General features: G+C 37.3%; 2 protein-coding genes, 1 long non-coding RNA gene and 1 other non-coding gene across 6 annotated transcripts; 1 reads left to right on the top strand and 3 right to left on the bottom strand.

The window, feature by feature from the left end:
• Window positions 1-2,784: 2,784 nt before the first annotated feature.
• Window positions 2,785-8,809, top strand: pont (RuvB-like helicase pontin). The gene is made up of 10 exons (XM_028305292.1): window positions 2,785-2,990; window positions 3,309-3,437; window positions 3,517-3,691; window positions 3,783-3,985; window positions 4,242-4,410; window positions 4,679-4,770; window positions 4,848-4,954; window positions 5,150-5,252; window positions 5,502-5,593; window positions 8,486-8,809. Exons 1-10 carry the CDS (start codon window positions 2,850-2,852, stop codon window positions 8,643-8,645), a joined length of 1,371 nt encoding a protein of 456 aa, XP_028161093.1. The 5' UTR covers window positions 2,785-2,849; the 3' UTR covers window positions 8,646-8,809.
• Window positions 8,810-9,224: 415 nt separating this feature from the next.
• On the bottom strand, window positions 9,225-45,224 carry LOC114353346 (uncharacterized). 3 transcript variants are annotated; one of them, XM_028305312.1, is made up of 14 exons: window positions 44,931-45,224; window positions 27,108-27,200; window positions 24,323-24,464; window positions 16,725-16,865; window positions 15,608-15,776; window positions 15,286-15,400; window positions 15,048-15,164; window positions 14,773-14,968; window positions 13,820-13,985; window positions 13,271-13,388; window positions 12,797-12,917; window positions 11,882-12,058; window positions 11,278-11,365; window positions 9,225-11,194 (listed from the first exon to the last, which is right to left on the bottom strand). In XM_028305312.1, exons 2-14 carry the CDS (start codon window positions 27,169-27,171, stop codon window positions 10,079-10,081), a joined length of 2,730 nt encoding a protein of 909 aa, XP_028161113.1. In that variant the 5' UTR covers window positions 27,172-27,200; window positions 44,931-45,224; the 3' UTR covers window positions 9,225-10,078. The 3 variants fall into 3 exon arrangements, with proteins under 3 accessions (XP_028161113.1, XP_028161114.1, XP_028161115.1); XM_028305313.1 differs by lacking the exons at window positions 24,323-24,464; window positions 27,108-27,200; window positions 44,931-45,224 and adding an exon at window positions 22,630-22,705; XM_028305314.1 differs by lacking the exons at window positions 24,323-24,464; window positions 27,108-27,200; window positions 44,931-45,224 and adding an exon at window positions 22,207-22,311.
• A 19,176-nt stretch (window positions 45,225-64,400) lies between these two features.
• On the bottom strand, window positions 64,401-64,473 carry TRNAA-AGC (transfer RNA alanine (anticodon AGC)). The gene has a single exon. It is a non-coding gene; the product is annotated as a tRNA-Ala (tRNA).
• A 16-nt stretch (window positions 64,474-64,489) lies between these two features.
• On the bottom strand, window positions 64,490-73,202 carry LOC114353350 (uncharacterized). The gene is made up of 3 exons (XR_003655931.1): window positions 73,092-73,202; window positions 65,106-65,109; window positions 64,490-64,500 (listed from the first exon to the last, which is right to left on the bottom strand). It is a non-coding gene; the product is annotated as an uncharacterized LOC114353350 (long non-coding RNA).
• Between the last annotated feature and the right edge of the window lie 48,694 nt (window positions 73,203-121,896).

Here is a 121,896-nt window from a genome sequence, read left to right as displayed (position 1 = left end):
GCATTAAAGTGGACATAGGGATTTTTTTCGGAAAATCGAATTTTAAAAATTGCTAATCGATAGTCCTTTGCTCACTCATCACGACATGTCATATCACATTTTTCTCTAAACCTGATACTTTAGCTTAAAAAAAATAATTTGTGTTTTTTTTGTATGAAACGAGACATAAAGTGCTAATTTTCTCCGAAGACCTGCTAGGTCGTGACTTGAAACAACCTAGGTCGGTATAACTGCATTATTTATTAATATTCTAAGCTATTTCCAGCTGCTCCAAACCGCAACTTAGCCTGTTAAACGATTACGAAAAAAATTAAAATTGACTCTTTTTGTAATTGTATTTTAGTTCTTTTTTTTAGAAAAAGCTTCGATTACGGTACTAGAAAGTGATTTTATCGTTAGGTGACATTGTTATCTATTCTCAGAATCTGTTAAACCCTTTCTTTCCTATCAGCACATGACTTTAAAACAACAATGAAGTTACTCATACCTCGTAAATAACGTGTTTTGCGAATAAGCAGATAATGGTCAGGGGTGGGGGTAAAAAACAGATAAGGATTGTTTGTTTGTTTTAAATTTAGTTTGGGCTGTGTAACGTCACCAATAACATTCAACTTTAAATGTGGTTTTAACATGTAATTACAATGGAAGCTATTGTGAATAATATAGATTTGTTCGTAGTCTTAAGAAATACCTTAAAACCTTTCATGGACAGTGAGGAACTTTGTAATCACCTTTAGCAGAAAATGGTACATTTGTCAGAAGAAAACAGTGTTAAGTTAAAAAAAGTTTGCCGGAATTTTTGTACTAATCTTAATGGACGATGGACAAACTGTCATCTATCTCTACCCCAATTTTTAAGAAGAAACAGTGATTGCCTTGAATCTCCAATTAACTGGGTCTGGCAACTAGTTTTTGATGAAGACAAAATTGAGGAAAATGTTGGTTCAATTACTGAACCTAGTGAAAAAACAACGTTAAAATATATAGATGCTATTACCGAAAACATGCCAACTTCTACACTACATGCTTCGACTACTTCCTTTATCCCGAGGAAACCGTTACATAAATTAACTCAGAAACAGAAAAAAAGATGAATTACACGTTACATAAATTAACTCAGAAACAGAACATTTTCCTCAATTTTGTCTTCATCAAAAACTAGTTGCCAGACCCAGTTAATTGGAGATTCAAGCCAATCACTGTTTCTTCTTAAAAATTGGGGTGTCTTATTGTTATGAGTAAGTACGGTTCCTTGGGATCGGTATGAGTGCACCACATACAGGGACCATGGTTTTAACTCTTAATAGTACATCGCAGGATATGTATTAAAAACAATGCTACTTTATACTTCTTCTACTGCTACTTTATTCTAATTAATTATTTGTTACTTGTGCTGTTAATTACAATTCTCAATCCGTAAATAATTTCTTCTTTCTACCGTGTTCGTACTACTGTCCTCGTAAAATCATCGTAACCGATTTTTGTAATCGGATTACATGAACATCACTCAACCATGTATGTCCATTTGGACATATCGGAATGGCACGCTTTGACGATCAACTTGCTGTATCTACTCTAATCCATATCTGTGGGTCCGTCCGACTGACTGCTGACTGATATTAAACCCACTCATTCATTCATTCATTCGCAGTTGCTTGGTTGCATGAAGCTAAAGATAAAAATGGAGGCCAGACTTAGAATACCTACTTGAAGCACAACCTATGTATCACTATCTCGCTCTCTGTGGGCAGGCTCTCTCTTTCTAAGTAGGGTAACCTTTTATTTATTTTTCTCAGGACGACAAAGACTGATTTACGTTTAAACAGTGTGTCTTGATAAAGTGCACTTAATATGATTATGAAAAAAGGTTTTCGATGTTTTTGTTTTAAGATGAATTACAACATTAAGAAAGTGTAAAGGCATCGAAAACTGTGGATATTTGATAGAAAACAGATTTTAATTTGGCAGTTGACAGACGGATTTGGATATGGATTGATTACAGTAAACGGCCGTAGAAAACATTATGCAAAATTAGATAAGTAAGGTCCCACAGAAAGTCCCAGATATATCCTCAATATGGTCATACTACTTCAAAATGTCTTATAGAAACAAAAATTTTAAATTTGCTCAAAGTCAATGAAACTCAATGTAAAATCTTCTTTTTCTTGACATATGTAACATTTAATAATAAGTTTAAATACTGGTAAAACGTTTTAGGAAGTAATTACTGTGAAAATACAAAGAAATATGTTAACAATGATCCACTGTCAGAAATCACGAAATAAACACTTACGCGTGGAATTTTATATCACTTCCAGGACAACACGAACTACCGCAACCACGCACTATACAATTTTGCACCATTTCTTCAGACAAAACAATGATAAGGTCCCTTGAAAAATCTCAAACGAAATCAACTGCATAGTAAACAACCGCCATGATGGGCCGGATTCGGCCGATGTTGCCACATTACCGATACCTCAGAAATTGGGATTGTAATTCCCTGATTCGCCAACACATTAAGCCTAAATGGCCGACAATTTTGTGATTTTTTATTTAACTAGGTAATCTAAGTTTCAAATATTAATTATTTATTTATTTAACTTCTTATTTGGTTAGTGAATTGGCTATTTCGAAGAATTTACAAGGAGATTTAAATAAGAAGATAGCAATACTACAGTTCACACTAAAAAGAGAGGTAGGGCCACAGAGAGCGAGATAGATATAAGTAGGTATTTGACTCAAGTTTTGTTCCCAACTTTGCCCTCCATTTTTATCTGTAGCTTCATGCTTGGTTGCTTGATCGTTGTTGTTGTGGTGGTTGGAAATTTTTGCAATAGATTTTGAAAATGAAGATAGAAGAAGTTAAGAGTACTGCGAAAACGCAAAGAATATCAGCACACACCCACATAAAAGGTTTGGGTTTAGACGAAAATGGTGTTCCTATTCAAATGGCAGCCGGTCTCGTGGGCCAAGAGTCCGCCCGAGAAGTAAGTTTTATCCTATCTTTAGCTTAAAACAGCGTTTATGTAGATGCTTAGCATAATATTCTTTATTTTTTTGATTAAGATAGCAGTGTAAAATCCAAAAATTTTAATAAATGTAACTGCATATTGATCAAACAATGAGGTTATGTTTTTGGTTACCATGGTGCTCACATTAGGGGAATTTTTCACTTTAATAGATAATATGTGCTGATACTTGTACCGTGCATTATTAGTAGAATATAATCGACAGGCGATTAAAATTTTATTTCAGCAATGTTCTTTGATAGTCAAATTTTTTTATCAATGATTAATGTTTTTCAGGCTGCTGGTATAGTAGTAGATATGATTAGAAGCAAAAAAATGGCAGGGCGTGCCTTGTTGCTGGCTGGGCCACCTGGAACTGGCAAGACTGCCATTGCTCTAGCCATAGCGCAGGAACTTGGCAACAAAGTAAGTTTCATTTTGATTAGGTACTTAAAATAGTGAAGTCCTGTATTTCCTTTATTTGCAAATCTTGTATCATTTATAGGTTCCATTCTGTCCAATGGTCGGCAGTGAAGTATACAGTACCGAGATAAAGAAAACAGAAGTGTTGATGGAGAATTTCCGCCGAGCCATTGGACTACGTATCCGAGAGACCAAAGAGGTTTACGAGGGTGAGGTCACTGAGCTAACACCTGTTGAAACTGAAAATCCAGCAGGAGGTATGACCAACCTTTTTTTAATTTTATTAGTTGGAAAACGATTTACAAATTTTGAGATGGGAATGTGTGACATACTGATAATAAATTTCAGGTTATGGAAAAACAGTTTCACATGTTATCATCGGGCTCAAAACAGCTAAAGGAACAAAACAATTGAAACTAGATCCAACAATATATGAATCTCTACAGAAAGAGAAGGTGGAGGTTGGAGACGTAATCTACATTGAAGCCAATTCTGGTGCAGTGAAACGCCAAGGCAGAAGTGACACATTTGCCACCGAGTTTGATTTAGAGGTAAACAAGTTAAAATAATCTGCTTAAAATGAAAGTTAACATCTGAAGGGATGCATTTATCTGGTTTTTCTGTCAGCCCATAGCCTTTTTCTTGAGAAAAGTTGGTAATATTGAATGAGTTTCTTCCACAACTTCTCAGCAACAGCTGGTTGTCCCAAAGTGGTGGTGGAAGGGCTGGCTATATTGGAACATGAGTATAAGTGTCCTAAAAAGGGCCTACACAGTAATAAATAATTTGAATTTCTTAATATCTTAGGCGGAGGAATATGTGCCACTGCCAAAAGGAGATGTTCACAAAAAGAAGGAGGTAGTGCAAGACGTAACGTTGCACGACTTGGACTGCGCAAACGCAAGACCGCAGGGTGGCCATGACATCATGTCCATGATGGGGCAGCTGATGAAGCCCAAGAAGACTGAAATTACAGGTGATTACTACCTTATTACCTTATTGAATTTGTATGTCCTTTGGGTAGGAAGATACAAACTTTGCTACATATAGATGAATGTTCTATTCTCAATTCTTATTCTGTGGTCATTCCCCATCACTAGTTGAATATCTTTAATAATTGTTTCTTTGTTTATTTTTGATGAAATTACAATTTTATAGAAAAAAAATACTTATGCCATTTAAAAAAGACTAACGTCTTTTTGATTTGATTTAATATGATAGAATTATTTTTATGTTTTTTACAGATAAACTTAGGAAAGAAATAAACAAAGTGGTCAACAAATACATTGATCAAGGCATTGCTGAATTAGTTCCTGGAGTATTATTCATTGATGAGGTCAGTAAATAGTCTCTTTCTATGTTTTAAATAAGGACTGATATAATTTAAAAACTAAATTATATTTTTTTTCGCAGGTTCACATGTTAGACATTGAAACGTTCACATACTTACATCGCGCCCTAGAATCTGCGATTGCACCTATTGTAATATTCGCTACCAATAGAGGAAAATGCCAAATTAGGTAAGCAGTTGGTACATACATGTTATTTGTAAGGGCAGACTTTCTGTATATCTTACCTCTGGGAATCTTTTCACACTATTTTCAAAAATCACAGCTAGCTTAGATCTCGCCGCGGCATAAAAAGGCCTTAAAGGAAACAGCTATAATAAAATGTACTAGTAATTGTGTAATATTAACTATTGCCTAATATTTCAGAGGCACGGAAGACATTATATCACCGCACGGAATCCCTCTCGATCTTTTAGATAGGCTGCTAATAATTCGTACTTTGCCATACAACAAAGCCGAACTTTTGCAGGTATGTTACGCTCTATATTGTAAAGTTTTTTATTATCTAACTAGCGGCCGCCCGCGACTTCGTACGCGTGGATCCTGTTTTACCCCCTTTTCCCGAATTTTCTTTGCTATAAACCTCACGGAGCCCGAGACCTTTCCAACGAATGCAAAACCGTGGAAATCGGTTCGTGCGTTCTGGAGTTATAGCGTCAGGGAGGAAAACCCGACTTATTTTTATATAGAAGATAATATGAATGTCGTGTCATTACAGATTTTAAAACTGCGTGCAGCTACAGAAGGAATCGCCATTGACGAGGATGCCCTGGCTGCGCTCGCCGAAGTTGGTGCTAGCAGCACCCTTAGGTATGTTGTGCAACAATAGTCTTCTTCAAATGCATTTTAGTCCAGTCATTTTAGTAAGTTCACCTCGGAATTCGAGATACCCAGCTGTAAGTCTGTAAATACGTGTATATTGACACCCTAAAAGTTGTCTCAAAACCTACATATGGTAGGGTGTAAGCAACTATTAAATTTCAAGATCTACGGTCACAAAAATCGGTTTTTTGCGCTTTTTTTTAGAAATATCTCATTTCCTATGGGTTTTCTGCTATTTGTATTTATTATCAATATTGTAGAATACTAAATTCTCACGAATTTTGTTTAAAAATTTTTTTTATACTGTGAACCGTTTTCGAGATAAAGGGCGGAGAGCGCGCGGTCACTGCATCACTTCAGGTCAACTTAAGCGGTTTAGATTTTGCATACAAAAGGATTTTCCCGCTAATTCCCGTGGGAATTTCGGGAATTCCTTGTTGTTTACTTTTACTAAGGTACCTACATGCCATTTTTCAAGCGTCTAACTTCCGTTAAGCGTTTAGATTTTTCATACAAAAGGATTTTCCCGCTAATTCCTGTTTCCGTGGGAATTCCTAAGTATACTATAACCTGCCCAGGAGTATGAAAAATAATTGTACCAAGTTTCGTTAAAATCCGTCAAGTAGTTTTTGTTTCTATAAGGAACATACAGACTAGTGATGAAACGGATAGTTGTTTGGCCGGATACCGGATACCGGATATCCGGCCAGCTGCTAGGCCGGATAGCCGGATATCCGGCGGCCGGATAGTTGGCCCATTGTCTCGTTGCATGTCGTGACGAGTTTAGCGCCGCACAGGTGTTTCGAACGCGATCAGTGGGTCTATTAGTAGACTAGACTAAACTTTTCGAAAATCGAATTCATCCGAATAGAATGTCAGATTTTGCCACTTGTCTAGGGGGCAGATTAATTCGGACGATTTTGGTTGCCATCGTGAGTGTGTGATTGAATAGCGAAAAGGACATCATCCACGTTTCATATATTTTTGGTCCAAAATCAAAAGTGCCGGCCAACAAAAAAAAGTGCTGTATTCTGACAGAATACGTCTGCCTTAGCATTTGTTACTATGGCACCAAAGCTGTAACACCACTGTGCGTCGAGTATTTGAGATCTAAAAGTCATCGACTATTCATACATTTTTTGTTCAAAATCAAAAGTGTCGGCCAATAAAAAAAAGTGCTGTATTCTGACAGAATACGTCCGCCTTAGCATTTTTTACTATGGCACCAAAGCTGTAGCACCACTGTGCTTCGAGTATTTGAGATCTAAAATTCATCGACGATTCATACATTTTTTGTTCAAAATCAAGTGTCTGCCAATAAAAAAAAAGTGTTGTAGTCTGACAGAATACGTCCGCCTTAAATAAATGCTAAGGCGGACGTATTCTGTCAGAATACAGCACTTTTATTTTTTGGCCGGCACTTTTGCTTTTGGACCAAAATGGATGATGTCCTTTATTTGGCAATATTTTAACATTAACAGATATTTACCATATAATATGTATTCGTCATTAGAGAGAATAGCCCAGAAAAAGAAATTAGTTTTTTGAAAGGCCTTAATATGGCTTTTTTGTAACTTTTTGGACTTTAAATAAAAGCCGTCATTATTATAAGCCATTTTATTGATGTTTACCCCAAAGATTTAATGTATTTCATTTTATTAATAGGAAATTGTCGTAGTTTTTTAATATCCGGTATCCGGCCGGATAGTGAGTTACTATCCGGTATCCGGCCGGATAGTAAATTTAGGCCGGATATCCGGCCTACCGGATAGTTACCGAATATCCGTTTCATCTCTAATACAGACGGACAGACAGATAAAAATTTTACTGATTGCATTTTTGGCATCAGTATCGATCACTAATCACCCCCTGATAGTTATTTTGAAAATATATTTCATGTACAGAATTGACCTCTACAGATTTATTATAAGTACTAGCGGCCGCCCTCTATCTCGAAAACGGTTCACCGTATAAAAAAAATTTTTGAACAAAATTTGTAGAGAATTTTGTATTCTACAATATTAAAAATAAATAAATATAAATAGCAAAAAACCCATAGGAAATGAGATATTTCCAAAAAAAGCGATTTTTGTGAGCTGATGTGCTGTTGATAGTACAGTTAACAGCATAAAATATTCCTAAAAAATTCTTAATAAGTTTGGCCAAACTATGCCCCATCATACTTAAAATTTCAAGCAATAGAGAGTACCTGCAGCCTTTTATTTATGTTAAGGGCTAACCCCTATCTGGTATTTGCACTAACCACTTTACTGCTTTGTTTTAATGACATCTCCTATTTTGCATCCAGTTTAAAGAACACTTGTTGATCAATTATTTGAAAAAGTAGCCGAGTCCTAAGTTTCAGCCAAACCAATGCGATCACACGCAATCAGCCGGCGTGCAGCGATGGCGATCAGACTTAAATGCATTGATCGCCATCGCTTGCACGCCGGCTGATCGCGTTGGTTTGGCTGAACCTTAAGGCCCTTTTCACACGTCCCGGTTGCCGGCTAACCGGCGCCGGGTATCCGGTGGTGAAGTGTATGGGCATGGTACGTAGCTTTCACATGTTCCGGCGTAATGAGGGCTATCGTTTTTATACTTAACAGTTGGCACCCCTGGCGATTGACAGGACCTTACTCTACAGTGGCGCCATCTTGATGAGTGCAAATGCGATAGTCCTACCACTTTAGCGCTCACAAGCTGGCGCCACTGTCTTCGCGACTAGCAAGTGACAGGACCTTACTCTACAGTGGCGCCAACTGGTGAGCGCTAAAACGGTAGCCCTCATTAATCCGGCATGCCCATACACTTCACCACCGGGTACCGGATAACCGGAACATGTGAAAAGGGCCTAAGGAGTTGAACCTTTGTGTCCAGGTATGCGGCCCAGCTGCTGACACCGGCAGCGCTGACGGCGCGCGCGGACGGCGCGTCACGCATCGCGCCGGGACACATATCCGCGGTACACACGCTCTTCCTCGACGCCAAGTCTTCGGCGCGCATCCTCACGCAGCAATCCGACAAGTTCATGAAGTAATCCCATTCGTTCATTCGTTCGTTCGTTCATTTTAAGCGGAGAGCTTATTCTAAAAGAATTCTCTTTATCGATGTGTAAAGCCTGGTCCGTGAGCACGTAGAATTTTGTCCAATGACCCCAAGCTACCCATCCTTATCGATCGCGCGTAATTATATTGCTATCGAGACTGTGCGACGGGCGCCCGCAGTGAGTGTGCGAGCGCGATAGCAACATAATTACGCGCGAGCGATAAGGATGGGTAGCTTGGGGTCATTGGACAAAATTCTACAGGCTCACGGACCAGGCTTTAGTCAGAATTTTCTCAGAATGAGGGTTTTCGCGAATGAAAAATCCGCCAGATGGCAATACGTAGACGCGAAGTCCAAATGCTGCATGATTGGTTATTTTTGACATGACATTGACAGATTTATGTCAAAATCCACCAATCACGCAGCAGTCAGACCCCACATCCACGTCCCGCCATATAGAGGATCTTTCATTCGCGAAAACCCTCATTGTTTTTCGCAGTCAAACTCATTCTTACGTCTGTGTCATCTCTCAATCATCTCAAGATGTGTGTAAACATTTACGGCTTGCATGTTTCTGGTAGGCATGTTACGATATTTGTGATGCTCTTCAATATAATGTTCGCAACCGGGCCACAATGTTGTCGGAAAGTATAGGCGTTTTGACAGATTTTGGTTGCTGAAATGTACACGAGGTGTTGTGCACGCATTGCTTTGTATTTCTTTATTTTAAATACCTTAATATACCTTGATACAAGTCATAGCACTTGTTATCCTATAAAATGTAATTAATGAAAACAAGCCCAACTAAACACTATACTCGATGTGTTGTTGTAAAATTATAAATGTCTTCTTGAAATAATCTCTAAGTCAATTTATGATAATGGCATAGCATTCCGAACAGTCGTCGTACCTACATTGTGCTAATATTTAGCTACAAACTTCATTAGGATAAAATATGTAATTAAGTTTTTGATGAGAATTAAGATGTTTGTCGTATAGTCGACATATTCAATCATTTATTTTGTTTCAAATTCGTCTTTTTGTTTTAAGTTTCCTGTTTTACCAAAAATAATGTTTATGTTCAAAAGCGAAAGCACCGACGGTAATAAATAAGATTTTTATTTTATAAAATAGTCTTTTCTTAACTCTACATAACATCTAAGTTTATTTACAACCTTTTTCTTAACCGATAATATCAAAGGCAACATTTATAATTCAACAATTTCACCATTATTTTACACTGGGATTTTAAATATCACTTCAGGAAACAATAATAATTTCTAACATCAGTGCGGCAGTCTAAAAAAAGTTAACAAATTTTCACGTCAACCATCCAAAACGTAGCCTCCAACCGGCATAATTTAATCGTACCCGGACAGGTAACAGAACGAAGATCATGGAACCTTAAAATTACTGATATCGAATTCACGTGGGTTTCGTTTTCGAGTCCAATTTGTTGTCCGAATTCGAGAAGAGCATCGGGACGAAACCCGAATCGGAGTCAGGGGCACTGGGACTGGGCGCGGGCGGCGCAAATGTGGGCAGGTCCACGCGCAGCGCGGGCGCGGCCGTGCGCCGGTACAGCGCCTCGAACTGCAGCTCCTCGGGGTACGAGTGCGAGCGGATCTTGCGCTCGTCGCGCGCGTTGCTCGGGTACACGATGACGATCTTCTCGCTGTCGCTGCGCAGCGCCACCGGCGGCAGCGCGGTCGTGGTGGACGCGGCCGGCGCCGACACCACCTGCAGCGTCTCGCTCGGCGCCGCGCGCAGCCGCTCCGTCGTCGTCGTCGTCGTCGTCGTCGTGGATATCACCACCGGGATGTCGGGCTCCTCCGGCGTCTCGACCTCGCGGCGCTCGCCGGGCGGCCCGACCGACCTCAGCGTCTCGATCTTCATCTCCAGTGTCGGCGTCGGCACGGGCACCGAGCTCGTCGCGTTGAAGTCCTCGGTGGGGATGTACCTCGCGGTCGGTTTGGCGACCTCCCGGGAGCCGAATATCGGCAGACGAGGCGCGTACGCGGAGACGAGCGGCAGCAGGGTGTCTCGGGCGTATCTCTCGGCCCTCGAGATGAAGGACGCGAGGCGCGACGGGAGGAACTGGACCGCGAAGCTGGGCTCGTCCTTCTCGGCGCGGTCGCCCCACGACATCGCCTCGTAGCTGGGCGTGGTGGAGCCGTCGTAGTTCTTGGCCCGGCGGGAGGGGGGCGCGGTGGGGCGCGGCGGCTGCGTGGCGCGGAGGATGGGCTCGGATATCTCGTGGGCCTCGGTCGCGTCGGCGCGGTGGCGCGGCGTCTTGCGCGGCCGCGGGCGCAGCACGGGCTCGGCGATCTCGACGATGCCGCTGGGCGCCGTCTTGATGTTGGTCATGCCGAAGGCGCGGCCGTTCTCGGCGCCGGTCCACTCGGAGTTGTCGACGAGCACGAAGGGCCGCTGCGGCGAGTCCTCGGGCAGCTCGTTGTCCAGCGGGTCGACTACGTTTTTAGTTGTATTTTCTTTAGTTACATACTCGTAGTCTCCGCTCGTAGAATTTGTTCGGTCATCCTGTAAACAGAACGGTTGATAGATTAGAATAGAAATAGAGATTTTGTGTTATTTTGATTAATTACATACTATCATATGCATACCTCTGGTATTTGGCAGTCTCCAGGATACAAAGGCAATTCAACAGCTTCTTCAGATTGTAGCTGTAGTCCTCTTTTGCAGAATGATGATCTGTAAAATTCATTAAAGAATTTGAAAAAGGCTGACTTAAAGGATTAGTCCATTACAAGTCTACATACGTAATCGACAATCACAATGACCTTTATGAACCGTGCGTCAAGCGCATTTTCATGACGTCTGGTCGAGATGTGCGTAAGATCATAAATAAGTTGTGCGTCACGTAGACGTAGCAATGCTGTCATATGAGCAGTTTAAACCGTCCGAGTTCATAGATCTTGGCGCTAGCGCAGAACTGTCGTTGAAATTGCAAATTTTAAAGCGTGTCGCTATTACGAGTTCTCATACGTGATGACCGCATCATGCGAAGGCTAGGCTCATCAGACTATACATTTTTGTTGCAAAATAGCCTGTATTACAACGAGGTAAGACACCACTGTGTTTAGCTTGGTGTACTTTAACGATCTTGGCGCATACTAGGACATCGTGACTCGCAGCAGCAGGCCCAAAGCACCCAGAGCTCTATGACCTTATTGTACTTGACTAGAACTTAGAAGTATAAATGCTTACGTCTTGGAGAAGCTATCGGCGATGAGCAGCTTGTCCACGTTGACGATTTTGGCTCCGGCGCTGAGCCAGCCGGAATACGCAGCGTATTGCAATGTGGCTCGCAGTGGAACGCCTAGAGCGGGGTGCGGGACAATCACTCGGGAGAAACGCGCGCCGCCGAACGATGTGTTTTCACGCCTGAAAGTATTGTTTATTTGTTAAGAAACTATAGGCGTTTTCAATGAAATAGAAACATTATTTGCATTTGGTAGCTGGTAACAAACGTTTATGGCTAAAAAAGAGAACACCTTTTAGAACTCCTATTCACAATGCAAAAGTTCCACGCGTCATGACACAGAATGTGCACTTCGCAAAATAATGTGCATATTTTGCCCTAATACATATTACACAAAATAACCTTTCAACCTTTACTATTCGTATAGTAAAGTGCGCATTTTTCGAAAGTACACATTCTGCGTTTTCATAATTCTATACAAAATCGTCTGCAGTTGTGCGCATATGGCGCGTGTTGTTTGTAGTCACCGCTTCAAACGCTATTCCGGAACCACATAATACTAGTCTGTAACTATTTGTACAATGCTGACATACGAGTGTTGTGTGCATGCGCTGCTAGGGCGGGCTAGTGGCATTATACACAAAACAACTTTACTAACATCCGGTTTACATGTTTGGTAATCTAACGATTGGTTATGATGTAGCACATAAACTTATGCTTAGATCTAGATCATCACTCAAATAACGTCTTATTACAGTCAAAACTCCTCACAATCGGTCTAAACTTTTGACTGCAAAAATCAGTCAAACAATTTTGACTGATAGCCTTGGTCGATATCACTTTTGACTGATTTTTCTAGGCAAAAGTGGTTTTGACCGATTATGAGATTTGACTGCAACATAATAATGTTGAAATGTTACTTGGTCATAGGGAAGGTTTCATTGAGCCCGGTGTCTCCATGCAATGTCAGAGTCATGCGGCCGAAGTTAGGTTTCTCGCCAGGTTCAATCCTTGTCCACACTGACACGTGGTACTGGTGTGCTGTAACAATAAGTTTGCTTATTACGTAAATACGTATGCACTTGCATAACGTTCGTTAAAGAAGTTTGCCAGTCAGTGTGCGCACAGCATAAAAAAAATGCAATTGGCATGCATATGCCATTAGGAATAGGAAGATCCTATTCGGATTTAAATGCTTATTGCTGTTTTGATTTTTGGTGGTCATGGTATACCTACGCTCAGCTTCAAAATTTTGTGTAACAATTCAAAACAGCAGCCGTTCAAAAAGTAATCGAAACAAAAACGCTTTCAACCGAATAACAGCATTGATATGCAGGCCAAACCGATTACTCGTAATAGCATCGGGGTTACCGTGGTTTCGTCATGGTACTGACCGCAGAACGGTTCTTCCTCCCTAGTTAGCAAGTAGAGCTGGCCGCGGCCCAGCGACCGGTCGGCGTAGTAGCCCATATTGCCGCAGCGTCGCTGACCGTCGCATGGGAAACATCGGCCCTGGAAATCAGATGGTATTGATTACTCCACGTATTTATGATTAATATGTTATACAGTTCCATCAGGTGATCCGTCTGCTCGTTTGCCTCCTATCACATAAAAAAAAAGTTAAAGATTACGGGTCATTTTTCCTGTAAAAAAAAAATAGTGCAGTCAGCGTCTAATAATTTGTGACATCCAAAAGTGACCAAAAAGTTGACAACACAACCTTATTCCACTTGAATGAATACTGCTTCCTACGGATTATTCCACTTTGTTCACCTGAGTCTAAAATTCATTTTCATTTATGCAAGACAGTCAAAAAATTAATTAGCGCCATATGCACGGGAAGCCTTACTGTTTCTTCACTAAATAATTGCAAGATATTAAAGAATACTTGTAATGAAGAAACACTTCAGTTATGATTCATGCTATACCTATGTGATGCTTACCTCGAGAAAAGTGTCATAGTCGGCACAAGGGAAGGCTGGGAAATGGCACTTGGGCGAGACAGAGTCGGTGAAGAATTTGTACGCGCGTCGGTGGTTGCACAGCGACCGGCCCTCGGGCGACGGCGCCGACCACGGCAGCACCAGGTCGGAAACTGCACCCACGAACCTGGAAACGTGATGGGAATGAGAATAGACACTTACGAGGCAGAAATGTACCATCCTAGACTGCATCTCACTTAACACCAGGTGCGATTGCGGTCAAATACCTGCTTTGTTATGCATAAAAAAAACTAATAGTTGAAAAGCCCGCAGACTGGACACTAGAAAACAATGGACCTCATGAAATACCTGGACAGCTAAAGTGTTAAGTTAACCGCTTGAGTCCCAGACGGCATTCATTAATGTCATAACAATTGATTATATATCTATTGTGTCTAGATTCGTGGGCCTTGAAGGATTAATAGTTGTGTTAATAGTAAAGCAGAAAATGTGGACTCCTCTTAGATTGATGAAGCTTTTACGGCGACGCTTAGTGTTTATGTAAACATTGATGTAATCGGAAAACGCTTTTTGAGGCTGTTGTATAAGAAAATGTCATTCGCAGAAAACAACTTGCGATCGATGTTAACACCATTTTGGTATAACCCAGTATGCAAGAAAGCTGCCAACTGATATGGCGTGGTATGTTGTGTTACATAAGACAACAACACTTACGCGCGAACTAAATTGCTGAGTAAATACGCGTAATTAGTCAACAAGGATTGCGACTGTATACTATCAAATGGAGACGGATGATTATTTTGATAAGTTATTGGAATTAGAATCCTCGTTATTCGCCTTTAAATTCTACAAGTTTACCCTTGAAATTCCTTTTATACTTCCTTTAAAATATTGTTATGCATTAGATAATATTTTATTACATTTATACACGATATACACTTAATTAAACTTACAAGTTGGAACAGCCATGTTGCACTCTGCCCCCATTAGGGTAGAAGTCCACATGACCGAGTGGTTGTGCAGCGCCGAGTCCTCCAAAGATGAGGGTCTCTCCATTCGAGTGGATCACATCTACGAACTTGGCATCTGACTTGTCCAATCGTGCTCTGGGATCTTGAAACTCGAATAGAGGACCGGCTGGGTCTAGACCTGGAATAAGCACATCATCAATATAGATAACTTGTGACAACCCATGAAATTAAGTAATTTCCAAAGAAGTTGTGGGTACCTGTTATTCTGCTGATGTTCCGCAGTTCAGAACCCGCAAAGCCGGCAACGTGCGCACCCAAACTGAAGCCGATCAAGTGTATGTCTTCAAATCGTAAATCAATGTGTTCCGCTAAACCTGAAATAAACATAGGTATAAAATTATAACATTTTGGAAAAAATAGTGCCAATCTTCATGATTGGGATTGAGAGATAAAATTCAATATAAATTATGTATCTGGTCCTTCGAGCCGGATTACCTTGTAACAACATTGCCAGCTGTTTTCCTACAAGCCTTGTGTTAGCGGCAGCTCGAAGATAATTTGGCATTGTCGCCCCGCCTTCCCAGTCAACACAGATTACGTTGCATTCTTCCTGTAAAGATAACCAATAAGAGAGTTCAACAGGGAATAACATTTTTCATATTGTTTTGCCTGCGGGAAGGTCTTCTGATTTAATAATAGCATGCCAAAAGTGCATATTGAGAGAATTTTTCAAAGGGCTGCAGTCTTGGACGTTTTAACTACGCTTCAGTCAATGCACAGTTTTGACACATATCTTCATTGAATTAAAATTGCTTACCACAGCCATCAGAGCCGACCGCATCTCGTAGACCCAGACGTTATCGCAGTTGGATCCGAAGCCGTGGACGATGACGCGGGTGGGTCGCGCCGTATCGAAGGTCCGCGCCGCCCAGCCCCACGCGGCAGACATGTTGCTCGCTGATACAGCCAGCAACGGCTGGTCACCTCTGTTGACACCACAAGTGACAAATTCATCATCAATTCCGATGAATAAATGAGCTTTTGATTGTTTAGGGCATCGTGGGCTTGAATCGCTTTCCAAAAAGACTTCTGTGCTTCGAAGGGCACTTTAATTCGATATCCAATTACTACATACGTTAAGCTGACTGAAACAGTCAGGCTGTGACCTCTGTAATGTTGTTTCCTCGCAGAGTGTAAAGATGGCTCCTACCCACAGCTTTCTGTCTAGACATTTTAGTAAACTACATCCTGGGAATAGAACGGAGTGATGACACATTGTTTTCCTAATAAGTTGACACATGGACTGTGCGAGTTACATCAACTTTCTACCTTTGCCAAAAGTCTTGTTCCACTTAGGATTCACAATATTGAGTCACAAGTAGTTACTTAACCTCCAATCGTACTTAGCAAGCCGAGTTCGGTTGACAGTTCCACTTTATTCTTTCCTTGATCTTATGTAACAGTCCGCCAACATTCCATTTGCATTAGTGCATTACAATTTTATGGGTAACTAAATTACCGTCTTGTTTATACATTTAAGTGTCAAGGATCTGTAGTTAGCTCAGTGCATGTAGATATTAGCATGTGGTTACTAATTTCAAGTGGATATCATTCTCGCAGCCGTGTCTTATAATACCCGACTAGTTTTCCGCCGGCTTCGCCCGCGTGGAATTTTGTCTGTGGCAGAAAAACTTTATCTCGCGCGTCCCTGTTTAAAAAACCGGGATAAAAACTATCCTATGTCCTTTCCCGGGACGCAAACTATCTCTATGCCAAATTTCATCAAAATCGGTTCAGTCGTTTAGGCGTGAAAGCGACACAGACATACAGAGTTACTTTCGCATTTATAATATTAGCATTAGCATAGATGATACAAGCAAAACTGAGTGTGTAGGTGATGTGCGTAATGGAAGCAAAAAGTGGCAGTGTCGTACCGACTGAGAGTGGAGTACATGAGGAAGTGAGTGCCGACCTCCTGCGGGGAGCTCGGCAGCGTCTCGAGGTACGCGAACGGGCCCGCATCCTCGAAGCACCCGAACTCGCCGTAGCACACGCTGCCTTGGGATCTCTTGCTCCTGAAAAAGGATTTGTTGGTAAATACAGGTCTGAAAGAGCTCATGAAGAACTAATAGGAACCAATAATAGGTTACAGAATAAACTGGATCTATCTGAAAATTCAATTTTTCATTCACAACCATTGGATAAAGCTTGTGAAGCGCTTTTAGAATCAGTAATCAGTTTTACGATATCATGTGTAGTTTTAAAAATAATGTGACTTTACCAAATGTATCGAAGATGGAAACATTTAATTTTCGGATAGATCCAGTTTATTCTGTAACCTTTTATTAATACCGTTTGATAGAGCTCCTAAAGCACTTTCAGGATCAGTAACTAGTTTATTGATATCTTGTATAGTTTAGAAATAATCGAGTGAGATCACTTATCGTTTCCACCCTGTATACTTACACCCGTATTGCTAAAACGATGCTTACTTAAGTGAAGCAGAAAATCGAACTCACAGCTTTGAATAGAGCTCTGTGATTGGTTCGTGTGTGACCCTGTGCGTCCAAGCACACTGTGATCATCATCATCATCATCATTTCAGCCACAGGACGTCCACTGCTGAACATAGGCCTCCCCCAATGACTTCCACATCGCACGGTTGGTAGCGGCCTGCATCCAGCGCCTTCCTGCTACCTTACTGTGATACCTCATAGTAATGTTTGTGAATACGGGCGTTATTTTCTTAGCCCCATATTTTATAAACATATTTTTTTGTATCTCTGAACTTTGTGACATGATAATATTTTGACGTATGCCTATTAATAGTCTTCTTGACCTCTACATACAGCAGGTTAAGGTTTAATGAGTGACATTGGATATAGTAGGTACACACTGACTGTACACAGTACACAAAGTCGTTACGATTACGTTACATGTGAGGTAAGTAAGTAATCGTATTTATTTATTTCTACAGCGGAACCATCTGAATTATGCCTTAACTCATGTTAAAATCTCATGATATGATACTCTTCATTAATTAATGTTACATACCTAATAGCAGAAATAAATGAACTTGACTTTAGTAGTCGTATTTGATCTTACTTTTATTGGTAAAAAAAGTATATTTATTTAGTTATGTAAGTAATTAACAAACTGCAGACAAAATGAAATTGAGTTATTTTACAAGTCAACGTCGGTTTAGCTAGCTAATTACATTTAATTGTACTCCGGTAGTTAATTGATAAATACATATTTATCACTATTGATTTATCTTGTTTGTATTTTTGGTAATAAAAAATGCTCATTATACATTATACGTGTGTTAAGAATCAATAAATTATCAAGAGTTTGGTTTACTAATTTTTGATATGGATAAATCCACGATTTCCTAAACCTACTTAAGTTGGACATTGAAAATTGTTAACTAACACAATTATGCGTTTTTATTTTATTACGTTCAAGTTTTATTTATTTAATGTATTTATTACTTTATACAGTAGGTATATTTTAAAGTAACAATCGCGTTGGTGGTTATTTTTTGCGAAACATTAATAACTTTCGTTATTTCATATCAATATTTCCGATTGTGGACGAATAAAATGTATAATTAAATGGTATGTCGTTGCGAAATTAATGAATTTGCTCTACCTATAGAAAGTTTGACAAAGTGAAACGGCGAAAGTACTATTTTTTTTAGTTCTTGCTGAAATGCTTTAACTAAACATGACTTTTGTACTCTAGTACCAAATTAGATCTTTAATTATACTTTAATTTTGTTAAGTGGCATAATAATAGAGAACTTATGAACCACATAGTAGGTTCTTTCTTATAAACGTTTGCTGTTGTTACAAAATATTTTCATTTATTAATAATACAGGGTGTTTGGTAAATGGGTATATGAGCCGACACTAGCCCATGTTAACATGGGCATATAAATGGTATGGTGAAGTCAGAAAATTGTCAACAAATCGGAACAAATCGGAATTTACAAAATTTATTTTGTATGAAAATTAAAAAAATAAAATGATGATATCAAATTTCTGACTTCACCATACCATTTATATGCCCATGTTAACATGGGCTAGTGTCGGCTCATATACCCATTTACCTAACACCCTGTATAACTACATCAGACTTCCTTCTACATAATAGGAAACGTAATAGAGTCCATACAGTATCGTAATTGGCACCTTTTATCATGTAAAGCCTGTTTTGGTTAGTTAACAACAAAACAAAGAGATAGCGTGAAAAACCACACATTTCGTCAGCAACCAGTTAAGCCACTTTTCAAATTGAAACTTTGTATTCAGAGGCGTTGGAGTGCTGTAACCGACGAACAATACACAATGGACACCGTAAATAATTTCAGTCCTCCGCCTAGAAATACCTAACAATAGAGTTAGTATACCTACTTCAAATAAAAACATATTCCGCAAAAACCCTTCTAAGTTCTACGCCATTAGAGTATTTTTGTTTGCGATATTAACCTTTGGCGTGCTATTGAGCCGCGCAAAACTGCACCCCCCAACTGCTACGGTTTTCAAATGATGTTCCAAATGACAAAGTAATCTTGTCTTAAGATAGCATTCGGATCAAGACGACCGCGACGCGAGACCGCGACTCGAGACCGCGACCGGCGACCGGTCGCAGGTCGCAGGGCGACAGCTACTTACGAATCTTCGCGACACGAGTCGTGCGACCTATACGAAACTCAGTATGTTTGCAGTTACTAAACTAAACGGTTGTATTCCATCCATCTGTAAACAATAAAAATAAGTACCTTTAATGTATCATTTGAACTCACTTGTTTTATTTAATGCTTTTCCAATTTTTTCCCAAATATTGCCTCTCACAGTATTATCTTTATAAGCTTGAAGTCTCGTATCGAATACAGGTGCGTTTTTACTTACTAATTCTATTAAAATTTCGTCTTCGTGAGAAGAAAACACGGCCATTTCGCATCTGTCGCGCCACGGCACTGCCTTGTGAGCGACCGAGTCGCGCGACGCAAGTAGCCGGCAGGCCACGCCCACACGTCGCGCGACTCGGTCGCTTGCATCCGTCAGCACTTCCTATTAATTCATATAAAGCTTGGGTCGCGGTCGCCGGTCGCGGTCTCGAGTCGCGGTCTCGCGTCGCGGTCGTCTTGATCCGAATGCTACCTTTAGATCTGAGACAAAGCAGTTGACAGAGGTTGCACAGATATGAGACAAAGCATAGGAGAGGTTAAATGAATCAACCAGCATGTTTTTTATTCAGAAAAACGTTTCAACCAAGTATGTACTTATTTTTCAGCAGAAGTTTCAAAATTAAACTACACCGTAATAATTTATTATTCCCTAATCGCGTATCACTGCGTTTAATTAAATTACCGCAATTGAGTTATTAAAATACAATAAATGTTTCTATTCGGAAATCGTTATACCTACATCATAGGTAATTAAAATATGATGTGCGATATTCGTGTCTATCAAAAAGCTAGAATTTTATTATTTAATTTAATTAGGAAAACATACAGTGAAACAATAATAGACAAATAACAACTGCATAAGAAACTTACAAGTAACTCCATTTACATGTTTTCGCATAATAATATGTGCTAGCTAGAAGCTAAAAGAGTGCAAACTCTTCGCATACTCTGGAGGTAGAGATGGGAGGAAGCTACCTGCCTTCTTCGTTTAAAAGAGCAATGATTAGGTCATTAGGTATACTACGAAAATACAAAAGAATAGCTACTTAGCTACAATTGTCTCGTAATCAATCGATTATGACTCTTGAGGATTGCGCATTATGTTATGGAGATAAAGCACTGCCGCATGCGTAATCCTGTAATCGTAAAAGAATAGTTCCTGTTTCGACAACTAATGATACGTCTTCAATGTAAATATTAACTTTTCTTGAGCTCATTTTCAGTCTACGCTTCCATGTGTCGCGCCAATATCTTCTATCTAAATATATAAAAGGATAAACTGACTGACTGACTGACAGATCAACGCACAGCCTAAACGGCTAAACGTAGGCACTAGAAATTTGGAAGGGACGTAGCTTAGGTACCGTAGAGGTGCACTAAGAAAGGAATTCCCGAAATTCCCACGGGAACGGGAATTAGCGGGAAAAACGGGATTCACGCGTACGAAGTCGCGGGCGGCCGCTAGTATATCTATATATATAAAAGAAAGTCGTGTTAGTTACTCCACTTATAACTCAAGAACGGCTGAACCGATTTAGCTGAAAATTGTCAGGGAGGTAGTTTAGAGCCAGGAGAAGGACATAGGATACTTTTTGTCCCGTTATTTATTGCCATTAAGGCGGAACAAAGTTCGCCGGGTCAGCTAGTTTTTAAAATTTTCAATTCAGTTGTATCTTTTTAGGGTTCCGTAGCCAAATGGCAAAAAACGGAACCCTTATAGATTCGTCATGTCTGTCTGTCCGTCCGTCCGTCTGTCCGTCCGTATGTCACAGCCATTTTTTTCCGAAACTATAAGAGCTATAGGTACTGTTGAAACTCTGTGAACCGCATTAAGATTTTGATGCTCGGAAATATTGGGGGCTCGCCATACTTAGAACTGAAACTCAATCATTTTTTTTTCATCAAACATATACGTGTGGGGTATCTATGGATAGGTATTCAAAAATGATATCGAGGTTTCTAAAATATTTTTTTTTCTAAACCGAATAGTTTGCGTGACAGACGCTTTCAAAGTGGAAAAAAGTTGGTCCCTCTAACTTCTAAAATAAGAAAATGAAAATCTAAAAAAAACATATGATATACATTACTATAAAAACTACCAACGAAAATTGTTTTGAACGAGATCTAGTAAGTAGTTTTTTTTTAATACCTCGTAAATCGTAAACCGCTTATTACCGCGTAATCTTTCTTACAAATAACTTAAATAAAAAAAAAAAAAATAATTTCATAAATCAATGGTACGGAACCCTTTGTGCGTGAGTCCGACACGCACTTGGCCGGTTTTTTTCTTGTTAAGCCCTAAAGGCGTAATTTATACATTGATTTTCCCATCACCTACGCTCTATCCCGCTGCCGTCGATGCTTACTATACTTCCTAGACTCACAAGGAAGTCCTATCAGTTGTTGCATGGGACTCTACCATAATATCTCTGAGCATTATGTTCCGATAGTTAGACAGCTTTTTAATAAAGGGATTATTCCCACCTCTCTTCCCCACCGCTATAACTCCTATGTAGCCAGGATCTACAGCTAGACAGCTTATTGAGCGTTCTGGCCTATCCTATGTAGGTACAATAGTATGTAGGTCTGCAAACGCGCGTATGGAGGAGCGCGAGGACGGATGCCAGTATTTCTCGCGCTCGTCTTCCGTCTCTTAGTAACTAACTATGTACTTCAAAGCAGTGGCTTTACGTATCCTCAAGCTATACCCTGACTGTAGGTACCTGGTCCGCGATCGCCTTATCTCCCAATCCTGCATGGAGGCACGGACGGCCGCCAGCATTTTTGCGTCATAGCGCTCGTCCTCCGCCTCCTGGGATGCCGTCGCCGGCCGCCCGTCGCCCCACCGTTTATTTTTTCCCCCCGGTCCCAATTTCCCCTGTAATGAGGGCTATCGTTTTTATACTTAACAATTGGCATCCCTGGCGATTGACAGGACCTTACTCTACAGTGGCGCCATCTTGATGAGTGCAAATGCGATAGTCCTCCTACCACTTTCGCACTCACCAGTTGGTGCCACTGTCTTCGCTACTAGCAAGTGACAGGACCTTACTGTAGAGTGGCGCAAACTGGTGAGCGCTAAAACGATAGCCCTCATTAGTTCAAGCCGTGGCTTTACGTATCCTCAGGCTGCCCTATGTCTGTACCTGGTCCGCGATCTCCTTATCTCCCAATCGCGCATGGAGGCACGGACGGCCGCCAGCATTTCTGCATCATGACGCTCGTCCTTGGGATGCCGTCGCCGGCCGTCCGGNCCCCCCGGTCCATATTCACAATGTAACGTATGTATTCAAATGCATGTAGTTCAAAGCCGTGGCTTTTCGTATCCTCAAGCTATACCCTGACTGTAGGTACCTGGTCCGCGATCGCCTTATCTCCCAATCCTGCATGGAGGCACGGACGGCCCCCAGCATTTTTGCGTCATGGCGCTCGTCCTCCGCCTCCTGGGATGCCGTCGCCGGCCGCCCGTCGCCCCACCGTTTATTTTTTCCCCCCGGTCCCAATTTCCCCTGTAATGAGGGCTATCGTTTTTATACTTAACAATTGGCATCCCTGGCGATTGACAGGACCTTACTCTACAGTGGCGCCATCTTGATGAGTGCAAATGCGATAGTCCTCCTACCACTTTCGCACTCACCAGTTGGTGCCACTGTCTTCTCTACTAGCAAGTGACAGGACCTTACTGTAGAGTGGCGCAAACTGGTGAGCGCTAAAACGATAGCCCTCATTAGTTCAAGCCGTGGCTTTACGTATCCTCAGGCTGCCCTATGTCTGTACCTGGTCCGCGATCTCCTTATCTCCCAATCGCGCATGGAGGCACGGACGGCCGCCAGCATTTCTGCATCATGACGCTCGTCCTCCGCCTCCTGGAATGCCGTCGCCGGCCGCCCGTCGCCCCACCGTTTATTTTTCCCCCCGGTCCCAATTTCCCCTGTAATGAGGGCTATCGTTTTTATACTTAACAATTGGCATCCCTGGCGATTGACAGGACCTTACTCTACAGTGGCGCCATCTTGATGAGTGCAAATGCGATAGTCCTCCTACCACTTTCGCACTCACCAGTTGGTGCCACTGTCTTCGCTACTAGCAAGTGACAGGACCTTACTCTAGAGTGGCGCAAACTGGTGAGCGCTAAAACGATAGCCCTCATTAGTTCAAGCCGTGGCTTTACGTATCCTCAGGCTGCCCTATGTCTGTACCTGGTCCGCGATCTTCTTATCTCCCAGTCGCGCATGGAGGCTCGTACGGCCGCCAGCATTTCTGCGTCATGGCGCTCGTCCTCCGCCTCCTGGGATGCCGTCGCCGGCCGCCCGGCGCCCCACCGTTTATTTTCCCCCCCCCCCCGGTCCATATTCACAATGTAACTATGTAGTTCAAAGCAGTGGCTTTACGTATCCTCAAGCTATCCAGGCTGTACCTGGTCCGCGATCGCCTTATCTCCCAATCCTGCATGGAGGCACGGACGGCCGCCAGCATTTCTGCGTCATGACGCTCGTCCTCCGCCTCCTGGAATGCCGTCGCCGGCCGCCCGTCGCCCCACCGTTTATTTTGCCCCCCGGTCCCAATTTCCCCTGTAATGAGGGCTATCGTTTTTATACTTAACAGTTGGCATCCCTGGCGATTGACAGGACCTTACTCTACAGTGGCGCCATCTTGATGAGTGCAAATGCGATAGTCCTCCTACCACTTTCGCACTCACCAGTTGGTGCCACTGTCTTCGCTACTAGCAAGTGACAGGACCTTGCTCTACAGTGGCGCAAACTGGTGAGCGCTAAAACGATAGCCCTCATTAGTTCAAGCCGTGGCTTTACGTATCCTCAGGCTGCCCTATGTCTGTACCTGGTCCGCGATCTCCTTATCTCCCAATCGCGCATGGAGGCACGGACGGCCGCCAGCATTTCTGCATCATGGCGCTCGTCCTCCGCCTCCTGGGATGCCGTCGCCGGCCGCCCGGCGCCCCTCCATGCCTGCAGTTCTGCATCTGCAAGGAAAGTGTCAATAAGTAGTGGCAATTATCTACAGGGTGTTAGGTAAATGGGTATATGAGCCGACACTAGCCCATGTTAACATGGGCATATAAATGGTATGGTGAAGTCAGAAAATTGATATCTTAATTTTAATTATTTTAATTTTCATACAAATCGGATTTTATAAAATTTATTTTGTATGAAAATTAAAAAAAATAAAATGACGATATCAAATTTCTGACTTCACCATACCTTTTATATGACCATGTTAACATGGGCTAGTGTCGGCTCATATACCCATTTACCTAACACCCTGTATATACTCACTGGCCTATTATAACTTTCATGTAGGTATGACAATTGCCAAAGCTCTACATACCTACTATGTATGTACCTACTTACAACGCATACAGTGTGTAGGTGTAGGTGGTATACCCTCAAAGTTAAAGAAGTGATGACACAAGTGAGGACCAAATTCCTGCAACCTAAGTTCCGTATGTTTCGTTCCGTGTGTTCTATTGGTAGTAGCACAGAATAATAATAATTACTGTTAGTACCTTTAAATGAATCGTAAGGTTCGCAAGTTACGCGTATTGCCTTTGGTTCAACAACGCTCAACCCTGAAGCGGACTTCATTTACCATAATAATGTATGGTCTCTCTGTTTCTAGGTACCTATACCTATCCTATGTCTACGGACTACGGAGCATATAATATACCCTGGGAACCTTTGTCTCATTCGTCAGACCGCAAGGTTTCTTTTGTAGACATCCATTAAAGCAATTACAATGGAATCCTATGCAATTTAAAAATTATTTGATTCTTTTTATGAGCCTTGCAGCGAAGATAATGTCTATAGTCGTCTCGAGACCAACAATTGACCTCAGAGTTAGTCTGCGCCCACTAGCAATCAGTGTTTATAAAATAACCTCATACGAGACGTGGGATTGTAACATTTATTTGTCATACGAGTATGATGGTAACTATCAGATGTTGAGTGCAGTAGGTAACCTAAAAGCTGCGTCTGCCTCCGGGTGAACGACTGCGCTTTTTGCCGCTAAAACTGGCCTTGATTCGAGTCGTCATTGTAGGGCAGTGTGCGCGATGCAAGGCCGCTACGAAAGCGGGCCGCTCCCAGCACGAGAATGGTGGGAAACTCGAGGTCTACTTGATGATTCAATGCTCATTCCTGCGGACTTCTTTGAAACGCATCAAAATTGCCTTTGTAATGAGCGTGGTGAGGAGCACAATGTGTTAGTGTGTTTCTGTGTCCGGTATTGTACCGAAAGTAGGCACTGCACATTTTGTACTGCAACTGCTTTTGTAGAAAATGTAGATAGGTAGTACGCAGACGAAGGATGTACTCGTAAATATGACCGACCGTCTGTCTTGATAGGTTCTGGTATTATGCTAGCAAAACCGGTACGAACCAGCGTCGATCCTCATTATCCACGGGCATGGAAGTAGCTAATCAAAAACTAATTCAGCCAACGGCAATTGGAAAGTACTTGCCGTGAACTCATCACGATATTGAATGATAGATTTTAATTTAAATAAGTAGATCGAGTATCGAGAGTTTATGAAATTAAATTGTAGTTGTAGCACGTCAGTTGCATAAACAAGCTTCTGAATGAGTTGAGGAAATGCTTTGAATTTAAGGTGAATCTGTTTTGCACTTTTGGACAATTGGTGTGTCAGCAGTACTTATGCAACGTCTTCTGTACATATGGACGTAAGACGTGATTTTTGTCAACATTATTTAGTTGCGTAAGAAATGTAGGTAAGCTTGCGCGTGACGGGCCATAAGGGGCTGGTATTGGCGTGGGTGGGTGGCATTTATTTTGTAATGAGTAGGTGTTGATATTTAACCTTACATACGAGTATATCCTACCTACTAATAATATTATAAAGGCGAAAGTTTGGATGTCTGGATGTTTGTTACTCTTTCACGCAAAAACTACTGAACGGATTTTGTTAAAACTTTACAGTATTATTGTTTGTAACCCAGATTAACATATAGGCTATAATTTATGTCTATCTGTGACACTAAATTTGGCGAAGCCGCGGGCAAAAGCTAGTCTTCTTATATGTTACATATTACATGTCTTGAGCAATATACTGTTTTGGCCCTTGTTTGGAGTACCTATTTCCTTGTTTAGCTTCTTGCATAAGATCACCACCAGCAGGCCTATCTTAGAAATATACAGTCCACTCCATCGCCTTTTAACATTACAGGCTGGAAACTTTTTTGACTAGGTACTTAGAAGGTAAATTAGTTGGCGCGTTTGCTAACACATAAAAATCAAGTACCTATAATCTAAGATGTTTTTATATGTCATTGCCTATAATTGAATAATTGAAAGCGAAAGGTCACTCTTTCATCTAGCTAAACAGGAATCCTCGAAAATTACTTGACTCGTAAAGCTGTTTGGCAGGTAGATCGTTGGCAGTACTGATAGGAGACGAAAAAAAGACGAAATAGTTTTAAAAAAATCTTCGTTTTAAAAATAATATAAGACTCATAAACAGAAATAAAGAGACACGTGTTTTTGTGCAGCGTCAACGGTCAGAAACGGGAACAAAGTCGCGGACAACTGCCAGTTTAGTACGAGACTATTTTTATATGAGGTACTATGTATTTGTAAATGTTATACATACATTTAGCAAGGACTAGAGTGAGGGCAGCAAGCAGCACGGCGAGCGAGCGCCAGGCGTGCGCCATCCATGCGCCGCGGCATTCACGACCGTATTCTGTGGACAATAAGCAACATCGTTTCAATCATCTGTTGGATATTTACTTGATAATTAAGCAGCGGAAAAAAGTTAGTCATTTATCGAGGAGATCAATAATGTCATTCAGCATCCCTAGGTGTTGTGCTGTACTGCTCTCCTCTGGGTTCAAGCCAGTTTAAGCCAATAATATGCTTCTGTCTATCATCTATCCTCTCCATCCTACTTAGTTGAAGAAGTTTTTAAATTCTGCTACGTAGGCACGTTTGAAGCCCTATTTAGATAATGTATAATCACGACTTTTCAGGTTTAACAGTAAAATACCTAGTACTACGCGGTAACTTTATAAGGAAGTAGCAGGTAATTAGTATAATTTATTAAGATAATAAACAACAGCCAAACTGATCTGCGTAATTGATATAACAAAACCCCAGAAGTGTAGTCAGAACAATAATAATTATATCATTAGCAAAAATTTCCTGGTCCCTAAACAATTCTGAGATTGCTTTCGCATAGTAATTGGTTACGAAACAAGGTTTTGTTTAGTGACTGCCTGCTTATTGAATGCTAAGTATGAGATGACTCTGTCCAGACCACGGCCACGTGGGCAGAATGCTGATATGAGCGAAAACGTAGCTAACGGTTCAGGCACCATTATTCATTCTGTGGTTCAGGTTCTAGAATTTTGGTTATCCGTAAACATGTTTTTCTGTTAGTGGTTTCCTGATATTCATTTGTTTTCCTAAATAGAGATGCCCTTGCAGATTTACTTTAGCTCTGTATTGATAGTTATTTTTCAGTAGGACAAATGGAAATAAAGGTGTTCCTCGAGTGGAATTTTGAGAGAATAAGGAGAGGTGCTTTTAAAAGTAATAACTTGTCAAAAGAGTTTAAATAAACCACAACAAATACCACTTAAGTCTTAAACAATTATTTACTAGCCAAATAATGTAACTGGGTAGGGAGGGGGTTTGTTGATACTCTTTTGTTTATCCTGATAAACCTACATTTTTGTAAAATAAGTATTCCATGTTTATCGTTTCAGCCAAAGGATTTTCACAATAATAGGTCGTGCGCTACCCACATCAAGCATTTCATGTTAGGACTTTTGTAAAATTGGGTTTATTTTACATTTAACATTAGGTATTATCTTATTTAAGTAACTTATGAAAACATTTTATGACTTTCTCGGAACAAATATTTAAGAGGAGAACACGTGTAGTTTCCAGAACAATGTAACTCTACCAAGGTCGGTCAACAGGCGTTGTCTTAAAAATTTACTTTGTGGCTATAGTAAGTACCTGCTAATATGTAAGTAGGTACTTAACTGCGTTGTTTAAAACGCAATGATTCACCTCAGTGGTTATTATTGTGGACAGTAATAAAAACCTTTTTGTCGGTTGAAGGCGGTGAGCAGCATCTTAATGGACGTTTATTTTTAATACTTTGTCGTTTATTTACGCGTCAAACTTATACCACTTATACCTACTTAAAACTGTCATGTTTGAGTGGCATACGAACAATTAAATAGGCAGGTATTATTGTGAAATAAACATATTTACGTATTAAGACATTGTTAATAAGCCAATAATAATTATCTGAAACGACTAGGAGAGAGAGACCTCGACAGTCAAAAACATTGGTTATGCGAGAAGAAAACAGTTTATTTTTCCTACATGACGCGATTAATGTCAGTTTTAACTTATTTTTCAATCAAAAACAAATGTTAAATGAGTGCCGAAAAATCGAAAACAACAAGATTGTACTTTATTACTTACTTTACAACACATGTTGTAATTCTGATGAAAAGGAAATTAATTCAGTTCAATTTATTTATCAGCATATCATTGCAGTTTATGAAAGAACGATACATTTCCGTCTGTAACAAGTTCCACAATAATAATAAATGTAAATAGAGCGAGTTAATTATATTAAACAAATGAGGTTTGCGAGTGCTAGGCTCAAAGCGAAAGGTATCGGTTGGCAACCCACAAGGCTGAATGCGCCAGGCTGCATTGGCATTTGGCCTGCACCCTTGCAATTTATTTTTTGCATCATAATAACAGTATCAACACGGTATTATTATTAAATGATTTCCACTTTAAATGAGCTTATGTTTATTTATACAGTTGATGTTCTTGACTCTACATTTACGAATCACTCTGACTCCTATTCTGAAACGATTCTTATGAATTCATTCGAATATATTGCGGCTTAGAATATCTAAACAAATATAGATGAGTAATCTATCTTGAAGTGTTATGTCGTTTCAAAGGTATCCTTTTTACGTATTTTATCTAATTTGATGAACCTCGTAAGTAAATGTTAATGTTTCTTTCAATAAGTTTAGTATTTTTCTCATAAGTATAAAACTAATAAATCTTGTAATCTAGCATGTAAATCACTCTTATTTCTTATAATTACACTAATTATTGTCCGCTTGTGCCAATTAAAACAAGTTAGACAAATGATTTAGTATTCATAGTTTATTATTGACTATTATCTATTATCTCATTATGTTGTCTATAATAGCGCACGCAAGATGTAGTAGACACCCATTGAATGTGATTAGTTCCTTGTCTACGGTAAACATAGAGTTATAAAGGATAGAGTAAGCAAAATCCTTGCTAATTTTGGAACAGGAATGTTTAGAAAGACGCATTGATTATGTCATGTTTAAGTTCTTGTAAAGTTGTAACCAAAACTCGCATTACGAAATAAAATATGGAGTATTTTCGAATAGGTAATCAAGAAAATTAAATGCATCAACCGTGAGCCGGAAAATTAGGATGTACGAGTAATCGGTTAAATAATACTTATTCGTAATATTTTATTATTTAAGTAATTGATGAATGAATAAATAATATCGAAAACTAGTTAGTAAAAAGTTGAAAAAATCGTGATTCGTGTTCATAGGGTAAGGTTGCCAGTATTGGACCACTTAACTTTAAACTTTTAACTTTAAATTAACGACTTTAACTTACCTAATTTGACTAAAAAAATATTTTTTTTTGTAAAGTAAAGCACAAGACTAGGTACAGTAATTCACAGAAAATTCAACAGTACGAGTTTCCATTGTTAATTTTGGTGGCACCATTGAACCGTGAATTGGGCCGAAATCGCTTCGTTACAGGTCAATGGCTATGACCGATATTGCCGACATGTTTGGTGACAATAAAAGATTATCAAATCTTTTCTAATGCCTAATAGCCTTGCTGTTCATATACCTACCTCTAGATAATAATGAAATACTAATGATAAAAAGACAAATTATGCGATTTTAACTTGGTAGAGCTAAATACCATGAAGGTTTTCAAGTTTTCATGATTGCTTTTTTTTCAGATAAGTAGGTTCATAGGCGGATGATTAGTAAGGTGTTTTTATCATTATGTTAAACACTAGCTGTGCGGGCTGTGCCCGCGACTTCGTGCGTGTGAAAATAGCTACATTTTTATTTACTGCTCCGCCCCTATAGGCTGTAGGGTGATGTTATTTAACCTTAAGCATTTCTCAATAAACGAGCTATCCAACACAAAAACAATTTTTCAAATCCTGAGATTAGCGCGTTCAATGAAACAAACAAACTCTTCAGCTTTAAATATTAGTATAGAGTATTCACTCACATATTGCAATTTCACTTCAGCTTTGAATTCTGAGTAGATACATAAGTAAGTATTAAAAACGTCAAGAGTCTGAAGCTGTAAATCGCGAATCATAGGCACGAGTTGTATTGTATCTCTGTTCTGGAAAATAGCATTTGTTTTTACTCATAATTTACTTTTACGGCTTTTTTGTGGTTATTCTGCATAGAATTTAGTAGCACTTACGATTTTATTGCATATTGTGTTGAATGTTGCACGAGTGATTAATGTTAGAGTTCCCTGGAAATGGGTCCATTTTGAATACAATTTTAGAGTGTCGTTAGATTTATAATATTTAGTACTAATACACGGAAATACAAAAGTTGAAAATCTATTTGTAAAAATACAATACATTTTAAAATAAGGTAAGATATTTTATTATAATTGCACTGTAGAGTACATCACTTTTACTTTAATTTTCAATGTCTTTAAAAAATAATTTATCAACTTGGTATAAATAAAAAGACATGTTACATGTATTAATATGACTTTTTAACGCGAAAATCGTTGCCGTAAAAAGTCTTACTTTTAATTGTTCCGTTTTAGCGTAATGCTACTGTTACTTAGGTTTATGAATGACTAGCTGTGCCCGTGACTTCATCTGCGTGGAATAATGACTTTGGGTAGGCACTTTTAGTAATTTAGGATAAAACTTATTATAACGATTTTCATAAGGAATTGAACTGAAATATACCACCACCCGTTGAAACAGAGTTCCTACTCTACCTAGCAAATCAACTGATTAGCAACAATTTGTCGGTATGGTCAATTGGTCATGTGTAATGCTCATTAGATATTCCACCGCCATTTCCACTATTTCCAGTGATTGCCAGTTTAGGTACAACGACAGCACATCGAGCTTAACACTGTGGCATCTTATGTAGTTGTGATAGAGGCGATTTTGTAACGAAAATGTATAGTCTGATGTGATCCGTCCGTGCGAGCACGCAAGCGCACCGAAGCAGTGTCGTCATTTGCCAGGAAACGGTCGTCGTAGTAATGGTAGTAAGGGGGAAGTCAGCAATTACAATTTTAAATGTAACTTAGGTATAATTTTGTACATTTAAAATGGCCTAACCATTTTAGCATATAAGTAGATTGAAACACTTGATTTGGAAACCGAGAAACATAAAAATAAAGAGTCACTGTTGTTGTCATTTCAGCTTAGACAACGTAATAATTTGCAAAAGTTCCATTCAACGCTATGCAAGGCTATTTTTAGGCTTCCATTTTCTGATATTTTTGTTAGTCATTTACATATATCAAGTTCAATATTGAAGCTCTACTTTATGCCTCTGACTTAAGTATGATATTTGAACGTAAAATGTAATGTTATCTAACGGCATGCAGTTATACAATAGCGCATTCAACGTTTATACTTTAGTTTTGTTTAATTTAAGATTATTACGATATTAGATTCCACGGAATGATAAATTTATTAAGTAACGCGTGGCAGAATCCCACCTTTGTTCTAGAGCGCTTTATTTAAAATATTTATCTATTCTATAAACACCTTTTTTTACCTTTTCCCATCTTTCAAACGACAGCTATTTATCTTCTTTTAGTTTTCATATTCAACGGAGAAATTGCATTTTAAATTGTCCTTAGTTTTAAACAAAAGTTTGAGTATTTCGTGCCTCTACGCTATTTAGCTGGTCTAGACTTCTAACTAGAAATTTCGAAACACTTGATTAATTTTGAATCAATATTTCAGCACGTTGAATTTATGCCTTGTGCCGTTGTATTATGTGCTATTTTGCAATAAAAATGTATACCTAGTCCAGTGCTGGCGTCTATACCTAGCTTTGAGAGGTACCTACTTAGTGAGTGTGGAATGATCGCGATCTCAAATTGAAATGGTGTGCGATACACGTTACAAAAAGCCCGTGAAAGATCCATTATTGATGTATTAGACTTCCACTACAGCACCCATAGACAGCACCCTTCGCCAGACAATGCTTTCATTACTACTCATGTCTGATGCCCATGGATTGGAACCCCAGAATCCCAGAACCGTCATGACGATCTTATCTATAGCGATTTACACGTGCTACTTGTGGCGGTCGTTACAATATAGAGCTAAATAATTAAGTGAAGAAGTTTTTGAAGAGTCGACCACGCGTTTACTGTGTTCCTTTGTTACGAATGGTGACCACAACAACTTTTTATCAGATGAATCACTTGTCGGATTCAGTATAGTATTTCAATTTAGAATGAGATGTAAGTAGGCTAGCAGGCATAAAATAATCTTTTGTTACCAATTTTAAAATCGGTTGCCACACAATGAAGGCAACAATTTACGTTTTATGTGGCCCTAATTACTTTTTCATCCTACTTATTCGTTGGCAATGTTACCTAGAATTGCTAGAAATTTTAGCTGTTAAGTGCATAGAAATAAAAGACCATTAATAACCTGTTTCAACGTTTCATTTGGAATCATTTCAGTTTCAGACATTCAGTATTATGTAATGTGTAGGTAATGTTTGTGTTGCAAAATATTGATATTTACGAGTATGAGCATAATAGCTCGTATGAAGGAAGATGACCTGAAGTGTTACTTTCTCCGACGGACCTCAAGAACGTATTCAGAACGAATTTATCAATTTCGCTTTCGTAGAGTCGTACATGATCAAATGACATTTCAAGATGCTGATTTTGAAAGTGGCCATACTTGTAGAATTAAGCAATATTAAATAAAGCCTGGCATTGCCAACGCTTTCTCGGTTTTATTCCGTTGTGAATAAGGAGAGTTGTTATAAATGGCAGTCGAATTTGAGTTAATTTGCTATGGTCTGCTATTGTCGGTGTCCGTCGACTTTCACTGCGCATCTCGATGCTCGCGACGACCTCGAGTTGGCTGGGAAGCCTTCGGACAGCCGGGACCGACCGCGTGCTCGGGGACTCTGCTCAAGTGGAACGCGAGAGAAAGTGGGCATTATGCCTTATGACACCGTGCGTCTTGAACTTTAGATGTCAATGACTTTATAATCAGTGTTTTGTTTTTATTAAAGTACGTTTGACATTTGGGCGCGTATTCTGAAACGACTTTCAAAGCTACAAGTCAAATACTCTAGCGCTATTTCATGACACTAGTGTAAACATTACGTTATTGTTGGTGTCACGTTAACCTGGTTCTAAAGAAGCCCTTTCTTGAGTTTTATTTATTTATTCATTTTCATAAAAATTAACTTATAAAGCCCTTTCTTTAATTAAAGGTACATGATTGTAATTACGTAATAGATCCTATTTTGTTTATTTTATTCAAACGAATTTTCCAATTACAAGATTACGTTTTTTAGCGTTGCAATTGCTTACTGAACAGAACCGACACACTCTACTTATCCCATCAATTAACTAAAAAATATCATAGTGCTATATCGGAGCCCGCTTCGGCGATGGAACAAACATAGTTCTACTAATTTGAACATAAATAAGTATTTTCTGGAGTAACTCGACCTTCTTCAATTTACTAGAGGCAAATGGAGGAGAGGTTTAGAAATACATATTAAACCAGAGTAATATAATATTACTCGCTTTTCCCTAAGGTTTATTTATATTATTATGTTACATCATTGCTTTATTCTACGTATATTGGCATGCAAATGAAGCTCCTATTTCATATGCAATAAATAATCTTATCCTTCATCAGTAATATGCAATGCCGAGCCATAAAGCACGTTCTACTGGCATTATAATCTAACAAAAATCGCAATTACGAGGTTGACCGGGTTCGCCGAGAAAAAAGAAAGGCCAGCGAGACGGGTGCATGTACTTACATGGATCTTTAGCTATAATAGCGATGGGTAGAGCAGGGTCAATCCCTACCAGTCATAATGCTTTTATCATCATCATCGGTTCATTTTTTAGTCTTCACTCTAGGAACACGATCTTCTCTTAATTATTGGGGCAAATGGAGGATATGGCCGACACTCTCCACGCTGACCAGACGGGTTTGGGAGGACTAGACCTGTCTCATTACAAAATGTTTTAGTTTACTGAAACTTTTTACGACAAATTACAGAAGCAGCCAGCATAATAATATGTTAAAATTGTTTATTTTAATAATCATTTTAATATTCTTAGGACGTAGGATTTATTTATTTGAGAGCATTGGTCATCTGTTAGGAGCATATAATTTCTTTTTATGCATACAAGGCAGGTATTTGACCACAATAGCCTGGTGTTAAGTGAGATTTTAAGTTATAAGCTCCTGAAACTCTTCAAAACTTTCAGTATGCAGCAAGAGTTTGCTGTAAGCAACGTTATCGACAATTACTGAAGACAGATAAACAGAATATGCCGCGTGCTTGCACGGCAAATATCGTTTACGTCACTTCGATTAAACCATTTGTATTTAGCACTTTGAATAAATTATTCAAGAAACTTGTTCACGTTATGGTTTATTTGCGGATACAACTCAATAATAATACTCTTGTATATTTTACTCAGAGCTATTTAGAGCAATATACTACTTAAACTAAGAGAACGGTTCGAGCACGTGTAACTGATTGTCTGATATAAATCATATCTATTTGAAGTAATTGGGTGTTTTTGAGGTATAATATGGCTGTTTTTAATAAAAAAGGATTAAAGTATATTCACATAAACAACACAATCACATGTAAAAATGTACGAGTGAAATTCAATCATTTATTTTTCTCAAATGTTAAGCACATCTCTATTTAGTCAGTTGATCAATAGAGTAATTGAAAAATACGTCTTTTCAGCTTGAAAATCATAATGTTTAATATTTAATTTTGTGGTACCATGTAGAACAGTGGTTCCCACAGTTGTCTGGGCTACGTACGACTCATCTATTACAAGTTCCAAAACTCGGGACCCACCTATAGGAAATTTCGCCCGCTGCCCAGCGGTTGGATCGGTAGGGTGTTGTGTCGTTCTACAGGCAGGGCCCACTCAATGTTCACTCGCGACCCATAGTTTGGGAAACCCTGATGTAGAGACGACAGCACTTCAAACTAAACACTGCGGCATCTGAAGTTATAGTAATAGATGCTTTTTTTTAAGTATTCCGATGTGCTGTTTACTGTACCTACAATAATTTGTCGCGATTTCGCGATAATCTGTGTCCATGTGAGCGTGACCCACTTCGCGCATGCGTGCGGACTCACTGTGTTTACCTGCGTTGGCTGCGTTGTATTTAAATGATTGAAAATTTTAATTTCCACTTAATGGCCGGTATCGAGCTCGGCCCGAGCGCGCACAATGAAAGTGCGCCGGAGCATAACACTCGCCTCTACCTCTATTGTGGCGACAAATGTATGATACAGGTTTGTCCCTAACATCAGGCCTGTTCATCTCCGCGAGTTTACATCGAAAACAAAACACGCACGATGGCCCACCTACAGGATACTATTCGACAAGGCCTCACATACGAGCGAACATTGACTCACGCACGCGTATTCTTGTGTATGATGGAAGAAAATAAAGAAAATGGTGTACTAAATACTGTGCAGTATTTAACTGCCTAAATAATAATAAAAACACAGAATGTACTTTTTTAAGTTGCCTCAAGACACTGAGAGGTATTATTCATGATAATTCATGCTAAATCATGTATTTCCTCCGCCATTTTCCGCAGTTTGGCACCTCACGTCACATCATTTTGCCGAAGTCAGCCCTATAGCTTCGGCGCAGTGCCGATCACTGACGTTTGTCAACAAAATGGTGCTTGACTCTTGAGACAGGCTAAATTACACCATATTGTTAATGACATTGAGCATACATTTTTTTAAATACCTTCGCGAAGTAAAACTTCTGTACGTAGTAGGTACTTATTATTATTCTGTGCTAACATATACAATTTGAGAGTACTGCTTCTGTTTGTTAAAGTAAGTTTGACTTAAATTTAATTTGAAACTAATCCACATTCAAAAAATTAGGTATATCATTTTATACGGCACTCAAACTAACAATAATAAAAGTATTCTTTGTTTATTTAAAAATGTATGATAAAAGTTTATCACCAAAACAATCACTGACTCAATAAAAACCAAATTAAACCGTTAATTTTCCCCAGTATTTGCAAATACAATCTAATTTAAAAATAAGCGTGTCCAATTACATCGTTCTGGCTAAAACTGTTTCAAAATAGAAAATGGTGGCGCAATTTAAAGTAAGGGAGAGTCTATAAAGTGTGTTAATAAATTTAATTACTCTGGTTGTTTATTTCGGTCCGATGTAGAGACAGAATACTAAACAAGTAGAGATAAGAAAGTGTGTCAGACGCGCTCCATACAAAAGACTTCAACGCGTGTAAAGACATTAAATGTATTCTAGCTTTCATGGTCAAACATCATCCAAAATACCATCCATAAAAGGTATTCTAATTAGAATACTTGTACCTGTATGAGCCAATGGTTGACTGGAAGGGAATACCGTTATAAATAAAGTTCGGAATTTCCAAAATTTTATTTTTCCGAAGTTTTCTTCAATATCTAATACTCAAAAGCCTAGTATGCTATGTCTATCTACATTCACTTAATAAAACTCGTATATTGTTCAATACACCAATACAAAATCTATCGTGTTTGGATATTTTTATCCGGTATAATTACAATAATGATTATTATTATTGCATGGTAACAAATAACAAGTCAATCAATAAAATTAAATGAGAATTTATAGATGTGTCGTAGGGATTGGTTTTTCAGTTTTATTTATATTACTTAGTGTATATTTATGTATTATTTACACATAATGGCGTTAGGATACTTAATGAGAGAAAATGTGCGATTAGTCGGCCATCTATCAAATCTACTTATTCGAAACCAAAATGCATATAGGTAAATATTATATTTTCAATAATTTATAGGACTGGTATAGTTTAAAAAAGTTTACAAAAATAAAACTAAATATTTCGCTTACGGAAGAAATGTTACCAACAAAGCTGTAATACATTTTCGCGTGTTTGCTATTTTTACTTTTGTGCACTGATTGCCCAAACTGAACGTATAGATCTATGATTTATTATCGTGTATAAAACTAAGTAAAACCTAAAGTAAAACTTATTATATTATATTACATCGTGTACAATACTTTTTTAGTTTTGATCTAAGTATTATGCAAGATTGATGATTTTCTTCACCCTTTAATTCAAGCGAATATGCCCTCCCTAAGTTGTCTGGTACCGTACCGGAAAACCGTAATGATTATTGGGGACATTGGTATACTCGTATACAATTCGGTGTATTTATTCTTCATTTGTTTAAATACTAGTACGGCCAATATGGCCAGTTTCTTTAGGCGTGGACCATACAATCTATAGATACGAGTCACGAATACTACAAGTGTAAGGCATGATTGATTGACTATCCTTATCTTGATACATTCCAAGCCATGTACATAAAAGTGAAACCATCTCTTCTTGTCTAGGCCACATCCACGAACACGCCGACTTTGATTTTGCTTTTAATAAAAAGAAATGAAAACATAAAAAAAATCGTAAATGGTTTAAAATAATAATTTATAAGACTCTATTTCCTGTACATTCGTAATTCAGGTAAGTTCAGGTAGGTATATAAATATGAATAATCTAAATTAAGATAAGTGCTTGAGTGCTACGGGCGTGCGCTGTAGGCACATGATACTCGTAACTTACTCGTAAGGGTTCGGACAAACCAACGCGATCACAGCGCGATCAGCCGGCGTGCAGCGATGGCGACCAGACCAGACCTAAATGCATTGATCGCCATCGCTGCACGCCGGCTGATCGCGCTGTGATCGCGTTGGTTTGTCCGAACCTTTAGTGTTGTTTCATTGCTGAAAAAAAATCAGTAGATTGAACTTTATTAATTCCTGCTTTGAAATAAAACTGTCTGAGTAACACGTTATTTTAGCAGGCTAGATAATATTATTCATATTATATCAGATTCGCATAAGTAACGGCTAGAAAGTGTCATCGATTATTAGCCGCAGAAAGTTGTTTCGTAACACATAATGTATTCAGCTTAATGATGTTTATGGACACGAATTTTACTCTTTCGGCCCCATTTAGTTTGTAGTGCGGTTCACTCGACTTTGTAGTTGAGATGCGCAAGCGCAACAGAACTAAACGTAATTTTTCCAGTTTTTTTTTATTACGTACGCCTGCTATTACCTAGGTAGCAGTAGATGTAATAAAAGAAAGTAAACTACCACCACATCTAGCTTGTTCCTAGTTACTAGTGCAATACAAATCTTGTGAAATGGGTCTCTACATCATCTTAATTTAACCCAACAAATGAAGGCTTAAGTTGGTGCTTTTTATAATAAACTAATTTAAGAAAGAAATATTCGCCAAGGAGAGTACAGGCTGTGGTTTATGAACAGTTTACAGGACCTTGCTGTACCAGTAATTCCTAAAAACATGGAAGTTTTAAAATTTAAGCAGCTATAATTTTTCATAATTACTAAAATGAAGTGATAACCAGGAGTTAGAATGAAGAAGTGGTTAGTCTAGTTATATGAATGAATTAAAGTTATCTATAAAATCAAGATTAAGTTACGGCCTGTTAATTAACGTCTGCTGACAATTTACCTTGTCAGTAACGTTTAGTCAAGTTCAATGATAACAATAAGGTTTTAATAATGTTAATCATTGACATTAATTACCCCCGCTATACTCGTCTAAAGTTATTTTTATCTAAATGAGTTTTAACCATTAATATTGTAGGTTATTATACTAAGATACTACTGGATAATTAAAGTAAAATATTATAAGATAATAATTTCACACCAACTCTACTATCACATAACAAAAAGTTCAAGCAAATCTAAATTAATGTGACTGTTTGTTTTTACCTTCAACCATTTTTCGAAGCATTATAATTATTAATCGATTAGGTACTTTTAAATTGTTTACAACCAGAATTTAATTAAAAAATTTAACGCTTTACCAATTTTCTTCTTTTCGATTATAGTTAAATTAGCTACTAGCTCTAAATCTATCCGGTTTATTCTAAATACTTGAAACTGTGTCATTTTTAAATACTTCCTGTGCAAGATTATCTATATATATAAAAGAAAGTTGTGTTAGTTACTCCACTTATAACTCAAGAACGGCTGAACCGATTTAGCTGAAAATTGTCAGGGAGGTAGTTTAGAGCCAGGAGAAGGACATAGGATACTTTTTATCCCGTTCGAAATTAAAAAAAAATCTGCTTATTTATTGCCATTAAGGCGGAACAAAGTTCGCCGGGTCAGCTAGTAGTTTGATAAATACGTGTTTATCATACATTAAACCATGTGAACTGAGTAGGCAAGTAATTTTACTCTTTCCAAAAGGGTTACAATGTTTGTGTTCTACATAAATGAAAGTAGATATAATTAAAATAAACATAGCCAAGTCGAACGCTCTATCATAGCGAACTGCAATCAGCCATATCGTAATGTCGAATCATTTAAAATAATGATAAGTATTCGTTTAAAATTACAGTATTCCCTTGTCGATCTTGACCCATTGACCGTCTTGGTGTTTTTATAGTTTATCGGTAAATTTTACCGCAACGACAGGCAGTGTACCTGATCCGACCATTTATACATTATAATAACCTCTATGCTCGTTGAAACAGACAGTTGTACGAGCATTATCTACACTAATATTATAAAGAGGAAAACTTTGTTTGTTTGGTTGTAATAAATAGGCTCAAAAACTACTGGACCATTTTTTTTTAATTCTTTCACCATTCGAAAGCTGCATTATCCACGAGTAACATAGGGTAAATTTTATTTTGGAAAAAAATAGGGTTCCGTAAAATTATGTAGATAATGTAGTCCACGCGCGCGAAGCCGCGGGCAGAAAGCTAGTACCCAATAATATCTGTTCTATATTAACGGTTGTAATATATTTAACCCGTATATAACAAAATGATTAGTAGCGCATTAAATGTAACGACAACAATAAAATATGTCGGAAAAAGTTGCATTCTGTCATTCCACAGTATAGGAAGTTCGACTTTTCGCATTTTAGCAACGTTTTTTAAACTACGAGTATATGGAGCCTAAATTGATAAGACAGTGCGAGTCTCGTTATTAACTAACTGTCCAAGCGACTATAAAAAAGTTTGTTAATTGTTGCAGTCAAACATTATTAGATTTTCCGGATACACTAAGCTATCAATTATAATTATTTGGTTGCTCCGGTGGGCTTATTAATTTTTATTTACTAAATAGAGCGTACGCACAAATACTGGCATCGTTAAGAGCTTACGGATAATTTAACAGTAACAAATAACAAGTATGGGTACTCTTAAAATTGACACAAATTCTTGTTGTGGGTGGGTGTGAGTTCGTTTTGATTGGTATTACCATAATTGATGTATCGAAGGGGCACAGTGGACCCATCGACCGTTACCTCGGCCACTGCTTTCGTAAATGTTCGGCCTGATTAATAAATATATCACGTGTGGCAGCACTAGCAGCGTTTCGACACCGCCTGCGCCCGCGCCTGCTACTAACACCGCGATTGTTCTATGTTGCGCATTTCAATTGTTCTATGCCTCTTTCTAAGGCCTTTCAGCTGTTTCGCATTGCAACACTTGCAGCCTTGTAAGTATTGTATTAGGTTTACATAAATATTTATATCATTAGGAAATATTTTAATATTAAGAAAGAAAAAAAAAATAGTTATTTATAAGGCACTTATGAAAAACATCGTGGAAAATGCAAATGGCGCACACATTTTACAAGCACCCAGTTGTTTGAATGTAGGCTCAAAATGTTGCATTTCAGTGGTCCATTCCAATTTGCAATTTCTGAGCTAAACAATGCGCTATAAAAAGCGTTCGTTTCCTCCGCGCCTCAGACAATTAACGGAAGTGTTGAAAATGAAATAGTCCTACGGTATTTTGTACATTTAGAGCGATGTCGAAAGATGAACAATGGGAGACGACTCAATAAGACGGAAGGAACAAACTATTAGTTTTTCAGGGGATGCATTTTTACACATCAAATTATCTGTGAGCAAGGCAAGCACTGTTGTAGGTAGGAAACTAAAAACAAGATGTTTTGGTAAAAACTTTTATTTGCATACTCATTTATTTCAGGCTTTCGTTAGATAAACATTGAAGTGGACCTCAGCATTCAGGAATCTAAGTTCAGAAACCCTAAACTTCTTTTCTATTAAGCTATCATATCAAATTCTCATAATGTTTACCTATGTCTTTTAGGCCACATAATAGTTAATAAGTAGTTCTCAATTAGTTTTACAATTAGCGAATTGAGAAAATTAATGTTCCATAAAAAATATAATAAAAACATTATTATAGCATAACGGGGTTGCGAATGTGTCTTTTTGTTTAAAGACAATAAGCAATACCTTGGAAACAAGGCCTATTAAAAGTCTGATTACTGAACATTCGAGAAAAATCAAAGCCTGTTCAAGTTTTTTACGCATAGGACATTTATATGTCGTGTCGTGGGAACAAAATCCGAAGTAAATTAGTGATTGTCTCAACTGCATTGGTCACGAAAGAAATTGGGGTCGCAGCTCGCAGCTTTGGCAACTAAGTAGGCGATTGTTTATAAAGTGATTGTCCTATCGGTTTCAAAATAATTGGTCCCACGACGTTTTTCTAAAGAAATTGACGCTTTTTTCGCTGAAAGCAATGAAGTTCGCATTCCGTAAGTGTGCCTGCCGACTGATATATCTGAGCTAATCACGCCAAGCTGAGGCGAAGAGATTTCGTAGATAACACGTGGCGTGAAAAGAACACAACTTTTTACTCGAGAGAAATAATAACAATCACATGGGAACTTCGCTTAAGACACGATATCACTAACTTTACTTTTTCTACATCAATTAATGCATAAAACAATATAATGTGCTAATTACATATAACGAGTAATTGCGGATAATCTTTATTATTGCGGCAATTTAGGTAATTTGAACAATCATATAATCGTATGAAAATATGAAATTAATTAAACTTTATTGTCATATTAATACACATCAACATTATACCATAAAGTTGTTACTTACGAAGTTATTTAATATTATTTTGATTCGCGTGTCGTGTTCTACCTAATTAAATCAAACAAGTGCCGAATCAGTCAAGTTGCGATTTGGTTACGTTTAGAAAGTAAGGTTTTGCAGGAGTTGTTAGTCCAGTTGACAAGTTTAACAAGTAGAAATTTTGGAAACTTCAAGCTTAATTTCGTTAGGTCAATCCAGGTCAAATGTAGTGGGCCTGCAGTGTGGGACAGGATAGGGGTCTACTAAGAACTGCAGTTTGGTGTGGTGGTGCTCACAGCAACGGTTGCCATACCTTTCTTCTTTTCTCATCGCCTGTTTGGGTGGCACATTTATTGATTTATGTCGATACATTTAAACTTAACACAAAACCTTATGTCATAAAGATACATTTACAGGGAATTTATCATTTTGTTGTAGGTTAAATGGGCCCTCGACAGCTTGATGAGGTGTTGACTGATTATGATCGCGGTAATCCGAGATTGCTTTCCATTTCCAAGGTTACAGTGTATCTCTCTAGGCTGGTGCTTCCTTAAAAACGGGGACAAAAGGGCAGGGAAGATCAGCTCTCTTACGCCATAACCTGCATTTCTCTTTTGACCAATCGTCATGAAGGAGAGTGGACACACTTCTAGACTGTTTTCAGCTTATCTTATTTCCGTACGCGTGAAAATTGTTTTGCAGTCAACGTAGTCTTTATGAGCAAGGTGTGAGGAGTAACAAACATACACGTCCATCCTCATAACTTTTATTACACGTCTACATAAAATTATATATCTAGATAATAGGTATAAACACAATCACACATTAGTTACTAACTTTTATTTCTTATAACTAGGTAAGTATGTATTATTTATTAGATCTGTCACATTTGATTATATCGGGAATGTTTTTCCATATTAGTAGTGCTTTGGATGTTGCTTATGAAAGTATAATTCGATTGTCAGTTGTCGATGCGATTTACTACATAGGTAAATAATTTTTAATCTATACTTATAATAAATCTGTAGAGAGGTCAATTCTGTACATGAAATATATTTTCAAAATAACTATCAGGGGGTGATTAGTGATCGATACTGATGCCAAAAATGCAATCAGTAAAATTTTTGTCTGTCTGTCTGTCTGTCTGTCTGTCTGTCTGTCTGTCTGTCTGTGCTCCAGACATCAGTATGGAGCAGAATCAGCGCAATAAAAAAATAGCGCAATATTTTGTTGCAATTTCTTACAAAACTTGCGCACAAAAAGCAAATCTTGTATGAAAATCATCAAACTTCTAATGCTCGTAACTCAGTTCAGACTGAGTTTAGAGGTATACATGCCATAGTAAGTTTGGTTTATTACACTATTTTGTAATAAAAAAACAAAGTTTGGTCGATGGCCGCGCGAAAAAAAAAAGACGCCACTTTCCATACAAAATCTGGCATTGCCATTTGGCATGCAGGTACCTTAGTAAATTTAAAGCTTAGTTACAACAGGATATTGCAAAATTCTCACGGGAACGGGAGTTAGCGGGAAAAAACATTTGTATGAAAAAATCTAAACCGCGTAATATAGACGCTTGAAATTTGGCATGCAGGTACCTTAGTAAACTTAAAGCTTAGTTACAACAGGATATTGCAAAGTTCCCACCGGAACGGGAGTTAGCGGAAAAAAAAATTGTATGAAAAAATCTAAGCCGCGTAAGATACATATCGATGAAGGGGGTAAAACGGGATCCACGCGTACGAAGTCGCGGGCGGCCGCTAGTCTTTAAATAAAACATCGAATAACCGGAATTACTTACAGCTGTTAAAATCTATGGTTGGTAGGTATTTTGTTTATACATTATCTCAAAAATATGTGTAACTAATACTAATTGGCGGTACCCGTAGTATGTACCCGTAGTTTTTCCAAGCACGCCATGCATTCACTTAAGGTAGTATAGTGCATTCACTTAAGGCAGTAACTACAGGAATTGAAAAGCGTGCAGCTGTTGCGGTTGAAACAATACGGCACCTTGTACCGTTTATTTGTACACCCAAACCACACTCCTAAAGCAAGTGAAATGTTTATAAGAGCTACAATTACGAGAACAATGTTAGTCGTAAACGAATAAATAATTAATGAGCTAATTAATTATTAATACAAAGTGAACCTTACAGTTATTCCAACGCCTTCGGTGCACTCGTGAATGCGAGCCTGTAGTTTGTTCAACCAGGCAACAGTAACCAAGGAACTTTCTATTAACTGCCAATTGCACATACACAAAATGGGTTTGATTTATTTTTTCTTGTTAGGGTGAAAACAAAAGTTTTTATTTACGTTCACAGCGGTATGTAATGCGGAATCACGAACGCGGTGTTGAAACGTAGAGACGCGTACGTTTCCCGACGGAGCAACATCGACTGCGCGCGCGCACTTGGAGAAACTAAAGAGAAAAGTGCCCCCACATCAGCCGGTTACATCAATGCTCTCAGTGCTGATATTGTTCGCAGCAAGACAGTTTTTGTTAATAAACGAGACTTAACCAAAGCTTCCGCTCTACCCATTGGCCGCCAAACGTAACGTAGACTATCTGAGAAAAAGATCACATAATAGAGTTGCGTTTGCTTTTGCTTACCACAATGATGATGCTAATTCGTCCGAAACGCTTACAGAAGAGGCTCTATTCAGACCACTTCAAGCTCTATTAAAATTATCAAAGTAAACATCATCACAATACTAATTTATTATAATGAGCTGCCTGTGAATAATGTGACGTAAGGTAGGAAGTAGGTACTCGTACAGTATCACATTCTATTATGAGTGCTAAGTACTCAGCTTTGTCATGACATTCATCTTCTTGATTGTGAAACTGTCATATTATTTGGGTGAATATCAACAAACTCGTTTTTTGCCTAATTCCGGTGGCGAATTTTAATTTCCACTTTCCAAAACTTTTTTGTGGCAGAAATAATAGTAAATAACTTGTATTATTCAATGATATGGTAGAGATCAAAATATTATTAATACTTCTCGAGATATGTTAATTTGAAATTATCAAGAGCCACCGAAATTGTATTTGAGCCACCGGAATTAAGAACCAATCCACCGAAATTTATTTATACAGTGGACTTCAGAATGTTACGGATGATTGTCTCAAATTACTTATTTATTTGTAATCAATTAAGTATTATTATCCAGTAAAGATGTTTATAATTAAAAACAATATTCAGGCCTGTGTTGTGACCCTAAAAAAGCATCAAATCTTCCCACGTGAGTCATAATAGCCGACTAAGGAATCAAAATACTGGAGGGTGGGTTGCAGCATCTTTCCGGGTATTATACTACCATACTGGAACTACCAACCAGCCTGCTAAGCATGGTGATAACGGCAAAATCCCTCCATAGAGAACAAATCCAAAACTTTCTGGCTCTAGCCGCCAACAGCCCCGTTATTCTAGAGTCATCACAAAGACAGTACAATGCTCCAGAGCCAATAAGACCAATTCCGGCAATAGATTCGCCACCGGAGCCACCGAAATTGCGCCACCGGAATTGAAAAACTGTTACAAAATTCAAATTATAAAGAAAACTATAATTCTGATCAATAATTTCTGTATGCAGATACAACAAAACACCAAACTTTAATCATGTTAAAGAATCGTTTAGCATCTAAGTAAGTAGCTTTCACTCATACACTTGCCAGCGAAATTGAAAAATTTTGTATTCCTGTGCCGCTGATACTAATATTTACGGGTCTGCTGGAAAAACAATACCACAAGTCGCAAGTCTTTATAGCCCGATCAGGAGGACACAGTTGAGTGATGCAGGGCAGAAGAACTCTACGTCTCTCAAAGCTTATTTGGAGAAGTAAGAGAGTGTCGAAATTGAGCCACTGTAATTGCTTTTTTTCGTGGGACAGTTTTGAAAGGCTATTTAAAACACTTAAAATATGAAATATCACATTTCTTTCATATCATTTAGAAGTCTTATTTAATGTATTTTATGGCTATACTATTTTTAAATTACTAGAATCCCCGAGAAAGAAGGAATAACACAATTTATGAGTAGAAATAGAGTTAGGACGCGCCACCGCTATTAGATTTTGGGTCTTTGAAAATTTTTTTAGTATATAAAATAACTACCTATTGTCCTGAAGACTTTGCTATCGTGTAAAACGCTGTATAAACTATATACAGAAAAAAAATGGTCGCTCTAGTTACATTTCTCCCATCGATTCTCAGCTCCGCCGCGTAAAAAACGTGTTTGGGATATTCACCCATTTACAGAATGTTTTTGTCTGAATTAGGTTGTGAAATACATAGAAAAACATTTAACAACACATAATAGTTTATTTAACTACCATCTTCTATTCTATTGCAATGCCACGAAGATTGATAGAAGCGGGGTCTTATTGAAGATCTAAATATAAGTAATGTCCCTTTTTTCAGAGCAGAGCCTTTTATTAAATCTACACTCAGGCACTTTATATTACGGATACGGAAGTAAATAATGAGCAGATACGTAACATTAAACAAACCTATTTGGGACGGATGATTCAGGCGCTTACCTAGTAACCTTAATATTTAAAAACAAAATTGTATGGTAACCGTAGAGTAAAAACCTATTGCGTAAACCAATAACATGTGCTTATTGGTTGCATAAACTGTTCAACGAAGGGTAATGAATAACTCATTTCAGACAAACCGGAAGATTACGAAAGATTATGAAGGTGTAACGCCGTGTTGATTGGCCATAATTGAAAAGAAATGGCTTTATTTAATGTCGATCGTTTAATGACATAATAGCACTTTGTCTAGCGGTTTACTAATAAGAGCAAAATGAAGATGTAAAAGACTATGTCAAACAGCTATGGTCGAAAAAATATCAACCGACCGGTGCATTTTTAAATGTTATGCACATGAACCTGGTCCATGGTTATGCATGTATATTGACACGATCGATATGACAGCCAAAATTAAATGAATGGATTCATACATGTCTGTGATTATTAGTTGGATATCACTATTTACTACACCAATTAATCAAAAATGTTCGAATAAATTATTGAATGTAGGAAGAATACACTGGTAGAGCGACAAACACGAAGTCTCTAAAATAATAGACATAATAGTGTTAATATTCTATTTCTATTATTAGTTCCGCCATTTATATTCCATAATAGGTTATTGTTATTTATTTATCTAGCTAGATAATTGAAGGCATAGAACCTTAAGTAAGTAATTCTGTGACAATAAATATTGTTTGTCGCATTATTTTATTTTCTTGTAATTTTCCTTACAGATTACTTAACGCTCTACACCGCAACGATTATGTCTGCTATAGCGTTCATTTTTTACGTACTTTAATGTAACTGCTTCACCACGTAAGTATAGTTAGTTGCTCGTTTATTGACGAGCACATTTGCTTCCGTAAATATATGGTAGGTACGACTTATGCTCAACAGTTAAACCATTCGTTAAACTTAAAACACAATCTCTTTTTCTTCGCTTTATATTAGGTATTTAAAATAGCTTAGTCATCATAAGTTTTTAATGAAGAAAATGTGAGGCTTTGGAGACAAAATGTTTTTGAAGGTTTTCTATCATAATATAAAAGTAGCATAATAAATATACACAGCATAAAAAATTATAATATCGTACTTATAATATAATTTTTGTTCAACTTATGCGTGATTATTAGGCGTCTCTACATGCGGTTTTAATATCTCAAATGAAAACCAAAACGAACCGCTATTTTTTGGTAATTAAGATACAGAACCTTGCTCTATTAGAGAAGTTTCTGAACAGTGTCTAAACAAGCTACTTATTTGTCCATTTGGTAACCAGTAAGTAAACTTTTTTCGTACTTAAGAGTCCGCGTAATCGCAGTGGTTATGTGGCGAGACTGTGGTGGTCGGGAAGCCCATCGAATCGAGTAATAGACCCAAATTAATAATTGTATGTTCATAAACTTCATACGTAACTAACGATGTAAGGCGATCGGTTCTAGAATTTCAGCCTTTTGAAAAAACCTGTCTACCTATTTTAAAATTAAACACTCTAAGCTTTTTTTTAAAGTACGAGTATGTAGATTACAATAATGATTGATTTTGATGAAAATTAATTGTAATTGTTAGCATTACCTACTTGAATAATAATAAAAAAGTAACATTTTCTTTTCAATATTTTAAAAGTTTTATTAGTTAGTATTAGGACTCTCACTACTTCTATACAAAATACATACCTATAAGCAAACAACGTTTAACTAGGCTTTAAATGTAAATTACTGAGTGTTCCTTCTGGAACTTAGTAGAGCATAAGATGTGCCATTTAGAGTTTTTCGCTCTACAAATAACCCTGGAACTGGTCCATACAGCACGGTGGCGTTAAATAACATGATAAAAGTATTTAAATAAAAGTTTCTGAAACTAAAAGTGATTTATCCTCAGAGACTCTGTCTGAAACTTAGCGGTGCTCGATGGATTGGCATCTTCAAGCCTCTAAGAAACGAGGTCAGGCTATAACTTAGGTTACAAACAAATAATATATGTATGCTACTTTGTTTTTCTTTTGATGTAAGATACCTACTCGTAGATTTATGGAATCTTTTTTGGCAAATGTTTAAAAAAGTTCAATGGTTTGGTATTGGAAACGGCTGTTTGATTTTCCAAATTAAAAATAAATATAGGTAAGCATAACTACATAAGTGGTGACCAACATTGTCTGAAGATCTTAAGCGTTGTCGTCTGTCGTTTATTAAGTCACAGCGAAGGCGAAGGATAACCGTTAGCCCCCACAATGCAGCTGCAGGCTGCAGCATTGCGCAACGACTTTCACCGGCCCTCGCTAACGAGCGGGAAACGCGGCGCTCACGCCTCGTGCCTGCGCCCGCGCCGCTTGACGCAGCGTTACGTCAAAATATCACACTGAAATAATGCAGCAATCCTTTTTCAGGATTTTTCAGCGGGAGTGACGTTAGAGCCAGTTAACGGTTCTCAACAAACAATAACAAATATAGGCTTGCCAGGTAATTTGGGTAGACTTTTTTCTGTCAGATACTTAGTTATCTTAGATATTAGACACTTGAGAAACAAGGCGATGTTTATTTGACAGGTTTAAGTTCCAAACTGGTAGGTTACAATGAAAATTACAATCATATGAATAAATTGATGCAGTTTATATGGAAGCAGCATGACATTCCAAGTTTGCGAATAAATAATAGCTTTCTAACTACACTGTATTTTGGTCGCGTCATCACGCAATAAGCCTATGAAGCAAAATTGAGGTCAAGAGAAGAAAACTATGACAAAGCCATTAATATTTAAAATAAGGGAAGTGAGATTCAACATTATCTACAATGACGTTTAGTTTAACTAATTTAACTTAATATCATTGATCGTTATGCTGTATAGATTGTAAATAAGCCACCAAAGGCTATAAGGACCCGTGTAGCAAATAAAGTTTTTCTTTCAGAACGAGACGTTTTCTTTCACCACATGACCGGAGAACCATAGACGAACAAGTTGAAAAGCACGAAATGACAAAATCCTGGGGAGCCTACAAAACCTACCTACTTACTACCTACGTTATTATAATTCTTGTTGTAAGTATGGTCATAAAAATCAAACTTTCAAGCGTCCAGCTTGTTTATCATTTAAGTACCCACTCTACCTACAGTGCACCTACACGCCCTAAGGAAATGCGTAATTTGTTGAAATACTCTACATAACCATTGGCCAAAATTTCTTGCCTAGCTAGTCTAGTCGCTCGTCGAAATAATTACATATACCTTACTGTGTGTAGTGACTAGTGACTAAGAATTGTTTATGTTTCATGAATAAATCTTTTCGAAAGTCAACTGCAAAGTTAGTAAGGCATCAATTAGATTTGCATTGTGATATTACTTACAATGCTTTCGCCGCTTAGTTTGCATATTTGAATGCATTGGCACAGTTGTAAAGTTATAGTTTATAGTGGTTTACAACACGCTAGTCCATAAATAAACATAAAACAATGGTAGCTTGAGACTTCTAAGTAACTTTACGAAGAACTGGTTAATAAAATGTAAGATGTTGGCAGTAGGTACTTAGTCAGCGAATAGACTAGCACTCTACATAATATCCACAACTTAAAGGCTGACACAGCTATTTCAAAACACAGTAGCCCAAATTGAAGAGTCTCTCTTGCTTTATTAGGTACATATTGGTTGACATCGACTTCACTTCTTACTCGTTTATAATTAGGTAGGTAGGTATTATAGGTATAGTTAGCGTTTGCTCTTTGACATAACTATGACGAAATCAGGCTAATAACAACGACGGAGCCGGAGATTGTAAAAATGTCTCGTTATGCGCCCACCGAAATCCGGATGACGTCAGTAGCTTCGTCAGACATCCTCTTACTTTCAGCCGGGGACCTCAATACAATGAGATTAACACTTTTACTCACACTCAGAGCAAATGTCGTGCAACAATGCCCAAGCTAAACTGTTGAAACGCAAACAGTGCTTGAGAAGTAAGAAAGGAACGGAGCTGAATTGTCATGTTCCTATAGGTAATAAGCAATGGAAATTGAGTTCTAAATGTTCCTAACTAAATTATCTATGTAGTAATTCACATAACACGTAAAAATAATAACTACTACACCTAAAACCTACACCTAAAACCTACACCTAAAAATAATAACTACTTTAGTTAAGACCTCGTAGGTTACTTCAGTATATTTATAAGTTTAGCTCTATTATCCATCATTATAAATTAATGAAAATAAATAAACAAAACCGATATGTAGAGTTCTTTTTAGGTTCACAATGTCAGTAAGGAGGCATTACTTACTCGTATTATGATAATGAAATACGAGTACCTTCTTAATGCCTCCTTGTAACTAATTTATTCTGTGATTACCTGCTTCAATATCGATATACTTACGTACTGAAAATCATTGCCTTACTGACTTAAACAGAAATGGCTTAGCATAAATTATTTACAACAGCCTAGACAACAATGTTAAGTCATCGGTAAGTAGGTATAACACTTACCTAATAGATGGACACCTACCCAGCAGTGTGGAAACTAGGAAATGTTAACAGTTGATTACGTTTTGGTGCATGGATTGGCAGCAAATAGATACCAATCAAATAAGTCTACCTAAGGCAATACCATAGTACTTAACCAAGACATTATCTAGGTAGTTCTTTCACATTTGTACTCTACAATAAATTTTGTGTAGTAACCTTAGGTCATCACAAAGACCACTGAGTCCACCATGCTCCAGTGTACTAGCGATTCCTCTTACCGTCAGAAATGGAAGCATCTCGCCAGGAGAGCTACCCTCGGAGATGATCACCCCACCATGTACTTACCTCGTCAGCGCAACCACGACCACTCTGACAAGAGTGCCCGACTAAGAAGAAGAACCTTAGGTAGGTTATGCACAAAATAGGTACCTACTTAGGTTTTGAATGAGATATAAAAGTTCAACATTAACCACCAGACTTAGTTTGGTAGATTAAGTAGCTAAGATAGATACTTTAGTGGCGAGAAAACTTATCAAATAACAGTTAACTAGCTAGCTAGAAGTTAACTTGCTTAGTCGAAGTTTTGAAAGTAACGTTACGTGATCTTTTCGACCAGCCTTTGTCAACTGTAGTCACTGTAGAGCAACAATGAGCAATCAATTGTTTTCTGCTACAGGATTTCATTGCAACTAGGTCGATATTTTGCCATGGCTGACGCATAGAGCTGCTGAATGCTCTTGTAGATCACAATATTGGGTAATTAGCTAGACACTTGAATCAAATTACAGGTCGAAGGATTCGCTGATGCTGATCGTTCATAAAATTATTAAGATACCTTCAAGTTGATATTATAAATCTTCAAGTCAAGTCGTGCGTGTGCGGCGGGCCTAAGCTGAAGCTCAAGCCAAGCTGAGTAGAAATAACAGCAATCTTCTTCTTCTGTAGTGAAGAGTGCTGATTTATGAATCTGTATGACTTTGAAAACAGCAAATTAAGTTTAAATATTTTATTTTATTCTCAGATGGTTGAACATAGTTTTGTACACAGTTTTGTATTGATGTGCCATCTCTGAACGGTTTCAAACAACGGCAAATGTATTTACAGCGCCATCTATTGACATAATTTGATTCTAATCTACCTGCTAATAGATGGCGCTATACGTTTTGTATAGAAAGTTTCATTGTACTTTCTAAAAATAACACCAGAGTTCGTTCGAAGCGCTATATTTAGTTTTTAGACATTTGACAAAAAAGATGGCAGCGATCGCCGACTGCTGTCCTTCGGTTTTAATGCGAAAATGGCGCATTATGTGATATTTTCACATAATATAATAATTATAAGTGAAAATTTGTGTAGTGCTGCTTTGTGATGTCGTGTGGTTTTACATGAATGACAGTGTATTCGTGTGTCAATAGGACTGCAACTTTCTTCTGGATATTGGATTACACCTAAAGTTAAGGTATTTAGGCCTCCTACGCATTATTTACTGCTTTTATATTTATTTTAGCATATATCCCTTGTTGCCTGTTCTATTTACTTTGATAATTAAAGTCTATCTTGCGAATATTACATAAGAATGTAGAGTTTATACGCACTTGGTCAGTGACTTGTTCTACATACGAGGCTACCTTGTTCGTGGCATATGTTTTATTTTAAGTTCCTGGAATTATAGTACGTGCCTAAATCACAAACCGACTGCAGGAGCCGTGGTCGCTCGATTCGGGGCTGGTATGACATCAGCAGGCATTGCTTACTACTGTAAACTTTAGTGCAATGAATCATCATCCAATAAGCTGCCATATAAATTCACGGTTACGGTTCATTTCACAAAATAATAAAATGCGCACATAATATTCATATTCCTTTTATTAAATTATAATTTATGAACTATTAAATAAAGAATATTTATTAATATTCATGAAAAAACTGCTAACAATTCAGTGTAATTAATCAAACAAAGAAAGTTTCAAAATTAAATTATTACTCGACAAAGCAGTAATAGTCTTAACTGGTCAATACATAAAAATTACTATTAAATCAGCGAATGTCAAGAACAATTAGATACACTATGTCCAAATTGTGAAAAAAATAAAATGGAAAGCCTAACAAGATTTCGGTTTTGATTTTCAGGTGTTTTTTTTTTTTTTTTTTTTTTTTTTAAGAAGACTGCAGAGCAATATAATTTGTTTTCTAGGCATCTGCTAATGGTGTCAACTATACGGTGTACCTGTTCGATCGTCCCGTGTTTTTCTCGGAATCCAAATTGGTGGTTTGGTAATACTGTACTTAGGTGTTCTTTCATCCTGTTAAGCAATATTCTCTCAAACAGTTTGCCGATAACCGGTAGCAGGCTGATGGGTCTGTATGAGGCAGCCTCGTGTGGGGCTTTACCGGGTTTCGGTACCATGACTACATGTGCAATTTTCCATTGCCCAGGGAAATGTTCAAGTCTTAAGCTGGCATTAAAGATGTTAACCAATTTCATTACACCTTTATGAGGCAGGTTTTTAAGTAATGTGGCATCAATAAGGTCATAGCCGGGTGCTTTGCCTTCCTTGAGGTTCCTTATTTCTTTAACAATTTCTTTTGGGCTGGTACTTTTTAATGGAAGACACATTTGATTCGCTGATTCAAGGTATTCCTTGATTTCCCTATTATGTTCGGGATTGCTTTCAGGGAGTGGTTGGAAAACCGCCTTCAGATGTTCCGCAAAGATTGTTGCCTTTTCTTTATCAGATCTAGCCCATCCTCCTTTTCCATCATTGATAGGTGATTTATGGATTTTCGGGCGCTTTAGATTCTTAGTAGCCTTCCACAGCGAGTAGTTTGTGTCTCTCGTTGGAGTTAGATTTGAGAGGTAGCGCTGAACATTATCATTTTCTAGGGTGCTGATTTTCAGGTGTAGATTTTAATTTACTATGTAAACCCCACTCCAAAATTGGCCTCAATTTGTCCTTATACAGTAGGTATTTACTTTACAATGGCGATGTGGTAAGAAAATTTGTTGAGGGTTCATAGATTAGTAGAATTATTTTTAATTGGAATTTTTTTTCTCTCATAAGGGATTCATGCCCGTTTTCACCATCTATCCCTAATTTTTAAGTGACCCCTATGATAACAAATAACAGGAATTTTGTTGACATAGGGGTCACTTAAAAATTAGGGATTGATGGTGACAGATGACAGCTGTTTAAGCTGTTTTGCTGTGCTGTGCTAAGGCTAAATGAATACAGGCCTACCTATTTGCCAAACTTACTGAAACTTTTTGTATCAAATTAAAAATTTACAAACTATTTAGGAGCAAAGAAACTCATCTTTTAAATATAAAAGTATTGAAATGTTTAAAAAATCAGACCTAATAAGAAAACTTTTAGTTTTTTCTTTATATTCTTTCTTCATCACTTTCTATTTTCTAATAAGAATCCAATAATAAACTTGATTTACTGTTTTTCTTTTATGTGAAAAGGGTAAAAAATATCTAACAGGCCTATTTATTGCCATTAGGTGAATGTAAAATAATTAAAGTAATTAATTATACAATGGCAACATATATACAGGGTGTTGATTTCAATCCTCGCCATATTTATTTAGGTGATCTATTATGACTTATATGGGTGTTTCTCTGCTATTTGGAAAATCGTCCATACAAGACTGTCCTGAAGTAATTTTATTAAATGTTGAGAAATTTTGTTAACGAAATTCAGGGCAATAGTAATTTAAATACATATCTAAAAAAAGCCCACACATTTTCCCCTTAGTTTTTGAGTTATTGGCGATTTTTCGCAAAATTGCGACAGGGGAATGTTGCAACCACCCAGGGGAATGTATTATGGACAAAAATAATTAGTATTTTTCTTTGAATAAACAAAGTCTTTATTTTTCTTTGCTATTTTAAAAATATGTAAGTTTTTGAAACAAAAAATATTATTATTAAAACAAATATTACTAATTTATAATGACTTTTCTTAAGCCTAATAACAGTAGCATTAAACTTAACGAACAATTAAGTTTTAAGACTTAAATTGTATGACACTAAAGTCAGTCTTATAATAATCAAAAATGTAGTATCCTGCCTTTTAAAACAGAACCAAAAAATACAAAAAGTAATAAACAAAAAACATTATTACTGCTAATTTTTGTTTTTTGACCCCGTTTCTGGTGAATGTAATATTGAAACGCTATTCTTGTTATTTCGTGTTGGGTCAGATGATCTTAAAGGCGCCTGATGTTCTTCTGCGAAATCTTCTGAATCAGATGTAGGTATTTTCCCTTCCGAAATTATTTGTTCATTATCATCATCATCATTTCAGCCATAGGACGTCCACTGCTAAACATAGGCCTCCCTCAAAGACTTCCATGTTGATCGATTCGTAGCGGCCTGCGTCCAGCGCCTTCCTACTACCTTTATAATGTCGTCGGTCCACCTTGTGTACCGTATAACGCAGCGTGGGACGTCCACGCGGCCTCCACTACAGAACCTTGCCGCCGATGGGCCATCAGTTCTGCGTACTAATTTTTTTTTTATGTGCCTTCCTATTGCCACTTCAGCTTGCTAATCCGTCGGGCTATGTCACCGACTTTAGTTCGTTTACGGATCTCCTCATTTCTCATTCGATCTCGTAAAGAAACACAAATTATCTGTTATGTCTTCATGACTTTCTTTTTTGCACGAAACTTAGCACAGTGCTCCCTCCAAACCTTTTTTACAGCCTTATGCTCACGACAACTCATATCTTTAACTGATTTTATTTAAAGTTGTTCTTTTTTCTTCTTTTTTTCAATTTTTCTTTTAGGGTAATGTTTCAAGTCGATGATATCATAATTGCACAGCTATACGTTTTTGTTCTAGAAATTCTTCTCATGTTTGGCGTACCTTCTTTTTCGGTGAAATTTTGAGATAATACCTACTAAAAAGACGTTATTTTAGTGGTCAAAACCTAGGAAAACAGTAGTATGAACAGTCCCCTGTGGTATGAACAGTACCCTGTGCTATGAAATGACAGGGGAATGTTCGCCAGGGGAATGTTATTTTTACGTGAATACTTCATAAAACAATATCATTTAAAAACATTAAAATAAACGCAACTTATGTGGCTACATACTAGAAGATTAATTAATTTAAACAAATTGTCGTTATTAAAACTCTTAAAATAGTAAAAAAAAGGCTCACCAGGGGAATGTTTTCACTGACGGCCGAGACGCGTGGTTCACCAGATGACGCAGTAGTAGCATTAAACAAAATAGCGGCTGCCCACTAGCTACACAACTGAACAACCTTAACACCTATTGCGTTCCGTTTTGCGATCTAAGTGCTTTGCGCCAAAACTAAATATGACTTTAAACCGGTTTTAAAATTTTAACAGGGGAATGTTTTAATAATTTGAGGACAGCATTCTCAGAAGGATATTTTGATTAAAATTATATTATAAACATTGTTTGTGATGTATTAAGATGCTAACTGTTATTGTTAATGTATTTGGATATTTTTTATTCAAATATCAACAGCAATATAATAAACATTTGTAACAATATGTGTAATTCTGGAAAAGGGACGTACCAGGGGACTGTGATTTGAGACGTTTGAGGTTATTTATTCGAATATTCCATGATTAAATTACTAAATATGCTATGTGATGCTAAGAATACCTAATTCTATGTCGGTATTGATACAAAAACCTGACAAATTTTAAGGTTTACTACATAAATTTAGCTTGGGACAGCGATTTTCCATTTAGTGGAGAAATGCCCATATAAACGCATTATCCACCAAAAAAAAAATTACAAACTAAAGTAGAATTTTTAGCGAATATTTTCCGTGCGACATCAACTGTACTGTGGCTCGTAATACTGCAATACGTTTCAACTGCGGCACCCATCGAGCTACGCGGATCGCTCGCTTATCATGTCTGATAGTCTACTGAAGGAAGCCACGTAAAATAGGTAGTGTAAATAGGTATTTTTGTTTGACTAACTAAAGTTAAAGTTCGTTTTAAATTAGTTTGCTGTTTCCTATGTGTGTGTGTGTGTGTGTGTGTGTGTCGCTTATAACCAGCACTCTCGCAGCTGCATCCGTCAAGCGATTTATATGCCCGTAAACTCTGTGAATCGGCCACATCGTGTGACACTAAACGGTCAACTTTTCTCTTTAAAGCGGTCCATTTCATTCTATAGTTATCCGCCTGGTCCATCTCATCATCAATCTCTTTTTCATCGCCGCTATCCACAAGGTATTTATATATCTGTACGTCATGGTCGAATAGCTCTTGAACTCGTGGTTCCAATGTATCTATTGCCGCAGCTATGGAATCCACGTCGGGCTCACTCGTTTCCAACATACGATGGATATCATTTGTCCTCCTTGTAAATAATTTGCGCAACCGTGTGCGCTCCTTTTTTACGGCTTCTAAATTCATTTTTACTTCACAGGGTCGCCAGATGTAGAAAATAAATTGGGATTGTAAAGAAAGAGATGTTTACTTTATGCGGACATTTTATTGACAGCTTAATCACTTGTCAAACAAATAAAAATACAAAATCATTCGTCCATAGACAAACACAAAAAGAGGTTTTGTACAATAGGTACCTACCATCTTGGAACAAATCTGTACTGTGTGCGTGCTAGGGACCGTATCTACCTACCTAACTCTACTACTGAGTACTTACTAGGCTACTAACTTTCAATTTCAGATGGCAAATATCTAGGAGTCCCTTTATCGTAAGTAATATCTTGCAATATCGGATTCTTCCGCAGTATATCAGCTATGCGAATTGGTATTTGCTGGGTTACTGCGATTTATGGCATAGTCCTTAGAAACGTTGGTTATCATGACTAAGTAACTCTAGAATCTGTTTGTCGAGCCATATTTGTTATTGCTTTATATAATTTTAACGTTACAAAATACAAAAGTATCTTAAGGAAAATTTTGTGACGTAGCATAATATTGTTTCAATTCAGAGTAGGTAAACCTTGAAAACATTAACTTAATAATAATATGATAGTTCCAAATTAATTTACTGTTCACATTTCAGTCCAGTTCGGCATTTTTAGTGCCTTATCACTCTAGGACCTTCCTAGGACCAATGTCGAATTCTTTGAATTTCGAATAGACAGATAACGGCATTTTCATGCTTTACATTGTGGGTGTTGAGATTATGGCGATTTTGCAATAAAATGTACTTAGTCTGATTTGCTGGCAACTGTAACTTTAAAATCTGTTATGCTATTCACATTCATAACCTACAAAAACAAATCAACGCGAAACCGGATGCTAAAACTAGTATTAATAGAGTCCAAGATAAGGCATAGAAAGTGGCAAAAGATGAGGCGCAATCCGCCTATTTCTATGCACTCGTCAAACCCAGCCCTGAGTTGATGGTTATCAGCGACTGTAAGAGAAAAATCTATGGTAATAGGTCGATTTTCGATGAGTGGGCATGCTTTTTATATGCCAGTACTAGTTCTTAGTAATTTAATAATAAGTTTCTAAGGGTGTGTTGCACCATCTTACTTTAACTGTGACAAACGTCAAAAATCTGTCAAACTCCATACAAAATACACCGGTTATCGTAATAGTTACCGTTAAAGTTAGGTGGTGCAACTCAGCCTAAGAGTCGCATTTAGTTATTATTGAGAGAAGTCACTTCAAGTATAAGATATTTTGATTTTTGATAATAGCAAGGGTTTTTTCTCTTACAAGCAATGGTATTCTTTAATTGAATTACAATGTACTTTTTATGCTTCTTTTTACATCAAAATTAACTCAGTTACGATTTGAAGATTGTAACCAAAGTTAATTAAAATAAATAAATTTTCACGTATTTTTATTTTTGAAAAGAGCTGGCTACATTCCTAAAACATACCTTTTTTATTCAAATGGTCCTTCGAGGCTGATATTGTTAGTAACGTAAAATATACAATTTTATCGTTAACCTGAACGAAGTAGACACTCATAAATTTATTATTCTAGACAGTCAGTCTAGCCAATTCTATTTTCGCATATTCTACTCGTATAACCTTTAATGCTTACGTAAGGAACACCTACGCTAATATGAATAATTAACTTCTGTTAATTAATACAGAACAAGAAGTAGTCACTCAGAAATAATTACAGCTTAATAGATATTAAGAATAAAAACAATCACATACATAACTTTATTATTTCACGGAATCGGATAACTCTTGCATAAATAACCATAAATAAGGAAAGAGTCCGGGGGTCCACACTAGTGTTGTAATGCTGCAATAAACTACACCAATCGATACTTAGCTTGATATCAAAAATAGCGATAGTAATAAAAATAATTAAGTATATTCTTCATCGATAGTAATGTGACGTTAAAAATACCTAGCAATATAAGTTTCTACTAGTGTTGGTCATTAGTTCTATTTTGGAACTATGTACCTACTTTGAAACTCCAAACCACTAATGGACCCTGTCAGACACGCAACACAAGAACTTGAAGAGAGAAAGCTCACTAAACTTTTAGACAAAATAATTCAATTTATATTTACGCTACGGTAGGTACAGACTAAAAAATAATTTGTTATTTCATATTATGATGTAATATCTACGAGTAGCTTTAATTATAAAGTTATTTGAATAAAAAGTTTCCAGGTTATCGACAAATCTATTGAAACAGATATAGAGTTAAGCCTGTGATTTAACAATATTATTATATTGAAATTCAGCAACACTCTAGGTTTCTATGCTCGAATCTGAATTAAATTTTCAGTACCTACTTCAGAAATCGAGCCTCAAAGTTATTTATCGATAGTAAACCAATTAAACCATCGATACCCAGTAACCACTCCAACCCTAAGCGTATCGCTGTTCTACTGAGAAATACGATTATTCGGCCCTGGTCATTATTTATGGGGCTCTAGACTTATGTTATGAGTTGCTTAGGGCAAGGATAGGCCTGGCGATAGGATAATTTCATCCCAAATTGGTCTAAACTTGGTATGTACAATTTTGGGAAACGCTGCGGTTGACCTAAAACTACGTTGGGAGATCCTAATTGTATGTAACTTGATATAGGTTACACACTTTGCTTCGTGGTTCTCGTAACGGACTATAAAGTTATAGGTTAAAATCTCAATGGGTTCAAATAAGTATAAGTACAATTCTGTACATGAAATATATTTTCAAAATAACTATCAAGGGGTGATTAGTGATCGATACTGATGCCAAATATGCAATCAGTAAAATTTTTGTCTGTCTGTATGTTCCTTAAAGAAACAAAAACTACTCGATGGATTTTAACGAAACTTGGTACAATTATTCTTCATACTCCTGGGCTGGGCAGGTTATAGTATACTTAGGAGCAGAGTAGTGAAGGGAATTTTTGGGAAAACGGGAGAAGTTACTCCATTTTTAAGCTTCCGACGCGTGTGCAGCCTCAATGGTTAAATTTGGTAGCTTAGGTACCGTAGAGGTGTACTAAGAAAGAAATTCCCGAATTTCCTACGGGAACGGGAATTAGCGGGAAAATCCTTTTGTATGAAAAATCTAAACCGCTTAAGTTATACGCTTGAAATTTGGCATGCAGGTACCTTAGTAAACTTAAAGCTTAGTTACAACAGGATATTGCAAAATTCTCACGGGAACGGGACTTAGCGGGAAAAAACATTTGTATGAAAAAATCTAAACCGCGTAAAATAGATGAAGGGGGTAAAACAAGATCCACGCATACGAAGTCGCGGGCGGCCGCTAGTTGTATAATAAATAAACAACTTGAAAAAATTAAACTGCCTAAGGCGGGAATCGAACCCACGACCTTTCGCTTGCCGGCAGATGGAAGAGCAGTCGCCCGACGTCGTGGGTTCGATTCCCGCCTTAAGCAGTTCGATTTTTTAAGTTGTTTATTTATAATTATTTATATATATATTACGTCTTCTGGGTGTTTATAATTTATAATTATGTACTTAGATGGTTAACCCTTTGTCTTGTCACCATAGCACTTTTGTTTAGTTACAGACTTCGTAATTGCTGTAATTGCTAAAAAAAATAGATATTGTAAGAAAAATATTTTTATTTTATTTCGCGGCATAATCGAATCAAAAAGTATTTTACTCATTGGCAATTCGAACTACTCTCAAATCGCTGTTTTGAAGAAAGTCATAGTTATAGGTCATGACCAAGTCACGCAGTTGCCATTCAGCTAATTGATTAAAATATTTCTTTGAAAATTCATCGAACTAAAAACTATAGTCGATCTTAAAAGCAATTCTCGCTGGTAGCCTAATGAAACGGATTCTCTGAAGCATCGATTAATTTAATCAAAGGTTAAAATTAACTATTGTAATAATTCCACTTCGCTTAATGAATAGTCTGCCTTCAAAATTACAAGTGAATTATTATTACACTCGAATTGTTACAGAGCACTTAATAGCGACTGCTTACTTAATTAAACGTAATTATTGTTAACTTAATTTGGTATAAAGGCACTTGCACACTTGCAACTTAACTAACAAACAAGAATCGCAGCAACTACCTAAAAAATGCAAAATTCATCTTTGGCTAACACACACTTTTTCATACACTTTCTAGGTAAAAAATTTTTGATTGAAGTTTTTTGTAGTCGGTAACTTATTTATACCTATGACACATTAGATTGGTGCAAATTATTAAAAGAAGAATAAAATATTATGTAAATCATTTTTATTTATTAATTTTTACGTTAATTTAATTTGTTTAAATTTTTTATTGATTTATTTTTCAAGTGGTTCGTTCGTTCGTTTCAGCCAAATGACGTCCACTGCTGGACAAAGGCCTCCCCCAAGGTTTTCCACAATGAACGGTCCTGCGCCGCCCGCATCCAGGCTCTTCCCGCGACCTTTACCAGATCGTCGGTCCACCTAGTAGGAGGCCTGCCCACGCTACGTTTTCCAGCCCGTGGTCGCCACTCGAGAACTTTCCTGCCCCAACGGCCATCGTCTCTACGAGCTATGTGCCCCGCCCACTGCCACTTGATTTTAGCAATTCTGCGAGCTATGTCGGTTACTTTGGTTCTCCTACGGATCTCCTCATTTCTGATTCGATCACGCAGGGAAACTCCGAGCATAGCCCGCTCCATCGCCCTTTGGGTGACCTTGAGCCTTCTTATGAGGCCCATAGTAAGCGACCACGTTTCGGATCCATATGTCAACACTGGCAACACACACTGCTCGAAGACTTTCGTCTTGAGACACTGCGGTATTTCGGACATGAGTATATGGCGAAGCTTCCCGAACGCTGCCCATCCGAGTTGGATTCGACGATTGACCTCTTTCTCGAAGTTGGACCTACCTAACTGGACTGTTTGTCCCAGGTATACATAATTGTCGACAACTTCGAGTGTAGAGTCTCCAACCTTCAGAGGAGTGGGTGCAACACGGACATTAGACATGATTTTTGTCTTGTCCATGTTCATTCTGAGGCCCACTTGTTGAGAGGCTCTACTGAGGCCATCGAGCATTGTGCCTAGATCCTCCAAGGTCTCAGCCATGACTACGATATCGTCCGCGAATCGAAGGTGGGTGATGTACTCGCCGTTGATATTTATGCCAAATCCGTTCCAGTCCAGAAGCTTGAAGACATCTTCCAGGGCGGTGGTAAACAGTTTTGGAGATATGACGTCTCCCTGTCTTACCCCTCGCTGCAACTGGATAGGTTTCGAATCCCGATCCTGGAGGCGGACCGACATTGTGGCGTTTTTGTACAAATCCCTCAACACTTCGATATATCGATAGTCAATTTGGCACCTTTGGAGAGACTGTAGCACTGCCCAGGTCTCGACCGAATCGAAGGCTTTCTCATAATCCACAAACGCCAGGCAAAGTGGTTGATTATACTCCTCGGTCTTCTGTATAATCTGCCTTAGCGTATGTATGTGGTCTATGGTACTAAAGCCTTTTCGGAAACCGGCTTGTTCGGGAGGCTGGAAGTCGTCGAGCCTGCGAGCGAGACGATTCGTAATGACTCTTGAAAACAGCTTGTAGACATGGCTCAGAAGTGAGATGGGTCTATAATTCTTCAATAAGGTTTTGTCACCTTTTTTGAAGAAGAGTACCACCACACTTCTGTGCCATGTCGTAGGCGTTTTCCCTTCGAGGATGACGGAATTGAACAGCTTCTGAAGAGCCCTCAGTACCGGCGTTCCGCCTGCCTTCAAAAGCTCAGCCGTGATTCCATCATCACCCGGTGCCTTGTTGTTCTTCAGCTGTTTGAGAGCCATTCTAATCTCGTACAGACTGACGTCCGGGATATCTTCGGTATAGTGTCGGGTCAGTCTAGCTCTTGGGTCTTCGGCTAGATTTGTGACAGGTGCACGTACACTCGTGTATAATTGTCCGTAGAACTTCTCGACCTCTTCCAATATCTCCGGCCCCGACGAAATGGCTCTGCCATCCTCTGTCTTCAGCTTGGTCAGTTGACTTTGGCCAACAGACAGATCTCTTGCGAACACTTTAGAGCCCTTGTTTCGCTCAATCGCCTCTTTAATACGGTCTGTATTAAATTGGCGTAGGTCGCGAGTCAAAGACTCAAGTGGTAAAAAATGATAAAAAAAAAATTGTTACTTTAAATCTGATTTAAAAACTAACATTGATTTATCGCTTCAAAACGTTAGCTGACTCCTACTCCGAATGATTGGAGGCGCCGGGTATCGATCCCGGTACCTCTCGCATGCTAAGCGAGCGCTCTACCATCTGAGCTACGCCCCCGGTGAGAGAACTGACGAAATTACCGAACTAGTGCGGCGTTCAACTAACTTGGAACACGGGAAAAGCACACTTTTCTCGAAGCCTTTCAGGACATTTTCCCGTGTGAAACTTTGCGAGTGTAAAACTGAAACATGGCCGCTGTTAAATAATTGTGATGGGATTAATTCAAAATAGAGGTAAAAAATATCAATCAACCTCTGCTAATAAAAAACGTAACTGTGATTTAACTTTTTGGTGCACTTTTTTGAGGCCGTTTTCGTTTTTTAGTTTCGTTCTAAGTATGTAAAAATAAAAAAAATATCTTCGAACTTGTGAGTCCGATTATTGTCTTCGTCTAAAAACAGCCTTAGTTCTGTCATTTGAATTTTGTGGTGCCATAAGTTTAAGTGCATGAATTATTACTTATTATTCAAATTTCAGCTTTTGTATCTTAATTTCAAATTTTAATATCACAAGTTTATTGCACTCCGTTGGGTGATCAATCTTAATCTAATTTTGTTAATGGGTGATTAAAAATATCTCGTTGATTTTTGCAAATAGGCTTTTAAAAAGCACTTTTACACGTCCCAGTATTAACCCTACCACTGCTTCGGAACAATAAATTCAGAATCATAATTTACTTTTGCTAGCACGTTACTGTTACTTTATGTTTAACAAGGCACCTAGCTATTTACAACAACATGAAGCAATTTATAAAGACATTACCTTGAATCTATTCAAGGCTTCATTGGTCATTACTCATTACTTATGGTGAATAGGTCGTATGTAATGGTTATAGCTGAAACTACAGGAAGAATTTGAATGTTTTGGTAAAACTGTTATTAGATACGGGTGTTCTTGAGTGTTATCTGTAGAGATAAGTAGGTAGGTATGTATTTTGAAGAAAAAGTATTAAAAATTTAATTTGGAAATTTTCAAGGACATTTTTTTCAGCCGCACTTTTTTCATTTGTTGTGGTTACATTTTTTGCAACAAACTTACTCGATCACTTCTCCCTGCCGGTTTAAAAATAGAAAAGTAGGGGTTGCAAAATTCATAAGCAAGTTACTATAATCTAAATTGATACTTAAACTGTTCAGTAGGTTAGGTCAATAGGCGCCTAGGCGGTATCAAAGCCGGCGGATCCCGCGCGCCGGGCGTGCCACCCGCGTTCCGCGTTCCACCCACATTCCAGAAGGTAAACTAAAATTAGCGGACTTTGACAGCGATTTAATTTTTTCACGGTGACATTTTTAGAATCTCTCCCGAGGAAAGGGATCGGATAAAAAAGAGGGTTCTTTTTTATCTTACTGTGAAGGAAAAATATATTATTTTCTAATTAATCGCTTACATTTTTCCGGAAACCGCACTGCACTCATCATTATCATCATCATTACCTCCCCCAATGATTTCCATAAAGGACGGTTGGTAGCGGCCTGCATGCAGCGCCTTTCTGCTACCTTTATGAGGTCGTCGGTCCACCTTGTGGGTGGACGTCCTACGCTGCACTTTCCGGTACGTGGCCTCCACTCTATAACCTTGCTGCCCCATTAGCTGTCGGTTCTGCGTACTATCAGCTTGCTAGTTCGTTCGTACTTTAATTCGTATACGAATCTCCTCATTTCTGATTCGATCTCGTAAAGAAACACCGATCATAATAAGCAGTAAGCATAAGCATAGTTACGGTTAAGGTTAAGTGGTGCAACTCAGCCTTAGAGTAGGAGATAATTTTTACTTCGAACTGAGTCTGGCGTTTGACCTTATTTTCTCCTAATAGGTAGTTCCTATTTGATGGTAAGGTCTGAGATGAAGCACATTTGCTCAGTAAATATCTAATCCCATCAAAAACAATACTTGTCAAAAAACCGTAGAACAACTGAGTTGCGAGACTTGGTTTTTTTGACAAGTATTGTTTTTGATGGGATCTCATTTCTTTTTGTATTTTGTAGACAGCAGTTATGTATCTAGAAAACTGGACCGAAATTGAAAAATTTTACTCGACTTGGCGGTTGCACTACCGTGCCCCCAAATATTTTAGTTTTTCCTTAATTCATACACCAAACACTACTTATATTCCAAATTTGAAGCTTCTAGGTCTGCTAGAAGTGCCTTAGAATTTTGATGATCGGTGAGTCAGTGAGTCAGTGAGTGACAAAATTAAGTAACTTTGACCCGTTATAATTCCTAAACTACTGGTTCAAATTGAATGAAATTTTAAATATACCGTGTCTTTACAATGCCTGCATAGCTAATGAAAATTCAGCCTTCTAGTTTTATTCACAACGAAGTTGCAGGCAGTCGAAAATGACCTGAATTGCTTCGAGAAAAGGATGGTACGGCCGTGCCGCTTTTTTGCTCGACTTGGTGGGGGCACTGCCGTGCGCCCAGATTACCGTACATACGCAGTTAAATATCTATGTACGTTCCGTACCGATACTGATAGTAACTGAATAGAAAATGTGAAGAGATTTACTTACATAAACATTAATCCTAATATTAACCTACAACGACAAAATCACGAAATTACTTCTTCCTCCTACAGTTCCTCCATCTTACAGATTTAATAAAAAAAGAAGAGACCAAAAGAAATAATAATAATAAATAATAAATAGAATGTAATCCAACTCATCCCAAAAAAATAGCACACCGTCTTGCAACTGGAGTAATCTAATAGAACCTTTTGCAAGGCATAACAAAAAGATCATATTAAAAAAAAACTTTACATAGTATAATAAATAAATAAATAAAAATAAATAACTTTATTGTGTCTTTAACAATGCTCATGGTATCTTCACGAAAAAATTACATTTAATAATAGGAGTTTATACTAGTTACATTTAAACTTGTGACAGACGCTAATTCTTCCGCCAATTTAATTTAACAGTTGTAATTTAGTTGATAGTGCCAAACACAATTTTAATTAAGTACTATAGCTTTGGTAAATAGGTACCTACTTGTGTGTATGTGTGTGAGTGTCGTGTGTGTGTGTGTGTGTGTGTGTGTGTGTGTGAGTGTGTGTGTGTGTGTGTAGAGTGTGTGTGAGAGAGAGAGAAGGAAAGAAAGAAAGAGAGAGCGGTGCGATGTAGATCTTGGGATCGTGTGAGTGTGTATAAAACAAAGTCACTCACGTTGTCTGTACGCTTAGATCTTTAAACGCAACGAATTTTGATCCAGTTTTTTCAGATTAAGAAGAAGGTTATGTGTATAATTTGCGCCCGTGCGATACCGGGGCAGTTTGCTAGTATTTTATTTCTTTCAGAGTCAACCCACTGAACGCTGAAAAATGATATGTAGTTTTCCCCCCACTGGAAAACATAGTGAAAAACAATTCTAGTTTTGGAAGGGGGACTATACATATATGACTTAAAGTATAGATCGTTTCATCCACGAAGACGCGCCCCACCATTCTTCCGCTAATGTCTGAGTGTTATCGGTACACGCTAAATATCCATGAGTACACATGCACACTACAATAATGACGCTCGGATTGCTCGGATCAAACTCGCCGCACCCACGCTTCCCTCGACCAAAAATTGGTGGGACGCGTCTTCGTGGATGTAATCGTTATCTGACTATTCACGTGAGCGTAGCCGCGGGCAAAAGCTAGTCATTTATGTATACTGACAACAAGAGACTTGGTTTAAATCCCTTCGCTAGTTGCACTTTACAGCTCGTTCGGGTTACGGCCCGTAGACAAGTAATGCAGACTTGACGACAGAGTAATTGTGGCAATATTATTTTTGCATAAAATCTTTACGGTTTGAGTGCAAAGGCTCTCCGAACGGTCGTTATACGAGTGTTGTGGTGAAAAGGAAAAGCTTAGAAGCAACTTTTTGAGAAAAGATGTGTTAACTCTATTTAATTTTGCGTTTTTTATTCATAGAAAGACATGGGATAAGCTAAAGGGATGAGGGGGGAATTGAAGACAAAGTATTGTTAAAAAATATTATTATCTTCGCCTGAAGTCAAACTACAAGGAACCTTCTTCAAATATTTTTCATACCCTCTTTACGGTTCATAATCATAGAAATACTAGCTGTTACCCGCGGCTTCACCCACGTGAAATTCAGTGTGTCACGGATCGTCGTAAATTATAACCTATAATATGTTATTCTGGGTTATAAACAATAATACTGTAAAGTTTCAACAAAATCCGTTCAGTAGTTTTTGCGTGAAAGAGTAACAAACATCCAGACATCCAAACTTTCGCATTTATAATATTAGTAGGATAAAAATAATATGTTTAACTTAGGCATCCTTGGTATATTATGTACCAAGGATGCCCACGGCAGCTTAGGTTTCAAGTCACTAGAATCATTACTTACAGATCAGACGGCATGACAGGCGAAAAAGCAAAATAAGATCCTTCTATGACTTTTCCATTCACTTTTATACGAGTGTGGACTATTTCAAGCAGTTTATGGGCGCATGAAGTTTTTACAGCGAGTGATGCTTCGGTTACAAATGAATGAGAGGAAGGCATTGCTGTCGCTCGTGCATGGTAAGTTTTGATGGGGCCTTCTATGTTTTAGTTCTGGTTTTATAATTCATCTAAAAATGCTGATATTTACTAACAATAGGAATTGCTTAAATGTGGTATTTTAGTGAGTAATTTTATTGGTTTTTCAATTACACTCAGTGCCGGATTAACTCATAAGTACCTAAACAAGTTAAGTAATTGCTTAGAGGGTATCACGTCTTGGGTGGCACCAAAAAGGGTGCAAACAAGCATATAAATACCATCTCTCTCCCTCTGCGAATTCAAGACCCGTCAAAGTTGCAAGTTGCATTTCAATGTGTAATAAATACCTACGTTAATGTTTGCTAAAGACCGTTCAAGTATCTTAATCCGACACTGTGTACACTTAATTAATAAATGTATCTTTCTTTCTTTCTTTATTTCTAATTATTACTCGTGTCTCTACAAAAATTGCGTACACAAAAACTTATTTTCTTCGACGCCTTATCAAATGTTGGCTCGCCTATACACCTTGCAATTTTGGCAACACGCTTCTTTATACTCCTGGAAGTCCTGGAGGCAGGATTTGGAGTGATTCGTACTGAATCCCATCCGAATACAGTGGGAATTGACACAGGAACAATCCTGTCTGCAGGGAATTCCGGCACTAAATAACTTTGCTGCAAGAGCTGAATTTGGCCGGTTGAAAACAAAGACTCTTGGGATTTGACAGTCTGGGAGAATGTACGAGTACCTAACTCGAGTATGAGAGGCTTATAATATAATTTAATTTATAAAAAGTTGATAATAGCCGTTATACTCTCGGCCTGCACCTTCACCTTCCACTTTCAGCAATCCCATTTCAACTATAATAACCAACTTAGTAGTGCAATAAGTTTACGTATGGACTGAGTCTCCTTGATCCATTGACAAAAGAGTTATATTATGCCCGTTTTCAACATTAATTCCCTAATTTATTATTATTATTTATTTATTTAGTGACCCCTTATTAAACACAATTCCTTATCATAGGGGTCACTTAAAAATTAGGGATTGATGGTGAATACGGGCATTAGACTCTCTTACTATTGGTGTATCAAGTATCAACTTATGGAAAATGAGTTTGTATAGCAGAAGGATGAATTTTTTGCACTTCGTATAAAGATAACCTAACTTTAACCGTAACTATAACAATAACCAGTGCTTTCAGGTTGTTAAAGTAAGATGGTGCAAGTTAGCCTAAAAAAGTTGAGGCGTGTAAAAACAACTGTGTTTAGTCTTATGAATGATTCTTATTTAAGTACTGCATCTCGCTTTTGCATTTACTAAATAATGTAGCACAGATTGCACGCTGGAATTTCACAGAAGGTACACCCAGCACAGATTATTAGTTATCCAATACAACACGATCCGAGCGTCACGACCGTGCGATATTAATACACCACTTGCCGATCGTGCGCCGTACGTGCTGGTATATTGACTCGGTGCCGCGTACGTGCGGTGTAAGACACGGTTAATACAATAGAAAGTTGCACAGTGTACCAAAAGTATTGGGAATAACACCCGTATTCACAAACGATGCTTGCTTAACAAACATTACTTTGAGGTCTCCGAGTACTCATGGACGCACAGGGTCACACACGAACCAATCACAGAGCTCTAATCTATTCGATTAGCTGCTTCACTTAATCAAGCATCGTTTGTGAATACGGGCGTAAGTGTAGCAGCGTAATTTTACAAATCGTCGGCGTCGTCGAACAACGACGTATCTGCAAAATGTTAAGTTTCCAGGAGAGCGTTTTGAAGTTTTGGAACCGGTTTTTTGTGTCTACAAAAAAAACTACTTGGCTGATCGATTTCAAATTTGGGGATGTTATAAACATAAAGATGTTATTTTATATAAACTATGAACCCATCTCCAGAAATACTTAGTTTTTTGTAAAAATCACATGCGTCATTGTTTTATGGACAATTTGAGGATGTATGTGATAATCCGTCGTTGTTCTGCGAATTTTTTTTATCAAATATATGACGTATGTCACTTTTAGTCAGTATTCTACGGAACTTCTGCCATGAGTACCCGTCGGATGTTGAAGAAAGTTGGAGGAAATAAATAAAAAACATTGTTTGTTAGGTTTCATTATTAATCTATATATATATAAAAATGAAACCCGTTTCGCGTTGTCACGGCATCACGTGTGAACGGCTGAACCGATTTCGATAATTCTTTTTTTTAAATGTTTGTGGAAGTCCAAGGATGGTTCTTACGGAAAAAAATATTAAGAAAATCTCTACGCTAAGGCGGTACGAAGTTCGCCGGGTCAGCTAGTTAATTTATAAATAAAGACAATAAGTATCAAAGAAAATTAACAAAAATCAAGAATAGATAGACCACATCCATATAATGCGGCAGGTTATGCAAAAGATCGAAGAGTATAACTTACCACTATGCTTGGAGTTCATGGACTATGAGAAGGCCTTCGATTCGATCGAGATTTGGGCAGTGCTGCAATCTCTCCCTGCACCGCGGCCGTATCGACTCTCGTTACATTGAGGTACTGAAGTACTTCTACATGAACGCACCAATTCGACCCGAATACAGGAGCAGAGTACGAGCGCGATTCCCCTACAGCGAGGCGTAAGGCTGGGATATGTTATACCTATCTCCAAAACTGTTCACCTGTCCAACTCCTGGAATGAAAGGATTCGGCATAAATATCAACGATGTGTACAACACTCACCTTAGGTATGCTGACAATAATATTATGGTCATGGCAGAATCTTTGAAAGACCTCGACACAATACTTAAGACCTTATTCGAGTATCCCAACGGGGCCTTTGGATGAACATGGACAAAATGAGCTTATGTCGAATGTCCATGTTGCACCCTACCCAACTTCGGTTGGGATTTCGATTCTTGAGATTGTTGACAAGTAGGACCTTGGACAAACAATTTAGCTAGGTAGGTCCAATTTCGAGGAAGAGGTCAATCGACGAATCTATCTCGACTGGGTAGTATCCGGAAAACTACACATCTTTTCGTCCAAAATCCTTAAGTGCCTAAAGAGGAGAGTCTACCATCAGTGTGTGTTACCAGTGATATTATAGGTCCAAAACGTTGGCTCTCAAAGAAGCTCAAAGTTGCACGACGTGCTATAGCAATGGTTATGTTCAGTATTTCTTTACGAGATCAAATCATAAATGAGGGAGGTCCATAAACAAACTAAAGTCGATGACTTATCCCGACAGATTTTCATGCTGAGTGACGATAGGCAGGACACATAGTACGCAAAATTTGCGGCCAATGGGGCACCAAGGTTCTGGAGTAGGCTGCATACCGAAAAACGAAGCGTGCGACATCCACCCACAAACCAAGGCGGAACGATGATCTCATAAAGGTAGCAGGAAGGCACTGGATGCAGACTGCTACCAACCGGGTATCTGATTCTGAAAAAACACTATCACCTATAAGATCTTGCATTTTTTTAATAATGTTGGGATCTGTTCGAAAGGGTAAAGGGGGCATTGATTTGACGGTGTAAGTGCTACTTAGAAATGAAAAAAATAAATAAGTATAAAATTTAACTTAGACGAAAAGCTTTCTAAGCATGCCTAATACTTACAGGGTGACGTATAATAAGTGAATAACAGGTCATTTATTTTGTAACCAATTTATTTATATTGGTATATGCCTAGGCAAAAGTCAAGCATTTAATCGAAACATCCTAACATGGTGTCCCGATTAAAACTGAGCGGGCGCCCTTTATTTTTATTGTTTATAGTTTGTGCTTTTTATATCTTAGCTTAAAAGCTGGAAAATTTAAGATTAGCTACGGGATATTAATATTATTATTTTGATTTTTTGTATGGAAAAATTACATTGTGTTTTGCGTAGGCAAATACTTATCTAATTTGATTGCAAATGACATGTACTATAATACTTTACAAGGATGTTCACTCATTACAAGATGTCATCCTGTATACGCAAATAAAAACTTTATTTTTAACACAATGTTTATTTTTAGTAACAAATCGTCAAAAAGAAACACATTAAAATCAAATTATTGTAGTCTCAATATTTTATTTTGTTTTTTGAGCAATTTAAAAATCGAACAAAGACGCAATTGGAATACCCGTCCCTAGTACAAAGTCGGTTGTGTATATCCGACGCCAAAATTACCAAACTTTACCGAAGTACAACGATGGTTCTGATCAAACGTCAAACAAAAATCCTTAGAACAATGTAAGTTCAGTACATCCGCCACCAAAAACCATTATTTTGTACCAAACATTCTTAATGTTTATACTCATCAAACAACCTACAAATACCATAAAATAAAAACAAAAGGACACTGTTTCTTTTATTTTCGAACTTCCTAGTACAACGACGGGTGTGTACGTACGTCACAGTTTTTTTTCTCTGACTTCCCTAGTAAAGAGATGGTTGTGACTTTCAGTCATCAAAACGATAAAGTATCCAAACTTATAGATATAAAGACGAAATTCTAGGTAAAAAATAATAATAATGTTATAGCCAATGCTTATCTGAAGTGGTACACTAGTATTTTGATCAGTTATTATTGTAACATCACTTTTAGTGAGGTCCTCGTTAGAAATAATATTCCCATTATTTTTATTTTTTACTAAATTCAGTATTTGTTTTAACTTTTTTGAAAACTATTTAACTTAACACTAATACGGAAAATGAAATTCTGCATCACATTCAATATTAATACGAATACAAATGTATAAGCTATTCCAACAAACGATGTGCAGTTTTCCGAAGTACAATGACGCTTGCACAAACACGTCTTTGTACTGTGTTAGAATAATCACATCCGTCGATGTTCGATTCTGTATCTCGAAGATTATTACGAATTTTGAAAAATTAAAAAAATAGTTTATAAAGGAGCTATTTTTAAGTAGTTTAATGCAAAAAAACAGATTTTGACGGTTGCGATCATACGACGTTGTTCGACGACGCCGACGAAATGTAACACATCAACCAAAAACCTTTGGTCTTCAGCAAAGAGTTGTAGGGCACGCCCACTGTGTGTAAGGTCTGACAGGGCGCACAGAACTGCGGTTATGTCGCACAGTGGGTCCATTAACGGCAGCAGTGCAGGAAAAAGGTTGTAGTCTAATGGATTTACCGTGTTCCCGATGCTGTTCAATACACTGGTCCAGAAAGTTGAGAAATTGGAAACTTTGAGTTCGCGAATTTAACTCGTTTAAGTAGATACCCATGTAGGTAGGTATGTTTTTTATTAACCGCCTCTGTGGTCTAGTGGTTAGACCACCTGCTTCAGACGCAGAGGTCCCGGGTTCGATTCCCAGTGGGGGCAGATTTTTCTGTTCGGTTTGGTTGGTGGTAGGGCTTGTTCTAAGTCCGCCTGGCTAGCTACCACCATCTTACCTAAGTCTGTCGCCATAACAACAATGTTAACAGCATTATTGTGTTCCGACAGTTAGAGGTAAGGTAGCCAGTTCCTCCGTGGTTGAGGATTCCGGGTGAAGCTCGCTTCCACCTTCGGCCTGATCGTCACTTACCATCAGGTGAGATACAGGTCAAGAGCTTCCTCGTTGTGGATAAAAAAAAAAAAAAAAAAATGTACAGAATTACATGGTACTAATGTGTGACGGGAAATCATATTTTCAGAGAATTTGGGAAATCCCCTTTCTTACTTTTTCCGTAATGGTTTCTCTGAATTCGCCATAATGTCACAACAAGCATCAGTATCTAAAACTTTTTCAGTAGGTATATACAATCAAAAGCAGCATTAGGCATATCTGCCTGCCAAGTGACTGTTAAAATACTGAGCCACTAAGCCATAAATAATTTCAAGGCAGGCATTTGACCGCAATCGCACCTGATGTTAAGTGAGATGCATTCTAGGATGATGCATATTGCCTTGTAAGTGCCTATTTAATATGTAAGTGACTATAAATTGTTTTACTCAGCCTTAGTCTTAATCTTACTTTAAAATTTGACAAACGTCAAAAATTTGCCAATCTCCATACAAAAAACACTAGTTAGCGTCATAGTTACGGTCAAAGTTAGGTGGTGCAACTTAGCCTAAATAATTTATCCTTGTTATTTGACCTCAGTCGCTAGTTTATAGCTAATGAAATGTCTTATCACAAAATTCGAAAAACATAGCTACTACTATTTACGGTCACAAATATACTGTAACCTCCAACATTAATAATACCACAAAGGCAGTTATTCCAAGACGCTCCAGCGTAGTCCAGTCAACACGAGTTATTGCGCCTCCTGCTGTGAGAGCTTGGAGTTCAGGATCGGAAATTACAAACCGTGACGTATGAAACAGCAGGCATCCATGGACAATGGATACAAATAAACATCGTTTGCCATGGAATCCGGTGGGTATATGGTCTCGTAAATAGGAAATGTTTATGTAACTACATGGCATGTACTCGTAGTGTAACGTAGGTTAAGTTGCGTAATGTACCTACGTCACGTAAAAAATTGATCTTACAACTACATTAATTTTGAAATGTATATGTAGATACAGTTATTGTTCTTCAAAGAATATTATTTAGTGATCTACATTTAGGAGAGTCGAGTCTTCTCATGATATTATTTTAATGTATCTTTATCGACAACGGTGTTTTTAGTATGGAGTTTGTCAGATTTTAGAGTTTTGTTAATCGTTAAACTGGTTAAAATAAGATGGTGAAAACGAGTCTTATTTTCCTAAATGGCAGGCGACTACGAACCGAAAGACGTAGTACTATGTACTACTATCACCTCACACTCAGTGCATCGACTATCTGGTTAATAGCGTAGGGTAGGTCGTTGTGAAAAATCTTGAAAAGGGCCTTTGTCCAGCAGTGGACGTCTTTTGCCTCAAACAAACAAACTGGGTACACTTCTTTCACGATATCAGTCTTTGTGTTATAAAATCTACGCCGACAAATATGCAGAAAATTTCTAGTCCCATAAAACAGTACAAAATAAAGATACAAATTTTAAATAAGCTAGCACATGTAACTGCTTAGAAGTAATGTGATACTCGTACACTTTTTGCAGCATATTGCATGCGCTCCGTTGGTTATTGCGTCCGTAATGCTTGTTACCTATCAGTTCTACAGCCAGTGTTCATGTGGTATTGGGTTCAAGTTATAAGAAAAACATTATGTAATTTATTTTACAACGTCTAGTGGTAGAGATTAGATTTTGGGTTAGATTTCAAGGTAAAAAACTTATAATTTGAAAAAATATTGCTTTCAATTTGGCTATGGTACGTATATGAAAGCATAATTAACAACCTTAAAATTTAAAAACTTATTACATACTTCGACATAAGAGCTTATGATAAATAAAAAGCATTTGATGCAAACCTAAAATTGTAAACTTTGTGCCGGATTTACACTGCACGGAAATTAGCCGAGTCAGCAGCAGCAGTAGCAGGGTGGGAATTCATTCATTTTTCATCCCCACCCCACTGTTTTTTTGACTTGGCTAATTTCCGCGCAGTGTAAAAGCGCCTTTACAATGATCACAGTTAAATAAAATAATGAAAATTGACGTACTTTTTAAAACTGTTAAAAAAAGGTCTAACTTTACAAGAAACGGAAAATTCTTTGTCGGAAAATCGAAAGAGTGTAATCCGCACTTATAGCCGACAGCTTATTACAAAAACTGAAACGCTTGTTGAACACCTATTTGTATGTAAATGTTATTTTAAACCAGTGTTACAACTTTTTTGTAATAAAGCCCTATTTTATAAACCTTCCCCGCTTGCTCTCGTGTCTCGGGCCCGGATAATACAGGGTGTTTCTTGTAAGGTGTCAAGCCGAAGGCAGGTGATAGGTGAGGACTAGACCTATCGATTTCACCCCCATGTATGTTCTACGATTTTTCGTAGTTTATAAGTTATCGTTAATTTTGTGATTTTTTCAAATTTCAGGACCTAGTGGCTTAATTTTTTTTTAATCTTTTTTTTGGGTTGACTTTTCTCAGATTTCTTTTTTTTGACAGATTGCCTATTAAGTGCAGATATTTGAAAAAAATAATCACCTTCCCATCTTTGATGCAAGATACAAATTTTTTTCTAGAAACATAAAAAATATGCTTTTAGCAGAACATTCTAAAATTTTCAATTGAAATGTATGAGAAAAAAAAAGAATTTCCATAGGTCCAAAATAATTTTAAAAACTGGGCAGTTTTCTAAACTTTCATAATAACACAAAAAAACATGTACTTAATAGGCCATTATTTTCTGTAATCGCTCCACTAAAGTGGAAAGTCGGAGATTCCGTTACATGTTTTTGACTTCCTTAGGACTAAGTAATATTTTCAATCCCCTAAGTTTACGTTATGTAGAACACATTTAGAGACAGTAACTGAAAAGATTTTTTTTATCCACAACGTGGAAGCTTTTGCTCTTCATGTGGTATACAAAAGGGAATATGAAAATTTTGATGATAAACCACATTAGAATGCAAGAAGCTTTTGTAAATTTACGAATGATTGTTTTGCGNAAATTGCGAAAATTACATATAATAAAAATATTTTAATAAAATGAAACTTACTACCTTATTTCTCACGAACGAATAAAGGTATCAAATTGAAATTTATACCAAATACCTAAATCTATTGTCCCTTTTTAAGAAGTAAAAAAATCAAACTTCTAAGTTAATCCGTCTTAAATTTATGCTCCTCCATCTTTCCCCATTGTAATGTTATGAATTTCATTTTGCAATAAAAATACCATAGTTATGACTCGATTGTCGTAATGAACGAAATTTGTAAACCTTGCAGGTTTGTACGGAACCCTCGGTGCGCGAGTCCGACTCGCACTTGGCCGGTTTTTTTAGTTTCGTTCTATGTAAAAATAAAAATAAAAATTTCGAACTTGTGAGTACAATAGTCTTCGTGTAAAAACAGCCTTAGTTCTGTCATTTAAATTTTGTCGCGCCATAAATTTAAGTGCATGAATTATTACTTATTATTCAAATTTCAGCTTTTGTATCTTAATTTCAAATTTTAATATCACAAGTTTATTGCACTCCGTTGGGTGATCAATCTTAATTTAATTTTGTTTAATAGACAACGTTAAATTAAGATTGATACGTTACCCTCACTTTATGTTTAACAGCTAGGTACTTATTAACAACAACATGAAGCAATTCATTAATCATTTTGAATTACCTACCACGAATCTACGTAAGTTCATAAACCAAGGCTTCAATAATTTATAGCTAAAAGTACATAAGAATTTGAATGTTTTGGCCTGGGCGTTTTTGTGTTTTATCTGTAGATACATAATGTGCAGATTTACAAGGGAAAATGATTTCACTTAAAATAAAATTTACAAACATTTCTTTTAGCAGCGCTTCGAGACCAACTTGGCTAATGCTGAGGAAGCGCCGCACTCGCAACATACTCACGCCCGTATTCACAAACATTATTATGAGGTCTCACAGTGCGCGTGGACGCACAGAGTGACACAAGAACCAATCACAGAGCTCTATTCAACGCTGTGCGTTCGACTAGCTGCTTCACATAAGCAAGCATCGATTGTGAATACGGGCGTCAGCTACCATTACCGGTTTAAGATAGAAAAAGTACTTTCAATATTCAGAAGCAAGTTACTATAATCTAAATTGATACTTAAACTGTTCAGTAGGTCAGGTCAATAGGCGCCTAGGCGGTATCAAAGCCGGCGGATCCCGCGCGCCGGGCGTGCCACCCGCGTTCCGCGTTCCACCAACATTCCAGTAGGTGAACTAAAATTAGCGGACTTTGACAGCGATTTAACTTTTATCACGGTGACATTTTTAGAATCTCTCCCAAGGAAAGGGATCGGATAAAAAAGAGGGTTCTTTTTTAGCTTGCTGTGTAGGAAAAGGATATTATTTTCTAACTAGCGGCCGCCCGCGACTTCGTACGCGTGGATCCCGTTTTACCCCCTTCATCTATGTTACGCGGTTTAGATTTTTTCATACAAATGTTTTTTCCCGCTAACTCCCGTTCCCGTGGGAATTTTGCAATATCCTGTTGTAACTAAGCTTTAAGTTTACTAAGGTACCTGCATGCCAAATTTCAAGCGTCTAACTTAAGTGGTTTAGATTTTTCATACAAAAGGATTTTCCCGCTAATTCCCGTTCCCGTGGGAATTTCGTGAATTCCTTTCTTAGTGCACCTCTACGGTACCTAAGCTAAGTCACTTCCAAATTTCAAGTACCTACGTTTAGCCGTTTAGGCTGCGGGTTTGATATGTCAGTCAGTCAGTTAAGTAGTCAGTCAGTTTCTTTTCCTAAAATTTCCCTTCACTACTCTGCTTCTAAGTATACTATAACCTGCCCAGGAGTATGAAAAATTGTACAAAGTTTCGTTAAAATCCGTCGAGTAGTTTTTGTTTCTATAAGGAACATACAGACGGACAGACAGACAAAAATTTTACTGATTGCATTTTTGGCATCAGTATCGATCACTAATCTCCCCCTGATAGTTATTTTGAAAATATATTTTATGTACAGAATTGACCTCTCTACAGATTTATTATAAGTATAGATATAGATTAATATGTAACATTTTTCCGGAAACCGCACTGCACTCATCATTATCATCATCATTACCACCCCCAATGATTTCCACAAAGGCCGGTTGGTAGCGGCCTGCATGCAGCGCCTTTCTGCTACCATTATGAGGTCGTCGGTCTACCTTGTGGGTGGACGTCCTACGCTGCACTTTCCGGTACGTGGCCTCCACTCTATAACCTTGCTGCCCCATCAGCCGTCGGTTCTGCGTACTATCAGCTTACTTCGTCGGGCTATGTCAGCGACTTTATTTTGTATACGAATCTCCTCATTTCTGATTCGATCTCGTAAAGAAACACCGATCATAATAAGCAGTAAGCATAAGCATATGTAGTTACGGTTAAAGTTAAGTGGTGCAATTCAGCCTTAAAGGGAGATAATTTTTACTTCGAACTGAGTCTGGCGTTTGACCTTATTTTCTCCTAATAGTATTTGATGGTAAGGTCTGAGATGGAACACGTTTGCTCAGTAAATATCTATTTACCGTACATACGCAGTAAATATCTATGTACGTTCCGTACCGATACTGATAGTAACTAAATAGAAAATGTGAAGAGACTTACTTACATAAACATTAATCCTAATATTAACCTACAACGACAAAATCACGAAATTACTTCTTCCATGCTCAATAGGGTGGAGCGTCATTGTATGGTTAAAAAAAAAAGTTATGTAAACGAACTTGAATACCTGCTAAAAGTTGCATGAGAGCAAGATAATAACAAGGATATTTTTATTTTATTTTTAAAATGTATTTTTTAGCCCTCTACCGTCGTTTTAATTTAATACTTTTTTATTGTATGGCAATTTTCTAAAATCTGCCTATTATTAAACAGAACAATGAAAATATAATTAATTTAAATGTGTTTTGTAAATAAATAAATAAACTTATGAATTAAAAAGTTTTTTTCGAAAAAACACTATTAGAAATAATTAAAAAATATATGAAAAAATCACAAAATTTAGATTTTTTTAAATTTTTATTTGGAACATTGCAATTCTATTGGTATTGAAAGGTGCCATTATATTGCTCGTTCAATTGTTTCCAAATCCATCTTTTGCTTTAGAAACATTCACTATTTTAAAATAATTAATTCATATCAATGAAAGGTTAACTTCGGATTTTTGAATGCTCTATTGCTCCAGGTATTTAGTTGTCTTTTCTTGCTGTCATTATTTGTCTCAAGCTCTCTGATATACATAATTGTTTTTCATAGTAGGTACATCAAAGCTAACAAAAGATCCTTAGGGTATGCAAAAAACGTGACTTTTTGATTAACTCGTTTAATAAATTATTAAAATAAATTATTAATTTTATTAACATTTGATTCAAAAGACTTTAATCATGTAATCAATTTCAGTCTTGCTTTGCTTGATCTGATCTAAACTTCCTGTTGCTATTTTTCTAAATTTTTCTGATCTAGTGAAAATGCTCTTTCTAATAATGTTACTATCTAATAGTTCTTGTATGATTTTTTTCCATTGCTGTAGTTTATCTGATTGTTTTGGTTTTGGAAAGCGAATAAAATGTAAATACTTATTAGAACAACACTTTAACAAGTGTTTTATTCATTGTATCGTAACAACAGGCTAAGAAGTTTTCCTCTTAGTTTCGACTTTTGAAAAATACAACGGGCTGTTTACCTTTTTTTTATTTTATTTCCGACTAGCTGACCCGGCGAACTCTGATCCGCATTAAAGTCAGTAAATAAGCAAATTTTGACCGTTTAGACCTACCCTGGACTACAACAAACATTTTAAAACCAAAATTAGCTCAATCGGCCCAGCCGTTCTCGAGTTTTAATCATACTAACGAACAGCAATTCATTTTTATTTATATAGATTAGCGACCCGCCCCTGCTTCGCATAGGTAGGTACAACGTAATGTATTATACTTAAAAATCTTCCTCTTGAATTACTCTATCTAATTTAAAAAAACAGGTGTCAATGGTAACACTGATTAAGGTACAAAACAAATAAGGAGATCCTAAAATAGGTCTCTACGAGTGCTTAATTTCGATTTTATTTTGACTTTGGAACAATAAAATTAGACAACGCAATTACCAACTATCTACTTGATTCATATCAGTCGACTAAAGATAGACATAAGACAAAGATAGAAAGAAGAAAATAGGTAACTGGACTAATTCTGATGTCAACAGTTCAAGTTGCAAAGTTACGCGCTGACTGTGAGTTTTGCTTATAATCGGCGCTTTTAATAATGTATTGTTTTAAGTTTATGACAAGCTTATAATGATATACAATTATTTTTTACGATGTATATTATATTTAAAGTTACAAAAAAATATTTTTTATCAAATAAAACCTATTCTAAGGTAATTTATGATTTTTGCAATAAAGTCCTATTTTTTCATTTTTATGAAATATTCAAAAGCCAGTAGAGGGCTAAAAAATGGTCGCAATATTTTTTTATTTATTTTTCTCGTAACCGTTGCAACAAGATGCAACTTTTAAGAGGTATTCACAAACGCAAATGTAAAAAAAAATATTTCGCTCCACCCTAATGCTCAATGTTTCTCCATCTTACAGATTTAATAAAAAAAGAAGAGACCAAAAGAAATAATAATAATAAATAATAAATAGAATGTAATCCAACTCATCCCAAAAATAGCACACCGTCTTGCAACTGAAGTAATCCAATAGAACCTTTTGCAAAGCATAACAAAAAGATCATATTAAAAAAAACTTTACATAGTATAAAACAAAGTCACTCACGTTGTCTGTACGCTTAGATCTTTAAACGCAACCGATTTTGATGCAGTTTTCAGTAATAGATAGAGATTAAGAAGAAGGTTATGTTTATAATTTGCGCCCGTGCGAAGCCGGGGCAGTTTGCTAGTATTTTCTTTCTTTCAGAGTCAACCCACTGAACGCTGAAAAATGATATGTAGTTTTCCCCCCACTGAAAAACATGGTCAAAAACAAATTCTATTATAACTCAATGGTTTTGGAAGGGGACTAACTATGACTTAAAGTATAGATCGTTTCACTATTCGCCCCACTATTCTTCCGCTAATGTTTGAGTGTTATCGGTACGAGCTAAATATCCATGAGTACACTCATGGACACTACAATAATGACGCTTCCCTCGACCAAAATTGGTGGGACGCGTCTTCGTGGGTGTAACGATCTATATCTGACTATTCACGTGAGCGTAGCCGCGGGCAAAAGCTAGTCATTTATGTTTACTGTCAACCAACAAGAGACTTGGTTTAAATCCCTTCGCTAGTTGCACTTTACAGCTCGTTCGGGTTACGGCCCGAAGACAAGTAACGCAGACTTGACGACAGAGTAATTGTGGCAATATTATTTTTGCATAAAAACCTTTACGGTTTGAGTGCAAAGGCTCTCCGAACGGTCGTTATACGAGTCTTGTGGTGAAAAGGAAAAGCTTAGAAGCAACTTTTTGAGAAAAGAGTATGTTCTTCTTCCTCCTCGGTCTCTCACTGATGAGGATCGCGACCACATAATATAGTGTTCCTCCACAGACAGCGGTCATAAGCTGTGTGAACCGCACGAAACAAACTTCCGCCCACCGTCTTCCTCACCGCGTCTGAACATCTCGTCGGTGCTCTGCCCCGATATGTTAACTCTATTTAATTTTACGGTTATTTTTATTTAAATACGTTGATATTGGCTATCCGATTGGGTAAATGATTGGAGACAAAGTTTTGTTTTAAAATAGCTTCTTCTCTAGTCCGAACTACGAACTTTTTAAAATAATATTTTAAAGAATAGCAAGTACTTTAAAACATACATTCTGCTTATATGGATAACAATAAGGTATAATAACAGTGAAAGATGCCTAAGTCAAGGATCTAATTAATTTCAGATCCAGCTGTAATCAGCTGACACGGCATGACAGGCGAAAAGGCAGAGTAAGATCCTTCTATGACTTTTCCATTTACTTTTATACGAGTGTGGACTATTTCAAGCAGTTTATGGGCGCATGAAGTTTTTACAGCGAGTGATGCTTCGGTTACAAATGAATAAGAGGAAAAGCATTGCTGTCTCTCGTATATGGCAAGTTTTGATGGGACTCTTCTATGGTTTAGTTCTGGTTTTATAATTCATCTAAAAATGCTGATATTTACTAACAATAGGAATTGCTTAAATGTGGTATTTTAGTGAGTAATTTTATTGGTTTTTCAATTACACTTAGTGCCGGATTAACTCATAAGTAAACAACTTAAGCAATTGCTTAGAGGGTATCACGTCAAAAGCATATAAATAATAATTATATCTCTCTCTTTCTGTGAATTCAAGACCCGTCAAAGTTGCAAGTTGCATTTCAATGTGTAATAAATAATTTTTGATAAAGACCGATCAAGTATCTTAATCCAGCACAGTGTACACTTAATTAAAACTCGTGTCTCTACAAATACAAAAACTACTTTTCTTCGACGCCTTATCAAATGTTGGCTCGCCTATACACCTTGCAATTTTGGCAACACGCTTCTTTATACTCCCGGAAGTCCTGGAGGCAGGATTTGGAGTGATTCGTACTGAATCCCATCCGAATAAACCGGGAATTGACACAGGAACAATCCTGTCTGCAGTGAATTCCGGTACCTAATAACTTTGCTGCTAGAGCTGAATTTGGCCGGTTGAAAACAAAGACTCTTGGGATTTGACAGTCTGGGAGAATGTACGAGTAACTCGAGTATGCGTGGCTTATACACCACTAAATTTTTATCACCGAAAAAATTTTAACAGGTTATGTAGAAACGTGTGAAATATTGAAAGCAAAAGAAAAAGAAATGGTTTTCATGAAGTTAACTTTTTTATTAAATTTTCGTTAGTCCGTATTTTACGCGTCACAGCTGGGTCACTCCGCTGCTCGCTAGAGTAGTCGTACGCGCTCGCACGTTGCATCGATCTGTCTGTCTAGCTCACGCCTCGACCAAGCTTCCAGTGTTATTATTACATACTTAGCTAACTTAGATCATTTGTAATTCTAATAAGTGTTACATTATCGTACTTAAATAGTGCTAGCGACGCGTGTGTCAATAAATTACCAATTTTAGGAGGATATTTTGAGTCACTTTATTTTACTCTTTTTTTTGCACAAATGGGATCAGTATCAATAACTCATTACCCAGAATTTTTTTTTTCGGTGATTAAAATTTAGTGGTGTATAATTTCATTTATAAAAAGTTGATAATAGCCGTTATACTCTCGGCCTCCACCTTCACCTTCCACTTTTCAGCAATCCCATTTCAACTATAATAACCAACTTAGTAGTGCAATAAGTTTACGTATGGACTGAGTCTCCTTGATCCATTGACAATAGAGTTATATTATGCCCGTTTTCAACATTAATCCCTAATTTATTATTATTATTTATATATTTAGTGACCCCTTATTAAACACAATTCCTGTTATTTGTTATCATAGGGGTCACTTAAAAATTAGGGATTGATGGTGAAAACGGACATTAGACTATCTTACTATTGGTGTATCAAGTATCAACTTATGGCAAATGAGTTTGTATAGTAGAAGGATGAATTTTTTGCACTTCGTATAAAGATGTAAATATGTAGATCAAATATTTAGGCTAAGTTGCACCACCTAACTTTAACCGTAACTATAACAATAACCAGTGCTTTCAGTTTGTTAAAGTAAGATGGTGCAAGTTAGCCTAAAAAAGTTATGTTGAGGCGTGTAAAAACAACTGTGTTTACTCTCATAAATTATTTTTATTTATGTACTGCATCTCGCTTTTGCATTTACTAAATAATGTAACACAGATTGCACGCTGGAATTTCACAGAAGGTACACCCAGCACAGATTATTAGTTATCCAATACAACACGATCCGAGCGTCACGACCGTGCGATATTAATACACCACTTGCCGATCGTGAGCCGTACGTGCTGGTATATTGACTCGGAGCCGCGTACGTGCGGTGTAAGACACGGTTAATACAATAGAAAGTTGCACAGTGTACCAAAAGTATTGGGAATAACACCCGTATTCACAAACATTACCTACTATGAGGTTTCAGAGTACTCATGGACACACAGGGTCACACACGAACCAATCACAGAGCTCTATTCTATTCGATAAGCTGCTTCACTTAATCAAGCATCGTTTGTGAATACGGGCGTAAGTGTAGCAGCGTAATTTTACAAATGTAACACATATCAACCAAAAAACCTTTGGTCTTCAGCAAAGAGTTGTAGGGCACGCCCACTGTGTGTAAGGTCTGACAGGGCGCACAGAACTGCGGTTATGTCGCACAGTATGTCCATTAACGGCAGCAGTGCAGGAAAAAGGTCGTCTTCTAATGGATTTACCGTGTTCCCGATGCTGTTCAATACACTGGTCCAGAAAGTTGAGAAATTGGAAACTTTGAGTTCGCGAATTTAACTCGTTTAAGTAGATACCCATGTAGGTAGGTATGTACAGAATTACATGGTACTAATGTGTGACGGGAAATCATATTTTCAGAGAATTTGGGAAATCCCCTTTCTTACTTATTCCGTAATGGTTTCTCTGAATTCGCCATAATGTCACAACAAGCATCAGTATCTAAAACTTTTTCAGTAGGTATATACAATCAAAAGCAGCATTAGGCATATCTGCCTGCCAAGTGACTGTTAAAATACTGAGCCACTAAGCCATAAATAATTTTATTACAAAAACTCATTTTTTTATGCAGAACAAGGCAGGCATTTGACCGCAATCGCACCTGATGTTAAGTGAGATGCATTCTAGGATGATGCATATTGCCTTGTAAGTGCCTATTTAATATGTAAGTGACTATAAATTGTTTTACTCAGCCTTAGTCTTAATCTTACTTTAACTTTGACAAACGTCAAAAATCTGCCAATCTCCATACAAAAAACACCAGTTAGCGTCATAGTTACGGTCAAATGGCAGGGAGAGCCTTACATAACCCACTGGTTCCCCCGGGCCAGTGGGTATGCAATTTCATGCATTTCCTGACGAAAAAAAAATAGGTTAAATAATTATTCCTTGTCATTTGACCTCAGTCGCTAGTTTATAGCTAATGAAATGTCTTATCACAAAATTCGAAAAACATAGCAACTAATCTAATTCTTTACGGTCACAAATATACTGTAACCTCCAACATTAATAATACCACAAAGGCAGTTATTCCAAGACGCTCCAGCGTAGTCCAGTCAACACGAGTTATTGCGCCTCCTGCTGTGAGGGCTTGGAGTCCAGGATCGGAAATTACAAACCGTGACGTATGAAACAGCAGGCATCCATAGACAATGGATACAAATAAACATCGTTTGCCATGGAATCCGGTGGGTATATGGTCTCGTAAATAGGAAATGTTTATTTAACTACATGGCATGTAGTGTAACCTAGGTTAGGTTGCGTAATGTCTCGCCAAAAGTTGATCCTACAACAAAATAGATTTTGAAATTTAAGGTATAAAATTCATACCTTACGTTTCAAAATTCAACTTTATTTAATAAAATTATTGTGTTTCAAAAAAAGATTATTTATATAGTGATCGATGTTTCGAAGAGTCGAGTCTATGAGCTATTCGAATAATGTTATGTATTTGTTTATTTGATATCCTCAGAAACTCTAAGACATGAATGACATTAAAAGTATTTTTTTTTAATTTAATTACTTTATTGCACAAATAACGTTAATGTTAAAAGTACTACGAGTACACTTCCTTTTTAGAGTGGCAAAATCTGGAAGACATAGTAGTAGGCAGACCTCCCACTCAGTGGAGCGATAATCTGGTAAAGGTTACAGGAGGCACCTGACATCTTTTGACTCAAACAAACGAACTACTCTTCCTTTGCGATATCTCTGTAATAATCCAAATCGCCGACAAAAATATGTAGAAAAATTGTAGTCCCATAAAACAGTACAAAATAAAGATACAAATTTTAAATAAGCTAGCACATGTAACTGCTTAGAAGTAATGTGATACTCGTACACTTTTTGCAGCATATTGCATGCGCTCCGTTGGTTATTGCGTCCGTAATGCTTGTTACCTATCAGTTCTACAGCCAGTGTTCATGTGGTACCGGGTTCAAGTTATAAGAAAAACATTATGTAATTTATTTTACAACGTCTAGTGGTCGAGATTAGATTTTGGGTTACGAGTAGATTTCAAGGTAAAACTTATAATTAGAAAAAATGTTGCTTTCAATTTGGCTATGGTACGTATATGAAAGCATAATTAACAACCTTAAAATTTAAAAACTTATTACATACTTCGACATAAGAGCTTATCCCAACTAATATTATAAATGCGAAAGTAACTCTGTCTGTCTGTCTGTCTGTCTGTCTGTCTGTCTGTCTGTCTGTCTGTCTGTCTGTCTGTCTGTCTGTCTGTCTGTCTGTCTGTCTGTTACGCTTTCCCGCTTAAACCTCGCAACCGATTTTGATGAAATTTGGCATAGAGATAGTTTGAGTCCCGGGAAAGAACATAGGATAGTTTTTATCCCGGTTTTTGAAACAGGGACGCGCGCGATAAAGTTTTTCTGTGACAGACAAAATTCCACGCGGGCGAAGCCGCGGGCGGAAAGCTAGTGATAAATAAAAAGCATTTGATACAAACCTACAATGTATATAAAATATGGAAAATGACGTACTTTTTAAAATTGTCAAAAGAAGGTCTAACTTTACAAGGAACGGAAAATTCTTTGTCGGAAAATCGAAAGAGTGTAATCCGCACTTATAGCCGACAGCTTATTACAAAAACTGAAACGCTTGTTGAACACCTATTTGTATGTAAGTGTTATTTTAAACCAGTGTTACAACTTTTTTGTTATAAGGCCCTATTTTATAAACCTTCCCCGCTTGCACTCGTGTCTTAGCCCCGGATAATATATCGCCGCGTACAGTGCAATAGCTGCCTGCATCGGTGCGTTATTTAATTTTATCGACTTTTCTTAGGTGTACGAGTTTCATCAGAGTTTTCCTCGCTGGAATTTATGGGAAGACGAACTTTGTAATTTCCATTCTAGGATAAGCTCGGGTTTTGGAGCTGAGCCAATCGAGCGAGCGGAATGTGTGTGCGAGCTTTTAATTGTTGTAATGTTGAGTTTTTAATGTTTCAAGTTTATGTTAATTCGTTGTTAATGAATCATACAAATAGTTTTTATGTAGGTACCACTAGCGCCTCAGCTTTGCATGGGTGGTAAACATTATGAATCACTCTATCTATTGCAAGCAAAAGGTCGCCGTGGGCTCAATTCCCGCCTTAGGCAGTTCGATTTTTTCAAGTTATCTTTTGCTAAAAACTGCATTAAAATCCGTTACGTGTTTAAAAGCTCTAATCGCACAAACAGTGGGGACGACTTTGTCCAATGTAAAAATTAGATATGTAAACGTTTTTTAACAGACTTCTCAAAGTTATCTGTAATGTTTATGTAATAATAAGTTAGTTTAATAAGTTTCAGACTCGAACAATTTCGTAAAACCTACCAAGTAAAAAAGTCAAAATTATTCAATTATCTGAAAAACAAAGAATAGAATAGAAAACTTTTATTTGACAGAAAGAAAAACTAAATTCAAACAGACCAAAATCCGAAATACAAGTTCGCAAACTAGATATACCGAACTCATCCGTCAGTCAGAGTCCATCAGTTTCAGAGATATCCGTTGAAACGCTGAGAGCGACATAGTACGGCCGACAGCACTAGACTATAGTANATCACCTGAAGAAGCTGTGGACGCCTACAAAACGGTCATTTTGGAGACCCAAACTTCCGAATGCAATGGTTGCTTCAATGATTGGTTTCGTGTATGGAAAAAATGTGTCAAATTTCGCGGAGAATACTTTAAAAAGCAATAAATACATTTTTAAATAGTAATGTTGTTTCACTTCCTTGATTCCCGAAATTTTCAGTGCCGCCCTCGTAGCCACCCGCCCCTGCTACGAATGGGTGGTTTACATTATCAATCACTCTATTTGACTCTATCTATTGTTAAAAACTGTATCTTATTATCCGTTGTGTAGTTTAAAAGATCTAACCGCACAAACAGCGGGGGCGAATTTTTCTAATGTAAAAATTAGATAAGTAAACGTTTTTTAACCGACTTTTCAAAGTTATCTCTAATTTTCATGTAAAAGTAAAATTTAATAAGTTTCAGATCCGAACAATTTCGTAAAACTTGCCAAGTAAAAAGGTTGAAATTATTCAATTATCTGAGAAACAAAGAATAGAATAGAAAACTAGTATCTGACAGAAAGAAAAACTAAATCCAAACAACCTAAAATCCGAAATACCAGTTCGCAAACTAGATATACCGAACTCATCCGTCAGTCAGAGTCCATCAGTTTCAGAGATATCCGTTGAAACGCTGAGAGCGACATAGTACGGCCGACAGCACTAGACTATATATAGTAANCTATAGTACGTACATTTTTGTAGCAGTATCAACCGTATTACAAAGACATAGGATGCCTGTGTTTAGCTTGTGCTGTCGACGTAGAACGTGAATCGGACGTTACAAACAGTTCTGATCCGTCCAATCGAGCACGGACGCTTCCATAGAGGCTTCAATAGCTATGTTCGTTCAATATGTTTTTGAAACGCAGCTCGCATTGTATGAAATAGGCATGACAATTTACGTAGTGTGGAGAATAGTTTTTAGGGTTCGTTTTTGTGCGTTTTGATACTGACCGAATACTGGGCGTGTTTTCGTTTTGTGCGCTTTTATTTTTATTTTATTTTTATTTTATTTTATTTAGGATAACAAACAATTGTACAATTCAGATATGCAGTAAAGTTAAACATCGACATTTAGTTATTGTACAACCCGCACCGCTATCCCCATCTTACAAACATGCTTTGCTTCTTTGCACTACTAGCTGATTTATGGAAATGAACAGAACAATCAGTGGAGCCCACGGCCACGGATACCTGTATTCATTCCCACAAATCATTTCAATTGGAATTTTCCAAGTGAACAGAGTTATTTATATAACAATCAGACAGCTTTGTAGGGATAATAGTACAGTCAACGCCATATAGTTCGTGACACCCAAAGTGGCCAAAAAGTTGATAACACAACCTTATTCAAATTGTAACAAAGACGTGTTGCGAATTTTTTGGCTACTTTGGCTACTATGGCAATTTTTGTCTTTTATAAATCAATCAATACCTAGTGGTTGAGGTTCATTTTACTTATTAATACGATGTTATAATTATAGACACCGGATTAACTACGTTACTTCTGAGAATGACCTAATAATCTTATCAGCTCGAGTAGCTTTTAGATTGTATTGCCCCTGAAATAGATAATATTTACAATTACATTATTTATATTAATAAACTTTCTTTCATCATCATCATCATCAACAGCCCTTTACAGTCCACTGCTGGACTATGAGCCTCCTCCAATATAGTGGAGGGTTTTGCCATAATCCCCACGCTTGGCAGGCGGGTTGGAGATCGCAGTTTAAAAGATTGATGTTTTTCAGAGAGCGCTGCTGCCCGTTCTCTGTTTGATGTGTGAAACTTTCTTTATTAATTACCTAATAAACAGTAGGTACATACCTGTATTTATGTATGAAACAGCCTCTGTACCTACTTACTTTACTACATTTAGGCTGGGTTGCATCTTACATTCATCATCATCATCATCATCTCAGCCATAGGACGTCCACTGCTGAACATAGACCTCCCCCAATGCTTTCCATGTTACCCGGTTGGTAGCGGCCTGCGTCCAGCTCTTTATTTTGCATTTTATTTTAGCTTTGACAAACGTCAAAAATTTGTCAAACTAACTCCATACAAAAAGCACCGGTTATCATTATAATAGTTACGGTTACGGTCAAAGTTAGGAGGTGCAACTCAGCCCAAACTCATAATATGACATAGGTAACCAATCAATGCAAACGGACCTATTCGCGTCGTTTCTAAACACGAAATAAATAACAAAAAAGTTCCAATACTTTTTGAAATGTAGCCTATTTAACCCTAATCTACTGTGGTATAAATTATCATATATTTTTAAACCCATCCTAAGGGGACCATCGTCGAAACCACAATATTTGCATGGACCCCTTGTACCTTTACGCGTAGTTGGTCGCTAATGACCATACGACCACTGGGGTGTTAATGCGAAGGCACTTAGGGTGCATACGGAATGAGAAAAATTGCAAGTTAATAGTGTTGTGGTAAGAGACCGAACATTGAGGTTAGGGTTAATAAAGATGTAAAAGAGTCACAGTATGTTTTGTTTTTTAATTAATTGGTAGGTTTAAGTAATTTAAAGTGAGTTACTAGGAAGTGGACAAGGGCTTTTTAAAAGCCTAATTGTAAAAAATAAATAACTATTTATGACTTCCTATCCTACAAGTCCTACTAATATTATAAATGCGAAAGTTTGGACGTCTGGATGGATGTTTGTTACTCTTTCACGTAAAAACTACTGAACGGATTTTGATGAAACTTAACAGTATTATTGTTTATAACCCAGAATAACATATTATTATAGGCTATAATTTATGACGATATGTGACAAACTAAATTTCACGCGGGTAAAGCCGCGGGCAAAAGCTGGTTAAAAATAAACTAAGGCTTTCAAACCTTTGATAGCTTAACTAACGTACCCTCCGAAACACTGGATGTTATTTCTTTTTGATGATGATTGAATGAAACCTCCAATGACTAAACAGAATTACATAAGAAGGAACTAGAAATAGAACCCAGAACATTTCGAATCTAGAGTCTCGCTCTCAAGCCACTGGAACACTGAGGTTTTTATAGTTCACTGAATCTTTAAATACCTGCCTGGTTTCACTGATTTCGTACCCATCAGTACCAAAGTACTAAACACTAAGCACCTTACGTAAAGTATCAGTCAATAGTTACCCATCACATTATACATTACAAATCCGTTGCAAAATAGCACGTATTACAACTAGCATAAGACACCAGAGTTTAGTTTGATGTGCTGCTGTTACAAGTTGCTGGCACTAAGTTCGCTGTTTGCTGGTTCGATAACTTCGCCCCGAACGTGTTGCGAACTATAAACATGATTATTATACCATACACGATAAACATCGAAGTAAACATAAATGTAAAGTTCAACAGAACTGTGAAAGATACACGAGAATAAGTTATTCTAACGAACAAGGATTTATCGTTGAAAGCTGGTAAATAGGTACTTGGGCTCAGTTGCATAATCTTATTTTATCTTTAACAAACGTCAAAAATTTGTCAAACTTTATACAAAAACAACGGTTATCGTCAACCTTACGGTCAAAGTTAGGTGGTGCAAATCAGCTTTACAATCTCTACTAATATTATAGAGTTGTAGAATTTGTTCGTTTGGTAACGCGCTGATCTCAGGAACTGTTACATAGTTCAATTTGGAAAAATCTTTTTGTCTTTGAATCCAGGAAGGCTATGGCTATAACATCACGACTACGACCATTAGTGGAGCATCAATGAAACATGTTGCAAAAACGGGAAAAATATTCAAACCATTTTCACGTGTACGAAGTGACGGGTACAGCTAGTAATGTTATACTCGTTAAGGAACGATGTAGCTTATATGTTATAATTTATCATAAGTAGGTAACTTCGTTCGTTTCAGCCAAATGACGTCCACTGCTGGACAAAGGCCTCCCCCAAGGTTTTCCACAATGAACGGTCCTGCGCTGCCCGCATCCAGGCTCTTCCCGCGACCTTTACCAGATCGTCGGTCCACCTAGTAGGAGTACATAAGTAACTTAAATGAAGTTAATTTTGTATTTGAGATCTGTTATAATGTATCATAAAAGTAATTTAAATTAAGTTAATTTTACTTTTGAGATCTGCTGGAGCGAAACATTTTTACAGTTACGAGTAAGTTATTCTAAAGAGGACCAAGGGCAACGGGATCCTTTTTTTGGTTTCTCCGAATATGCACTTGAAATTGGAGATTTTTCCAAAATAATTACTCTTCATTTATAAGAAAAAGTTAAAATTTTAAACGGAGTTCTTTTGTAGTTGCATAATATAAATAGTTCTCACTAACCCCTTTGCTTCACACCAAGAGAAGGTGTCTTCAGTCGTTTATTCGCATAATTAAATATTAACATTCCTCCGGGTTTTACAGGCTGCTGCTACGAGTTTTACGCTGCTCCATTCTACAATAGACGTGGGAAAAGAAGACTCAAAATGCATTTACTAGTTGTTAGGTATTTACTCTAAGATAATTCATCATGATCATCGCTTTAACTATCTCGGACGCAGGCTGAACGCGAGGGTTTGGCGGAAACTTCAGTCATTTAGTCTCTATTGCAGGAACATAACTCTCTAATTTACCAGAGGTAAATGGAGGATGGTGCATCCACAAGGTGGACCGACGACATCATAAAGGTAGACGCAGGCCGCTACCAACCGGGCAACATGGAAAGCATTGGGGGAGGCCTATGTTCCGCAGTGGACGTCCTATGGCTGAGATGATGATGATGATGATGATGATGATGATGATGTAATGGAGGATTTCATCTACACTCCTCACGCTGGCCAGATGGACCTCACGTAGGTCCTTCGAGTAGGCCTGCCTACAATATCTTTCCCAGTCCGTTTTTCCATTAGTTGCCTCTAAAAATGCATAGCATGATAAAGTAAATCTGCTGTGCCTTCCTCCATTATAGCTCCAACCGATAATAATTTGTGCACGCCATCAATACTTGAGTTGATCTGGGTCTCGCTAACAATAAACATTCAACATTGTTACCTTTTTATGTTAACAAAGTGTTGTTTCAGGACTCTGAAATTTTAAGCGCCTTAAATGCAAATCGGAATACAAATAGTTTATTTGCGTGGTGAAAAGGTTAGATCCAGAGGTCACGGGTTCGATTCCCGCATAACACAACATATGAGTGAATGAATGTATAATAATCATAGGTTACCTATATGTTAAAAGGCCTATAGATACCTGCTGGTATACTACGCTTCTATTGATATTTGCTATATTTCAGCAACGGAATTTAAGCAAAAGTAAATTCATAATGTTACTCCTGAGTCTTCATTTTCCAATACCGTTTACTTTAAAATAAAATGAACTAACATGCTTTAACCGAGATAGTTTCAGCTTCGCAAGAATGATGCGGTTCTATTAAAAGAATAGCCATTACAAGTCTGTCTGAGGATAGAAGCATTAGGGGCCAGATGGAATTTTAAAAGACCGTACTTTAGTACCTACTTACAATGAATCTTGAAGAGCAATAGAATCATGAGCTAAAGGAATGGAGTAGAGTCTGTAGTTCATAGTAAATGTCGAGTTAAAGTATTATAACTTCATTTTACGTCTGTCTGTCTGTCTATTACCCTTTCACGCTTAACTAGCTCCGATTTAGATGAAACTTGGTATAGACTAACTTGGTATGTTAAGACCCAAGGAAAAAATATAGGATAGTTTTTATTCATTTTTGATATTTTTACCTTCATTTATATTTAAGTCTTTCTGTAACAGCAGGCCTGTTCATCTCCGCGACTTTACATCGAAAACAAAACAAGCACGATGGCACCCTACAGGATTACTATTCGACAAGGCCTCACATACGAGCGAGCAGTGACTCACGATTCTAGTGTATGATGGAAAAAATAAAGAAAATAGTGTACTAAATACTGTGCAGTATTTAACTGCCTAAATAATAATAAAAACACAGAATTTACTTTTTTAAGTTGCCTGAAGACACTGAGAGGTAAATAAGTGGTTAATATTATTCATGATAATTCATGCTAAATCATGTATTTCCTCCGCCATTTTCTGCAGTTTGGCACCTCACGTCACACATCATATATTTACCCTATGGCTTCGGCGCAGTACCGATCACTGACGTTTGTCAACAAAATGGTGCTCGACTCTTGAGACAAGCTAAATTACACCATATTGCTAACTCAATACTCAATACTCAATACTCAAATCTTTATTGCATTTCACAGTGTACATTAGGTCTTAAATATATAATTGGATCACCATGAACCCTGTCGGGCACAACAACAATGGAGAGGACAACGACATTGAGCATACATTTTTTTAAATACCTTCGCGAAGAAAATCTTCTGTACGAAATACTTATTATTATTCTGTGGTAACAGACCGAAATTCAAGCACAACAACTCAAACCACCAAACGTTTAGCATAGATAGTTATTATGAGGTAGGTATCGGTTAAGAAAGGATTTTCCAAAACTCACCCTCTAAAGGGATGAAACGGGGAACTCCAGATGAACGCAAGCAAAGTTACGGGAAAACGCTAGTTTTATATAACCATCATCATCGTCATTCACTACCAGATATCTAATTCATCTTTTACCACTTCACGAAAATTGTAGACTTGTTGTGAGACCACGAATCACTTCTGTAGGTAACTGCTATTTTACAAATAGCCTTCGTCCCAGCCCTTAAAATGTTAAAATGGAGTTTCTGTACCGTATTATTCATTCTCTGTCAGAACAAAGAAACTTGAGTTTGTTTCACATTTGATAAGCGCACCGTAACCGAATCGCGAAGTTAGATGATCAATCACCACTTACTTTCAAATTGTTTTATTTAAAGATAGTCCCGTGACTGAATACTGTTCGGCGACTAGGGTGGCCATGTGTATGAACGTGAAATGTGGAAATGATCTAAAGCCCGGTCTGTGAGCACGTAGAATTTTGTCCAATGACCCCTAGCTACCCATCCTTATCGCTCGCGCGTAATTATGTTGCTATCGCGCTCGCACACTCACACAGTCGCACAGAGCTTCCTCGTTGTGGATAAAAAAATAAAATAAAAACCTTACCTCTTAAATTGTGTTGACTGCGTAGTAGCCCGAGTATTTTGTGCTGGAGAAGAGACGTATATTTCTCTCCTTTCTGAAACAAAATTATTTAATTTTACTCAATGTTTTTTTGCAGAAATAAGCAGGTGTTTCAATGCATTCACATCTGATGTTGAATGAGATGCAGTCTAGTATGGTGTATAGTCTGTTTTTTATTTTTTATTATTATCCTAAGCATTTTATGAATCAATTCAAGGTTTTCTTTCTTTCTTTCTATAGCTGTCTGTAAAAATTGGTGACCAACAAAGATTTATGTACAAATCATCATCATCATCTCAGCCATAGGACGTCCACTGCTGAATATAGGCCTCCCTATGCTTTCCATGTTACCCGGTTGGTAACGGCCTGCGTCCAGCGCTTTCCTGCTACCTTTATGATGTCTTCGATCCACCTTGTGGGTGGACGCACACTGCGTTTTCCGGTACGCGGCCTCCTCTCCAGAACCTTGCTGCCCCATCGGCCGTCAGTTCTGCGTACTATTTTCCCTGCCCACTGCCACTTTAACTTGCTAATCCGTCGGGCTATGTCAGTGCCTGAAGTCGAAAGTCTACAACCAATGTGTGTTACCAGTGATAACGTATGGCTCGGAAACGTGGCCTCTCACTAGAGGCTTTATACAGAAAGCTCAAAGTTGCACAACGTGCTATGGAGAGGGCTATGCTCGGTGTTTCTTTACGAGATCGAATCAGAAATGAGGAGATCCGTAAACGAACTAAAATATTACCCTGATTTTTAGAAAATAATGGCTTAGGCCATGGTCACCCCACAAACGACGAAGTTTCGATGAGATTGTATTGGCCACTCCCCAAGTTTGAGACCAAACTCTCGTCCAAACCGGATTGAAATCATTTACTTCCAAATTACTTTATCGATGTATGGCTTTATGTATTAAGATAACTTTCCGTTTGATTCGGTATTCGTTTAGTGCCCCTTGGTTTGTTAAAGGAAACTTATACAGGGTGGAAACGATAAGTGATCTCACGCGGTTAATTCTAAACTATACAAGATATCGAAAAACTGATTACTGATCCTGAAAGTTCTTCACGAGCTCTTTCAAACGATATTAGTAATAGAATACAGAATTAACTGGATCTATCCGAAAATTCAATGTTTTCAGCCTCCATACTAAATGTATGCCAGTCACACAATATTGGAAGTGTTAATTTTTTTAAATTAAATAATAAACACTTAAAATTAACTCGTAAATTGCATTCCAGTTTAAAATTATTCATGGAAAACATTGGTTAGGCTTTACTGGCTATAATATTATCAAGACATGCGTGCCATGACTGTGGCCGTACTAAATGTATGAAAGCTGGAAACATTTAATTTTCGGATAGATCCAGTTTATTTTATAACTTACTAGCTGTGCCCGCGACTTCGTCCGCGTGGAATAATGACTTTGGGTAGGCACTTTTAATAATTTAGTCTAATTATTTTACAAATAGCTTTTGCCCGCGACTTCGTCCGTGGAGAAGTCGAAAACGTTCTCATACGATTATTTTTAAATGTTTTAACGTTATTATCTAAANCTTGCCCCGCCACTGTACAAAAACAACGGTTATCGTCAAACTTACGGTCAAAGTTAGGTGGTGCAACTCAGCTTTGCAATCTCCACTAATATTATAGAGTTGAAGAATTTGTTCGTTTGGTAACGCGCTGATCTCAGGAACTATTAGTTCGATTTGGAAAAATCTTTTTGTGTTGGATCCAGGAAGGCTATGGCTATAACATCACGACTACGACCATTAGTGGAGTATCAATGAAACATGTTGCAAAAACGGGAAAAATATTCAAACCATTTTCACGTGTACGAAGTGACGGGTACAGCCAGTAATGTTATACTCGTTAAGGAACGATGTAGCTTACTCGTACATGTTATGATTTATCATAAGTAACTTCGTTCGTTTCAGCCAAATGACGTCCACTGCTGGACAAAGGCCTCCCCCAAGGTTTTCCACAATGAACGGTCCTGCGCTGCCCGCATCCAGGCTCTTCCCGCGACCTTCACCAGATCGTCGGTCCACCTAGTAGGAGTACATAAGTAACTTAAATGAAGTGAATTTTATATTTGGGATCTATTATAATGTATCATAATTAAGTAATTTAAATTAAGTTAATTTTATTTTTGAGATCTGCTGGAGCAAAACATTTTTACAGTTACGAGTAAGTAATTCTAAAGAGGACGGCAACGGGACCCTTTTTTTGGTTTCTCCGAATATGCACTTGAAATTGAAGATTTTTCCAAAAAAATACTCTTCATTTATAAGAAAAATTTAAAATTTTAAACGGAATTCTTTTGTAGTTAGTTGCATAATATAAATTGCCATCAAAGTTCTCTTTTTACCCCTTTACTTCACACCAAGAGAAGGTGTCTTCAGTCGTTTATTCGCGTAATTAAATATTAACATTCCTCCGGGTTTTACAGGCTGCTGCTACGAGTTTTATACGCTGCTCCATTCTACAATAGACGTGGGAAACGAAGACTCAAAATGCATTTAGAAACTGTTAGAGATTTACACAAACAGTCATCATAATTAATCATCTGATAATCATCATACTCAACGCTATATCTATCTCGGACGTAGACTGAACGCGTTGGTTTGGCCGAAGCTTTCATTTAGTCTCCACTGCAGGAACATGATTCCGTGGACACCCACGAGGTGGACCGACGACATCATAAAGGTAGCATATCATAAAGGAAGGCGCTGGACGCAGGCCGCTACCAACCGGGCAACATGGAAAGCATTGGTGGAGGCCTATGTTGATGATGATGATGATGAAATGGAGGATTTCATCTACACTCCTCACGCTGGCCAGATGGACCTCTCGTCGGTCCTGCCTACAATATCTTTCCAAGTCCGTTTCTCCATTACTTGCCTCTAAAAATGCATAGCATGGTAAATTAAATCTGCTGTGCCTTCCTCCATTATAGCTCCAACCGATAATAATTTGTGCACGCCATCAATACTTGAGTTGATCTGGGTCCCGCTAACAATAAACATTCAACATTGTTACCTTTTTATGTTAACAAAGTGTTGTTTCAGGACTCTGAAATTTTAAGCGCCTTAAATGCAAATTGGAATACAAATAGTTTATTTGCGTGGTGAAAAGGCTAGAGCCAGAGGTCACGGGTTCGATTCCCGCATAATACAACATGTGAGTGAATGAATGTATAATAATCATAAGTAGTTACTTATCTGTTAAAAGGCCTATAGATACCTGCTGGTATACTACGCTTATATTGATATACTAGCGGCCGCCCGTTCCCGTTCATCTATCTTACGCGGTTTAGACTTTTTCATACAAATGTTTTTTCCCGCTAACTCCTGTTCCCGTGGGAATTTTGCAATATCCTGTTGTAACTAAGCTTTAAGTTTACTAAGGTACCTGCATGCCAAATTTCAAGCGTCTAACTTAAGCGGTTTAGATTTTTCATACAAAAGGATTTTCCCGCTAATTCCCGTTCCCGTGGGAATTTCGGGAATTCCTTTCTTAGTGCATCTCTACGGTACCTAAGCTATGTCCCTTCCAAATTTCAAGTGCTTTTTTATATTTAGATTTGCTATATTTCAGCAACGGAATTTAAGCCAAAGTAAGTCCATAATGTTACTCCTGAGTCTTCATAATATCCAATACCGTTTACTTTAAAATAAAATGAACCAACATGCTTTAACCGAGATAGTTCCAACTTTTAGAATGATGCGGTTCTATTAAAAGAATAGCCATTACAAGTCTGTCTGAGGATAGAAGCATTAGGGGCCAGATGGAATTTTAAAAGACGGTACTTTAGTACCTACTTACAATGAATCTTGAAGAGCAATAGAATCACGAGCTAAAGGAATGGAGTAGAGTCTGTAGTTCATAGTAAATGTCGAGTTAAAGTATTATAACTTCATTTTACGTCTGTCTATCTTTCACACTTAACTCACTCCGATTTAGATGAAACTTGGTATAGACTAACTTGGTATGTTAAGACCCGAGGAAAAAAATATAGGATAGTTTTTATTCATTTTTGATATTTTTACCTTCATTTATATTTAAGTCTTTCTGTAACAGCAGGCCTGTTCATCTCCGCGAGTTTACATCGAAAACAAAACAAGCACGATGGCACCCTACAGGATTACTATTCGACAAGGCCTCACATATGAGCGAGCATTGACTCACGCACGCGTATTCTTGTGTATAATGGAAAAAATAAAGAAAATGGTGTACTAAATACTGTGTAGTATTTAACTGCCTAAATAATAATAAAAACACAGAATGTACTTCTTTAAGTTGCCTGAAGACACTGAGAGGTAAATAAGTGGTTAATATTATTCATGATAATTCATGCTAAATCATTTATTTTCTGCAGCTTGGCACCTCACGTCACACACCCTATGGCTTCGGCGCAGTACCGATCACTGACGTTTGTCAACAAAATGGTGCTCGACTCTTGAGACAAGCTAAATTACACCATATTGCTAACGACATTGAGCATACATTTTTTTAAATACCTTCGCGAAGAAAATCTTCTGTACGAAGTACTTATTATTATTCTGTGGTAACAGACCGGGATTCAAGCACAACAACTCAAACCACTAAACGTTTAGCATAAATAGTTATTATGAGGTAGGTATCGGCTAGGATAGGATTTTCCAAAACTCACCCTCTAAGGGGATGAAACGGGGGACTCCAGATGAACGCAAACAAAGCTAGGGAAAACGCTAGTTTTATTTAACCATCCTCATCGTTATTTACCAAATAATTCATCTTTATCACTTCACGAAAATTTTAGACCTGTTGTAAGACCACGAATCACTTTTGTAACTGCTATTTTTCAAATAGCCTTCGCTCCAGCCCTTAAATGTTAAAATGGAGTTTCTGTACCATATTATTTTCTCTGTCAGAACAAAGAAACTTGAGTTTGTTTCACATTTGATAAGCGCACCGTAACCGAATCGCGAAGTTAGATGATCAATCACCACTTACTTTCAAATTGTTTTATTTAAAGATAGTCCCGTGACTGAATACTCTTCGACGACTAGGGTGACGATGTGTATGAACGTAAAATGTGGAAATGATTTAAAGCCCGGTCTGTGAGCAGGTAGAATTTTGTCCAATGACCCCTAGCTACCCATCCTTATCGCTCGCGCGTAATTATATTGCTGTCGCGACTGTGCGACTGGCACCCGCAGTGAGTGTGCGAGCGCGATAGCAACATAATTACGCGCGAGCGATAAGGATGGGTATTGGATAGCTTGGGGTCATTGGACAAAATTCTACGTGCTCACAAACCAGACTATAGTACCTTTTTTCATATTGACTTTAACAACAATGAAGTTGCTAATTTGTTGAATATTGGAATCACCTTTGTCATATCGAATGTGATATTGTATATTTAGTTTAACTTAGGATTACATAAACACCTACCTCTTAAATTATGTTGTCCTGACTGCGTAGTAACCCGAGTATTTTGTGCAGGAGAAGAGACGTATTAATTCTTTCCTTTCTGAAACAAAATTATTTAATTTTACTCGATGTTTTTTTGCAGAAAAATGCAGGTGTTTCACTGCAATCACACCTGATATTGAATGAGATGCAGTCCAGTATGGTCTATTATCTGTTTTTTTTAAATTATTATTATCCTTAACATTTTATGAATCAATTCAAGGTTTTCTTTCTTTCTATAATAGCTGTCTGTAAAAATTGGTGACCAACAAAGTTTATGTACAAATCATCATCATCATCTCAGCCATAGGACGTCCACTGCTGAACATAGGCCTCCCCCAATGCTTTCCATGTTACCCGGTTGGTAGCGGCCTGCGTCCAGCGCTTTCCTGCTACCTTTATGATGTCGTCGGTCCAGCTTGTCGTGCGCGTCCCACGCTGCGTTTTCCGGTACGCGGCCTCCACTCCAGAACTTTGCTGCCCCATCGGCCGTCAGTTCAAATATTGAATCCGATTTCCTCTGTATTTAAAATATTATCCTGTTTTTTAGAAAATAATGGCTTAAGCCATGGTCGCCCCACAAACGACGAAGTTTCGATGAGATTGTATTGGCCACTCCCCAAGTTTGAGACCAAACTCTCGTCCAAACCGGATTGAAATCATTTACTTCCAAATTACTTTATCGATGTATGGCTTTATGTATTAAGATAAGTTTCCGTTTGATTCGGTATTCGTTTAGTGCCCCTTGGTTTGGTAAAGGAAACTTATATAGCATTGAAATAGTTTTGTGTACTTATCAGTGAAGCTTAGTGTGCCTTATATTTTCAAAGTCAAAGTCAAAATATCTTTATTTGTATAGACTATTAGGGAGCCTCTACATTCTCATAATCTTTTTACCCTACCAGCAACATTTGGCAAGTGCTGAGAAGAAGCGCCGCATCAAACTCAGTCACCACTGTCTGCCGGTTAATGTAAATAAATAAATATAAACATTTTAAAATCATATTTTCTCTAAATGGCTTAAGAAGGAAGTAAATGGGTATTAGCTTGGTCCTCTTCGTTGCCAAGTGATTATAGAGTTCAACCCTTAAGAGGACCTTAAAACTTCAGGTGGAATATAGTAGTTGTTCCATCCCAGATTGTGACTTCAGGTGAGACTAATATGAGTATTACAACCCTCGCGAAAAAAGAAGAAAAAAAATCCTTTCTATAACCTACTCGTTCTAACTACCTACACTTATTCCAATGTTTTTGAAAACGAAACCTTTTTAATAAACTTATTTTTGCAACTGAAAATTTCAATATTACTTTGTGCGTACCTTTGTGAATAAATGATTTATACAGTGAATCATATTTTTAACCACAAAGTCCATTGAGTCCGTAGAAATGACCGAAAATTACGTATTTCTGAGCAAAATAAAAAATTCAGAACGTTTCAGTATTATCCCTCGTCCGTCACAGCACGCGGATGTAATTAAATTAAGCTTTTGAGTGTCAGATGTCAGAATCAGAAATCGACATTATTTTGGATTTTGCCAAATATTATGGAACTGAATGTTGAGATTTAAATACATTATTATGGATTGAGTTAATTACGCAGACAGGAAAGTAAATTCAAAAATACTATTCTGACTTAAATTCAAAATTACAACATCGGTGTATTGTTATAGAGACTAAAAGACTTAAAAGTTCAGGATACTCGATATGTTTTTACAGTTTTAATACACCAATGCTGCTACTTCGTAACGTGCTACAACGAATCTTAGCACGCTACGCCGAATCGTAGCATTCTACACCGAATCGTAGCATCCTACGCCGAATCGTAGCACCCTACGCCAAATCGTGTCTGGAGCGAAGTTTTCAAGAATATCTTGGTAATCAAGGACATTCACTCGTTACTTCCATCCTTACTGGTTTCAGATAGATTAATCAAGCCTTAGAGGCCCGACCTTCTGTCGGGGAAAGTCCTACATATAAAACCCAATGCATTTCCTGTAGGCTTAGGATTCGCAACGCGATAAGCGGTTTTCACGCCATTTTATCGATTTTACCCATACATTTTGACGTCGATAAGAGTAATCCTAGCCCTGCTTATGTAAAAAGACAGATAACCTAAGATTTTAATATAATTAACATTTCTGTCAAAGCAAGGTTGCTCACGACTCTAGCTCTAGCCGTATTATGTCAGTCGAGCAACAGGCGCGGTGTCAGTCTATAAAATAATTTGCATCGGAAGCCTGGGAGGATCCCTACCAAGTCAGAGGCAATCCTCATAGTAACGAAGTCGGAAATTTATTCATAGCCTCCACCGCCGCTGTAAATGCGCGCCGGGCTATACAATCGGAATTTCGTTTTGATTTCAGCTCATCTTAGATTCAGAAACAATAATTATGGGGACATTATTTTCTATGCAAATTCGTTTGACACCGCTCGGGCGGGTTGTTTGTTCACTTTACATTTTATGTAATATTTATAGAGGTTTCCATCTACTACGTTTTCTAGGAACTATTCATAAATAAGTAGGTACCTATAGACTCCAGTAGAAGCTTACAGTGACTTAAATATTTCCTTTCTTTTGCTTCCTTAACTTTCTTTCATATTCAATCTAAATTATTAGACGATCAGTGCTTCATGGCTTTTGAATTTGATTCCCACTGTCAGCAAGTGAACAGTAAAGTATATAATAGGTATTCACTTTTTTAGTTTCACTTCACTTCGATAGATTATCCTAGTGCAAAACGCTATATTAAGGTCAATCATTTTGTGTCACCTTAAACAGATGTAATAGACGGGTACGATTTTGAAACTGTAAATAAAAATATCCATTCTCAACATAGTGTACTCAAACGGCTGTAAAAATAATTAGTCCATTACGAGGGCTCTGTATTTACTCAGTAACCAACTTAGCAAGCTCAATTAAAGTAACAAATGAAACACAATAAAACTGAAGGTACTTTTTCACCTAAACCGCTGGGTTTAGTATAATATTTTTAATGCAAAATGAGACGTCAGTAATTATTCAGCAAGACGAATGCTGTTAAAGATATCTCACGTTCCCTTTTTATCTTTTTGACAAATTGGAGGTTCCGGACGGAAATAATTCAGGTATGGGGTGTGCGGACTTTTTCTAAGCTCAAAATTGCGTTTGGTTAGAAAATGACGCCTCTGAAAAACTTTTGTTCAGGGTGAGTTGTTTAATAATGGAACAAACAGGGCTATAATGTAATTACTTTTCTGATTTGTTTGCAAATTATAAAATAAGTTTTTATACAAATACTTTAGTTATTTACCTGTATTTATAACATCGAACAATTCTTCGTAAACATTTAAATATTCTTTGGTCTCAATTCTCTAATAAATACAAAACAAACTTACAAAATTCAAACAAAAACTTCGCACATCAAGAAATAGTAGGTATGTAGTATTAAAATTAAATAAATTCAAAAACGGTTTAAGAGTAATTCTACGAACCAGTTATTCTCTTACCTACTTCTGTGAAAAATATTTTAGTAAGGACATTAAAACATTTAAAATGCAGTTGGAATGAAACAATAGGGGCAGCAGCATACGATAAGCAGCTTTAAAAGACTGAGACAACTTACATAATAGAGTTTAATTTAGTAGTCTCACTTAACTTTTTAACTAGAGACTTACGCCCATATTCACAAGCATTACTATGAGGTCTCACAGTGCGCGTGGACACAGGATGAAACACGAACCAATCACACAGCTCTACTCAACGCTGTGCATTCGATTTGCTACTTCACTTAAGCAAGCATCGTTTGTGAATACGGGCGTGAATTGAGTGACGTGGTTCACATTTGAACTTAACCTCAATCGAACTATAAGGCCTAAAGATAGATATCGCATAAAAATATATGACGTCACTTCTAAGAGATGCGACGACAAAATCCTATCAATTCAAGCAATTTCCGCGCTTGGCCTTGATTTACAGCAAAAATCACTGTGATACACAGCTGATCTATGTAGTTAGCCATTATTATTTTTGTGTGGCGTACTATTAAAAATATTTCTCTACATTATAATATGCCAATTTGCTTTGTAAAAGTTTTATTTTTCCGGGATGTTCGCATCAAAATGTAAGGGTCAACTCTATGTAGAGGAAACCTGACAATCTCGATAAAAATCACCTCAGACATGGTGACCAGATCCTACTGTTCGTGTCTCAATTATAATCTGCTACTTATTTGAAGCCTCTGTGAATGCGTGCTGGAACTCCCAGTTTATTTTGAAATAATTTCAGAATTGAATAAACGATATGAACTTTTGTGTTAAAGTTTTTATTGTGCTTCGTAATAAAGTATGTTTAAGTAGGTATCGTTGTGAAATTCAGTAAATAAGCTACATAAACATAAAAGTCTAAAATACAGTTTCAATAACAATATTTTTTGTGTGGGTATGCTTTGTCAGTACTGTAATAAATGTAGGTATGGACTAGCGGTTGCCCGCGACTTCGTACGCGTGAATCCCGTTTTTCCCGATAATTCCCGTTCCCGTGGGAATTTCGGGAATTCCTTTCTTAGTACACCTCTACGGTACCTAAGCTACGTCCCTTCCAAATTTCAAGTGCCTACGTTTAGCCGTTTAGGCTGTGCGTTGATCTGTCAGTCAGTCAGTCAGTTTCTCCTTTTATATATTTAGATTGTGAAAAGTCATTTTATTTCGTAGCCACCCTAACATTTTTCTAGGTATTTTTTTATATCGTTTGTATATTCAACTGCCCTCAAAATGCATCCAATGCATCAAAAAACCGTGCAAAATCAATTTCCGAGCATAACTGCGGGCGAAGGCAAACATTATAACTTTATTACTGGCTACTCTTACGTTTCAAGGCACGAAGTCTGGAAATGCGGTTGCAAAGAATATGTGAGCTTTTATTCAGGAGCTTTTGATATTAAAATGTTGAGGCTTATAAATATTTAATGCAATTTCATTGTAAAGAGCGAGTGCGATGTAATTCATTGCTGGACTCGTAAAACATAAATTGCTAAATATTACAATAGATGAATACTAAAGGCCGGGTTTATTTTCCGTACGCCTTCTCACAGGTTAGCTGCCTGTCTATATTATACGAGTACAAGATGAATATGAAATCGTGTTTCTTATTCCTTGGAACTTTCCCTGGGTTCTTTCTAAAACAGGCTGTTAGGTGATATCATCATTTTTCTGATACTAAAATAATTGTTTTGTGTGAAATTTTTAACAATTTAAATGATGATAACCTTACTTCACTATACTATTATGCATAATATGTTAATATAGGCTAGTATCGACTTGATATACTATTTACCTAACACCCTGTATAAATAAATCTACACTTACTTATATACGCGAAAGTATGTGGGTGGTCGGAAGGATTGCTTTCGTGGAAAATTTATAAATGGAATTTTGACTTTGAAATTTGAAGTTGGACACAGATTGACTGACTTTGAATTTATCTAATTTTAGTATTAGTGACGACCATCTGGAATTTAATCATTGTATTCTGTTTTATTATAATTTATTTTGAATGCTGACATTTATTATGAAAGAAACAATTAATTAAAATGTAATTTAATTGCTATTCTCAATATTTGCATGCTATGACTTATGTCTGAACAGGCACTGACACTTCGAAACATGAAAATGTATAAAAGACCTACCTGTAACCCTGTTTTATGCAAATAAATATATTTGATTTGATTTGATGAATCTTTACAATATCAAGCAAATACAATATAAAATTTACAAAATCAATAAAAAAGTAGATAATTTACTTTTTATCAAAGCCTGAAGTGATGAACGGGGTAACAAAGTGATTTTGCAACTTGATCAAATATCTTAAAATTATCGTGATGAATCTGATATGGGACCACTCGCAGCTCTCTTTTCCATACTTCAACTCCTATGTCACCAGGATATACAACTTTAACAAAAAAGTTAGTTGTCTTAAGGAAAAATTACCCTGACGCTGAACTTGCAACCAAATGACGAAAATAGGAAGAGTTTGAAGTTAAGGATCGACGCTCTTAAGTCATCATCATCATCATTTCAGAAATAGTACGTCCACTGCTGAACATAGGCCTCACCCAATGACTTCCATATCACACGGTTGGTAGCGGCCTGCATCAAGCGCCTTCCTGCTACCTTTATCAGGTCGTCGGTCAACCGTCGCTCTTAAGTGCCTAGTCTAAATCATCATTTAACAGCAATGATAAATAGGCCTAATAGGAAATGAACCATGTAGCTTTCTCAACAAAAGACAGCTATGGGGAAACGGGGACTATTCCCACCTCTTTTTCCCACCGCCGCGCTGCAACTCCTGTGTACCCAGGCTCTACAACTTGACCGTCAATAAAAACCCAACCAGTGAAAGTCAAATGTATCCTGGGAAAGGTAAACTGTCATAGGACCCGCAACGAAATTAATCAAAGAAAAATTGGAGGAGGAGCTTTGTGGAAGCTTTATTTTTTGTGTCTCAATAAAGTTTCCATTTGCAATAACATCATAACTAAATCTCGGGTGTGTAATGTATGATATAACTACATATCATATAATACTTAGAGGATATAACATCAAATTATATAAAATCGTTTAATATAATAATTATTTACTATAATAAACGAATAATATAATTTTAAAACGAATAATTTTAAGACAAATAACTATTAGCTGATATAAAATGGTTTGATATAATGAATATTTTCTATAAAACTTACAATGTATACTATTTAAAACAAATAACATTCAAATCATATAAAAATAAAATGTCGAACAATCAAATGAGATAAAATTCTTTTCCTATAAAACTTAAATCATATAACAATAATAATTTTATATAAATTTCATTTTGTTATAATAAGCATTGCATGCAGCAAGCAAGCAAGCGAGCAAGCAAGCTAGCATGCAGGCAAGCAAGCTAGCAAGCAGGCAAGCAAGCTAGCAAGCAGGCAAGCAAGCAGGCAAGCAAGCAAGCAAGCAAGCAGGCAAGCAAGCAATCAGGCAAGCAAGCAAGCAAGCAGGCAAGCAGGCATGCAGGCATGCAGCATGCAAATTTGACTAAAAACTTGAGACTTCTGTCACGGCTCCGGCACTGCGGGGCTCTGGCGGTCCCTCGCGTGCTAATCGTCGCAGATGGCTTTCGCTCGACACCGCTCCTTAGCCCGCGGGCCGCCTCGCCCCTCCGTGCCTACGCGCTTCTAAATTACACTCTAGGGGTAGGGCAGACAAGACTACGTGGAGTCGGTTTTACGGCGATTCGTTTTTGCCACTAAAGTCATTTATAAGTCAAGCTAAAAAAGAACATACTTAAAGTTATCTATATCTATCATAAATTATATCAATTAAAGAGTATAACAAATAATATTTATTATAACAAGTAATGGTTATGTGAAATAATATTTATATTAAACAAAATTACATCAAATGAGTCTTAGATTAAGTAAGGTTTATATCAAATGTGATTGGTATCTGAAATGATATTATTAGAAATGATTTATTATATGAAGTAAACATTATATGTTAAAAAAGTATATCAAGTGTTATTATAACATACGTTTCTACACTAATATTATAAAGAGGAAAACTTTGTTTGTTTGTTTGGTTGTAATGAATAGGCTCAAAAACTACTGGACCGTTTTTAAAAATTCTTTCACCATTCGAAAGCTACATTATCCACGAGTAACATAGGCTAAATTTTATTTTGGAAAAAATAGGGTTCCGTAAAATATGTAGATAATGTAGTCCACGCGCGCGATGCCGCGGGCGGAAAGCTAGTATTATATAATATGAACGTTATTGAAATGAATTTTATATCATATAAACTTATATAAACTGTCACGCACCCCTAAATCTCTTTACAAATACGTATTATTCGCTTCAATTCCTTAGACCAGACACGCTGTGGCAGGGAATCGAAGTGAGATATCCCGGATTCCCTGTATTTATTCTGGCCCGTGTGAGTGCAGCGATTGGCCCCGTGCGCGGACTGCTAATGCGCGGATACCGAGGACGCTGTCTTTGTGATAGTGTTCCAGCAACTAATATACTTTTGTGACTATTTCTTCAAGATCAAGAAAATTTTAGGCGATATAGCCCATTTTTAGGCGATAGTAGCCCTTTTTTAGGCGATAATAGCCCTTTTTAGGCGATAATAGCCCATTCTTAGGTGACAAGAGCCCATTTTTTAGGCGAAAATCGTCGGAAGGCGCTGGATGTAGGCCGCTACCAAGTACTAATTGGTCATTATGGAAATCATTGGGCCCCCCAATTTGGGGGACGCCTACGCCTTTCAGCAGTGGCTGAAATGATGATGATGATGAATAGCTGGTTAATTCGTCCAAATGAATAGCCGAACGGTGATGGTGTCGGACTGACCAACTCGTAATTTGAAGCGCTCGCTGATTCCTTTTTCACCAAATGACTTCTCTGCTTACACGTGTTCGCGCGCGCTAAATAACCAAAAGGCATCATAGTTTGCATCTGAATTTACGGCTGAGTCAAATTCAAATATTTTATTCAGTACATAGGCCCTTTCCAGGGCACTTATACACGTCCTTAATGTACATAGCTTGCCCTACCACCATTCGGGACAACATATGGTCTGATGTTGAGAAGAAGTGGCGGAAGAAACTCAGTCACCATTGTCAGCCTCTTTTTCATTAAAATACAAATTGTAAAAGATACATAATTTTAGTGTTCACTTACCTACCCATGTTAACTTATTTAAAAATTTTTTAGTAATAGAATGTGTTTCTTTAATTGGCTTATGTTCAAGTTGTATCTTCCTGCACATTTATGTACAATTTAATGCTGTTGAAACATTGTTAAACAAATAAAATAAAATAAGTAAGTAATATAAAAAAGTCTGCGATATTAAACTATACCAGTGGATGCAAACTTCGAAGAACACAAGCCGCTGTCCGTGAAATAACTTGTATACGAAGTCTTTGATGCAGTGCAGCCGCGGGACCGCTGCCAAAACCCAGCTCGCTATTGTAATGAATACTGTAGCTTTGTCTGAGTTCGAGTTTCACAGTACTGAACTTATTCTATGGTTTCACTGACTTGGTTTATGCATACGGGAAAATATGCGTTTTCGTAGGTAAACGCTCAATAGTATTTATAGGGCTGCTTTCATAGAAGCATACTTCATAAAAGCGAGTTCGTCATTTTACGTTAGATGTTTGCCTGATAAAGTCCGGTCGCGTAATTATATTGCACGTACACTCACTGCGGCCGCTCGTCGCACAGTCGCGACAGTAATATAATAACGCGCGAGCGATAAAGATGGGTAGCTTGGGGTCATTGGACGAAATTTTACGTGCTCGGCGACCCGACTTTAGCAGCTTAAATATGGAGCTTAATGCAAACGCGACGTCACTGCTCTTGTAAACAATAGGCCTAAGGCTTATTTTCAAGTAATGTTCTAAAGAAAATGAAATGGACATAAATGGACTAATCAATTACTTTATGTCATTGTAATAAGAATAGGTATACTTACTTATTTTTCAAACTGTATTTTCTCGTAATAAACAAAATCGACTGATTTTGCCATCACTTTACATAAGTGCTGGTAGGACAAACCATGCATTTAAAATGTGAACAAAGTGCCCTAGAAAGAGGAATTGCATATTTTATTATTAAAGAGTTTAATTTCAAGTGTCAACTCATCCAGGAAGTTTGCTTGTCAAGAAAATTTATCTAATTTGTTCATCCTATCAAATTAAATGGAATACATGCGACAAATTAGATGTATCGTTTGTCAAAGACTGTAAACCCTTGAAAAGGAGGCTGACAATAGTGACAGAGTTTCTTGTGCTGCTTCTTCACAGCACTGGCCCATTTATTGTCCCGAAGCAGTGGTAGGGTTAATACTGGGACGTGGAAAAGTGCTTTTTAGAAGCCTATTTGCAAAAACAAATGAGCTTTATGAGTTTTTTTACAAAGACGTAGAGTTAACATTTGGAAAACAGTGCACAACAAGTAAAATAACCGTCGACATCAAACGAACGGTTGGCCGGTGATAAACCGTTTATGTTAACCGTACACGAGAGGAAAGCCGTGACAGAGAGAGACATAAACACTGCACGCTATGTGCGCGAAAGGGACAGCAGCCTATATTTTATTTAGAATAATTGCACGGCCAGCATTGTAAGTCGCCGGGCGCTTTAAACTTTAAACAGCAGTAGAATTACGTATTTTTGGGGATATTACGCTACTGAAATTACGTGCGTTTGTAGAAGCAAGATCTTTTTTCGGTCTCGTGGTTAAAATTTACATGTGCATTGCTTGTTTTCTTTATTTTTAATGTAAGCAACATTTACCCCCAGTACTATTAACATCATGTTTTAATTTGGAAAATTTTGTTGGTTTCTATAAATAAATTGCTCGTAACTTAGGTACATACCACTTTCATACAAACTAAACCCACGCACAATTTATTAATGAAATTGAATTCTGTCTTAAGATGTTCTAATTAGGTCTGCTAGATGGAATTAATCTTTAATAAACTCCGTGTGATTAAAATAAAATATTTAGGAACGGTTTCAACGAGGTTGGATCCACAATATTCAATTTTATTATTTGTTTAAGCAGACAATATTTGTTTAGAGCCCGGGTAAATAAATACATTATAACAAATTTCGCAGAGTAAGCCTAGGCGCAGACCATCGATTTTTCGTCGGCCAATAGTTTAGTCGAGCAGTTGATCAGTATGGGCATGTATGGAAGTGCGCACATTACGCCGATTCGATTTGGCCGATTCTTCATACAATTTAAAATCGGGCACAACTATCGGCCAACTAAAAATCGATGGTCAGCGCCTAGTCTAAATAAAAAATAAAGTGAAACGGAGAGTTATTTATTGTTTTATGGATTGAACTTGGCTATAAACCACTCAGGCTGTAAAAGTCAAATTCTTAAGAAATCTATCGTAGTCATTACAGTTCACAATCCATATAATAAAAGGGAAAATAAAACTTAGGTTCAAAATAAAAAAGTTTATCCTAATAAACAATGGCTCGGTCACGAAAATCGTAATTTTAGGCAATATGAAAGGGCATTATTTACGTCGGCAAATAAAAACGCCAGCAAACAAAAGGCATAGTTACAAAGGCGCAGAAATACAACTACTTATCAACTGTGTCCAGAGGGCAGGCGATGTGGCCTCTGGGGTGTAGCTGGAGGACAACAGCCAGTCCAATGCAAGTTAAACAGTTTTATAGAAAAGTTTGTTATTATTATCTTCTCTTTGTATTTAATTGTTTAGCCTAGGGTATCAAACAATTTACGAATAAATGCTCTCTACTCTACTTAGTCTCGTGCAATATTTTATTATTCAACGTCTGCGCGTGCGCTGCATTACTTTACTAAATTTTGGAGGTGGGTTCAATTTAAAAAGTAATGGACAACAAGGTCCATACATACACAAGATGTTGATGAAAAACACGACATGATTGATAGTAGGTACTTAGCGTGCTGATTTTACCTTGTAAGGTAGATAATTTCATGCTTTGTCGCAGGACGAAGTCGAATCGAGTGAGACACCTCAACGCTTTTAGTCTTGTTTTAGCTTTATCTAACTTAAGATGTCTTAACGTATTTTTAAAATAAAATGACCGGAAAAATTACGACGTATGACCAGGAAAAACCCTGGTGCTTCAGTGCGTTACGCTTTCATCAACATTCGTTGCAGAAGTAAACAAATAAGAGCTGTCTGTTCTTTCCCAGCTGTGGCCACATCCCCACGACATGTGGTGGGGTACCTATGTGTGAAATAAATCTCTTCCCGCCGGGACTCATCCCCGGGGTGACAGAATCGTTCGCGCGCACTCCCCGACTTCATAATTTAAAAATAGCTCAGGATTCTTCGTAAAGTCTTGGTTCCGATACGTGCAGGCGGCTTGGAGTTTGATTGGAAAATGACTGGGGCTTTGGAGAATTTTGCACTTACAGGTCATATTTTCGTATATTTAGAAACATGTTTTCACTCTTGATGTAACAGTTTCATCTTTAAACTTTATTTACACGTACCTACACGTGCTTAATCGAAATTGATTCCGCGTATCAAACATAAGTGAGTACTTTTGCTAAATAATATCAAGTAGTAGGAATGGACAAAACATAGGATTACCTAGACACACAATAACATGAAAATTTAAAGTAATTTTATGTATAAGTTATAGGTAGGTATTAAGTTTATTTCAGTAAATTATTTGGGAATTAAATTAAACGTTTAGTAAATTAAAAATAAAACACTGAAATGTTAAATATTATAATTAATGAACCGTCTGCTTACCTACCTACTGAAATACAAAATTTTCAGTGGATTATACAGGTAATTAAGCTATATTACCTACAAAATAACAAACAATCATCTAAATTAGGCCCCTTACTCACCAAGCGGCCATAATCCTCGAGTTCATTAAAAGTGTATTTAAGAAAAATAACCAACACCGAAAGTAATTGTACATAAAAATTCCCACTTGAAAGCGAAAGAAGTGTTCCTAAATGAGCTTTCAGGCAATTATCGTTAGCATCCACCGTAGAGCTTTTTTAATTCTTTCAATTCTTAATCTGTTTGCATATTTTTGCATTTCACTTAAGTTTTTGTAGCGTCCACAGGAAACTCGTTAGGCCTGTTCAAAAGTTTGTGAATGTATTTTCTAATTTACAGTGTAAATTTCCAAATAACATTTGATAAATATTACTAATAGTAAAACCGATAACTTGGCCCCAAATTACACAGAACTTACTAAAGCGACTCACGCATACATTAATACTCATAAAATGTAACTTAAATACTAACCTACTCCTTATACAACTATTCATTTACATCACACGAACATTATCTTCAAATCTAAACGAGCATCGCTAGCTTTAGATTCAATTTATCATAGAAAAACTATCAAACAGTCTTCAGCAACTGTAAATATTCAAGGAATCAGAAAGCTTGACACTCGGAAATAGCAAAACTTTCCATTAGCGATTGAATTTGCAGAAACAACTCACCAAAGAGAACTCTATCAGTCTGTATAGTTGCTGCCAAAAACATTGCTATCAGATTTTCCAGTTGAATTCCGCAAAACGGAACGACACCATTAAAAAACTTATCCGCAATCCGATCAAATTAAATCACATTTGTAAAGCCCAGTCGCCATAATAATGATAAATTCCTTAATAAATAAATTGGTGGAACAACACACATCTGCGTCGGAACAATGCCTCGGCGACCATTGTTTTTGAAAGCGGCCATATTAAACTGGTCTGAATGAAATATCTGACACGTTTCCGTTTCCGGTCGTTATTATCGTCCGAAATTACAATCAAGAGGCTTTGTTCGGGATCCAGTCAGCAAGAGTTGGTAATCAGGGGATGGAATACCAACTTTCGGGATATTATTGTGATTCAGTCTTGGATCGATTATGGTATGTAGGTAACTTGTTTTGTGTTTTCAATGTCAATCTAATTGACACAGATTAATAAAAGTAATAAATATGGAAAAATGCATTATTGATGTGAATCTTTGCGAATTTTTTCGTAGCAATCACATAAATTAAAATTTTTGAATTCTGATTTAAAAACAAAGAAACCCTTTATTTAGTTTTGAAAAGTACATTATATTCATAGCGACCGAGCGATCTTTATACGAGTTGCGAATACACCTCCGATCACAAAGTTGGTACCACATCTGTAGCAACTAACGCGCGTGGACAATCAAGCCCCGATGGCAGTGTTGTCTCTATCCAACTCCATACGTTCGAGCTAGATGGATAAACTAAAGTTAGTATCCAACTCTGCACGGTTTATATTTAAAGTTGACAATTGCAATGTTTTAGGCAAACAAGAGTTTACAAATATTTTTTCCAATTTCACGTTCCACGTTTCGTGTACCACATAAGTTTCGTTTTTGATAGAATTTATTATATGGAATTCATAAATCACGCCTAATCAATTAAACCGCCATTGAAACAAGTTTGTTAGAGAGATAAATCAACCTTGAAGAAGGTAGGTACTTTGGCGCGAAATAAAACTTGGAGCTAGTTGCGGATAAAAGTTGGTTTTAGTAATCATTTCTCAAATAGGGAATGTGAAATTTAATATAATTATCGTAAAAAATGGAGACTTATTTCTTTGAGAATAAAAAAATTGAGAGATCAAAATACGAGTAGATAAATTATGAGCTTTTTTAAATACTTTCTGTAAACTGTCTTATTCCTGTAATACGCATACGGGCTGCGCGCATTTCATTATTATGTTTTTTCTAATACGCGAGCTGCACGCACACAACCAGGAAAAAGTACTCACAGACTGTTTATTTATTTAAACTTTAGTGTCAAAATAAATTTGTACATACGGCGAACTTAATGCTCTAAAGCATTCTCGACCAGTTTACCTTTAGGTTGAGCAGAAAAGAAATTTGTTAAACTATAAAGGGCATCGCCCAGGTAAAGGCGCGGTAAGAAGCTTCATGCACATTATAATTTTCTTTAATCAGAACCAATTGCGGCAATTTAACGCATATTCACACGATATTACCAATTTACTCGAAAAACGTGTGGAACTCAAAATTACGGAAACAGCATCAATTTATCAGAAAGACGCCAATAACGCTTTACAGGAGAGAGTAAGCACAATACACATAGAGACAGTTGGCCTACTACTTAAATAGGTACTTATTAGTTCTAAAACTATGTTTAAGATCAAAATTGACTGAAAACAATGCTCTTAAATTACTAGTTAAAAAGTATCTGAAATGAGGAGATCGTAAACTAACTGTAAATCCCTAAAAAGTCGCTGACATAGCCCGACGGATTAGCAAGCTGAAGTGGCATGGGCAGGGCACATAGTACGCAGAACTGACGGCCGATGGGGCAGCGGCTCTGGAGTGGAGGCCATGTTCCGGAAAATGCAGCGTGAGACGTTCACCGGTTCACCGACAAGGTGGACCGACGACCTCATAAAGGTAGCAGGAAGGCGCTGGATGAAGGCCGCTACCAACCGGTCATTATGGAAATTATTGGGAGAGACCTGTGTTCAGCAGCGGACGTCCTATGACTGAAATGATGATGATGATCAACACTCAACAATCTTTTATTATTTAAACTAGTGATAACAGTTTTAAAATAAAATAAAATAAAATTAAAATTCATAAAATTCATTTATTTTTGCAAATAGGCTTTTAAAAAGCGCTTTTACACGTCCCAAAGTCCATCCCACTTTTAGTTTGCTATACCGTATTTTTTAATACGAGAAGTTGATTGTTTTTTATACGAACGAAAACTCTGTCCCAATCTCCTTTGTGAGGAGGTGTTGAATGAAGTAAATATATAACGGACCTTAATTGGAAATTTTCGGATTCCGCACATGCACCTTAATGAACTGCAGTTAAGGTTTCATTTAATTTGCACATCCCTGTGATGCAAAGAGCACACGTTAAAACAAACAAATGAAATGAAAAATGGATTTAAACATTAATTGCGTACAATGTTTAATTTTTAAATTGTGATCAGTAATAGGAATATTTAAGGTCTTTTTATTTCTCACATTTCAGTAGCCTTAGATTTGATAATTATCAATTCAATCAGTGCTTTTCTTAAACAAAAATTTCAAAAGATACCTATATACGTTAGAGATCTCATGACGTCATTGGTCATGTTAGAACGACACGCAGAGTCTCATATAATTTACTATGAGCGGGTGACATTTTGACGTCACGTTCAGCTATTTCCATACAAAGTTTAAACACTTGTAACTTTTTTGTTTCCAGTCCGATTTCAATACTCGTACTAGCTTAATCAGACATTCTATGATTAACTTTTAAATCGATGCATCTTCCCTATTGGAGCTCACACTTGGACTCAGTGATATCAGTAGTTGCGTGGCAAGTAAAGATTGTGGGTTTAATTTCCAACTGAAGCAATCGATATTTTTAATTCACATAATTGGTTTAACCAGGTGCTAATTTGAGCTTACACAATAAATAAATAAATAAAATAAATAAATAAATATAAANGCAACCCTAAGCTAGTTGCAGATAAAAGTTTGTTTTAGTAATTATTTCTCAAATAGGGAATGTGAAACTTAATATAATTTTCGTAAAAAATTGAGACTTATTTGTTTGACAATAAAATTGAGAGATCAAAATACGAGTAAATAATTATAAGCATTTTTAAATATTTTCTGTAAACTGCCTTATTCCTGTAATACGCATTCATTACTATATTTTTCCTATTACGCGGGCTGCACGCACACAACCAGGAAAAAAGTACTCACAGACTATTTATTTATTTAAACTTTAATGCCAAAATAAATTTGTACATAAGGCGAACTTAATGCTCTAAAGTATTCTCGACCAGTTTACCTTTGGGTTGAGCAGAAAAGAAATTTGTTAAACTATAAAGGGCATCGCCCAGGTAAAGTCATGGTAAGAAGCTTCAACATGCACATTATAATTTTCTTTAATCAGAACCAATTGCGGCAATTTAACGCATATTCACACAATATTACCAATTTACTCGAAAAACGTGTGGAACTCAAAATTACGGAAACAGCATCAATTTATCAGAAAGACGCCAATAACGCTTTACAGGAGAGAGTAAGCACAATCCACAGAGAGACCGTAGGCCTACTACTTGAATACTTATTAGTTCTAAAACTATGTTTAAGATCAAAATTGACTGAAAGCAATGCTCTTAAATTACTAGTTAATAAGTATCTGAAATGAGGAGATCGTAAACTAACTGTAAATCCCTAAAAAGTCGCTGACATAGCCTGACGGACTAACAAGCTGAAGTGGCATGGGCAGGGCACATAGTACGCAGAACTGACGGCCGATGGGGCAGCGGCTCTGGAGTGGAGGCCATGTTCCGGAAAATGCAGCGTGAGACGTTCACCGACAAGGTGGACCGACGACCTCATAAAGGTAGCAGGAAGGCGCTGGATGCAGGCCGCTACCAACCGGTCATTATGGAAATCATTGGGAGACACCTAATGTTCACCAGTGGACGTCCTATGACTGAAATGATGATGATCAACACCCAACCGACAGTTTTATAATCTCCTAAGACGGTTACATTCTTTTATTATTTAAACTAGTGATAACAGTTTTAGTTCGCTATACCGTATTTTTTTATTTAAACGAGAAGTTGATTGTTTTTTATACGAACGAAAACTCTGTCCCAATCTCCTTTGTGAGGAGGTGTTGAATGAAGTAAATATATAACGGACCTTAATTGGAAATTTTCGGATTCCGCACATGCACCTTAATGAACTGCAGTTAAGGTTTCATTTAATTTGCACATCCTTGTGATGCAAAGAGCACGCGTTAAAACAAACAAATGAAAGTGCATGTTAAAGTAATAAATGGATTTAAACATTAATTGCGTACAATGTTTAATTTTTAAATTGTGATCAGTAATAGGAATATTTAAGGTTTTTTTATTTCTCACATTTCAGTAGCCTTAGATTTGATAATTATCAATTCAATCAGTGCTTTTCTTAAACAAAAATTTCAAAAGATACCTATATACGTTAGAGATCTCATGACGTCATTGGTTATGTTAGAACGACACGCAGAGTCTCATACTAGTTACTATGGGCGGGTGACATTTGACGTCACGCTCAGCTATTTGCATACAAAGTTTAAACACTTATAACTTTTTTGTTTCCAGTCCGATTTCAATACTCGTACTAGCTTAATCAGACATTCTATGATTAACTTTTAAATCGATGCATCTTCCCTATTGGAGCTCACACTTGCACTCAGTGATATCAGTAGTTGCGTGGCAAGTAAAGATTGTGGGTTTAATTTCCAACTGAAGCAATCGATTTTTTTAATTTACAAAATTCGTTTAACCAGGCTTAATGACGCTAATTTTGAGCTTACACAATAAGATTTAAAGCCAATTCAGTCTTATGTTCTAATTAAGACAACTAACTTGACGACGCCTTCATTTGTCTCTTTCAATTATCCATGTATTATGATATGAGTGAAAGAGACATTTATAGAGTCAATATCAATTACCAAGTAGATGCTCACTGATTACTTACGTGTCTAGATCACGCAAGTGGAATTGAAATTAGGAAACTTACATATCTCATTACAAAGGATGAATATTTTCCTGTTCGACACAGTAAGTATAAAGTTACATCATAATATCTGAACTATTATTTCTAAAATAATAGGGTCTAATAAATCTGTGACGTCATTATCACAAGACACGAAAGAGGTTATTTTATAAAGTGTTTATCTTCTTTTAATCCTATAATAATGCTAAGCGCTTTATCTAATTGCCATAAAGGCCATAATAAATTTATTGATACTAGAACAATGTACATAAAAGTTCGGATAATGTTATTTAAACCTCATGCTTCATTGAGAAAACGTCTGGCCATCAAACTCAGGGGACGTTAACAGCCATAAAAATACCCATGAAACGTTCGATGCTCAATTCAGCATCTCCCCATCTCCCCACCTCCCCACTTCCCCAGCTCCCCAGTTTTACGAGACATAGTGGTAATTTTTGTGGCGTTCGTCGCTATCCATCAATACGCACTCACATCAAAATTCAGGGCAATCGCGGCAAACAGTAAAAATTCGCTGTTTTCCTTTACATTCAAGTAGGTATTTATCTTAAGCTTGTTACTCACTGTAGATTTAAACTAGATAATATTATGGAAAGAAATCATTTATAATATTATTTTCTGTTTTTCATGACTAAAACTGTTGATTATAGTTACTTAGAACTCTAGTAGACTCTAAAAGTGTAAAGTATAGAGATGTGGAAACACATCATCACACTAATTATGTGTGCTATATTCACGGAGAAGAACATTGTTGACATTTGAAAGAAAGAAAGAAAAATATTAGAAAAATATATTACGTTTTATTTGAACCTACAGTAGAATCTCGATTATCCGGACTTCGATTATCCGGATATCCGATTATCCGGACTCATTCTTCACAGTTTCTAATTACCGATTCCGGGTCTGGACCCATAAAAACCGAAGGTGCCGCCACCGTAACATGGTACGGACGTCTTCTTAGTTGATTGTTAAAAGAAATGGATGACCAATGGTCTAAAATTTAGATTTTTAGACTCTAAAATGATGTATTGAAAACCCTTTTTATTGTAAAAAGTTGATTATTGTTTGATTTTACTTTGAAATCGATTATCCGGATTTTCGATTATCCGGAACACCCCTGGTTTTCATTGATCCGGATAATCGGGATTCTACTGTATATGTATTAAAGACGGAAGACGCAGGGTTTAAAACGACTTTTGGCTGACTCCACGAATTCAAATACGTAGACAGGTTTAAAAACTCATTTCTCATGCAAATCCAAACGGCTTTACATTGCCACAGTATGCACCAATCTTAACGTCACCAATAACCAATCGAGTCACGTCGCGTCGATTTTCGTGCGCGGTGTCTCCGCGAGTTCTTGCGAGTATTTCACGGTGACAACGTATGCTTTTTCACCATTTTCTCGCATGAAAATCCCTTACTCGCAGTGAAATTATTTACTTGTCTAATATAGTTCGGTTCTCACGCAAGTCACGATTCCCTCTCCGATAGGACGACGTTTCCGATTTCGGGGAAACGCCGATGCTATTTGGGTTAAAAGTTGAGGGCCTTGGCAATCTTGTTTGCTAATCCTGCCCTATCTGCGGCTGGATGAATTTGTAAAGCGGCCTGAATGTAATTCGGAATATATCTTTTAGAGATAATCAATGTGATTTTTTTTTCTCGGTAATGCTCTATTACCTACCTACAGTTGCGTATGTGACTTTTATACAGAGCTCTATTCAACGCTGTGCGTTCGATTTGCTGCTTCACTTAAGCAAGTATCGTTTGTGAATACGGGCGTTAATGTTAATAACATTGTAACGTAACTAAGGTAACTATTATAAGTATTTAAATCAGAAATTACTCATTCATCTTAGTTTTATCTCTATGACTTAATTTGTATAGTGTTAAACATAAATTCTCTTATCAACATCAAGTTAATGGTGGTAAAGAGCCATTAAACTTCATTAAACTGAAATTGGTTAGCAACAAAACTTAACGTAGTGTAATCGAGTATAAAAAAAAGTTTTGTCTCTTTATATAGGTACCCTAAATTAAACGGTCATCTAATGATGATGGATCAAAACCTTCAAATCTTACAATATTTAACGA

The sequence above is a fragment of the Ostrinia furnacalis genome, unplaced genomic scaffold (assembly GCF_004193835.3).
Source record: "Ostrinia furnacalis isolate ACB-3 unplaced genomic scaffold, ASM419383v2 OfSCF1653, whole genome shotgun sequence".
NCBI classification, from domain to species: domain Eukaryota; kingdom Metazoa; phylum Arthropoda; class Insecta; order Lepidoptera; family Crambidae; genus Ostrinia; species Ostrinia furnacalis.
This window is presented reverse-complemented; position numbering and strand designations above follow the sequence as displayed.

Coding starts and splice junctions, on each gene's coding strand:
- LOC114353346 (XM_028305312.1), bottom strand. CDS start 27,171: ATGGCGCACGCCTGGCGCTCGCTCGCCGTGCTGCTTGCTGCCCTCACT. Junction 15,777..16,724: donor ATGTACTCCACTCTCAGTCG/GTACGACACTGC, acceptor TGGTGTCAACAG/AGGTGACCAGCCGTTGCTGG. Junction 15,401..15,607: donor GGTCGGCTCTGATGGCTGTG/GTAAGCAATTTT, acceptor TTATCTTTACAG/GAAGAATGCAACGTAATCTG.
- pont (XM_028305292.1), top strand. CDS start 2,850: ATGAAGATAGAAGAAGTTAAGAGTACTGCGAAAACGCAAAGAATATCA. Junction 2,991..3,308: donor GCCAAGAGTCCGCCCGAGAA/GTAAGTTTTATC, acceptor AATGTTTTTCAG/GCTGCTGGTATAGTAGTAGA. Junction 5,253..5,501: donor ACAAAGCCGAACTTTTGCAG/GTATGTTACGCT, acceptor GTGTCATTACAG/ATTTTAAAACTGCGTGCAGC.